Below are 126437 nucleotides of genomic sequence, written 5' to 3' on the forward strand. Positions count from 1 at the left end.
ATATTTTGACATAGCAATATTGACGTTGAATTTTTTTTATAAAAAAAAAATCTAGTATCTCTTTTTTGTGGTAAATTTTTTTTATTTACAAAAATTTAATATTTATTTTTTTCATTATTCAATGTTTAAGTGTATTTTCAATAATATTTTCTTGTGGGTTAAACTTGAAGTAGAATTGAACGTGATCGAGTAGAATTTCAAGATCACATGATAAAGCAGATTGTTGAGAAGCTCAGGTGCTTTTAAAATACCTACTTTATAAATATAATGTTAAATTCAACATTCGGTTTTTCTATTTCCTCTTTTCATTATTTTCCACCGGCATTGTTATACCAAGAAAGAAGAAGACAAGTATTTGATGACTCTCTTCATTTCCGCCAACTTAAGCATTTTATCACATTCTTTTTTCTTCAAATTTTTTCGCATTATTCAACATATTCTTCGAGCTTTTCTCGTCTTATATTCTTCATTTTTATCACTCTCATTTTATTTATTCTTCATGTGGAAAAAAAAATAAAGAAATAATAAATAAAAGCACTTTCAATTCAACTCGATGGCGAAAGCTTCTCAAAAGCTCCTCGGGCCTTTTCATATCTACAACGGTATTCAACATATTTGTTGCAAAAATCAACCAAACAATTTTTTTATATATTTTCTATTGTTTGCTTTTTATTAACCTAGATTATTGAAAAAAAAAAAATAATATAAATAAAATAAATATCGGGTGTATTACGTGCCATGAATTGAATGCTATATAAAGACGTGTATTTAAAAAATAAAAATATATTCTATAGAAAAAAAAATTAACAATAGATAAAAAAAAATTTTATTGATTTATATTTTCACATAAATTTTTGTGTTTAAAATGAATGTCATGACTTTGTGAAGATTGAATTGAAAAAAATAGCTGTTTTTTTTTTTCATATATTTTTTGAGAGTTTTTATGCAACACGAAAAGGATAACGAGGGTAAATTTTCAATGATGAAAAAAGTAAAAAAAAAGCAAGTACTTTAATGCTTAAATTCAAGGATTTTGTTGGATTTTTATTTTTTAAATGTAACGGCATCTTTTTAAAATTTAACTAGACAAATGATGGATATATTTTTAAGTAATTCATTTAACTTTGCAAATATCCAATCTGTCTTGCAAAAAAACATTAAATATATATTTTTTTTTCATTGTGTAAATGTGGGAAAGAAATTAAAATGTACCTTGTAATTTTAAAATTCAATTACATTTATTTACAGTAACATAAAGTTCAATGATTTTTTATTTTTTTTTCAACTGCAGTTTTTTAAATTATGGTCGCTTTGATGTTTTGTGTTCGATCAATTTACAAATTTAAAAATATATTCTGTATATAGTTGTAGACGTGTATGAAAAGCTTCAAATAATTTAATTACCTTTTTTTTATTTTTTCGAAATTTGTTTGATGACTTTGCGGAGAAATAAAATAAAAAAATTGAATAAATTTAATGATTTTTACCTTGATGAAATTGCACAGTTACGTGATCATGTTATATACTAGTGTTCAGAATATTATTGAAACTATTTCTCGAGTATTTACTTCATGAAAAAAGAGGGAAAAAAAATATTATGAATCGTTGATTGCAACATCGTTAATGCAACTTCTTTTTTATCGTTAATTTTATTTTCAATGCTTTTTTTTTTCTTTTATTTTATCAACATAACGAACCAATTTTATTTATAAATCGAATAATTTATCGGTGTTCTTAATGACACAATCGATGAGGATGCTAAGCATTTTTTTTTTTTTTTATCTTTTAAATTATTTAAAACAAGCAGACGTTATACGTGCTTCCCCTAAATTATTTTCATTCAAATTAAATTTTTTAGATCTTTTTGTAGTTTTACAAATTTCGTAGTTGATTTATGATTAATTTTAATAAATTTATTTTCATTTTGATTGATTTTCATTCAAATTTTACAACAAAAGACAAAATTTTAAGTTAAATTAAATTATTTTATATTCTACAAATTATTATCTCTTTCAAAAAAATTATAAAAGTATAAAAGAAAAAAAAAAAAAACTACTGTGCATCTAAATAATTATAATTTTAAGCTTGTTAAAATTTATTTTATGCGGGTCGCATGTGATAATACTGATTGATATTAAAAATAAAATTTAAAATTATAATTATAAAATAAAGCGTGGATTTTATATGAATTTGTAAGTTGAATGTCAATGTTTTTATGTTTTTTTAAAACTACAACAACATATGATAAATATTTTCTGATAAATTTATTATTTGAACAATGTAAAACATATGAATAATAATTTACTATGAGAATGTCGAATGACATCGTGGTTAAGTAGGCAAGTCGTTCGTCGTCCGACGCTTATAGGTCCCAGTTCAAACCCAGAACCCAGCAGTATACGTTCCATCAGTTTTCGATTTCAGTATTGTTAATGATTGTAATGATTCGTCGTTCGATAATAATTGGAGCAAATATCTTCTGGCATAGAACAAGTGGAGGGCACAAATTCCCACACTTGTACTATGCTAGGGGGTATTTGCCCCAAACAGTTTTTGCAAAAAAAAACCACAAATTTAAATACTAATTTTTCTAAAATTTAAATGCCAAGTATTCCCTAAATATTAAGAAAAATAATACGAGCAATATATCAAAATAATAATAATATTAACCAATTTTCTTCTAAAATTTATAACAAATCAATAAAATATTTCGTCTAATAAATAATAATAATTATTTCTTTATTTATACGTATCCTTGTAAATTTATTATCATCACACACAATCTTGGACAAATTGCAAATTAATTTACTCAAAAATAATTTCTATGTTTTTTTAAAATTAATATAATTAACATTAATTAAATAAATGTTTAAATAAATATTGCATTACCTGAATAATACGTAGTATGAGTGTAGTATTTTGATAATCATATTCAAGACTAAAATGTATTTGTCCAACATTTTCACTGGGTTCTGTGTTGTCATTATTTATTTACTTGATTAATATATAAAAAGTAATTGGATTAAAATTTTATAGAAAATTAATATTATAATATTTAAATATAACATTAGTATCAATTACTCTCAAAAGAGTGATCAACAGTTATTTTTAATTTACAAGATTTCCAGAAAAAAAAAAAATAAATAAAATACTTGCTGTTTTTAAAAAAGCTCCAACGTCTTTCGAGATATTCCATTAATCAAGTTGTTGATCTAACGAATCACACACACTTTTCATATAATAAAAATGAATAAAAAAAATCATTTTTATTACACTTGAACGTGTTTGATCATAAATCATGATAATACGATTATTTTGTATACAAAAATTTATGGTTTTATTGAATAATATATAACGAAATATATAAAGTCATCGTTGGGGTTTTAGACATTAAATATTAAATAGTTTTCGGTCACAGATTTAGAAGTTAACCCCAGCTTTGGCATGGCTTTCTATACTCGAATTGAAAGGCTTTCAGTGCTCTTAAAAGTAATACGCATTAGTGAAAGAAACACTTTCTTCAATTTTATTATAAAATAAATTATTTTCATACATTTACTTCAATGTGTTTCGACGAATTTAAACATAAATATATTTATCATTTCAACGTACATAAAATTAAATAAAAAACTAGTGAATTTTAAATTTAAAAAACAGAAAAAAAACAAAAAAAATATTTAATAATAAATAAATAATTTCTTTTGATAGTATTTTAATTAAACAAATTTATTGTAATATTATTCAACTCATTTTTTTGAATAATAATATTTTATAAATTTTAATATTACAAATGAATTTTTTATATATTTTTACGAATTTATATTATTCAAATTTATTTAACTATAAATTTTATTCATGTTTTTCTCATATATATATTTTTAGATGTAAAATATAATTGCTATTTTTTTACAACTGTCTTTTGCATAAATGATTAATATGTCGATGGTATATAACTGTACTATTTTTTTTTATTTGAATAATAGTCATTGTCTCCATTTGGGTTGTTAAGAAAAATATATTGTCAAGGCATCGCGTGTTCTGAACTATGAACATTACGTGTTCGATATTGAACTGCCATTGGGGAGTTTTTTTTTTGTCATTTATATTTCATCTTCCAAGTCACTGGTGAAAATATTATTTGATGAAAAATATAATTATTGGACAAATAATAAATATGAAATATTATTTCAAAAATTTTTTTACAAGCCATTAATCAAAAGTAATAAAATTATTCTTTTCAACATATGTTGATAAGTTTTTTATAATGTTTTCGTGTTTCTTGATAGTTTAAAAATGAAAATCGATTAGTAAGAAAAATAAAATAGAAAAATTCATAAGAAAAAAAGGTCTAGTTTCTTTTACACTGTGAAATTTTATTGATTTTTTTTTTTTTAATTTTATAGCATGATTGATGGGGTGGTATAAAAAAAAATTGAAAAATAAAATAAAGACTGTAATTGAAAGATATGTCTCTTGGATAATATCGGAAGTTCTCAAACGTGCCGGAAATTTTAATAAATTAAGTTAACAAAATAGGAAGATATATAGTGACTTGAGAATGCTTATAATTATTTACGTTGAGTCAGCAAAAAGTTGAGATAAATTTATTTCTATACATGTTAAGATGAGCGTTAAATTTATTTTCACAATATTTAATTCTCAAACAGCTGCGGGTGTATGTAATTTGTCTGGTTATCTACAAAGAAAATACATTCATTTTGTTTTGAAGAAAAATATAATAAACACAAAAAAAAAAAATATAATTGATTCTAATTTTTTGAAACGTTAAGGGTAGTTTTATTTTGAGCTTGATAAAATTAAAAAAACAATAATGTAATTATTGCCAAATTATTTAAATGTTCACAAGTTTCTCTCGAACAAAATATTGCCTAGCTGTTGAGAACAATTACAACTTTGTTGAATGCCTTAGAGAAATGATGAAACCCACTATAATTGAAACTTGCCATTAGTTTACCAACATCTTAAAATTATCCAAACAAAACTAGTGATAATACAACTTGAAATTTCCAATTAAAAATTGACTTTTAATATCAAACACTTGCCTTTTAATTTTCAACAAAAAGACCAATATAAACTTTAAATAAATTTCAAAAAATAAATTAAAATTAACTACTATATTATTAATAACAATAATAATATTATTTAAAAATTATTTCCCGCTATAAAATATATCTGGATATGAATTTAAATTATGTACAAATATTAATTCCTCGAATCTCAAAATTACATTACAAAGTTGATGATTTTAATTTGATATAATTTCATAATAAAAGTTTTCAACAATTGACTTTATTAAATTAAAGTTTGTAATCAAGCCCAACAAAATAATGTAACTGTCTTGATCAATATGTTACAGAATAAGTTGACTATAATTTGTCATTAGAAAAAGAAAAAAAAAAGAAAAAAAAAAAAACAACGGGTGGTAGATTGAATAGCCTACAATGAGTTTGTTGATGATGGCAATCTTTTTTTTTTTTTTTTTTTCATGGCAAACACTACCCTCATGTGTGTATATTTATAAATTTTTATCATCCCATCTTTATTATTTATTATTATTATTAATAATATATATCATTTTTTTTTTATCAAAGCAAATTTTTTTAGCTTCTGATGTGCTAAAATGATCATTACTTTCTCATTTGTTTTATCACTAAATATTTAAATTTTTTTTCGAATGTTTTATTTGATAATTTGTCGAAAAATTATCTATCTATCAAGCTAATGATAATTTTTTTTCATCACCACATTAGCCTTTGTATTTTATCGAATAATTTTAAATTATAAATGAGTTTACTATTTTTATTATTCAATTTTTTTTTTAACTTTGAATTTTTTTAACGAAATAAATTACTGTTATTTATTAGTTTATTTTTACAAAAAGTAAAATGCATTTTTTGCAAAGTGCATGTAGTCTATTAAATATATTTTTTAACAAATACCACATATATAACTTTACTTGATTTATATTTTTAATCTTACTGAGTGCTTTTGTTTTAAAAAAAAGATTTTTTATTATTTTTTTCGGTCTTAAAAATGCGTAAATGGATTTTTTAAAATTCAAAGTGCAATATTCATTTTTTTTAAGGTAATAATAATGATAATAATTAAGTAAGGGGATATTTTTTTTTGTTGATGCTAGATGAAGTGAGTTTTATAAATATCTCGGATTTCCAAAGGTTTTTTTTTTTTTTTATGAAACTAATATATAAAAAATGCAGCTTCTTTGATATAAAAAAAACTTGATGTATTTTTAAGTCAGGTCAACATAAAATTTACCATTTTCATACATAGTCTATCGTCAATTTCAGTGGTGATAAAGAAATATATATGCATACATATTAAAACATAAAAAAAATACATTCAACTCACGCTTCAAATTTTGCATCGTAAATTAACCCAAGTATTTTTTTTTTCGTTCCACTACCTTTGTCATTATTATATAGCTTATTTTAATATTTATTTTTAACTATCAAAAAATTACTCTCATTATAAACAGTAAAAGATATATATTAATTTACAAAATATAATAGTCAAAATGATTTGACAAACAGATTTGGCTCATCAAAATTCGGGAAATAATTTTTTATGGAGATGAAAAATAATTCAATTGAAGCTAAAAACTTGCTTCTATTTTATTTTGATGGATATATTTTTTTAACAACAAACGCAAAAAAATAAATTACTTGAAAATTCAATTTACTAAAATAAAAAAAAAATAAAAAAAATGCAAAATAGTTTGGCGTATATCAAAGCTCCAGGAAAGCTAGTTTTTATATATCGAAATAAAAAAAAAAAAAACAATTAATTCAAAGCTAGAAACTCGGTTTTTTTTTTTAATTTTTTCCATTTCGATTGATATATTTTTTTTTACAACAAACAAAAAGGATAAAACTACTCGACGGTTTATATCCAAACAAACTAAAAACAATGCGGAATACTTTGGCTCATCAAAATTCCAAGATAAATAATTATTTATGAAAAAAAAAAAAAAAAAAAATATATAATTAACTCGAAGCTATAGTAACGCTGTTATTTCAAATTTCCCTATTTCGATTTGTATACATATTTTTCTTTACAATGATAAGAAGAAATAGCTCGAAAACTTTTTACCTAAATACATTTTCTTATCCCACGAAAATAAACCATATATATATCACTGAAAAATTTCAATTAAAAACATCCAAAGTTTGTATAAATTTAAATTACAAAACTATAATATGTATTGTGATAATTGAACAGTATACATAAAATAGTATATACAAGTTAAATTTATCTCCGATTGACGTACCGGATTAGCATACTATTTTGCACTCACGATTTACTCCTCATGCAATATATAATACCGGAATTGGCACGTTTGTTGAAAATGTTATTGGTGTAGAAATATTGTTGCCACACCTGGCTGAGCAAATTATAATTATCAAACATAAACAATATAAATATTAAATATTTTAATTTACAAAAACAATTAAAAATATATTATTACCAGCTATTTTTTAAATAAAATTAAACACTATTCATTTGTTAGGTGAATTTGTAAATTTATTTAATACGTGACACGACTGTAAATGGTTTCTACAGTTTAACAAATGTTATGGAACATTTGTGTGTACATGTTTAGCTGGATATTCTTAAGAGAATAATAATGTTTTTGAGTTTATCGACTGTTATCTATACAATTTCAAATATCACGTAATTTGGTATCGTTGAGTTTAGGTTTGTTTTATTATTTAAAACTTTATTCAACATATAGTTTATTGACAAAGATAGTTCATTATGAATTGTAGCATTTTCGTATACATTGTCTATATTTAAATAGAAAGAGGAGTGTCTCTTGATGTTTAAGTACATAACTACTTTGTGTTTATATATTCCACTCACTAACTCCATTCGAATTACTATTACATTTTCAAATTTAATATCAAATCAACTTGTATTGTTACCATCATCTTTTGAATATTCTAAATTATTTATTTTTCAGTTTAATTTATAACTTATTAATAATAAAAATGTCATTAATTGTAGTAAAATAATATCAACTTGAAAAATTGAAAAAAAAGTCATTTAAAAAATTTTAAATTAAACATTTGATTGTTATTAATTATTGCAAATATAAATAAATAAATTTTAATTATTTTTTTGAAATTATAATAATTGTTAGTTGATTATTTGATTAGAATAAATAATGCATGAATTTTGTTGTTTATTTAATTTTTTTTTGAAAGTATGATAATGTCTTATTCATAGCCCTTGGTAATTTTCAAATGTTGCATGAAATACTGGATCTATTTCAAAAGCAGCTTATCAGTATTCTCGAATATATTGCTTTGTCAATATTCTGTATACACAATGAGTGTCCTGTGAGACTTGGCATTATCCAACGTGTCATTTCCGCGACGCATTAAGGACTTTGTAGGGAATTGATCGAATTGGGCTACGTCAATGCATTTTTATAAATAAATAATACTAAAAAATTGATATTTATTTAATATAGAATATACTAATGCACATGCAGATATTATTTTCAAAGTATGTCAAACCGAGCTGAGAAAATATTTTTTACCGCAATTTCCTTGTTACGATAAAATATGTATAAAAAGAAAATTGATTTTCTTTCGAAAAAAAAATATAGAACAATTTTTTCTGATTATTTTTAAATTTATCTGGTAATTTAATTTACTCAGATAATTTAATATTTATCAATTTTTATTTTTAAAATACATCTATTAATTAAATTGAACTTGTCAAGTTATTATTATTATTATTTTTTTTCGGTACACTATGAGTCCGGTTAAATTTAGAAGTTCAAATTGTTTTTTTTTTTTTTTTCATTTATTTTTAGCTTGATCAATGATTGATTGACATTTTGATTAAAATTTCGGCACAAGATTATAGATTGATTGGTAGTTTACAAAAAATATATTTATAATAACAACAATAAATCTATAGAAATTGAAAAATAAAAAAAAAAAATTGTCACAAAAGAATTTTTCGATATAAGAATTCAAGAGAAAATATACGACTTTTCCGGTTTTTTGATCAGAGCTCTTCGAGTATGTGGCAATCTGACAAAAGTTTCAAATGCGGAATGTGAGTTTATTTGCTGTGTGCTACAAGACTTTTCTCTAGTCTCAATATTATCAATATATATATTTATTTTAGAAAAATAAAAATAACAGTTAAACTTATCCACAAGTATCACAAGGATTGTTCAACAAAGGACAAGTAAATATAAAAAAAAGTTTTGAAAAAATAGAATAGTAAATTGAGAAAAAATATAAAATAATTCATAATTAATTTGTCATTGGAAATGTATATTTGAATGCTCAATATTAAACTCACCCACAAATTAAATAATTCAAAAAGCAGCAGCTTTACTTGGACTAGCCTTGAGTATAAATCTGATGTTTATATTGATTTTACAAATGAGAACATTTGCCGAGTCAAGTTATTAAAACTTATAGGTCATATATCTCTAAATTTAAACTCAAAGCTCAAAGAGACGTATATCAAAAAATCAACGTTTATATTTGTGAAATTAAATATGAAAAATTTCAAAATAAATTCTTTAAAAAGTATATGATTTTTTTTTGTCTATTCATGGAAATTAAAAAAAAATATTTGATTAAATTTTGAGGTTGATATTAAATACCAAAATAAAAAATGTCAGTGAATGTAATTACTGAATTTTAACTAACAAACTATTTAAATAACTTGATGGAAATTAAAAATTTAAATTCATTTGTAAATTTTTTTTGTTAATTAAAATTTGTGCTATTTTTTAGTAAAAAATATAAAAATATTGCTAATAGAATATGCTTGAAATAATAATCGATAATAAATATTTTATTTTGTGAGATTAGAGATCTGTTTGATAGTTGATAATGTGAGATGATAAGGTTGTTGGTGTTATAACACAGACGGATCGATTTTGTGGTCTCGACATGAAATCACGATAGCAGATTGTGCTGAGATGAAATATGTGAATATAATAACACACCTGTTTTTGCGGTTTTTAGTATAATCTCAAACAACTTGTTTTCTTTATTATCATACTGCAGTTTTTATAAATTTTTTTCATATAAATTTTCTACTTTATTCATAGATAACGAGCTTTATCCGATTTACTGAAATGTTTTTAATGATTTTTTTTTTTTTTATTCGTAGAATTTTGCTAATAAAAAATTCCAGTGATTCAATTTTTAATATTTTTTTTAAGTCTTTATTTTTTTAATAAAATTGGCTTAATTTTAAAGCTACTAGAGTTGAAGCAAGTAGATAAAAAAGATGCTTCACATTATGTCTTTTTTTTTTTTTTCGTTTATCCAAGACGTGTAGCCATAATTCATCTGACCAAAAAGTATTTATTTTTTTACTTTGCGGGTATGTTCCATGACCTGAATTACGAGCAAAATTCTGGATGAATGTTCTTGAAAAGGAAAATTATTATAGTCGAAAATGAGATATGATGTTGGATAAAAAATATATCTATTTATATTTTCAATGGAATTAATTATTTAATTGTTAGAAAAAATATTTCTATGCAAAAAATTTATGAAATTATGCTTCTAGTATTTAAACAATACCTAAATATTATTATCTTTAAAATTTCAAAATTTATTTTCACGTATTTTGCTTTTTTTTTTCAATTTTATATTATCCATGACTTGCAGACAAAATTCCCGACTTTTCTTTGCAGGTCATTTTTGATAAAAAAAATATTTCCAAACATAATTTTCATAAAATTATGCTTTTCGTATTTAGACAATACCTAAATATAATTATCCAAAAAATTTTAAAACGTAATATAAATTATTATCATTTTTTTTTTGCAATTTTATTTTTTTCAAAAATTATTTATTTTTTTCATTTAAAATTAATAGATTAAAAAAAAAAAAACATGACGAGTAAAGAGATGTCCGTCTAAAATCTTCTTTAATGTTTCATTAGCTACTATTTCTCTTTCACAAGACAGCAAAAAAAAAAATAAATAAATAAAAAGAAAAAAGAAAAACGACACTAATGGATGTTTGATGTAAAAAATTAAAATCTTGACAAAGTTATCAGAAACTCTTAATGATTCAAGATTATAATTTCCTTTGTATATAATTTTACATAATATATTGTTATCCGTTAATAGATTGTGGTTGAAATATATCAAGTTGACTGAGTACCATAAGAAGTTGTAAACAATGTCTTGATAAATATATATCTTGTTAGTTTACACCAAGACAAAACTTGTCTTAAAGTTTCAGCTAGTATTATGTTTCCCTGAATCGTTAAATATTATAAAAATCCAACAGTAAAAGTAAAGATACTATAAAATTAATAAAATGTCTTGTTTTATACACAAGCACCACATAAATTTTTTTATACTTTTGATAGTAAAAGCTCATCATACAAGGTCAAAATGTGTAAGTACATTTATACGTGAGCTCAACTCAAATCGTAAACTCTATTGACTGCTCCATGTGTCTTGGAGACCGATCATTACAAGCTGATATGAACAAAAACTGTCGTCGTTTATATATAATATGCTTGAATGTGGTGTGATGCATGCTCAACATTTTGGGGTCATTGAGGCAAACCACGAGTAATCCTATCGTTGGCCATTATATCCATGAAGTAAATACCATTGTAGAGAGTTAGAGACAATTTACCAGGTTAACATTTTCATGATTTTCCATGTTCTAAAATTATACAACGATTTAAAATTGAACGATTTATTTATTTTTTTTTTATATTTGCTATTTGATTTCTTTCTCGAACGAATCTAATGAAATCATTAATTACATGAAGTAATACCTCAAATTTTTTTCATCTGTGTTTTGATTTGTGTACATAATTTGACAGGTCACGTCAGCGCGAAAAAAACAAAAAACATTTAATCATATAATTTAAAATTATAAAAAAAATTAAACTGTAATTAATTTGAAATAATCGAGAGGAACCATACGGGCTTTCGCCGGAGTTTTGAAATTTTCAATTTTCAATAGAACGAATCCGTGACTAAAAATCATATTTCATAAAATAATTATCTGAATAATTTATCATTTAGAAAGAATACACATATGAATAATAATTCATCATCATTAGCAGCTAGAAAGCTACTGGTAAAGTGGGCAAGCCTACTGCCTATTGTGCGTGAAGGTAGGCGTTCCAATACCATCAGATGTGCTTCTTGAAGTAATCAGATATTCAATATTGTTCATGCTTAATGGAAACATGAGCTGATTGGAAACATGTCTTCCACTCTTTGATCGAAGGTTTTGACGCAAATATTTTCTGGTACTGAACGAGTTGGTCGGCCACCATAAAAAACCTTCTCTCCCTCATTCTGTACCGGGAAGTATTTGCCTCAAATGCCCAAAAATAATTTTTTTATTTTTGATTTTTAAATATTGCAACAATACCTTAAATTTATATTTCAAATTTAATAATTATTTTTTTAATTAATTCCAATTAAAATATAATTATATTATAATTTTTTTCTCCAACATAATTTACATTTAATGTCTATTTACATTTTACCTTTCGTTTAATTACCGACATTAACTTGAACGTAATCACTGCATTACTTGCAATGTCACGTTAATTATCATCGTTATTTTTTCTTAATAATAATAATAATCCTTTAATTAAGAAGATTTTTTATTTGAAAGAGATTATTATCATTTTGAATGCTGGACATTGAAATTCTCATATTGGTATTTATCGAAATACGATTTTTATCAGATCAGACATTTTCACAGCTTTTTATATTTTGTTTTATTTTTTTTTTTGCCTTTGTACAACTGGCAGACGTGTGTGCATTGTTGTATAAAAATTGAACCGTTTTATTTTCTTCAATAATAGGCTTTTGTTTTTCTTCAAAGTGAATTGGATCAATGCCAACCACTATTATACATTATTATTCCTCGGGCGAGATTTAAGATTCTTTGTTTTCACAGTCAAATTATATATCTATATAACTTGAAAATAATTGCTTTAAATTTTTTGTTATCGATAGAGAAAATTGTTCATATTATTTTATTTTCATATATAGAATTCTTTTGTGTTCATCAAGTTTCCTTTTTTTTTTTTTTTTTCAGTGAATAAGTTGATCCTTATTTCTAAATAAATATGAGAATAAACTCTATCAATCAAGGCTTTGCTGAGTTTGAAATATATACATTATATTTGTTTCGGTCAAGGTCAAATCATAGCTTATATTTTTTCAACAGCCAAAGATATTGACTGTATTTTTGTGAGGTCAGAATAAAATCCGCATCTATGAATAGCTTATATTTTTTTTGCTGTCTTTTCCACAGTATTTTTAACAATCCTTTTTTTCATCTCATACATCTTCTCGACTCAGTTCATTTCAGTAAATTATATTTCATTTAAAAAAAAGGCATTTTTACATTTTATAAATAATATTTATGTGACATATCGAGAAATATAGGTACCTGTATATTTTTTATTTTTTTTTTTGAGCTTTATATTCTGTTGCATATCATTGGTTGATAAATTTCTCTGTATAAATCTATAGATATATATATTAGACTTGTCCTTTTCGAATGGGGTCAGACAAATTCAGTGAGAATTATGTGATCGATATCAACGTGGTTATCCGCGACATCGCCGTCGTTTCATTTTGTACATTGACAACCGACGTAGCTACGACCATAGTAATGCAATTAAATCAACTATCAAAGTAAACTATGCATACATTCGTGTTGCACATGTGTGATTGTACTGCTTTAATTATCATTGGCAACACACGCACATATTTAATTGACTCGTTATTATAACTTGAATTGATATTGATGACAGAATTTCGTGCAAGTAAAATATTTTTATTCTTTTATAAATATAAATTAAATATTTTTTATATTATTTCTAAGTTAAATTTATTTTTAATGTTGACAATAATTATTTAGAAATATTTTTTACTCTTGGGATTAATTGGATTAATATTGATGAATTTTGTGCAATGGGAAAATTTAAAATTGAATTATTTTGTTTAAAAAAAAATATTATAAATATTTATTCAAATGAATTCTATATTTATCTAATTGGAAAATTATATTTTTAATAAATACAAAATACTTGATGAATATTATAGAGCATGCTGCTTTTATTAACCAAATTAACTGCAAAAAACATAAATGCAATTAACGTATATATTTAATCTAATAATTAACATAAACTAGATTTTTTATATTTTTTTATATTTTAATAGTAAAATTAAATTTTAAAAATTTCATAGGATTTTTTTTTTTCACAGCTTGTTATATTTTTTATCATTTTGAATATTTCTTTGGCTGTATTACTTGTTGGGCTGATTACTGCATCTGGGCATTGATCAAGTTTATCAGTGACACATGTTTCTAACTTTTCAAGTCGGCTAAAAAATTAAATTTAAATTTTCCATTTAGTTGTCTATTTTTAAAAAATATTTACAATTAAATTTACCTGCAATCTGTGGAGTCAAGTAAATTTTGAGTTGGTAAAAAATAATTGCCCATCACGACAAGTTTACTAACTAATTCTACTTCAGCCCAAAGACACTCCAATACATGTGTAATTTCTTTGGGACAATTATTTGCACTTATTGCTATGCCTAAACAAAAATAAAATTATTATTTCAACTTATTTTTTATTTGTTTTTTTTGATATTGACCTTTTAGAGGTGCTCCTTTGTCTTTGCAAATGAGATATTCAAATTTTTCAAGCAGCTCAAATGCCTTGATTTTTTTTCCATCGTTACAAAAGTCAATTGAAGTGGTAAAATTATTTAGACACTCTTGATATGAGTCAAATGCTACACAACATGATTCTGCATCTTCAGGGTCAAGTGCCATCTTGTAATAAATTTCAACTAAAGAAAAACCTTGTACATTTCCAATGCAAGTACGCAGTTCATTATAAGAATTATTTTGCTTCGTGTTAAATTCTATATCAAATTCACTTTTGTTACAAAAAGTTCTCCATGAATTTTTGGATATTACTAGAACTTCATCAAATCTTGTCACGTCAGTCCAAAAACATACACCTAAATATTGAAATAAATTAAACAGCAAATAATTGTATTATCAAAAATAAAAATTAATTATTTAATCATACCTTTAGCAATTAAAACTCCAGTTAAAGTTACAAGCACAATATTTATTTTTAAATTAGCCATTATGTTTAATGTTCATGTGCGGCAAAAGGACAATGAACAATGAAAAATTTTTCTTCATTTATATTACATTTTAATCTCTCGAATGGGATAACCTTTAGTTTTTTTTTTTTTGTTAATATATTGTTTTTGTGGTGTGTAGTTTATCATTCGATTAATCACTTGCTTCCAAAAATAAAATTATAAATTTAATGTTAACTGGTAAACACATGTCACGAAATTTATTGGAAGAAAAAATAATCTCGATACAATTTTATAAATAATAGCTCATGTGTCGTATCCCAAGTCCACTTTGACAATATCTTGAGTTTTTTTTATTTTCCAAAACATCAACATGTTGATGAAAATAATTAAAATTTATTAAATTAAAATAAGACAAAGATTTAATATTATTATTTTGGTTTAATGAATTTTTATTTAAATAATACAAACTAATAAATATAAATAAATAAATAATTAAAATTATTAAATATCTCTAACGTTTTGCATAAAAAAAAATAGTAAAATATATTTAATTTGTTGACATTAGGAAGACATATTTAAAAGCCAAAAAAATAATCATTTAAATTAAACTCTAGACTCTCTGGTTTTTTCATAATTAAATTCAAATTAAATTTTAAAAACATCATAAAAGTCTTTATGTTCGCAGCTTGTTACATTTTTTATAACTGCAAATATTTCTTTGGCTGTTTTACTCGGTGAATATGATGATGTTTCATCTGAGCATTGATCTAATTTACCAATGACACATGTTTCTAATTTTTCTAGTCGACTGAAAGGGGAAATTTAATTTTAAATTGATTATTTATTAACAATATTTACATATTATTAATAAGAATAAAATTTACCTGCACTCGTTGAGATCAAAGTAGTCACGAGTTGGATACAAAAAGTTGCTCATGGACACAAGTTTTAACAGTAGCATCAATTCTGGCCAAATGCATTCTTCAATTTGTGCTTTTTCTTTGATACATTGTTTTGCATTCCATATGCCTAAATATAAAAAAAAAAAACAAAGCTATTATTCTTCTTATAATTTTTAATCAATATTTTTTTACTTTCTTTTGTTCTGACCTCTTAGAGCTTTTCCTTTATCCTTGCATACAAGAGGTTCAACTTTTTCCATCAATTCAAAAGCCTTATTTTTTTTTCCATCGTTACAAAAGTCCAGTGATGTGGTAAAATTATTTAGACATCTTTGAAATGAGTCTAATGCTTCACAGCATAGTCCCTCCTCAGTGTTAATTATCGTCTCGTTATAAATATCCATTAACGAAGAACGTGATTCATTCTCAATACAAGTACGGAGTTCACTGTAGGAATTATTCTGCATCGTATTAAATTCTATATCAAATTTACTTTTATTACAAAAAGTTCTCCACTCAATTTTTGATTCTGCTAGATAAGCATCAAATCTTTTCCAATCAAATAAATAACATACACCTACGAAAAAACCAAATGAAAATTGTTTTATTACCAAATGAAATAATGAAAATAAATTATTTACTATCATACCTTTAGAAATTGAGACTCCAGTTAAAATTACTATGACAATATTTATTTTTAAATTAGCCATAGTATCTAATTGTACATTTACAACAACGACAAATGACAGAATGAATTTTTTTCTTAATTTATAATGCTTTTTAATCATTCAAATATGATAACCCCCAGCTTGACTTGGTCTTGTTGGTAAACAACATTGTTGTTGTGCCTGCTTTATCATTGAAATATTTACTTGTCTTAATTTTTAAATCAATAAATTCAATGTTCATTCTAAATACTACTTCAATGACTCATCAATTGACACAAATAAATATTAAAAATATAAATGGTATTTAAATCTACATCAACTTGACACAATTATTATTACTCTGTAATTTTTTTCTCATCATTTTTAGATGCTAGAAAAAAATTCAGTGGCTCAATTAAAATTGAAATAACGAAAAAATTATTAATACAATCATTTTTCATATTATTTTTCGTGAAATTTGATATTTACCCTTAAAAATAGCGACAATTTTATTTTGAAAAATAAACCCTTGGGAAATCTTGTAAGCTATCTAGTGAGATCAAATCACGAAGCTTGTATTTCTCATCGATAAACCTGACTCGACACTTGGACTTGACATCGAGTAATGTACATGAATAAATGACCATGTAATTCTATAAAATTATTATTTAAAAAATACAAAAAATACTGTGAGTTGTTTGAAAAACTTAGTCAGCTAAACATTGAATGATTTTATCGGGATGTTTTTATTTTTAACAATTTAAAATGGCTTAACACTGAATGTATTTTGATGGAGGTTTTTCTGTTGGTGGCTTATCGTCTGTCTATGTAAACACTTATTTGTTTTTTAGTTGAGCCATATTGGGGATTTGTCAATCATACAGGGATAAAGTTTATTTTAATGTTTTGTTTTTATTTTCATGTTTGTACAAGTGTGCTGGGTTTGTGTGTAAACCAACAGATCGATGACCCTTTGATATACCCTTAAACCATAGCCCACTTGTTTTCTCTCCCAGACTTTGCTCATTATTTCGATCATTAGTTTTACACTTGAATACTCAGTGTAATTATAGTAGAAAAAATAAAAAGACACAAGCTTTAACTAGTTAGATCTAACTAAAATAAATATATATATTTTCTGCTTTTAATTTTATTTCAAAAATTAGGAGAATAGTCTTTTTTTTACTCAATAAATATAGTTTGAATAAATTTAATTTTTTGAAAATTTCTCCTACGAAAATGCGTCGGTAGATATTTTTTAAATTTGCAGAGCTAATTAAGACTAATTTCAACTAATCTTAAAAAAATTCTCATCTTAGACCAAGCATTATTTTTTCCGGAATACCATAAACTCTATTTTCTAATTTTTAATTTTTTTTTCATCTAAAACCAGCTGTCCATCACGTTACATATTAAAAATAAATATTCAAATCAAAATTTAATTTATAATTACTTTTATTATAATTAAAAAACATTCCATTTTATTTTTAAATCAACTTTTTTTTTTTTCACTCGGGTAAATGTTTAATGTATATTTTCCGCAAACCGGTGATAAGCCATAAAATAATTAAAATTTAATTGACATGATAACCCGGTGTCAAATTAACAATACAGAAAAAAAAAAAAAAAAATATCTCCATTTTACAAGGATATTACATATTGTGTCAAATCAATATTTCAGTTAAAAAAAAAAAATTAATCTACGATAAAAAATGATAAACTATTTCCATGTGTTTGACTGTGATAACAAGGTTAACGTAAAAGGCTGATAATATATTTTTCGAGTAGAATTTTTAGTCGTCTATTTTTATACTTATATTAAATTCAAAGATAATCGTCATTCTCTCAATCCATCAAAAATAAAATTCGAAAATTCAAGGCCGTTTTATTTTTTGATTAATCAATAAATGTAAAATTTTTTTTATCACCAAATTATTATTTTTTTACAATCAATATTTATTTTATCTTGATTCAATTTAAATTTACAATCAAAAAATATATTTTTTATAATTTTTCATTTTACAAATATTGTTGTACAATTTGCCGATTGTTACAAAAATTTTAATGCATTAAATTTAAATTTAAGGTATATTTTTTTGCCTTATTATTCACTTGAATAATTTTTTTTTTTTTTTTTATTAAATTCAAATTCATATCTACTGGGTATTTTATTTTTTTATCTTTATCACAGTTTCCTTTGCTACATCAAAACCAGCTGACTTGCTGGGTTCGTTATCTATTATTAAATTATATTCAGCGTGTGGTAACGAGGCTCTCCGAGTAGCTTTGAGTCTCCATTTTTATTTTTTTTATTTTTATCACATTATCAATATAAAAAAAAAAAAACTTGTCGATATTCTATATACACTACTGCGTGTTAATTATATTATTTTTTAAATTATTTAATTTTCAATGTTACATTCATTTTTTTTTTTGTTGACAAATTGTCGTAAAACAACCTTTTGTTTCAAGTGCACTAGTAATTTTAATATTTCTTTATTTACTGATGAATGAAAAAACAGTTGAAAAATAAAAAAAAAGCTCATGTTTTATTGATTAGTTGTTCCATTACAATCAACACTTGACACACTTTTATTTTATTCTATTTGTCTTTAAAAAATTTTGATGTATTCTTTTGTAAATTTGTCTGAATTTTTATTTGTTTCTTTGAAGATGATTTTAAAATTTTATTGATACATACAATTTATTTTTTATATTTTTATTTTATGGTTATTTGAGTTCTGACGGTTCAAGAGTGTTTGAGTGTTCAAAGATAATTATTGTCTGGCCTGGGGTGAACAATGAGATCCTTGTTCAACATAATATTCCAAAGACAATGCTTGACTATCCTCTTCATCACTTATATACAATACATGAATTCAGGATAAACTACTGCTTTCATTGTACTATTTTTTTTTTCATTTTAAAATTTATATTTTCATATGTCAAATGACAATGTAAATCTCAAGATGTTCGTTAACAAAAATTTAAAATATTCATAAAGTTTTTATATAAAATAAATCTAAACTTGTATTTTACGAAGCAAGAATTTTTTTCAATATATTTATCAGCTTTAATTTATATATATTTTATAGAAAAGGTAAATTAAAGTTTTTTCATAATAATTTTAAAATTTATAAAATTACAAATCAAATAAAAATTTAATTGAGTGTTTTATAAATGAAAAAATAAAATAAATTAAATACTTTTTACATTTAACTTTTCAATTCATCTAGATGTTTATTAAAATTTAATTAATTTTTGCATATAATTAAATTCGTTTTATTGATTTATTTTAAACATCACAAAAATAAAATAATGAGAAATTATTTTTCAAAGAAATAGAAACTTAGCTACAATTTTTTATTATATTTAAAGATTCAATTAAACCACAGCTTCAATTTGGCTTATTTTTTTTTCGTTAATTTCACATCTAGTTGTATTTCTTGCCAATGAAAATATTTCTTGAATAGTATTTTCCAGTGAATATGTTGATAAATCTTCTGTTGAAAGCAAAAACATTGTTGGTACTTCGTCTTGGCATGGTGAGATGCTTTTACTAACACATGTTTCTATTTCTCGAAGACGCCTGTAACATAAATCATCAAAAAATTAAATTAAATTTTCTATTTATTCCTCTTTTTTTTGCGTTGAAATATTATATAACTTACGTGCAATTATCACTGAGATAGCTGAATGCATTCAATGCTTCATTTACAGATGGTTTTACATTTTTAAATGTTTCAAGTATGTCTTTTTCAGTTTTGAAACAACTATTTAAATCTTTACGTTTTCCGATACATTTCATTCTAGAAAGTACACCTAAACATAAAAAAAATAATTCAAATATTGATGTGATTTTTTTTTCTCACAGATCACAATTATTAATTGTATATTTCAATTAGTTTTTTATATTTTTCTTTTTATTTCTACTCACTTTTTAAACGTCCTCTTTGATCATTACACATAAGATCACGTGATCGCCTATCATATTCATAGAATCTTTCAATTAAATTTTTTATTTTTTGATCGTAACAAAAATCAAACCTTTTTGTCATATTGTAAAGACAATTTGACACTAAAGGTCCAACGTCACATGCAACTTTGGATATTAAATTTAAATCTGGACGTTGATTTTTAATTAAATTGTGGTTAATGGTTGCAGCTATCATACTTTCTTCAATACAAATATTAGCTTCGGTTACACTGTTATTTACCAGTGTATTAAACTCTGTATCAGATTCATTCTTGTCACAAATAATTCTGAACAGCTGATCCGATCCTTTGAGTCCACCAAGAAATCGCTGTGAATATAAACACGCAGCTGTAAAAAAATTAATAGTTATTATTGAATTAAAACAAAATTAATATAATAACAAATAAAATTAGCAATTTAATTATACCTTTCGAAATAAAAACTGTAGCGACAATCAGTAGAATAAAATTTATTTTTAAAATAGCCATTATGTTTGACTTGACCGATGGCAAAGAATGATGCAAAAAATTTTCATCAACTCAATTTATATTAAACTAGTATATTAAATAATTGTGGAAATTTATTGCGTGACGCAGTGACTTATGTAATCATTGACAAGTTCAAGTAAGTCAGTTGACTTAAAAAATAATATATTTATATTTATCTCGTCTATTAAATTTGTTTCCTTGAAATACCTTGTGTACATATATTAAACACATGTTTTCTTCAGTTAAATAATACATACATATTATTTTTATATTTGAGATTAATAAAGAGGTCAAATAATAAACTTAGATATAGATTAGAGAAAAAATATAAACAGACAATTTTATTCTTGACTATGATGATTCTACATTAAAATACATTTTTGCATTTTGATTTTTATTTGTTAAATTTTATACAGAGCAATTTTTTTATTATCATAAAAATTATTATTATTTATTTTTTTTTATTTAACATTTATCAAAATAATGTTTTCCTGTTTGGAAAAAAATCTACAATAATTGCAACAATTACTTGTTTTTTTTTATAATAATTAAAATTATTTTATTTTCATTCAAGTAAAAAAAAAAAAAAATACACCAATAGTCCAATGAAGTATACAAAAGAAATTATTTATCATTTATTATTTCATTTTTTTTTTAAAATAATTAAATCGTGTTAAATCTTTTTTTATGATGATGATTTAAGAAGTGATTGAATAATTGAAACTTGAGGTTCTTGAACTTCGTTATTTTTGCATTCCATAACATTTTTCAACAATGAAAATATTTTTCTAGTTGTATTTTCCAGTGAGTAAAATGTTGGTGAATCTTCTGTTGGAATTTGTACATTTTCGTCGTCACATTGTGAGATTTCTTCAACAATACATGTTTCTATTTCTTGAATACGTCTGTAATAAATCATAGAAATATTCAATTAAGTTTTTTTATACATTTCTTTTGTTTATAATATTAAAAATAATACTTACGAGCAATTATGAATAAGATAGCCGAGTGGGTTTGCTGATTGAATTTCAAATGGTGATGAATTTTTAAATTTTTCAATTATATCTAATTCTGTTTTGACGCAACTCTTTAAATCTGTACGGTTGCTGATACAATCCATTTTATCGTGTATACCTAAAGAGACAAAAGAATTTTCATTTCGATTAATTGTAAATTTTGATTAGTAGTATTTTTTAAAATTATATACTCACTTATTATTCGTTGTCCTTGATCACTGCACATGAGAACGTGAAACTGATCAAGAAATTCTAAGCTTTTTTCACTTTGTTTTAATTGAGTTTCATTGTAACAAAATTCAAATGATTTTGTCATATTGTGGGAACACTTTATCATTGAAGGTGCAACATGACATATTGATTTAACTTTTGAATTAAAAGATTTGAAAATGTATAGATCATCGTTTTCAGCTATAACACTTTCATTAACACAAGTCACGAAATTGCTTAAAGTTTCATCTACGAATACTGAAAATTGTGTATCAGCTTCACTTTTGTTACACATTGTTCTCATTTGCATTTTTAACATGTCGAAATCTTTAGACGCTAATGCTGGATGCAAACATACAGCTACAAAATACAGACAAATAAAATCGAATAATTAATAATTTAAAAAAAATTGTAAATGAAATTTATTTATAAAAAAATATACCTTTTGAAATGAAGACTGCAGCGACAATCACAAAGATAAAATTAATTTTTAAAGTAGCCATAACGTTTGCTTATGCGTAGACAACCACCGGTAAAAGAATGATATAAAAAATTTTTTTTCAAGCCAATTTATACTGATTTGAAACAGCCCAAATGTGATAACTCATGCGATAACCCCGAACTAGTATATATATTTGTTCACGGTTTTCGGGAATTCACGTGACGCAATGACATGTGTAATCATTGGAACATTTACTGGATATCAGTAGCCTCGAAAAATAATATATTTATCTCATCGAAAAATAAATTCGTTTCCTGGAAATACACAATGTATATCTATTAAAAAAATATGTTTAAATGAGATAATAAAAATATATTATTTTTATGTAAATAAAATGTTAGAATTATTTTATATTTGAGATAAATTAAGAATTATTTTTATTTTTTTAAATTATGTAAATTAGATAAAAACTGTTGAATAATTAAATTTTAAAATAGCACATAATGTTTGTAATTGGAGAATGACAAACAAAAAAATTTATATTAATTATTTAGGGCCTTTCAAATATTATATAGTTTTTGATTGAACAACGTGACAATGACACATCTAACTTGTCAATTATTTTATATTAAAAAAATTATTAAATTTGAATGAAAAAGAGGAGATCGTAATTATCAGCTCGTAATATTTTTAAGGTTGAATTTTAATTGAAAACGAGCACATTGGCGCGCTATGCCTTCTAAAAGGTTCATTGTTCATTGATTTTATAAACACAAGTATTATCATAAAAAAAAAAAAAGAATGAATAAATTGACGAAAAATTTTTTTAATTTATTTATTTACACATAAATCACACAATTCACACGTAATTTTTAGTCTAATAACATCGAGATTACATCTTTACTGAAGAAGTTGTGCTACCTTAATATGTCAATTTTAAAAAAAAATATAAAAAATATTTTAAAAAATTTTGTTTTTGAATTATTTCTTCACACATAAAAAACACATAATTCGCACGAAATTTTAAGCCCAATTGCATCAAGATCTAATAATTATTAAAAAAGTTGTGCTAGCTTAATATTTGAATTTTTTAAAAAAATGTAATAAAAAATAAAAAAAAAATTTTCTTTCAAATTTATTTCTTCACACATAAAAAACACATAATTCGCACAAAATTTTAAGCCCAATTGCATCGAGATCCGATGATTATTGAAAAAGTTGTGCTAGCTTAATATTTGAATTTTTTAAAAAAATGTAAAAAATAAAAAAAAAATTTTCTTTCAAATTTATTTTTTCACACATAAAAAACACATAATTCGCACAAAATTTTAAGCCCAATTGCATCCAGATCCGATGATTATTAAAAAATTTGTGCTAGCTTAATATGTCAATTTTTAAAAAAAATATAAAAAATATTTAAAAAAATTTTCTTTCAAATTTATTTCTTCACACATAAAAAACACATAATTCGCACAAAATTTCAAGCCCAATTGCATCAAGATCTAATAATTATTAAAAAAGTTGTGCTAGCTTAATATGTCAATTTAAAAAAAAAAATATCAAAAAAAATTTTGTTTACTCGCTTTTTTTTGTTGTTTTTTCGTTGCTAACGAAATAAATAAAAAAATAATAGAAAAAGGCAAACAGAAAGAAATTTGTATGAGAGTAAGTGAGAAAAAAACAATGACCAATAAAATGTTCGGAAGACCGATGATGTTTGTCCTTTTTATATTAGGATAATTAAATTAGATACCGAAATAAATTAAATAAGTAATCACTATCATTAGCATTGATTTGTGTATTTTTTTTTAAATTGAAAAATTGGCAGAACAATTTGTTGACATTTTGTCCAAGTTTATTATTTTTTTTTTAAATTTCTAAAATAAATAAATAAAAACAAGCGTATCACAATTTTTAATAATATAAAATTTATTTTTAATTAATTATTTTATTTTACAACGACATATTTAATTGCCATTTTTTTTTTTTTTTTATAATTTACAATTTAAAGAAAAAATTAAATATTTTCATTCTTGGATATTGGAAAGAAAATACATGAAATCAGGTGAATTTTTCAAAACAGTAAAAAATTTTTTAGCACTAACTGATGGTGAAAAGAATGGATCAGTGCTTGGGCATTGATCTAAAGTACTCAATATACATTTTCCAACTGTTGAAAAAAAACTGTAACATATAAAAGTAGATATATATTATAAAATATTGAATTTATATAAATTTTTTTAAATTTTTTTATATTTTAAAAATATAACTTACGTTTCATTGATAATATCCTTTAGAAGATAGCTCACTGGTCGCGAAAATATTTCAGTATAACATTCAGCATCATGGAAGCTTTCTGTAATGCAAACTGATTGTTCCACCAAGACTAAAAAGAAAAATTATATTTTAGTTATTATAATTTATAATTAATGAAATTATTTTATAAAATATTTACCAGCAATTCTTTTTGCATCCTCTGAACACAAATAACCAGTAAAGGAACGTAGTGCTGAAAAAAATAAATTTCTTTCAACCAGTGATTGATTTCCACAAAAGAGTACACTGTTTGAAAAGTTTTTAAAACATGTGATTAAACGAGGCGAAGCATCACAAAATAGTAGAAAATCAAAGTGATGTGGAGCTTTTGCATTCTCTCCACGTTCAGATAATGCCAAGGAAATAGCTTCAGTTTCACATTCTTCAAATTTTTTCATTGACGAATGGAGTAAATGATCAAATTCTGCATCGGATTCATTTTTTCCACACCTATTTTTCGATGCTAAGTTAAAAAAGTCATTTTTTATATCCTCAAGTAGACACGTGGCTATAAAGAATAGAAAAAAAAAAAAAATTATTTTTTGTTTAGCATAAAAAATAAAAGAAATTATGATTTTTATCAAAATAAAAAATAAGTTTATATTTGGAAAAAAATATATTAAAATTATAAATAATTTAATAAATTACAGTACCTTCAAAAATACTGGTTAAAGCGATGATGGCAAGCATCAAAATTCCCTTGTTAAAAACCATTTCACAAACGTTTACAAAAAAAAAAAAAACAATTATTAATTTATATATTTAATTTGATTATTTATATTGACAGTAAATTATTATTTTAAATTAAATTTCAAAAAATAAAATGATGAAGTTTAAGCAAAACGTTACTGCACCCGACCAGTGCAAACTTTGTACTGATGGGATTTAAATATTATATTTTTTTTTTCTTTCTCTGCCTTGTATTACTAGTTCGAGAAATTTTTTTTAATATACAATGAACCACGATAAGAGTAAAACTTCGAGAAAATAGCTAGGTGGGGATGCTTACTAATCGTTTGCTTTTTTTTTGCAAGCCATAGGAAACCAGCTTGAGAATGTCTTTTGATCTTCGTTCTTTGCATGTGTTCATAGGGTGCATAGGGCGTTTATTAAATAAAAATTATTTCAAATCATATGTTTATTTGTTTGCATAAAAATTCTTCAAATTTGTTGGCTTAAGATATTAAAAAATAATCCGTTTTCTCATTTGAATAAAAATATAATATGGTTACAGTATTTATTTCTACATCAGGACAATAATAATTTAGTAATTACTATCATTAGCATTGATTTGTGTATTTTTTTTAAATTAAAAATTTGCCGTTGAATCAATTGACATTTCGTCAAGGTTTAGTTTTTTTTAATATTTCTAAAATGAATTCATTATTGAACAACAACAAACGAACAATAATAAATACTTAAATTCTAGCAAATGGCGAATTATAAAAGAAAAAACATGGAGATATACAAATGTCGCCGCAATAAAATTCAGTACATTTTGTAGAATGGACAAAAGTCCATATTTAGATTTTGGATCTTCGAAAGAAAACACATAATTATTGAACTTGAATAAAAAAGAGGAGATAGTTCGTAATATTTTTAAGGCTGAATTTTAATTGAAAATAATTAAATTAGATAATGAAATGAATTAAATTAGTAATCACTATAATTAGCATTGATTTGTGTACTTTTTAAAAATTATAAATTGGCAGTTGAATTTTATCCAGGATTAGTTTTTTTTTAATATTTCTAAAATAAATAAATAAAACAAGCGAACAATAATTTTTAAGAATAAAAAATTTTTTTCATTAAAGTAATTTATTTAAGACATATTTAATTATCATTTTTCTGATTTGCCAAAGTATATAAAAAAACCAAGAGGCAATAAAAAATATCACCGCAATAGAAGATAATATATTTGTTAGAGTGGAAATAAATTGTAGAATGGATGCAAGTCCATTTTCAGATTTTGGATATTCAAAAGGAAACACATAATTAAGTGCAGCTGAAAAGAATTTATATTTTGATTTGCTACTCCATTGGGTGCCACTCCATTTTTTAGTTAGATTAAACATTAAATATAACTTGTGGAGATCTAAATATTTTAAAACAGTAAAAAATTCTTGTGCACTCGCTGATGGTGAAAACAGTGGATCGGTCGTTGGACATTGATCAAGAATATTAAATACACACTTTTCAACTTTTGGAACAAAACTGTAACAAATAAAAGTAAATATATATTATGAAATATTGAAATTATATAGATTTGTTTTTAAATTTTTTTATATTCTAAAAATATAACTTACATCTTATAGCTAAGATCATTTTTAAGATCGCTCTCTGGTCGCGAAAATATTTCAGTAATACATTCCGCATTATCAAAGCTTTTTTTTAAGCAATGTGATTGTTCCACCAAGACTGAAAAGAAAAATTATATTTTAGTTATTTCAATTTATAATTAATAATGTTCATTCATAAAATATTTACCAGCAATTCTTTTTGCATCCTCTGAACATAAATAACGAGCATATGAACGTATTGCCTCAATAATTGAATCTTTTCCATCCAGTGTACTCTTGGTTATCCGAAGTACAATGTTTAGAAAATCTTCACCACATTTTAATAAACGAGGCAAGGCATTACAGAACACTTGAGAATCAGAGTGAACACTGAAATATGGAGTGTCTATATCCACTTTACGTTGATCTAATGCAGAGGAAAAAACTTCTGATTCACACTTTTCATATTCAATCATTGAAAAGTAAAATAAATGATTCAATTTATCTTCTTCGTATTCACATTCTCTACACTTTTTTATCAAGGTTGAGTCAAAAATATTTTTTTTTATATCCTCACGTCGACACGTGGCTATAAAGAATAGAAAAAAAAAAAAAAAAAGAAATAATTATTTGTTTGTTAAGCATAAAAAAAAAGTTCATAAAAATATTCTAAAAAAATATAGAAATAAAATAAATAATTTAATAAATTATAATACCTTCAAAAATACCGGTTGAAGCAATGATGGCAAGCATCAAAATTACTTTGTTAAAAGCCATATAGTAGAAAATTAAAACACTTATTAATTTATATATTTAATTGAACACGTTACTGCACTGGACCCGCGCAAACTTTATACTGATGGAATTTAAATACTATATTTTCTTTTTAATTCTCTCCCTTGATTTACTAGTTCGAGAAAATTTTGTTTAATACGATGGACTAAGAGTGAAACTTTGAGGAAACAGTCAGGAGGCTTGCTAATAGTTGGCTTTTTTTTTGCAAGCCATAGAAAACCAGTTTGAGGATGTCCCTCGATCTTAGTCTTTTACATGTGTTCATAGGGTGCAAAGGGCGTTTATTTAATAAAAATTATTTCAAATCATTTGTTTATTTTTTTAAATGAAAATTCTTTAAATTTGTTGGCTTGAGATATTAAAAAATAATCTGTTCTCTCAATTAAATTGAAATATTGACAGTATTTATTTTAATATCAGAACAATAATCCAAAATATCGAATTGAAATAAATCAGTTGACATTTAGTCCGGAATTTTTTTTTTTTTTTAATATTTAAAATAAATAAATAAAAACAGGTGTATAATTATTTTTAATAAAAAAAAATCATTTTTATTTATTAATTTTATTTTACGACGAAATATTTAATTGTCATTTTGTTTTTTTCTTTTTATACTTTACAATTTGATTAAAGAAAATAAAATATTTTCATTCTTGGATTTTGGAAAGAAAACACATAATTAAGTGCAGCTGAAAAGAATTCAGATCTTTTTTGCCTCATTCTTCTTTGGTTGCATTAGACTTTGGATTACGTAAATTTTTTAAAATTGTTAGTAATTGTTTAGTACTAGCTGATGGGGAAAAACGTGGATCGGTGCCTGGGCATTGATCGAAAGTATTCAATACACAATTTTCAATTTTTGTAAATACACTGTAACAAAGAAAAGTAAATATATATATTATAAAATATTGAATCAATTTATTTTTTTTTAAATATAACTTACGTTCTATTGTAATTTTCGAATGCAGCAAAGTTTTCTGCAGTGAACAATGGTCGCGAAAACATTTCATCAAAACATTTTGCATTATCGTAGCTTTTCTTAATGCAATCTGACTGTTCCACAAAGACTGAAAAGAAAAATTATATTTCAGTCATTCTAATTTATAATTAATAATATTCATTCATAGAATATTTACCAGTGACTCTTTTTACATCATCTGAACACATATAATCACCAAATGATCGCATCGCTGAGAAAATTAAATTTGTTTTATTCTTAAATTGCTTTTCACAAAAGAGTACAGTGTCGAACACATTTTCAACACATGTAATTATATGAGGTGTAGCATCACAGAATACTTGAAAATCAGAGTGAACACTGAAAAGTGGAGTGCCCATATCCACTTTACGTTGACGTAATGCAGAGAAAAAAGTATGAGTGAAACATACTTTGTAATCAGACATTGCAGATTGAAGAAAATGATCAAATTCTGGATCGGATTCATTTTTTCTACACTTGTTCATAACTTTTGAGTTTAAAATTACATCATAATTTATATCCTGAGGTACACACGTGGCTATAAAGAACAGAAAAAAAAAAAAGAAATAATTATTTTTCGTTAAGTATAAAAAATAAAAGTAATTATGATTTTTATCAAAATAAATAATAAGTTTATATTTAAAAAAAAATATATTAAAATAATGTATAATTTAATTAATTACAATACCTTCAAAAATACCGGTTAAAGCAATGACGGCAAGCATTAAAATTCCTTTGTTAAAAGCCATTTTACAAACGTTATATATTTAATTTGATTTTAAACTGACAGTAAATTATTAATTTAAATTAATATTTTAAAAAATAAAATGATAAAGTTTAAGCAAAACGTTACTGCACTGGACCAGTGCAAACTTTATACTGATGGCATTTAGGACATCTAGTTTTTTTTTTTTTGTTCTCTCTCTTATTTTGCTAGTTCGAGAAATTTTTTTTTAATACAAAGGACCAAGAGTAAAACTGGAAAATAAGAGCTAGTTAGGTAGGAATGCTTGCGAATTATTTGCCTTTTTTTTTTTGCACGCCATAGAAAACTAGTTTGAGGGTGTCCTTTGATCTTGGTCCTTTAAATGTGTTCATAGGGTGCACAGGGTGTTTCTTTAAAATCTACTTTTTCATTTGAATAAAAAAAATATAATATAGTTTTAGTATTTATTTTAATATCAGGACAATAATAAAAAATATCGAATAAAAATAAATCAGTTGACATTTTACTCAAGTTCTGGAAAGAAATCAAAAAAAATAATGTCGTCTATAATTTCATCAATATGTTCTTCGTAATAAGACAACATGTAATTAAAAATAGCCTCAAAGAATCCAGGTTTTGGTTCGATATCCAATTCTTTAATTCTACCAGTCTTCAAATATGACATGAAATCAGGTAAACTTATTAAAGCAGTTAAGATTATATTTTCAGGACCAAATGATGATGAATAGACTAAATTGGTGCATCGACATGGATCAACAGTATTCAATCCACGATTTTCAATTTTTGAAACAAAACTGTAACAAATAAAAGTAAATGTATATTATAAAATATGGAATTTATATAGATTTTTTTATATTTTTTTTATTTTTAAAAAATATTACTTACTCCTCGTTGCTAATATCCATGTCAAGATAGCTCTCTGGTCGCGAATTTATTTGAGCTAAACATTCAGCATCATAAGAGCTTTTTTGCAGGCATTCGAATAGTTCTATTATGACTGAAAAGAAAAATTATTTTTTGGTTATTTCAATTTATAATTATTGATATTAATTCATAAAATATTTACCAGAAAACCTTTTTGCATCCTCTAAACACATATAATCAACGAATGAACGTAGTGTTGAAATATAAAAATTTCTTTTCTCTATATATGGTTGACTCTCACAAAAAAGTACCTCGTTTAAAAAATCTACAACACATGTGATTAAACGAGGCGGAACATTACATATTATTTTAGAATCAGCGTGGACACTGAACATTGGAGCTTTTTCATTCTCTCTACGTTCACTTAATGGATCGGAAACAACAATCATTCTACATACTTCCAATCGAGTCATTGAATCATTAAGTATACGATCGAATTCTGAATCGAATTCATTTTTTCTACACTTATTTATCAACGTTGAGTTTAAAATGTCATTTATCCTATCCTCAGGTAGACACGTGGCTATAAATAATAGAAAAAATAAAATATTATTTTTTGTTGAGCATAAAAAATAAAATAAATCATGGTTTTTATCAAAATAAAAAATAAGTTTATATTTGGAAAAAAATATATTAAAATTAAGAATAATTTAATTGATTACAATACCTTCAAAAATACTGGTTGAAGCGATGATGGCAAGCATCAAAATTCCCTTGTTAAAAACCATTTCACAAACGTTTGCAAAAAAAAACAATTATTAATTTATATATTTAATTTGATTATTTATATTGACAGTAAATTATTATTTTAAATTAATATTTCAAAAAATAAAATGATGAAGTTTAAGCAAAATGTTACTGCACCCGACCAGTGCAAACTTTGTACTGATAAGATTTAAATATTATATTTTCTTTTTCTTTCTCTGCCTTGTACTACTAGTTCGAGAAATTTTTTTTAATATACAATGAACCAAGATAAGAGTAGAGCTTTGAAAAGATAGCTAGGTAGGGGTGCTTGCTAATCGTTTGCTTTTTTTCGCAAGCCATAGGAAACCAGCTTGAGAATGTCCTTTGATCTTAGTTCCTTACATGCGTGTTTATAGGGTGCACAGGGTGTTTCTTTAAAATCTGCTTTCTCATTTGAATGAAAATATAATATAGTTACAGTATTCATTTTAATATTAGGACAATGATCAAAAATATTGAATTGGTATAAATCAATTGACATTTTGTCCAGGATTATTTTTTTTATTTAATATTTCTAAAATAATAAAATAAATGAAAACAAGTGTATCATTATTTGTTATTAAAAAAAAATTTTTTTTTATTTATCAATTTTATTCTACGAGGACATTTTTTATTGTCATTTTGTTTTTTTTTTTTTTTTTTTTTAATTTACAATATAAACATACTTTACAAACTAAAAAAAAAAATATTTTAATTGATGGATATTTAAAAAGCAAAATCAAAAAAAAAATCATCCAAAAACTCATCATCGGTCTGTGTTGATTTAGCTAAGTTAAAAATGGAACCAGCTAATTTTTTAAAATCTGTCATGAATTTTTGAGCCATAGCTGATGGTGAAAAGAGTGGATTGGTGCTTGGACATTGATCAAAAGTATCTAACACACATTTTTCAATTTTGGGAACAAAACTGTAACAAATAAAAGTAAATATATATTATAAAATATTGAATTATTATTAATTTTTTATTTATTTTTTTATATTTTTAAAATATAACTTACGTTCTATTGTATATTTCCATTTTATAAAGGAACTCTGCTGGCGGTAATATTTCTTCAAAACATTTAGCACCATAGAATCTTTTTTTAATGCAATTGAATTTTCTCGTCAAGACTAAAAAAAAATAAATTATATTTTGGTCATTGCAATTCATAATTAATAATATTATTTTATCAAATATTTACCAGCAAGTCTTTTTGCATTCTTTGAACACAAATAACCAGCGTATGAATGTATTGCTCCAGCAATTAAATTTCTTCTATCCCGAGATGGTTGACTCTCACAAAAGAGTACACTGTCGAGAAAATTTTCAGCACATGTGAATATACGAAACGTAGCATTACAGAGAAGTTGAAAATCAGATTGAACACTGAACATTGGAGTTTTTGCATTCTCTTTACGTTGAGATAATTCAGAAAAAACAGCGTTAGTTTCACATTTTTCAAAATCAGTCATTGAAGAATCAAGTAAACCATTAAATTCTGTTTCGGTTTGACTTTCCCTACACTTATTTATGAACTCAAAATTCAAAATTTTATTTTTCCACTCCAAAGATAGACACGTTGCTATAAAGAATAGAAAAAAAAACAATTATTTTTCGTCTTCCATCAAAATTATATAAATTAAATTTAAAAAGAAAATATATTTCAAATAATAAATATTTAATAAATTACAATACCTTCAAAAATACCGGTTGACGCAATGATGGCAAGCATCAAAATTCCTTTGTTAAAAGCCATAGTAGAAAATTAAAACACTTGTTAATTTATATATTTAATTGAACACGTTACTACACACGGCCAGTGCGAACTTTATATGAGGCTACCACTCATTCGCAGCTCAAATATATGGCACTTATCTTCCCTACAATTTTTTCAAAGTACACTGCGCATGACTAAAATTCTATTCACATATGCAGAAGCTAACGTCTGTGTGTCGGAAATATTCGGTGGATCAAAAAAAAATAAGTCTTATCACAAATTAATTGACCCGCCGAAGATTTCCGAGACACAGACGTTAGCTTTTGTATATGCGTATAGAGTTTTAGTCTATAAGATAGATTCCATAATTCTGAGCTGACAAGGACTCCTCCAGTGGTAGCCCCATACTGATTGCATTTAGGGATTAGGCCATTTAGATTTTCTTTTCCATTCTCTCCCTTGGATTACCAGTTTGAGGAAATTTTTTTTTAATACAATAAATCAAAAAAGAAACTTGGAGAAAACGGCTAATTAAGTAGGGATGTTTTCTAATATTTCCTTTATCCTTTAATTGTTGATTGCCGCAAAAGAATACACTGTTTATCAAATTTTCAACACATGTGATTCAATGAGGTGTAGCATTACAAAATATACTTGAAAATCTGAGGGAACACTGAAAAGTGGAGTGCCCTTATCTACTTTACGTTGACGTAATGCAGAGCAAAAAGTATAAATTACACATACTTTGTAATGAGACATTGCAGATTGAAGTAAATGATCAAATTCTGGATCGGATTCATTTTTTCTACACTTATTTATAACCGTTGTATTTAAAATTACATCCTTTATATCCTAAGGTAGCTATAAAAAATGGAAAAAAAAAAATTGGTATAAATCAATTGACATTTTATCCAGGATTATTTTTTTTTTAATATTTCTACAATAAATAAATAAATGAAAACAAGTGTATCATTATTTGTTATTAAAAAAAAATTTTTTTTTATTTATCAATTTTATTCTACGAGGACATTTTTAATTGTCATTTTGTTTTTTTTTTTTTTTTATATATAATTTACAATCTAAAATATATTAATAAAATAATCAATTAAAAAATATTTTAATTGTCGGGTATTTGAAAAGCAAACGGAAAAAAAATAAAATCCAAAATGCCATCATCGGTTTTTGTTGCTTCAGCTAAGTTAAAAATGGAACTAGCTAATTTTTTAAAATCAGCAATGAATTTTTGAGCACTAGCTAATGGTGAAAAGTGTGGATCAGTGCTTGGACATTGATCAAAAATATTTAACACACATTTTTCAATTTTGGGAACAAAACTGTAACAAATAGAAGTAAATATATATTATAAGATATAAATTTATTAAAAATTAATATAAATTTTTTATTTATTTTTTTATATTTTTAAAATATAACTTACGTTTTATTGTAAATATCTTTTATCTGATTGAGGTCTGTTCGCATAAATATTTTATCAAAACATTTAGCACCATCGAAGTTTTTTTTAATGCAATCTCCTTTTTCTACGATGGCTGAAAATGAATAAATTACATTTTGGTTATTATAATTTATAATTAATAATATTATTTTATAAAATATTTACCAGCAAGTCTTTTTGCATCCTCTGAACACAAATAACTAGCGTATGAATGTATTGCTCCAGTAATTAAATTTCTTCTATCCCGAGATGGTTGACTCTCACAAAAGAGTACACTGTTGAGAAAATTTTCAGCACATGTGATGTAATGAGGCGAAGCATCACAAGCGAGTGGAAAATCAGATGGAACACTGAACAGTGGAGCTTCTTCATTCTTTATACGTTCACGTAATCGAGAGAAAACAGATCCATTTTCACATTCTTCCAAGTTTTTTATTGAAAATTTAAGTAAAGCATTAAATTCTCCTTCGATTTGATTTTTTCTACACTTATGTATGAACCCGAAATTTAAAAATATATTTTTCCGCTCCGAAAATAGACACGTGACTATACAGAATAGAAAAAAAAAAACAATTATTTTTTGTCTTCCATTAAAATTATATAAATTAAATTTAAAAAAAAAATATATTTCAAATAATAAATAATTTAATAAATTACAATACCTTCAAAAATACTGGTTAAAGCAATGATGGCAAGCATCAAAATTCCTTTGTTAAAAGCCATAGTAGAAAATTAAAACACTTGCTAATTTATATATTTAATTTAACACGTTACTGCACACGACTAGTGCAAACTTTGGACTGAGGCCCCCGAAGACAATTTTCTTTTCCATTCTCTCCCTTGGATTACCAGTTCGAGGAATTTTTTTTAATACAATGGACCAAGCGTGAAACTTTGAGAAAATAGCCAGGAGGCTTGCTAACAGTTGGCTTTTTTTTTTTTTGCAAGCCATAGAAAACCAATTTGAGGATGTCCTTCGATTTTAGCCATTTACATGTGTTCATAGGGTGCACAGGGTGTTTATTTAATAAAAATTATTTCAAATCATTTATTTATTTATTTAAATGAAAATTCTTTAAATTTATTGGCTTAAGATATTAAAAAATAATCTGTTTTTTCATTTGGATCAAAATATAATATGGTTAAAGTATTTATTTTAATATCAGGACAATAATCAAAAATATCGAATTAAAATAAATCAGTCGTCATTTTGTCCAGGATTATTTTTTTTTTTAATATTTCTAAAATAAATAAATAAATGAAAACAAGTGTATGATAATTTTTAGTAAACAAAAAAAATTCTTTTTATTTATTAATTTTATTTTACGACGACATATTTAATTGTCATTTTATTTTTTATTTTTTTTTTTTTAATTTACAATGTAAACATACTTTATAAAATAAAAAAAAAATATTTCAATTGTTGGATATTTAAAAAGCAAACATATAAAAACCAGGATCCAAAAATTCATCAAACGTATCTGTTGATACAGCTAAGTTCACAATAGAACGAGCTAAATCTTTGAAAGAAGTCATGAATTTTTTAGCACTAACTGATGGTGAAAAGAGTGGATCAGTGCTTGGACATTGATCAAAAATATTTGACACACATTTTTCAACTTTTGGAACAAAACTGTAACAAATAAAAGTAAATATATATTATAAAATGTTGAAATTATATAAATTTTTTTATTTTTGTCTATTTTTAAAATATAACTTACGTTCTATTGAGTAGATCTAGGTCAAAAATATTCTTTGGTCGCGAAAACATTTCTGGAAAACATTTATCATTCTCGATGCTTTTTTGAATGCAATCTCTTTTTTCTACGAAGGCTGAAAATGAATAAATTACATTTTGGTTATTATAATTTATAATTAATAATATGGGAAACGGTGAATTCAGTTCCACCAGATGTGACCAGGTACACATTCTAATGTATATAAACGGTCGGACAACAATGGCCCAGGGGGTAACCATGGGGTACCACGGAACTGAATTCACCTAGGTCCAATAATATTATTTTATAAAATATTTACCAGCAAGTCTTTTTGCATCCTCTGAACACAAATAATCAGCATATGAACGTATTGCTCCAGTAATTAAATTTCTTCTATCCCGAGATGGTTGACTCTCACAAAAGAGTACACTGTCGAGAAAATTTTCAGCACATGTGATGTAATGAGACGAAGCATTACAAGCGAGTGGAAAATCAGATGGAACACTGAACAGTGGAGCTTTTTCATTCTCTCCACGTTGAGATAATTGAGAGAAAACAGCTTTAGTTTCACACTCTTCGAAGTTTGTCAACGAATCTTTCAGTACTTGATCGAATTTTTTCCCGGTTGTATCAATTGAAGAATTAAATTTTTGCAGATAAGATAATAATTGGGATGTAGCCATTGAAGAATTACTGTGAGTAAGTAATTCATCAAATTCTAGTTGGGCTTTTGTTTTCCTACACTTATTTATGAAACTAGATTTTAAAATCTCTTTTTTTGCATTCGGAGGTAGACACATGACTGTAAGGAATAGAAAAAAAAAATAATTATTTTTCATCTTTCATTGAAAGTATAAATTAAATTGAAAAAAAAAATATATTTAAAATAATAAATAATTTAATAAATTACAGTACCTTCAAAAATTGCGATTAAAGCAATGATGGCAAGCATCAAAATGCCTTTGTTAAAAGCCATAGTAGAAAATCAAAACACTTGTTAATTTATATATTTAATTGAAATTTATATTGACAATAAATTATTTTAAGACGATACTGCACACGGCCAGTGCAAATTTTATACTGATGGCATTTAGGGCATCTAGATTTTCTTTTCCATTTCCTCCCTCTTTTTGTACCAGTTCGAGGAATTTTTTTTTAATACAATATACCAAAAGAGAAACTTGGAGAAAACGGCTAGTTAAGTAGGGTTGTTTTCTAATAGTTTGCCTTAATTTTGCAAGCCATGAAAAACCAGTTTTAGGATGTCCTTCGATCTTAGTGTCCTTGGGTTACACAGGGTCTTTATTTTATAAGATGTATTTTGCATCATTTATTTTTTTATGAGCATGACAATTCTTTGAATTTGTTGTCTTATGACATTGAAAAATAATTTTCTTTTTCTTGTTTTCTCGTTCGTCTCATAAAACATAATATGGTTACATTATTCTTTTTAATATCAGGACAATAATCAAAAATATCCAATAGAAAAAAATCAATTTATTTTCGTCAGATAGGTTGTTAAATCAAAAAATTATTATTCATAAAAATTACTTGATAGTGTAGTCTTTAGAGGGTAGTATTAATATTAATACTAGCTCTTGCTTTAATCACACATAAACATAAAAAAAATATATTTTATATAAAAGATAAATGCTCAAATAATAATCATACATAAATTTATAGTTTAAATAAAAATTGACTGAGCGTGTTTAACGAGATACAAAAAATAAAAAAATATTATTAAAATGTCATACTGGTAATATTTAGAGATGGGTCAAATAGGGGTTTGTGATGGTTATACGCCCTGTTAGTTCATGAAAATTCTAGCGTGAACAAGTTAAGTGGATGCTTGCTTGAATACCCTCTTCCAAGGTATATAAATCTGATCGATTGATTATACACAATATTTTATATAAATATAAAAAAAAGAAAAACAAATAAAATACTTTTTTTTAATCTAAAAAAAAATAAAAAAATAATAGACTCTCAAGGATTATATTCTCAATAAACTATATAAATTTTTCTATTAAAAAAAGAAAAAAAACCTTTTTTTTTTTTTTTTCATTTAAATTTCATTTTTTTTTGCAGAAAAAATATTTTTTTTCATCTTGAAATTACATGACATATTTTGTCTTATCGTATTATCTCTTATTTATTTTTATATTATTTTTTAAAATTTTATTTAATATTCAACACTATCAGCTTTAATATTGCGTTTTTACGGAAAAGTCACATGTACATACTGGGTAATGGAAAAAATGCGCCAACACCAATAACATTTTTCCAGTATTTATTATTATTATTTTCTCGACTTTTAGAATGCGAGCTTGCAAGCAAACAGTAGACATGTATTTTTGCACATTCGGTTTTTTAGAATGGCTAAGAATCGTGTCAGTCTCGAGGGAAATTGTAACTTTTTTTTTTATATTTTATTTTTTATTTTATCAGCGTAAAACAAGCTATGAAAGACACTCGGAACATGCCATATGCCATAAAGCTAATAGCTTGTGTACGTAAATATGTCAATAGTTAAAAATTAAAATAAAAAAAAATTGACCTTAAAAATTATATAATTAAAATTTATTTAAATTTATTTTGTTTTTTTTTTTTTTTTTTATTTACTTTTTGTTTTTATCGTTATCGTTACTTTCTATTTCCTGGTTGACAATTTAAAAAAAAAAAATACTATTAAAGTCAACCTAAAATTGTGACAAGTTTATCGCTCATATATTATTTTATTATATTTTTTTGACCCTCGTCAGTATAATTTGATAAAGCTTATTTTATAAAAAATTGATGAATTTATTTAATCTTCAATTTTTAAGATTATGCAACTTGACAAAATTATTTTATATTAAAAAAGATGAGATAATAATTATCAGCTCGTGATATTTTTTAGGCTGAATTTTAATTGAAAATAATTAAATTAGATAACCAAATAAATTGAATCAGTAATCACTAATTATCATTGATTTTTTTTAATGAAAAATTGGCAGTTGAATCAGTTGACATTCAGTCCAGGATTATTTTTTTTTTTAATATTTCTAAAAAAAAAATAAATAAAAACAAGTGTAATTTTTTTTATTGATCAATTTTTTTTTTTTTACAACGACATATTTAATTGTCATTTAGTTTTTTTTTTTTTTTGTTTTTTATAGTTTACAATTTAAATTTACTTAGATTAAATTGTTCGATTAAATTGTTGGGCACTGAAAAAGCAAAGACATAAAAAATGATATCCATTGGCATATCCTCGGTCCCTGTTATATCATTGAAATTTACAATAGAACGAGATAAATCTTTAAAAGAATCCATAAATTTTTTCGCACTAACTAATGGTGAAAAAAGTGGATCGGTGCTTGGACATTGATCGAAAGTATTAAATAAACAATTTTCAACTTTTGGAACAAACCTGTAACAAATAAAAGTAAATGTATATTATAAAATATTGAATTTATATAAACTTTTTTTTTTATTTTTTTATATTTTAAAAATATAACTTGCAGTTTATTGGTAATATCCAATCCAATTTCTGGCATTGGTCGGTTCAATATTTCATCGATACATGTAGTATTATCGAAGTTTTCTTTAATGCAATCCCTTTCTTCCACCAAGGCTGAAAAAAAATAAATTATATTTTGGTTATTATAATTTATAATTAATAATATTATTTTATGAAATATTTACCATTTAATCTTTTTGCATCATCTGAACACAAATAATCAGCATATGAATATATTGCTCCAATAATCAAATTTCTTTTAAACCGTAAATGTTGACTGTCACAAAAGCGTACACTGTTTAAAAAATCTTGACCACATCTGAAGAAATCAGTCGAAACATTACACATGAGTTGCAGATCATCGATCGTTGGAATTTGTGAACCATTTCGACGTTGAGATAATTCCGGTGATTCAAGAATGTCTTTTTCACATTTTTTGTATTTAGCCGTTGCATTTTTAAGTATCTCATCAAATTTTGATTCGGATACAGTATTTCTACACTTATCTATCAACGCCGAGCTTATAATATCATTTTTCATATATTGCTCTAAACACTCAACTATAAGTAATAGAAAAAAAAAAAAAAAATTATTTTTCGTCTTTTATAAAAATAAAGGAAATTATGATTTTTATGAAAATAAAAAATAAGTTTGATATGAAAATATAAATTAAATTGAAAAAAAAATATATTTAAAATAATAAATTATTTAATAAATTACAGTACCTTCAAAAATTGCGATTGAAGCAATGATGGCAAGCATCAAAATTCCTTTGTTAAAAGCCATAGTAGAAAATTAAAACACTTGCTAATTTATATATTTAATTGAACACGTTACTGCACATGACCAGTGCAAACTTTAGACTGATGGTCCTGAAGATTTTTTCCATTTAGATTTTCTTTTCCATTCTCTCCCTTGGTTTACCAGTTCAAGGAAATTTTTTTAATACAATAAACCAAAGGAGAAACTTGGAGAAAACGGCTAGTTAAGTCGGGATGCTTGCTAATATTTTGCTTTTTTTTTGCAAGCCATGGGAAATCAGTTCTAGGATGTCCTTTGATCTTAGTGTCCAACTGTCCATAGGGTACCCAGGGTCTTTATTGAATAAACATACTATTCAAATCAATCATTTATTTATTTGCATGACAGTTCTTCAAATTCATTGGCTTAAAATATTAAAAAATAAATCGTTTTTATAATAATTAAAATACAATATGGTTACAGTAATTTTTTTTAAATTTTAAAATAATTAAAAAGTCAAGTTAAAAATTTTTAAAATCGAAATTTCATAAACTCCAACATTTTAATTTTTTCCAATTCTTTTCTCTCAATTGCATTACAATCCAAGGCAGTTCTAACAAAACTGAAAAATATCTCAGCAGTGCTTGATGGTGAAGTTATTGGTTCATTTCTAGCACATTGATTAAAAATTTCAACAATACAGTTTTTATCTTCACGAATATTTCTGTAATACACAATTTAAAAAAATGTTAAATTTTAATTTTAATTATTCTGTTTGTTTATTTTTTTAAATTATTTAAATTACCTGCACAAGTGGACATAATCAATTCTTCCGTGATGAAGAACTTCACTTCGAACAATTGAATTTACAATAGAGTTGAAACATTTAGATTTTTCTTTTTTCTCCATGAAGCAATCATAGTGTTGAGCGATAACTAAAAAATTATTTATATATTTTTACTATTTTTAAAAATCATTTATCAATTATAAATAATTATAAATTACCTCCAATTCGTTTTCCTTCTTCTAAACAAACGTAATCAACAAATGAATTTGCTAATTTTAATGTATCTTGAATTATTTTGTTTCCTTCATCATCATGACAAAATGCAAAAGTATCAATGGCACTTTGAATGCAAGGAACAAGTCGTGGAATATTATCACAAGTCAATGCAAGATCAGAGTGAACAGCAAAAAATTTTCTTCTAAAATTTTCACGTTTAACTACTGTCGTATAATAAACATTAATCGCACATTCTTTTAATTCTGTAATTGCATTATCTTGTAGCTGCTGAAATTCTATGTCAGATGCATTTTTTTTACAAGATACCATCAATGTTTGTTGTAATCTCGAAACTAAATGATCAAAACGGTGACACTCAGCTAAAAAAAAAAAAACAAACAATTCCAAATATAAACAACAATTTGTATCGTCATAAAATATAAAAGACTAAATTTTTTTTTATAATTAATATTATAAATTTCAATAGAAAAAAAAATGATGAATTTATTTTAAAAATTTCATGTATTTTTTTTCGTGGAAATAATGGACTGTTGAATAGCTTTCAGTTCATTGAATTATTAAAATATTGTTTGTCTAAATAACTGGTACATAAAAGTAGAAAAAAAAATTATTAAAATTCAAATTTAATCAATATTAAAAAAATAATTTTATTCCACTGAAATTTATTATATTTTTAATTATAATAAATCCAATTTAGCTTTGACATATTTTTTTTTTTTCACTTGGTAACACACTCGTAACATAAATCAATTTTGAGAATACAAATTTACATGAAAAATTTTATTACAATGTAAAGTTAACAAAAATAAAAAATTTATTGAAAAATATTGTAGTTGATATTTTAGAAAATCTAAATTTAGATGTAATTTAAATGAAGAATAATTTTTCAATTTACAATACCTTCAAAAGTAAAACTTGAGGCAATGATAGCGAGCACCAAAATTATTCTATTGATAGCCATGTTAGAAAATTATTAATTTATCTATCAAACTGGGGTTTACTTATATAAAAAAATGAAAAAAAATTCGAGCAAAATGTTACCACAGTCGAAGGGTAAAAATTTCATACTGACGCGATGTTGGTTTTTCATGTCCTTGGTTAGTTAGTTTTTTACTTTTTATACCTGCACTCCAAACTATTGTGTGTGTTTTTTTTTTTTTTTTCATTCGAGGAAATTTTTTTTCAATACAAAATCCAACCAAGTGTGAATCTCTTTTATATATATTATAATGAAAACAGCCAGTCTGCTTGGGACGATTGCTCAAACTTTGCCTCTCTTGAAATTTTTCCTCATTGGGAAACCGGTTTTTTCAACTGCATTAGATGCACATTTGTAGAAAAATTTTATTTGACCAGATCTTTATAAATGCATAGAATGCACAGAGTATTTTTAAATTATTTTTTAAAATTAATTTGCATGCAATCAATTTATTCAATTAGAAAAATAATTGATTTTAATTTAAAACAAAAAAAATAGTTTGAAAATAAATTTTTAATTAAAGTTTTAAAATATAATAAAAATATATATTTATTTTTTCTCGATAATATATTTAAAAATATAAATTAAGGTAGAACAATATTTGATTTATTATTTTCTTCATTTTCAATTGTATCACAAGTTGTTAAATTTTTAAAAATTACAAAAAGTTCATTGACTGTGTTACTTGGTGAAAATGCAGGCTCAGTTCCAGGACATCTATCCAAATGTTCAACAAAACATTTTTCAATTTGTGACATATAGCTGCAATATAACATAAATAATATTAATTTGATTTTCATACGTTGTATATACTTGATAAATTTTTATACTCACGCGCAATCTTTCATTGTAAAAATTGGTTCATCTTCTTCGGGTGTAGTTGAGTTGATTTGCAAATAAATTGAATTTAATTCTTCCTGTATGCATTCATTCAACTGTGAATTTTCTTTAATACATTGTACCTGATCATATATAACTGAAAATAAAAAAAAATAGTCTCTTGTTTAAAAGCAAGTCAACTTGATTTTTCAAATAAATTTTTACTTGCTATTTAACTAATAAGCAAACCTTTTATTCGTCTTCCTTTATTCATGCACATGAAGTCAGATATTTTATTGCCCCAATCATATACAAAATCAAAACCTTCAACTACTGTTTCATTAAAACAAAATGAATATTTATTGGTAAAATTACGAACGCATGATATTGTCAATGGTAATATATCACAAACAATTTCAAAATCAGAATCAATACTAAAAGGTGGCTGACTTTCATTTTGAAAACGTTCACCAAGTGAATTCATAATGGCATTCGTTAAACATGTCTTAACTTCATCGTGTGAATTATCATTTAGCTCATTAAATTCTGGATCATATTCACTTTTTTTACACAAACTTCTCCATCTCATTTTTGATTTTGTAAAAATTTCATCTAATTCATTAGACTCATTTGATTCATCCGACTCACAAGTAGCTATTAAAATACAAAAAATATTTATATAATTTTAAACTTTAAATCACTCGAATATTTCTCAAGTAATCTCCAAATATTTTCATTAATTTTATCAACAAAGTAAATATTAATAATCAATTTTAAATACACAAATTTAATTTACCTTTGGAAATAAAAATCACAGCAATTCCAATAACGAGAATAAAATTTAAACCAGCCATTATATTAGCTCGTTGATGAGTCACAGAAATTAATGAGATAAAAATTTTCTCGATTTAATTTATATACTGTACTCAATTGAGATAACCCCGAAGTTGGCCTATTTTTACGTAAACAACTTTGTCACGTGTCGAATTACAAACATGATTGCAAAATTCACTGGCTTAATAATTTTTATGGACATCTAAATATGTAAATAAAAAATGAAAAAAAAAATATTATTCATGATGACATTTCTATAACCCGTCAGCTAGTTTATCACTTGTCTAACATTGCTGATTTTTTTTTTCATATAAATATTTATATATGCGCTGAGGAAAATAAATAATATTATTATTTTGGTCTACTCGCATTCATTATCAATAACCTTGTAATTTTATTTGATAAATATTATCGAGTTTAATAGATGCATTTAAATTAATTTCAGCTAAAATTATTTAATTTTAAAGCTACGTTTATTTAGTGCTCTATTCAATACATCATAATGAATTAAATAAATATTATCCTGTTGACTTATTTCACATTAACAGCAATTAAAATCACTTGTTTGTTTGAAATTTTAATCATTTGATATGTTGATTGAATATATTTATTTTAATTTATTATTTTTGCCGGATGAAAGGTATTTAAATTTTTTATTCAAATATTATTTTCATAGTTGTGTTAAATAGATAAATTATAAATTGATCAGTTGGTAATTTTACATTGAATAAAACAAAACAGAGAGGCAAAAAATGTTGAAATATTTTAAGAGTAATACGTTGTGAAAAATGAACTTTGACATTCAAAAATTACTTTGAGTAATTTTATAATAATTTCATCAAGGAAAATATGGATCGTTCAGTTGAATAAAATATATATTTTTATATATTTATTTTTTTTTAAATAATGTATCACTCGTTCAAGTGGCAGGACAATTGATTGATGGTTTTTTACATGTCCATGTCAAAAAAATTTCATATAACAATATCGTTTTTTTATTAAATCCACCAAAGCTTTATTAAATTTTTTATTTTTTTTCCGTTAAATAATGATTTTTAATGACTGCTTTAATTTAATATTTCAAGGTCTAACAATTTTTTTTCATATAAAAAGAAAAAAAAATAGGAAGTATTTATGATTATGGTTTACTAATTATTCACTCGTTTAGCCTCGGGTATAATTTAATCTTTCATTGTTTGAATTTTCAAACAATGCTCAAGTTAAGTCATTGAGAATTTTAGCAATAAAAAGCTCGAGAAAGAAAGGAAAAAATAGTGGTATCATGTATGGAAAGAGCTGTCGAATTTAATGAGAAAAAACTTTATGCAGACATTTTTTTTCAATATAATATTCGACCGAGGGTAAACTTTGTTCATTCATTGAGGACCCTGGTGAAAATATTTTTCCGGCATTACTTTGTTTTTTGGCTCATTTTCTGAGAAATTACTCCGGCATGAGATCAATGCTGGAGTTTTTTCTTCTCCATTGATCTCATGCCGAAGTAATTCCTCCGACAATGGGCTAAAAACGGAGTAATGCCGGAGTATTGACGGAGAAATATTTCCACCAGGGAAAGTGATAGCTTGCAGTTTGGTAATAATATATTGTTGCTAATAATTTCATCTTTTTACAGCTATTTGCGGTGAGGTACAGGCTTTAAAACATTTTTATTTGACATTTAACATTTTAATTTTCAAATTTTACATTATTTTTTTTTTTTTTTTAAATAGTTAAATTTAGATATGCAATTGAAAAATGAATAAATTTATAATTCAAACATTCCACAATACCTTCAGAAAGAACTGCACCCGAATGAACGATGATGTATCAAAATAAGTTTTGTTGAACAAAAAACATTTTATGTAGTTGGCCAATAAAAAATAACTGGAAATGGTATAACAATAACTATTATTATTAATATATATTTATAATTTATTATAATTTAATTATTATATCAGTTAATTATATATATATATAATCAGTATCATATTTAGCAAAAATTTTTCTAAAAACTACGTACTAAATAAAAAAAAACCACTGAAAATTCATCAAAATAATGAGAGTATAGAAAAAATTTAAAACTTTAAAAAGACCAACTTAATTAAACAAAAAGTTATAAATGAAAGAAAAAAAAAAGAAATAAATATCTTGTTGAATCGATTCTTGCAGATTGGAGGGGTCAATCGTGCAAAGTTTTTCCAAGTTTAAAAAATTTTGTATTTTTTTTTTTATATAAAAAGATGTATTGAATTTTAATTTTTCTTTGTTATTTTGATTGGCTGAATAGATCAAGTTTGCCAGTTTGATTCAAGTGATAGTTCAACAAATATACAATGCCTATTTTATGAACACAATGGAACCGTACGTGTGCTATAATATTTTCAAGTACAAAAAATACAAGAAAAAAAATATTTATACAGTAGAAAAAAAAAGAAATCCAACGATTGCATAACCAAATTTTTACGAGCAAAAAAATCCCGGAGCAAATATCTCGATCATGTTCCGAATGATTTGACCAGAAAATTTATGTTCAGTATATATTTTTTGAACATTATATTTGGTCGTGAAACGAGTTGGAAATTTTTATCTTTTTATATTGGAACTGGGTGAGAAAGCAACTACATCTCTATAATTTTCAGTTAAAATTTTCACTCTAGTCGGTCCAGTTTAAATTGTCGTTGGGAATCTTGAGGTCATGTTTTTTTTTTTTTTTACTTTTTGACATTTCAATCCTTCTTCTTATCTCGTGTACTTTACTAGCAGTTACGTGACCTCGATTCTATATACCAATGAATAGGACATAAAAATCCTTTAAATTTTGTAGTAGAATTTTCTTTTTTTTTTTTTTATTGATATTCTTATCATGGCTTTATGGCTAAGCATTTTTTTGGTCAACCACTCTATAACAAAAAATACATTTGATTGTCATTTTTTTAAATAAAAAATAAATTGAATTTTCATAAGCTTCGATGAGTTGATTTAATATCACCAAATTTACATGGTCATAAATATTCAAGTTATCATTTTTTTTTGTTTATCAATACTTACCGTTATCATTAAATTTTTTTCCACAAAAAAAATTTAAATATTGTCTTAAAAAAATATATAATAAATTATTCAAATTTGTTGTTTTTTTTTTTAATGCTTTTTTTTTACTTTTTAAATTATTATAAATGGAAAATGCAGATCAAGCTATGTCATCTAATTCATGATATTTTATTTTATATTTTTTTCTTTGTTATTTTTATACAGAGAAAAATTTGTTGACTTGTATTGTTTGACACACTTTTTATAAAAATTGTTCAGATGCTATTGGATATTTATTTGTTTTGCATATTGCTAAAACAAAGTAGCAGGTTTTAACAATAGTTTTGAGTCATCTGTCAAGGATTGTTGACGGTGTTATTTTAAACCGCTGAATTGACCGGTTATATATGACAATGCACTTGCAACTTGTCCATTGTTTATGATAAAACAAAGCTCAATTTTGACATATAACATTTGACAAATGATACCACGTTATTTCCAACATTTATACAAATTTATTTGCTTGATTTATTTACCCCAAAACAATGAAATATATAAAATTAAAAAGCACAAAAAATAAATAAATAAAACTACGATATTGAGGTGAATTTTCCGGATTAAATTTTTCAAAAATATACATAGATGCTAAAAAAGTTTAGGACATGAAAAAACTTTTTGAAATATTTTTTTTTTGAAGATAAAAAAGAACGAAAAAATTTAATATCCAGGGATTTTAAACTTTGTCATTTAATTTTTCAATATTATGTCATCACTGTAAAAACATAATGAAAAATTAAAAAGAAATAAAAAATTAATAATCGCTTTGTCTTTATTAAATATAAATTTAAAAAACTTTTATTGTGTAATAATTTTAAATATTCTGTTTTATATTTTATACGGTTTTTTTTTATTTTTAATTTTTCTTTTCATTGTATTTAGTTTGTTTGTTTAATATTAATTTTTCAACGGTAGTTTTATTTTTTATTTGAATGAAAAAAAAAAATGGGTTTTTATAAATTCACATTGTTAGTCAAAGGATTTTGACCCGAGGATTATATCGTTTGGCCTACATATTACGTGAACAGTATAAAATACAACGGAAATGCATGTTGAAAATAAAACGAAAAATTATAAAATATAAAAAGCTACATTGCACGACACGTTGCGCTTGCTTGTACAAAAAAAATAATAAAAGAAACAAAATAAATTGCATTTTAATTCAGTCATGTAGCTTTTTTTGTTTTTAATTTTTTTTTATTTCGTTTGACGAACTTGAGGAAATAACTCTTAGAAATTAAAGTAAAATATTTGCAAAAATAAATAATTGCAAAAAAAATTAATTAAAGAAAAATAAATAATACTTGATTAATAATATTTTTACATTCAATTTGGAGTAATTAAATTTTTAGGTATTTGAAAAAAATTGAGGTAAAATGGACCAGCATGAAAATGCAATTTTAACTTTAACATGATTTATGAATTTCCTGATGTTCGCACTGCGGGTGAGTTGGGTACATAAAAGCTTGTACTTGGCTTTCGGTAAAAAATCTAATCATTTTTTTTTTTTTTTTCCTGTTTCAGACGTTTTTTTATTTTTCTTTTTCTAGTATATGAGAAAGTAAAGAATTTTAAACTTCATGATGAGGCAATAACTCCGTGATGAAAAGTAAAATAAATAAAAAAAAAAATATATACGTCGCAGAATTTCTCTATCGACATTATGTAATAAAAAAAAAAAATAATAATATATATAAATTAAACGAGAACGTTTATGTTTGCCCAGTGGGAATTTACCGTTTTAATTTTCATTTGCAAATAGATGAATTTTTTTTTTTCGATTAAACAAGTACAATGCTTTAAAATATTAGTTTACGTAAACTATAATATTGACGTGGTGATGTTTATGTACACGAATAATCAAATAATCAATACTCACTGCAATTAATTATTTCAAAAAAAAATTACTCTGTATAATTAAATTGAAAAAAAAAAAAAAACGAAATATAAACACGCGAGATTTTTTTTTTTCTTCTTTAAAAATATTAAAATGAAAAATATAATTATTAAATGATAAATCAATTTATATTGTTGGTAAATGAAATTTCTATTTTATAAAATCCTTATCATCAAAAGCTACATGAGCTTTTTTATAATATTACTGTCAAAGCTTTTGTCGATAAAATAGAACGACATGCAAGCTCTACATTGCCATTTTTTGTCGATTAAATATTTACCAACTATTGAAAGCTTGCAAGCTCAAATTGATGATAAAAAATATTACAGATGACAGACTTATCAATAATGCAAGCTCAATAAAAAGTATAAATTTATTGTTAAAGCTTTAAAGCTCCAAATATAAATTTATAAATTTATATTCATGAAAAATTAAATTATCATTATTTAAAAAAAAAAAAAAGGAAAATTAATATTTTTTAATTTAATTCAAAATAAAATTACCATTTTTTTATTTAAGGATATTTTTTTAATTATTTGCAATTACTTGAAATTATTATTATGATATTTTGTATTGAAATTTTTAATAAAAAAATAATAAATATATTGTAAATAAAAATATAAAAAATTAAAATAAAATCTGATGAGCGCAAACTCAAAAAATGCTTTTGCAAAAGCTTCAGCACTAGGTCATCCCTGACGTCATTATGATCCTGCGCAGGTATTGATAGGTGTTTTCTGTTGTTGTATATTTTGTGCAGGGCCAAGGCGCATTTGGCTGCAAAAATGAATAAATTCTTGTTTATGTGTATTTAACAATATCCATTTATTTATTTATTTATTTTTCCATAAAAAATCCATGCAAATGTTGGTAAATTATTACAAATAGATTTAACATTATTTTTCTACAAATTAATTGACTAGTTGGGGTAATCATTCATCTTGTTCATTCATCATTTATAACATGCGACTTTTTTTTATTTATTTCACACTGTTGCACAATTTACTACTTGCTAAAATTCCGAATTTAATAAATAAAATATAAATCAATCATCCAGGATTTTCCGATTCAACTTTATTTTTTTTTTTATTTCTTAATCTTCGTATCTTATTTTTCCTTGGAGAGTTTTTTTTTTTACTTTAAAAAATCCTTTGAACATTCAGTAAATTGTTTGTAATAAAAATCCTGTGAATTTTTTAAATCTTCTTGGATAAAAAAAATTAAATAATATATTTATCCATTAAATTTCAAAGGACTATTATAAATTTTTTTTTTCGTTTTAATCCATTATATATTAGTGTGTTATTTATCTATTTTGTATTGTAATTTTTAATTGATACTTGTTCGATATTTAATTGAATTTTTATTTAAATTTTCGATTCATTAGAGATAAGAATCGTTAATTAGTAATTATCGGAAATTAATATATGAGAAAAGAATGAAATTGAGTTTAAATATAAAGATATTGATTGAATAAATTAATCATTTATAATTTTTAATAATATTCAATTATTTATTTTATATTCTTTGCATTACATTTTATTATTTTTTCAATTTAAAATGAAATCTCACCCGCAATTTTCACTCTCTCACTTGCTCGAAATTGCCTCGACAGTCTGTTCGGTTCATCTATATATAAAATTTACTTGATAACTTATGCATACCATCAGAATACAATTTTTTTTTTTATTTAAAAATTTATTTTTCATTCGCTAAGCCAAGTGTGACCTTAACCTCTTCAAAAGTATCCCTGATTTTTTATTTCTCCTTTCCATTTGTTGCGTGTCCACAAACGCATGTTCTATATGTGCATTGAAAAAAAAAAACATAAAACATAAAACAACTAAATAAACAAACTGATGTTATCAAATGAAAAAAAAAAACATTAAAAATCCAAGAAATTGAAAAAAATTATTTTCACATAAAGTTGAAAAGATTTTTAATTTAGATTATTTATCATATTTTTTTTTTCTATATAATGATATTAAAAATGTCATTATGTTAATGTGTATAAATGAAATTAAAAAAGGTATAAAAATAAATGAAAAAATAAATAAAACAATTGTCACTTTAGTTAATTAAATATTATTCAATTGATTTTTAATTTTTCATCCATAAATTAATTGCTTGTTTAAAAATAATAAATAAAATATTTACCTACAGTTTTTTGTAGAATATTTACCATAAATATTTTCATACACATTTATATTTATTTATACAATTAATTTATTATTAAACATTGTATATTTACACTTGAAAATAAAATAAATAAAATTAACACGAAAAAAAACATACAATTTATACTCAAGTACACAGTACGCGCACAATTTAATATATATATATATAAAAATAAAATACACCGAGGCCAGTGTTCTCTTTCATCCCCCCACTATATTTCACCCTCAAGCAACATCATCCCCCGCTTATCATAGTCCTGCTCCTGCAACGCCTCTTTTACGACACGCGTGACAGACAAAGAACAAGCTCACTCAATGTCCAACCAACCCGCGAGAACATTGCACACGTTAATGTTATTTACAATAATTAAAAATACAAATAATTACACACTAATTAACATTAATTAAAATTTATAAATTAGCTTTGCCCATCATTCAAACAACAAGTGAATTTTTAATTTATTTTTATTCTTAAAAATAGTGCTTTTCACTCAGTGTTTTTTTATTTGTTTATATTTTTTTTCTGTTAATTGAAAAAAAATATTTATTAATTTGATGATTAATTGGTGAGGATATTATTTATTTTTTTTGTTGAATTTTTAAAATGTTTTGACGTCGTTTTATTGATTAATGATGAATTAAATTTTAATTAAACAAAATGTTTGTTTGTTTGCTGTTTAATTGTGGGATAAATTTGTATCATCAGTTGAGCCACAAGTGTAATTAGTAGTTTTGTTTGATACATGAATTTGAATTAAAAATAATTACAATAATTAGAAAATTTTATATTAAAAATATAATTAAATATTTTAATTATATTTATAAATTTTTTATTTTTAAAATAAAGGTTTTATGAGGGAAAAAAAATTATAGTTTTGAAGAAAATTGGAAGTTGAGTCGACAAGTATTTGTTCTTATTTATTTTTTTTCTACGTGACTGAAAAGATAATTTAACAACTTTTACCACCATATACTAAAAGTTGACAAAGAGTTTTTTATTATTATTTTTTTTTTACCAGATGTCGTGAATATTGGCCTCTCGAGAATCTGTAAAACTTTTCTGATAACAAACTCACATGCAACTGATATATTTGTTATTTAATTTTCAATTTTTTTCGTCCAGTCGTCAAAACATTTTATCAATTTTTCATTTAAATTAATATCAATGGGTTTTAAAAATTCTATTAAATAATTATTTGTAGATGAAAAAATAGCATCAGCAGGATATAAGTGAGCCATATATTTATTGCTGTAAAGCAGCTTTAATTTATTTATTTATTTATTCAAAAATTATCAAAATGGTTCATATTGAGCCTGGAATTTCTGGATATGTTCAAAATATTCATCTTGGGAGCAATGATACCGATGTCTTGGCCCGTAAAATTGTAAGTAAACTGTTTTCAAAAAAAATATATAAAATTACATCCATTTTGTCTTGAAACAAGATACCCATTAACTTTTTTCATTCCTCATTAAAAAAATAAAACAATGCAGAAAATTTAAAATCTAATTGAACAATTTTCTTAGTAAAAAGATGAAAAGTAAATAAAGTTAACTATTATATTCAACAAATATTTTTATTCCATTTTATTATAAAATAACTGAGAGCTAAAATCCGGAAGAGACTTGTCGGAATATCCGCTTTCACTGTTCATTATCTAAGCGATATATTTTATCAACTTTAAAAAATTCAATGCTACATTGAATAAATAATAATAATAATAAATTACGATCGCGTGATAAATATACCTAACGATTTTATTTATTTATTTTTTTTTCATTATATTATATATACAACACAAACACGCAAAATAAATAAATTTTTATTATTTTTTTTTCATTTATTTTTTGCATGCTATATCAGGGGATTTTAAATAAATCATTATGTCAATTTTATTCACTTTTTTTTGGTCAATTTTATAAAGAAAAAAATTAAATAAATAAAATATTTAAATTAAATTTTGGAACTTGAATTAAAGGTGAAAAAAATATTATTATTATGGAAAAAAAATAGCATAGATATTTGGAGAATTAGAGGATAGTATTTTAATCAAATTCTGTGATCAATGTCAATTATTTATTTATCACATTTATTATCAGAGGTTGAATATATAATTTTTGAAACTGTCGTGTACATACTGTTTTGAAAGTTTAAAATAAGTCAACTTTGACACTCATTTATTCATAGTTTTGCAATTTTAGTTGAAACTTGTTTAATCATGTTGCATAAACATAATATAAAAAAAAAAAAAATGTATATAAACCCTGGTTTTTCTGGGAATGACAACTACTTGAATTTTTAGTTGATAAATTTTTTTTTAATAACTTTTTTCAATTACATTTGAACAAGAACAAAAATAAATAAAATATATATAAAAAAAGTTGATCAATAATTTTTTTTTTCCAGTAATATTTCTTCTCATTAAATTTAAATCTCCTTTATGAGTTTATTTTTTAAATTTTTCTACTAAAGTTTGAGTAACTATTTTATAATTAAAAAAATAAAATTACAAATGTAAATATTTTTTATAATAAATTTTAAATTTATAAATACAATAATTAATTAAACAATTATGAAAAATTATTTGACAATATTAATAATTCAAATGACAAATAAAAATATTATTTAAAATTATTTTTAATAGTCAAGTTAAATATTTATAAAAATGAATATTTAAAAAGAAAAAAAATACAACGCATGCTCAGTTTAAAGTGATCTTGATTTAACAATAATATTTACAAATGCAGGTAAATTCTGCGGCAATATAATCGACCCAAACCATAAAAAATTAAATTTATTAATTATCAAACATCAAAGCAATTTTTTAAATATCATTTTACTATTTGTATATAAATTAAGATCAAATTGTTGATTAAATTTAAAATTGGTTAAATAATGTTATTTGTGCTTGCATTCGTTGACGATATATTTGACAGATATTTATTGATGCAATTCATTCATATAACCATACATAGCATATTTTATACAAACGATATTTTTTTTTGTTCATATCGTAGATGCCAATTTATGCATCAACAACAATGTTGACTTTGAAATTCAACTGGTGGAGTCACGTGTTTGTCAAACAAATTTATATTTCTACTATTTTTGTTTGTTTTAAATTTTTTTAACTACATTTCTTTCTAGTTTTATAATAATAAATATTATTAATAATTAAATTTTTTTATAAATAAATTTAAAATCCCTTTAAATAATCTCAGGAAATTGTTACTATTTTTTTTTTTTAAATAAATATTTTAGTTGTTTGAAAGCTTTAAAAATAATTGAATAATAAAATTATTTAGATAATTAATTTTTAAAAGTTTAATGTAATTTTCAAGGATAATTCAATAGGTTTACTTACAATTGATTATTATATTCTGAGATTGTAATCGAAATCGTGCTTGAGCATAAAAACGACGAGATATTTCATCCACTTTGTCTTTGTTATTTTCCTTTTTATTTTTTACTATTTGCTTTGAGTTTTGTCTTGACACAGTGCAGAAATGTTTTACACCTTTAAATTTTTAAACGACTAGATAAAGATAAAACAAGAGCAAATTTAAAATTAAAATATAAAATTATTAAATAGACATTTAAAATAAAAGAAAATCTTCTCTACATTTCGCTTACTATAATTTATTTCACAAGTCATCAACACAATTTCTCATAATGTCTTGAAGATATTTAATATTATTTAATATTTATGACTCAACTTTAAATAATCTTTTCTTCAAAAAAATGAATAAATCTTGATTTTGCAAAGGTGCCAGGTAAATTTGTGACAAGTAAAATAGAAATAAATTCAACTCTGCATTTCTCTCGTCAAAAAAAAATCCAAAACAACAATGCAACAAAATAAAAAAAATACTTGAAAAGTCAAAGAAATACAATGCATATAAAAAATAAGAAAAAATAAAAATTATATATCAAAGAAAATATATAAAAACGATGCTATTTATCTTGACAATATCAAAGTCAAAGAATAGAAGAAAAAAAAATACATTTTTTTATAAAAAACAAAACAGTAGAAAAATAAAAAGAAAATTCTTCAAGTTAGAAAATTGAGTTATTCAAAATATTCACAATGTATTATAGTATTTTTATTTTTTTTTCTATTTTTATAAATAAATACATAAGGTAAAATTGAATTTCGTGTTTTAATTTGGTCTAGTCGTGTGTTTGCTTGAAGGGGAATGTAACAATTTAATATATAAATTGAGAGTGAAAGTGAGCTTTTTTAGCGTTAGGGAAAAGCAAATGTTATGGAGGGTTGAAAGAGCAAAATATATATAACATATATTTTTTGTAAATGTGTGAGTGTATATGTATTTTTGTGTGCGTGTTTGTGTGTGTGTTGTGCACCTGTTATCGACCGGTAGGCCCTGCAAACTGTAGCTTTCTCTGTGCTAGGTAAAACCTGGGAGTTTAAAAGCCAGACTTGCATGAAACACAATACTGGACTATCAATAGCCTACTTTTACTTTATCCCAAACCACTTACTTCTATATACCACAAACTTATCAAAAGTTTAGAAAAAAAAAAAACCTAAAAAATAAAATATAAATGTTAAACTAAAATCTTTACATTTACATTTTTTTTTAAACAAAAAAAAAAATGAAATATAAATTAAAAAAAAAAACAAGTTAAACATTTTTTATATTTTTAATTAATTTTAAAAATTAATATGTACTTTTTTTTTCAATTTAACATGTATATTAAATTCTCAATTTGACTGCTTTGAACAAAGCCCTAAATATTGAAGGAAAAAAAATTTTTTTTTAAATAAAAAAAGTCATTTTATTTTTATTACAAAAATGATCATTTATTTTTCAACAAATTTTGATGTATATATGAATTTTTTTTCCATCTAAATCTTTATCATTTCAAGCTTTAATCAACATTTACGATCACATGAATTTACGATTTAATTTGTAATAAAAAAAAAATCATTGAAAATGAGAACAAGTTGGTCAAACATTGAACAGACAAGGTTACAAAATTGCCTGAGGCAAAAACATGGTGTATTGAAACACAATATATGTTCATTGTTGCAAGTTTAAACTTAACAATGGAGATCACTGGGTCAACAGTATAATTCATGATTTAAAAATGCAATGTTCAAAGTTTAAGTTATTACAATGATTTTTAATTATAAATTTCGTTTTGATTATATATAATTTTTTAGTGGTTGATATATTTTAACCAGCATCATTGGCTCTTCTGTAATTAAAGCCACATTGATTTGACACTTATGATAAAAAAAAAATCATGCCATCAAATGTTCAAGTATTTTTTTACGATCAATATCATCTTGATATTGCAATTTTTTTTCGTACAATTTTTACCTTAATTACCTGATAAAATAATTATAGTTTGTGGATATTTTTAATATTTTAATAATGTTCATCTTGTATAAATGAGATTTAAATTAAATAGAAAAATTGTCTATGAATGATTTTGATTGATGGTAAATATTAATTTGCTATACACACTCTATTGAATTTATATAGAATTTTTTCACATCACAATGTCGACAATTTTATGACGTAGATTGATTTTATTTCATTGGATTTATTAACAACAAAAATATACAACATATTTTATATATTTTTATATTTTTAAATCACAATTTTATATTTAAAAAAATGTTAATAAATTCAATGTAAATTTATATACACATATATTATAATTGGATGTTCAATGTTTATTTTGAAAATTGTCTCGTGCATTTTCAATATGCAATTTGTATGCTACTTTGATATTTTTTCATTTCCCAGTTGATAATATTATTATATTTCATGTTGCTTATCAAATACAAAAATATATTTTATTTAAATATTTACAATAATATTCCATTAAAAATATCTAGATATTTTTTTAATTAAAATTTTTTTTTTAAACAGGTAAAAGCATTATAATAATTATCATAGTCAATTGAATGTTATTATTGATATTTATCAGTGATAAGTATTTTTTTTTGATATATAATTTACAATTATTTATTAATTGTAAAACAAATAATTGTTACAGGTTGGTATGGAGCGTCGAGATATTATCTTGACAGCAATATTTGGTACATTTGGCGCTGTAGGCGTCCTCATCGGCTTCGGTCTGGCTGCTTGGCTATATCTTAAAGCCCGATCGTCCAAAGGACGTGACGGTGACCTTGAAGAACAAATGGATAATGATGAAGGTGCAAGTTGCAGTCAATCACAACAACCAGCTAAAAAAAATGGTTTTCTTAATTTAAAAACACCACTGATAAGCACCAAGGCACTTGGGTAAGTCACGAATATTTAAATCAATTTTTTTTATTAAATATTATGCTATTGTCAATAAATCACGATTAATATATGACAATATTCTGATGCTGAAAATTTAATACAATATATAATTTAATCTATCGAATATTCAATTATTAGAAAATTTAATTTACAAAAATTATAGAACATAAATTACTAGTATAAAAAATTAAATTTATATTCAAATATAATTATTAAATTTGAATATTATTATTAACAAATTATTTGTCAAATCATTCAACAATATAATATTTACCCATCGTAATCGTATGTAAATATTTAATTGTTTTTTTTTTTACTCCCCAAAAGGTCAACATTCACGTAACACATGTTGGCGAAGTTTTTTTATTTTTTTTTATAAAAAGCTCTAGTACAACTGTCGGTAAAAGCTCTCAGTTTTTTTCCTCATCAACTGTTGAGCTTGCAAGCTTATATAATATTCTGTTGGTAAAGTAAATATCTTGATAAACTTAGATATGATTAGTAGAATTCAATTTCACCATTGAATGTTGTCTGCGTCTGACTAAATCCTGACTTTGCTACTGATATTGTTTTTAATAAACTTGTGGTACAAAAATTATGCGTAATATAGCTACATAAAAAAATTATTTACATTAAAGGTAGTGGGTTAGGATAAAACAGTTGACATTATTTATTGGATACAATTTAATTAATTTTATTTAACTGCATTTATTAAGCTTACATTATTGAAAAAAAAAAAAAAATTATTTTTAAACAATTGTTTAAAATTGAAAAAAAAAACAGAATTAATTTAAGAAAATATGATAGTTTTTACCAACTGTTGAGCTTGCAAGCTTATATTATATTCTGTCGGTAAAGTCAATATCTAAATAAATTTATATATTAACAGTAGAATTCAATTTCACCATTGAAAGTTATCTGCGCCTGACTAAATCCTGACTTCACTCCTGAGTTTTATAATTTGCTATCATAATTTACATGAAATATATACTGATGATTTTTTTTAATTTAAAAACAACAAACTAAATAATATAAATAAATTAAACTGAAAGTAAAAACACTTATTTAATAGAAAACACAATTTTTAAAAATTTATTTCATATACCTTATTTTTTTGCTTAGTTCTGTTGTCGTTTTTATACAGCAAAACAAACAATTAAATTAATGACAATTAAGGTTGAATTTTGACATTAAAAATACATTAGCTTTTTCTTTAATTAAAAAATTCAGAATACTCTAAGTTTGATAAATAATATAGAGATATACTATCAAATAACATTAAGTAAAATTTAACAAATTACAAGTATAATACTCTCTAGTACAATAAGTCGAGTCTTCAAACTAAAAAGTTTTATTTATTATTATTATTTTACTGTATTTATATCTATATAAAATTTAGTAAACAGAGCTCAAAATATTTACCAACACAATGCCATCAATCTTTTAAATTAACACTGTAAAATTTATAAAAAAAAAAATTCTTTTTCAAAATAAAAATATAAACATAGATTTATAAAAACTTCAATAAATTTTTTTATTAATAAAAAAGAAAATAAAAAAAGCAAAAATATATCGACTGAGTGTGATAAGTTTTTGTGTAAGCTATTTTAGATTTAAAAAATTTTTTTTTGATTTATTTATCATCATAAATATAAGTTGAAATACGAGCTTAACTTCCGGTTGAATTTTATATCTCTCTTGTTTCACTGACAAAGCCAGATATACTCAATGAACAAATACTGCACTGCCACAAATACCGATAATAGCTTAATTATAAAAGCTTCTGCCACCTACTTGACTGCGGGGCCAATAAGATTAATTAATATTTAGTTATTAAAATTGAATATAGCCTGATGAAAATTTTTCAAGAGATGATGGTTGTGGTGGTTAAGAAACAAGGTGACCGAGTTGGCAAATTAAAGTTCATAAAATAATAATTCCATTATATAAAATAATATTTTTAATAAATTTAAATAATAGTAATTTATTTTCTAATAATTAATTAATTATTGATATTAATTTTAATTCAAAAAATATGAATAAAAAAATTTACAAATTAATTGACTTTTTAAGGATAAAAAAATGTATTTTTAATTAATTGTTATAATTGATCTGTGCTCAATAGACATGCGTGCAATGTAAATACAATGTAACAGCTACATATCGATTTGATCTTCCCCACTTTTCTCTCATCATGATATACATCTCATCGACTAAATATATTCTCATTTTATTTATGTATATAAAAGTGAGCAATTTTTATTCAACACATTTTGTTGTGTGTCTATTATTAGCTTTTGTATTTTTATTTTTTGAAATAGCTGTCATTGGGGATTACATGACTCTCATATTTTATCTGTTTGACCAATGGCCAACACACATTCACATATATATTTATTCAACCTTATTTATCCCAATTTTATGATCCCTTATCATGATGTCGAGAAATGGTCATAACAACAAAGTGGATTTCTTCTAAACTGCAAATATCTTCATTCTACAAAACTTGATACTGTCACCTCTATCATTGGTACTATATTCATTTATTTTTCATGTTTTTTTGTGTGTCCAAGTTGGGGGTGTATGAAACACACTGTTGACTTTTTATATTTAAAAAAAAAATAATAAATTGCCATACACCAGATGATATTGAAATGAAAAAATGATAATAATAATAAATAAAAGTAGACCATGAAATTTTGTTGAATCTTTTTTTACATTCGCACTGTCGACTTTTTTATTTTTTTAATTTTTTTTTTCACCCCTCTTGGTTTTCCCATTCATTGCGGTCCATTGAAAAGATTCTCATATATATTTCAGTACCTCAATTTCAACATAAAACCCAATGCTTATATATTTCACAGTAAAAACCAACGATTTATCTCAAACACTCTGGATTTTTTTCATTTTTTTATTTCAATTATATCATTGTTTTTTTTCTAAATATTTTTATATAAATATTATTAAGAAATATTTTATTTTATTTTTTATAATACGAGCACATTGGCGCGCTACGCGCGCCTGTATCTATACCTTCTAAAAGGTTCATTGTTCATTGATTTTATAAACACAAGTATTATCATAAAAAAAAAAAAGAATGAATAAATTGACGAAAAATTTTTTTAATTTATTTATTTACACATAAATCACACATAATTCACACGTAATTTTTAGTCTAATAACATCAAGATTGAATGTTTACTGAAAAAGTTGTGCTACCTTAATATGTCAATTTTAAAAAAAAATATAAAAAATATTTAAAAAAATTTTGTTTTTGAATTATTTCTTCACACATAAAAAACACATAATTCGCACAAAATTTTGAGCCTAATTGCATTGAAATCCGATGATTATTGAAAAAGTTGTGCTAGCTTAATATGTCAATTTTAAAAAAAAATATGAAAAATATTTAAAAAAATTTTCTTTCAAATTTATTTCTTCACACATAAAAAACACATAATTCGCACAAAATTTAAAGCCCAATTGCATCGAGATCCGATGATTATTGAAAAAGTTGTGCTAGCTTAATATTTGAATTTTTAAAAAAAATATAGAAAATATTTAAAAAATAAAAAAAAAATTTTCTTTCAAATTTATTTCTTCACACATAAAAAACACATAATTCGCACAAAATTTTAAGCCCAATTGCATCGAGATCCAGTGATTATTAAAAAAGTTGTGCTAGCTTAATATGTCAATTTTTTAAAAAAATATAGAAAATATTTAAAAAATAAAAAAAAAATTTTCTTTCAAATTTATTTCTTCACACATGAAAAACACATAATTCGCACAAAATTCTAAGCCCAATTGCATCGAGATCCGATGATTATTAAAAAAGTTGTGCTAGCTTAATATGTCAATTTTAAAAAAAAAAATATAAAAAATATCAAAAAAAATTTTGTTTACTCGCTTTTTTTTGTTGTTTTTTCGTTGCTAACGAAATAAATAAAAAAATAATAGAAAAAGGCAAACAAAGAAATTTGTATGAGAGTAAGTGAGAAAAAAACAATGACCAATCAAATGTCCGGAAGACCGATGATGTTTGTCCTTTTTATATTAGGAATAAGAATGTTTTTGTCACTTGAATTTTAAGGATATATTTATATTTAAAAATAATTAAAATAATATGAAAAGAGTTTTATAAAAAATCTTAGAGGTGGATTAAGCAAAGCAATCTCATTAAAAGTCACACAATAAAAATATTCACACAACATTTTTTTTATATTTATATGAGAATGAAGAAATGACCAAATATATTTTTATTATTTAAAAAATTATATGATAAATTTAAATTTAAAAACAATAACTGTCAGGATCGAAAGTTTTTTATTTATTTTAATTTGAAATATTGTATAAAATACTCAAGCAAGGCTTATGACAGCTTCTAGTTTAACTACTCAAATGCGTATTGAATTTTTTTAATCATGCATTTTTTTTGTTGCAAGAATTTGATTAGTTTGTAGATGAAATTATTGAAATTGATAAAATTCTTGATACGAAATGCATATCTGACTGATGTGAAAAGTGAGCAACTCCCAAAGTGATCCAACACTTAATCAGCTTAATGATAAACCATGATGATTCAGATGACATTGCACATGTATAGCAATGTATCACTGCAATACATGTGCAGTAATAGTGTACAAAATATCACTCTTAGTATTTGACTATTTGAGGAAATGATACTTGTAAATCATAAAATGATACGACGACGGGGTGTTGGTCGATGATGCAGAAATGCATTGGTTGCGTTGCAACATGTTTGCAACAAATTTTCAATACTAATATTATATGTACACATGATTATATATGTCTTTTCATCATCCGGCATATTTATGCTATACCTTTAAGTTTGTGTTATTTGGATTCATATTATTATGATGTTTATCGTAAGCATGTAAAAGTGTCAGAACAATAGAACGACAGAGAGAGAGAGTGAGAGAAATTGATAAGCCTGGAAAATACAATGTCTCACAGTCGTTTATACTTTATGTGCTTACGATTGGTCATATATACATATATATATAAATTTTCCTTTTTAAATTTCGTACAAAATATCCATTTATATTGCCCAACTCAATAATGATATAAATAAATTTATTAGATACTTGAATTTTAGCTAAATTTACAGGCATTTAACGTTTGATCAAAATTATTTTAAAAAATAAATTTGAAAAATATTTTCCATTTGGGTCGCTTATGTGGGTCAAGGTTTTTGGGAATCAAGGTTATCGGGAGCATAATATCATGATGTTTTTTTTTTACATGTATATAGGAATATATATTTAATTGATTTGATAATGGATTGATGAAATTCTTTGATGATGAGATTGAGAGCCAAAAAGAATAAAGTAATGTTCATTTTCTAACATCAGCTGATAGTTTTCAATGCCTTATTTTTTTTCTATCATGGTTTTGTGTTTTTCTTTTAATTATATATGATTTTTTTTCTTTTTCTTTTTGATCTTTTTTCGTTTGGTGCTCATCTTTTATTTTAAATTTAAAAAAGACGATGATATATATTGGTGATGAGACAATTGCCACCACACGTTTTGTCACATTGACCCAATTATGTCTAGCTTAGGTTCTTTTTTATTTTTTCTTATATATTTTTTGAGGACTGAGGAGAAATTTCTTTCTCAATACTTTCGTACAGCTGTCGATATTACATATTTTATTCTTCAATCATTTTAATATATTTTTTCTTTTTATAAAATAAAAATATACCTGTCTTTACTGTAAAAATACTTTTATTTATTATTTCTTCTCTTTGATATTTTTTTTTTTATTTCAAATGTTTCTATTGTCCATTATTGAGACAAACAAAATATTATTTTTATATTGAATTATAAATTATTAATATCTAAATTAGTGGAAATTAATTTGTTCTATTTTTCTACACCGTATGAATAATTGTACTTCGAATTCACTACGGAGAAATTTTTTTCCGCTGCGTTGCATATTTTTCCTCATTTTTGCTGAACTTTGAGAGGAAAAAATATATATAAAAAATATTGCATATAGTTATACCAATTTTCACGGCTTGTCAGACGTGATGGAGAGAAAAAAAACGAAAGAATAAAAGAAATAACATAAAAAATAAAATAAATAAAAAAAAAACCAAACTATCCGTGTCAAATTGTTATCTCGATGAAAAAAAATGCCAAGCTTATTGTAGAAATTTATTCACAAAGCCCGTAATTTTAAAATAAGATTATTATTCGGTAAATTGAAGTGATGTTAATATAATAATTAAATTAATAAATATGACAAAATTACAATAACAATATTAATTGTCCAAACTCCAAGGTATTTTGTATTATTATTATTTTGTGTATTTACAATACAACCAAAATCTCAATGCCACAGTATTGCTTCTCTCAGTGGATGATTTAAAACAGTCTTATTAAATAATTGGGGGTGTTAACGTCAAGGTTGAGGCTGCATCTGACTTTAATATGTATATTTTAATTAAATCCCCTGAGGCATTTAGACATTTGATATTAGAAACTAAACAATCATCATAATAATTCAAAAAAATTTTTTTTATCTTCAAAATAATAATTTTGTGGACAACGGTCATTTATTATTATTACTAAAATAATAAATTTCTATTTTTTTATTTTATTTATTCTCTAATTCAAAATTCAATTTTAGATATTTTATAAAAAATTATTTGCTCGAATGTAAAATTAAAAAATTAAAATAAGTAATAATAATAATTTTTTTTTTCTCAAAATTTATTTGTGCTAAAATTTAATTTTAGCAAGAGGGTTTTAAATGGTAAAAGTACGACTGCATTATTGATTTTCTATTGAGTTAACATGAATACACTATATCTTACTTTACAACTAACATGTTTGTGTGCCTTTGTGTGTGTATTCATGTGTATAGAGTGTTACCGTAAACAAAGATTTTGAAGGAACTCACCTGACAAATTGGACTTTGTAATGGCTAAACAACAATTACCATTCTTACACATTACAAAGCATGATTATTTTATTTATAACAAGTAATAAATCATCTAATATTACACATACTTATTACAATTATTTCGTGAAATAAAATTAATATTTTTTTGATGATAAAATTAAATTAAAATTACAAATAAAGTGGATTTTTAAAATTAAAATGATAATGGTGTTTTAAATATTCAAATAAAATAAATATTAGTAAAATGTAAGAAATAAAATTATTTTTAAATAACTCTGGTAATTTGTAACTTAAAAAAAAAAAATTATTAATAACTTTATATTAAAATATATCTTTAAAAATTTTTTTTTCAATGAAATTAAATTTATTTTCTTCTACCGGTAGTATTTATTTATTTTAGAAATTTTTCAGATTCAATTTTATATATCAATTAAAAGAAAAAAAAAAAAAACTCATGGGAAAAAATTTGATTACCACATTTAACTTTTTTTCAAGTATAAATCGATAATAAATCTTTTGCTGACTTTTCCTCGTAATATTCAGCATTTTACCTGATTTTATATACATAGTTTAACTAGATTTTTCTCTTCTCGATATTTTTATTTACCAAGTTTTGAATTTCTTTGTGCTTGTGGCCATTAGAGGGTCTTGTTAGAGTGACTCCATCAGGAGTTTTATTTTTTATTTTTATTTGTTTTTCATATATAAACTGAGTTGAAAGGCCACGGGGATTTTATTCCCCGGACAATGATATACTATATTTTGAATTTATTTATTTTTTTTTATTTTAAAAAACTCTACTAGTTGGATAAAAGTTTCGCGAAAAAAAAAAAAACTCAATTTAACATCTGATCAGTAGTAATTCTCCGTATATCTTAAGAAAAATTCTCCGTTAAAAATTTTTGTATTAGATCAAACGTAAGCCAATTAAAACTATTTATAAATTTTATTTAAAAAATTTTTTTTGCTACTTGATATTATTATATAAATTTATTTATTATATTTATTTTTTTTTTCATCTGTTATTTAAGCTATACTTTCAACAATTTAACGAACTTTATCTGTTTGAATATTTAGAGATTTTTTTCCATACTTTAAAGATGGTTGCATCAATAATAAGAAACTATTTACACCCATATTTTTATTATGGTATATAAAAATTTAAACTTTGGTATATGTATTTGAGATAGATAGATGAACCAACTGTTAAATTACTAGCTTTAAGTTGATGAAATGCCAATTGGAAACAAGCCAAAAAGTCAAGTGTTTCAGTTGCTCACTTGAACAACCGACAAACGCAACAGATATACCACTTGTTACATTTGTTTTTTTGTATTTTTTCTATCATGATTTTTAAAAACACTTTGTGCTGATATTTGATTTTATTATTGAATTAATTCATGTGGTTGTCTTGTTAAAACTTGCTGATAAAAAGTTTTTTAAAAGAATTTTATTTTAATTTAGTGATTGATTGAAAATCAATGCTCTTTTTTCAAGATAATAATATTTTTTTCACGTCAAAATTAATTAACAATTATAATAAAAAATGAAGAAGAAAAAAAAATAGTTTCTTGGTAATGAGGAGATAATTGTTAAGACAAACTTTTGATGAGTTATAAAATTTTATTTTTACTATTTTTTAATAATTTTTATTTTTTCTTAACAGTCGAGATTTTTTTAAAAATAAATTCTCAATTTTACTTATATCATCAGTCATTTTAATCTTGAATAAAAAAAATGTCATTTGACAAATCGATTGATCATTCTCGAATTACTATATAAGATTAATGAAAAAAAAAAAAAAACAACTTGAAAACTTTTTGGAAAAATAAATATGATAGTTGAGTAAAAATAAATAGAAAAAATTATTAATGCATGCGAGGGTTTATTTAGAAACGATAGATTATATTTCCTTTTTTTTTTTTTGATCAATTGGTTTATGTTAAATTTTAAAATTATGGATTTTCTTTTGGCAGAATATTAAGTATCTAATTTAAAATTTTCTTGGATTATTTATCAATCGTTTGAAAGTTATTCCATTAAATTGAATATTTATAAATTTAATAGATAATTAATTATTGTATTGTTATATTTTTTAAACAATTCATTGTTATCATTTTCATCTCAATAAATTTATTGACAGAGTCTGTGAATTTTTTTGAATGACACTCGTCATATTGCTGATTTGCAATGTTAGAAATGTTTATCAATTTGCCATTAAGATCTTCATATTTTTTGTAATATTTATCGACAATATTTAAATAGAAATTAGAGCAATTTTGTTCATCTGTTATCAAGCATTCATTTTTGGTAGAATTAATTTTCATTGCTATATCTTCAATCTGCCATAATTAAAATGAAAATGATTAAATTAAATTAAATGTCTATAGAAATTGGTGATGATAATTGACACTCACCGTTTGTACATAAACAAATTCTGGTTTTAATGATAGAGAATTATTGGAAAAACATATCATGTCGTGATTTATCGAGTCGAGACTTATTGATTGTATTGTAAAGCTTGCATTGAATAAACAAATATATTTTTTCAAAGAAGTAATTGTATCAGCCAGTGCTCGGATTGGAGAACCGTATTCAAATTCAGGCAAGTGTAATTCCTTGTCATTATTATTTTTTTGCTCTAATATATTATACTCTAAATAATCTGCAGTAGGTTGAACTAGAATCTCCTCAAGATAAGCCTCCAAAGATCCATTGACTTGCAAGTTTTTATCAATCACAATCTAAATAATAAATAAAATATAATTTTAAATTTTAAATAAATTTTGTATCGTATTTTTATGATCTAGATATTTTTGAGGCGTTAATTAGCTGATTATTTTTTAAGAACTAGATTTATAAAATATTCAATAAAATATTTTTAAATTGTTTTTGATTATTTTCAGTGAATTTTTTTTGGTTGTTTACCTGAGTACTGTTGTTGATACAATTGTCCATATTTTTTTTAATTATAACTTCATGCTGAAAAATCATTGCGAGTGGTTCAACACATTTTTCGTAATTTTTTCTTGCAATTAAAGACTCATTTTTATATATCAAAAAATTATCTTCTAATTGTCTAGTAAAATAGTGAAAAATTTTAATTTTTTCATCACAGTTATTCGAATTATTCGCCAATGATAAAGAGCATTTACTCAATTTAAATGTCAACATTTTTGTAAATTTTTCAACCTAAAAAAGAAAAATAAAAAATGTTTTTAAATATATAAATTAAATTTTTAATTAAATAAATTCTTACCAATTTATAATTTAACATTGTTTTGTCCAAATTTTTCTCGAGATACCATATACATTTTTTAACAGGCATAATAATTGAGTAAAAAAAATTTTTACTGTCAATTCTTGCTTGTTCATAACAACCCACATATTTTTCAAATGTCACATTTTTTTCTAACATTGCATTTTTGTTATAAGCAAAATTTAAATCAAATAATTTTAATTTGCGAACAATATCATTGAATTCACGATTCATCTGCCAATTATTGAAGCTCAAGGTCAAATATATTTCATTAAATTCCTCGATATTTTTCATATCGAGTACTAAATTGAATGAATTAATTTCTCCGTTATTTATCTGTATAATAATCAATAAAAATATACTGTGTATTTTATAATACTTGCAGTTCATACTTGCAATATCTTCTTTTTATTTGGAATTAATTTTTAAAATAATTTACAATTTTTACAAAGTACATGAATAAACTTTATATTTATTTTTTATATTGGGCAAGTAAAAACTGATTGATAAAATTATTATTTAAAAAAATAAATAATATAATATTTCACTAACTTGAAATACGAAAATTCCCAAAAAAACAAATGTCGATACGGTGTCGATTTTCATCATGTCGTTGACTATTTATTAACTGTTATCTTATTTTTTGATAAAAAATTTCTAACGATGGTTGGACTTTAGCCGGTGTCCTCATTAGCGAAATCACGTGTTGTTTATGAGTGAATAGAAATATATAAACGACAAGCAAAACGATTAAAATATTTTTAGAAAATAAAAAAATTTGTTGATAAGCATTTATTAATTTCAACTGCGTAAATTTTATTTTGTATTCTGACTTTTAAATCACCTTAATTAATAACGAGAACGACATTCAGTGATACATTTATTTTTATTTTTCAACAACATTTTATTGATCCCATTACAATTTTTCAAAATAAATATTAACATTTTATTTTTACAAATTATTTTTATTTATTTATATTACAATGTTTTATTTTTATCCCAGAATTTATTGCCAAATTTATAGATAACATGCGAATTAATTTTAATTTATAAAAAATCTAAATTTATGAAGATTAATTTTTTTTTTTATTAATTCTTTTAACAAGTTGCTTTATTTTTTTTTTACCTTTAATTGATATTTTATAATGTTGAATATAAGTGAATAAATTTTAAATGCAATTATCAATCGTTTTTTTATTTTATTTTTTTTTTGCGTCAATAAAATCTTCAAAATTTTTGATGGCTTGTTTTAGACATTGCCTCATATTTCTTTCAATTTGAAATGTTTTGCGTTCAAATTTTCCAACTTGTATTTTATATTCTTCACTATATTTGTTGTAAAGTTTTAAACATAAATTCAATTGATTGACTTCAGCCACTGTGTCATTATAGAAACTAATAACCTGCAGAGTTTCTTTAATCTATAAATACAAAAAAAAAATAAATAAATATATTTAATAATTAATAAACCATAAAAGATAAATTTTAATTTATAAAAATAATTTTATGTGTTATATCTACTGCTTTTGATCGGCTAGATTTATATTTCAATTCAGTTGAATGATTTATTTCACATATACGAATTTCGTCTTCAGCTTTATAATGTTTTTTCTCCAATTCAATCATTAAATGTACATGAGTATCATATCGTTCTAACAATGTGTTTGTTTCATCAATCGGTACTTTATTTTCAATCATCAATACCTTGCTTCTTACATACTCCAAATAATAATTACTTTCAGAATAAATATTATTTTCATTTGTCATTAAATATTCAAGTATTCCACTTGCGCCATTTATTTTTTGCTCAATGTCATTAATATTTATTTGAATATTACTCCCATTATCAATTCCTTCATTAGACTCAAAACAATCGTTCATAATATTTGATGATAAATTTCTAAGCTTGTCACTATTATTGTCATCCAAAAAACCAGCAATGCAATTATCAAAATCATTTTTTAAATTCAAGGGTTGATTGATAAATTCTTCAACAGAACTATTATATTTAACATAATATTTTTGGATTAAATATGTCCCACCAAAATTTTGCCCAGGATTTTGTGACATCATAAGATACAAAATTTGTCTGTACTAAAATATTCATGAAATAATTAGTAATTAAATTTAAATCAAAGTTATTATAAATAAATTATTTATGCCAATTTTTTACCACATGTGAAACATGAGTTTTTATCATTCCTTTTTTCTCCAGATCATAAAAACAATCTATTATTTTTTTATTTATTTGAAAAACTACTTGATGAGCATTCAGACGACCATCGAAATAACACTCGAAAAATTTACCTGGTGAAATTTCATTAATTCTTTTTTGCATGTCAATTGCACTTGTTGCTAAATTGAAATTTAATGATTGTAAATATTCAGCTTTTAATTTTTCTGATATTGTTTTGTAATTTGATGTCCATTCTTGAAATTTATTACTCAATGAATTTATTTTTATTATTGTGTTGTTGAACCATTCGTCAGCACTGCATTTCTAAATTTTTTTTTCAGCAAATTATTATTTACTTAAATGCACTTAGAAGAAAATATAATAACGAGATTAATTTCATACCTGAATATATAAAACAAACACTAAAATAATGCTCGACACTTTGAAAAAGTTCATGTTTTTTTTTTTTTTATCCTTGACACTATTATTGTAGTTTGATTCGCGATGTGATCATCAATGACTTATCCGTTTCTTTATGGAAGCTCTTCTTAAATAGAAAAAAAAATCACCTCTCCTTTCTCATATTTGATTGGTTTTTTATAATGATTTTATAATGATTTTATAATAACAAAAATATACTAAACAAAACAAATTTAAATAAATAAATAAACTATAAAATTTTTATAATATAATTATTTTTAAAATAAAAAATAAATTTAAATGTAACAACAAAATAGTTGACATTTAAAAGAAATTAATTAATACTCCTTATTTTCAGTTTATAATTTTTGATATAAATTAAAATTTGTTTATTTGTTTGTTCACTTTGCCATAACACCATAAAGACTGGATTTTTCGTTTAAAATAAAATAAAACGTCGACGAGTGGTATTATGTAATAATTTAAAAATATTTGATTAATTTTAACTATATAGCTTGTCTTTTAATTAGCAAAATCACCTGTTAACGAGTTAAAAATAACTCAACGAAAAATAAAAACTATCAAAGCAAACTTTAAGAATAAAGAAAAATTATAAAATAATAAAATCAAATATTATTTATTAATTTTAACAACGAAATTTTATTTCTACAATTTATTATTCTTTTCGTACCAAAAATTATTACGTAATGATTTTAAATTTATTTACTTATTTGTAATAAAATTAACACTGTGTTTATTTATTTTTTTTTTTTTTTAAATAGTGAAAATAAATTTTACCTCGAGCTTTTAAGTATGAAATAATACTTTTGCTTTTCTAGTGAAAATCAAGTAATCTATACGTCAAGAAAACAAAAAAAAAAAAACTGCTTATTCCAGTAAAATAAAACCAAAATGCCTGTAGCATCACTTGATGGAATAATAAAGATTTTTTTTCTTTATTATCTCTTATTTCTTGGTGTATATACCTACTCGTTTTATACGTCCGTTGTTTGATTTTCCCGTTTCTCATCAAAGAAATGGCGGCGGGGAAATATACACGAAAAGGTGAAGATGGTAAATCGAGATGTTTTCTCAGGGTTACAGTCTCCATTACATTATCCTTATCTCTTTTCTCCTATCATCTTCAAAATGACGATGCTTTTCTTTTTTCCTTCGAGTAAACTAAGAATAAAAAAATGAAAAAAATAAAAGGATAAAAGCGAAGCAAATAGACAAAATTTGCGAGATAGATAATGTTACTAGATTTTTTTTTTTTTTTTTTTTTTCTAAACGATAATGATTGTCGTTGTTTTAGCTCTTACACTTTGAGTGCTTTACAATGTTAAAGTTCATCTCCTTCAATTTTGACGTAGCTTTTCTTTACCTCAAAAAACATCTCTGTCAAATTTTAGGCTTCACTTGAAGACAGATTTTTTTTTTTTTTCCATGAATAAAAATAAAACAAGTACATAAATTAATTGAGTCAATAAATTATCCTAAATATAAATAATAAATATTACATTTTTCGTTATTTATTTTTCGTTATAATATCAATTTCATTCAATTTTTTTTTACTTTATTTAAATGATGAAAAAAAAAATGATAATAATAAATTTTATGACATTTATTTTCATGTTTTTTTTTTGCCATTATTTAACGTAAAAGTTTTACCTTTGTTTATGCCTTTTTGTTATAGTTTTATTGTAATAAAAATATATATCTTTCAGTAAAAAAAAAATCTTGAAACCAAAGTTTAATGATGATAGAAAAAAAAAAAATTTATTGTACGTTTAAATTTATAAACAAATCGATAGTATTAAAGCTCAGTTTTATGATTAAATATCAATAACAATTATTCGCCTGTGGCATTACAAGTTGCTTGTAATAATCCACGGAGGGATAATAAAATTTTATTACAGGTCAGAAATACAATTTTTTGTCAAACCGAATTGGCATAAATGCCGACGTCATCAAGCAATAAATTTTTTTTTCTTCTTTATTTACGCTTTAGGGTTCAAAAAATATCTGTAATCATTTTTAGATAAATTTATCTTTAAAAATTAAAGCAACAATATCACTTGCAAATTAAACAATTAAAATTAATATAATTGTTTTATTTTTTAATTTAAATTTCACGTATAAAAATAAAAATATTTCATCTAAAAAAAAATTGATTTATAAAAGTATGTTGACCTATTTTTTTTTTGCTGTAAAATTTTTTAATATTTCATAAAAATAAATAATACATGTCTGTACATAATGGATATGGAGTTTAGAAAAAAAAAAGGAAAAATATTAAATTAGTTTTTTTTTTTTTTTCGTTTGAGAAATATTTAAAATTGACTTTTTATTGTTATTTTTTTATAGAGAATTTTGAGCTTGATGTTAAATGCTTTTACTGTAAATTTGATGTTTATTTTCAGTCTCATATTTCATGAACAATATTGAAGTTGGCTCATAGAGTTAGTCTATGAAATTCAATATAACAATATAACCAAAATGAAAATGAGCTTTTTGAAATGAATTATCATTGTGAATTGATTGTAATTATATTTTAAAAAAAGGTATTTAATTTTATGCAATTAGCCTCTTGTCGAGATTATTATATTATTCATCATAATGAACACCGATTATATAAACGAGGATTAAAATTGAGCTTTCAAAATTCATACAGTTTCTAGTTATTTTTTATTTTTTTTCTCTCAAACTTTAAGCAAGTTTTTTAATATTTTTAATATTCAACGCATTTCTTTTTTATTCCACAGTGTGAAAATAAAAAAATGCACTGAATATAAAAATATACATATATATTTGCATAACACGTTTTTATTTGTCAAGGTTAAAGAATAGAATAGAAAAAAAAAAAATTGTCAAAACTGGAACACTCGTATACAACGTCTATCGACATAAACAAAAAGCTTCACTATCGATTTTTTGCATCTTCTCGTTTAATATAAACAAAAAAAAAATGTATATTTTTATTTACCCCTTTTTTAATATTTTTTTATTATTAAAAAAGTCGAATGAAAAGGGATAAACAAAGCTAGAACTTTCACGTCAACTAATTGCAAAAAATGAACATAAAAATAAGGGTCATGAAATTCATCATTCTGTTTTATTCATTTTTTTTTTTAATATAACAATCATTATTATAATAAAAGAATAATTTAATTTAAATATTAAAAGTATAATAATAAAAATAATTTCCTTTTGTCAATTTTATATTTCAAAAATTTTTTTGCTTGATTAAAAATAAATAAATCAATGTTTTTAATTTCTATTATTATTTTTTTTAATTAAAACGTAAATTTTTTCATTTTAAAGAGAAATCATGGTCATGTTTTAGGCTTTACTTGAAAACATATTACAATTTTTTATTGTCTGCATGAATAATAATGAAAAAAAAAATAATGAAAAAAAAAATTAATTTAATAATAATAATTAATTTTTTTTAACAGTGTAAATAAAAAAAATTATTAATGAATATTATAATTAAATTGTTATTATTTATCTGATGAATATTCAGCTAATTATAGATGTTTATAAATCCTGTTAAAATTATTTTAATAACAAGATGAATTAAATTGATTTTAATAAATCTTTGCTGATTTATTTGAGTATTATAATAAAACACTGGGTTATAAATTATAATTTTAATTATTGATACTTTAAATGACATGTGGTTAATCATTAAGGATGAGTAACAAATGAGTACAGGGGTTTGTAAATGCCACATAGGCGAGAACCTTTGGTTGATGATGCCTTAATCAATGACAATGATTAACTCGACACAGAGGGTTAAAATTTTAGAGCAAGCTTGATGGATCATATACTCATTGATTGGTCTGAAAATGTATAAAGTCAAAAGTTAATTATCCAAGATGATTGGTGAACATCATGATGCAACAACACAAGTTTATTTAAAATTAAAAAAATCAAAATTCAATGCTCCACATTTTTTTAAATATAGTGATAAATTTTTTATTATTTTTTTTTTTTCATTTAGTTATTAATATCTGATTGAATATTTTAATCTTTATCATATTAATAGATTTTTTTTTTATTATCTATTTTTATATGACAAGATAAATTGAAAGTTTCCTTATGAATTTTTATTAATCTAAAAATTTTATCTCTCAAGATGTTCAATTGAAAAAAAAATATAAAAATTGGTTCATTGTGCTTTGGACTGTCTTCAATATAAAAAGACACGATTTATTTTAAAACGTTTGAAAAAAAAATACTGGGATATCTGAAAATTGACATTTATTATTCACTTTTTTTAATGCAATTTATTTGTTATTTTTTTTTTTGTTTTCAAATTGATTTTAACATCTATACATATCGTTATTATTACAACTTTAGAATCAGCACTTTTGAAGGTTCAATTGAATTTTCAGTTGTTATCGGATTACGACAAAAAAAAAAAAGTAATTTACGGATTTTAGATTTATTTTGTTTTTTTAATTCTTTTATATAATACTGAAGTGAAAAAATCACTGACAAAACCTGAGGCCAAGTTGTTAAAGTTCAAATTGCTTTTTCAGCTGAAAAAAAAAAATAAAATTCTCAATCTATGAGGCTTAGAATTAAAAAAAAAAAAGTATATATCTGGCTATTATTTTGCGTTAATTTGGAACAACACTAATTTGTACATAGATCGATCAATTACTTGAGTGTTTTTGATGGCAACTTTTTTTTTAATTGGATCCCTCATGGTGAGCCAAAAAAAAAAGCAGCAAAAAGAACAAAACAAGTTAGCAGAAAAAAAAATTCAATTAACTTTAAAAAAGAAATATAAAAAAATATAAATAAATCAAGGTTGTATTCATTTTGTAATTACTTTGTTAAATCACTGTTAAATTAAAAAAACAATATGCCCTACTGAATAATTGATAAAATAAACAAAAGAAAAAAAACAAAAAGAAATTCTATAAATTGTAAATTCATCTCAATAAATAAAACAACAATAAGTAAACGAACAATAAGTAAAAGAAATTTTTTTCTCTTTTTTTTGTATCGTAAAATAAAAGAAAAAGTATGTATATAGAAATGCAGTTTGATATTTAAAGGATAAAATAAAATAGGTACTATCAGACTAGTAATATACACTCAAAGATTTTGTATATATTAATATATATTTTTATATATAAATGTATATTGTTATAGTTATATTTATGTACATGTGGTTCTGGGTGTGGCAGATGGCGTCATGAATAGAAATTTTCTTAATATATGAAAATTTTATATGCTACATTTACTATATAGATCTCGACATATATATTTTATCATCTTACAGTTTCACTAGATAAATATACAACTAAAAAACATGATATACTATACAAAGATAACATTTAATGTCAACAAAATTTCAATGCAAAAAATTAAAATTACAAAAATAAAAATGTCAGCAAAAAATTTAATATTATTTTTTAAATTTTCATATTTTTTTTAAATATTTTTTATTATTAAAAAAAAATTCATTTTTTAAAAATTATTAATAAAAATTTTTTCAATTTCATATTATTTTTAAAATTTCTCTATTTTTTTTTCAAATCTCTGTATTTTTTTCTATAAAAAAAAAATTATTTTATAAGCTAATATTTTTTTAATAAATATCATTTCCATTTTTCTTTTTATAAATAAAAAAGTATCATTCGGTATTCGTTTTATATTTAAAATGTACTATCGTCAATTTTTAACATATATAAAAAATCGAAGAATTGATATTCGATAAAGAAAATAGAGTGAGAGAATAATATGAATAACATAGTAACTTTGCAAGACTATCGGACAACGATGGAAAGCCAGTTGGAAGTCCAACAAAGTTGAAAATTATATACCTAAAATATATATATATAAATTCATTGTCTTTTCATATATCTTGTTTCTCTTTTCCAAGATTTAACTTACACTTGAGTTACGATATACTGAAACTAAATCGAACACCAACTTCACCGGACCCAAACAACTTTTAACTAAAAACCTACAAATTTTTTTTGCCCAAATAAATTTAACATCAATTTAAACTTTATTATATATTTTTTAAAAAACTTTTTCCCATGCAAATTCTTTACATATTGAAATAAATTTCATCATTATTTGACAATATATTTTTTCAATATTTTAATATCGCCATAAAAGTCGTTGATTAAATTTCTCTTAATACAAATTTTACGAACTTTTATTAAGTACATCCTATAAAATATACCAAACAATTTTTAAGGGTTTATTTTTTTCATTTTATAAAAAAAAGTCAACCAGTTTTGATTTTATGATGTATTAATTTTTTTTACAACTTTTATTATTTGTCAAAAAGCTATGAAAGCTCTATTTATGTTTTTTTTTTTGTAATAGAACAATCCAAAATATGTGTTAAGTATTTTATGAATAGAGTAAAGTGTCCATCAAGTGTTGGTTGGATCAGTATGGTTTATGGTCACGATGGAATGGTCCACTGTTTAAATACACATATAGCTCATACGTATTGCATAGCTCAAAGTGTCCTGAATTCTCTCCAAGTACATGAGGGTGGAAATTTTTGATCCTATATATAACTCAAGTGCTCGTTGGTCATTTTCATTGTAATATACTGAAACTATTATTCTCCCTTTCTCAAAATAATTTATTTTAATAACAAACAAAACAAAACATCTCTTGAATCTCTTTTTTAATTCTCAAACTAATTTATTTATTTTATCATCATAAAGTTTTTATTATTTACATTTTTTTAATATTATCATTCATATTTTTATAAATTAAAAATTCCTTAGATAATATTCATGAAAATATCATCAAGAGTTTACTTGATAATTTTGCTTTGAAAAACTTTTTGCTCAATTTTATTTTTATAAAAAACAAAAAACTTTTTTAAATTTAATTTATTACTTGATGTCTTTTTCTTATGTTAAATATTTCTATTTTATTTTGAAAGTTAATTGAGTTTTCTTTGGTAAACAGTTATAATATTGTTTAGATGTATTGTTTATATTTTTTTTCAATTTGCAAAATTATATTAGAATAGTATAAATGTCGTTTACACAATTTTCAAGTGATACAAATGTATGTTTAGTCAGCCGGTGAATTGGCTGACTGTTACAGAATATTGTAGCACACTTTGCAAATAGCACACACACATAAATTGCTACGTATAATATTTTTTTATCTTCTTCTTTGTATTGGTGGTATGAGATTCTGATTCTGCAGCAATTTTGTGGTTGGTTTGAACGGAAAAGGCATGATTCACTAATGAATGATGAACATTATTGATGACTTGTTTGATTGAATTTAACTGAGAAACCAATTTGCAATTAAATGAAATAATAATAATGAAATTTGATGTCAAAATATGATTTAATGTTTATATTAAGCTTCAAATTTTATTGATAAATTCAAATTTGATTTGTTTTTTTTTTTTAGCCATTAAAACATTATTTGAATTTATATGGAAATTTATATTTCAACAGATAGGTATTTTATGGTTATTTTATTGCCAAAAAGATTTGGTAACATCTGACAATGTTTCACAGCCCTCGAGCTATCAAAACTTGAATATCGAAATTTAATTTTATTTTACGAATTTAAAGCTAATTTAAAGGTTTATAAAGTTTTTTTTTTTTTGAGGAAAATAAAATGAATAAATGTTTAACCTATTTTGTTGTTTAAAAAATAAATATAATGTTGGGGTTTTTTTGCTTTTCACATTGTTACTTTTGTTAACTGGTAGTTTCAGTTGAACTATATTGGCTATGAACCAAGTGCTAAATGGAAATAGCTGTTGGTTGTCCATTAGTTTTACCACTGACCATTTGAAAATGTTTGGGTTAATATTTCCCTTCAAGTGTATCTCTATCCACCTGGGTCACTTTCAAACTTATAGATTATTCATTGAGTTTATTTCACTTTATAACGAGCTTTCAAAATGTTTATCGTTAATCTTTATATATATAAAGTTTTTAAATAAAATTTAAAAACAAAAAAATTTAAAACTGAAAAAGTAAAATGAAGAAAATATTTAATCTTCATTTTTTTTTTTTTTTTTTCTTTTACCATAGTGTCAGATGTTTTAAAAAAAAATTTTAAATAATTTTTATAAGATAATTATACTTAAATACATTTCAAATAGTTTTTTATTTTTAACTTTTTATTTGCAGTTAAATAAACTAACTTTAAAAAAATTTTTAATTTTTACTTTTCATAATTATTGATTGCTTTTACATTTGATAAATTATTAATCATCATTTCCAAGATTAATTATTTACCGATAATATATAACGATTATTTAAATGGTAATTACAATATTATCACTAAGTAACAGATGTTACTAAAAATCAATAACCAAAGCGTATTAAAATATTTTATGACAATTTACCAAACTTGAAATATCAAACGCATTATTATATAATAAATTAATAAACATTTTAAATTTTGTCATGCAATATTTTATCGATATTCTCAAGTCTTTTCTTTAAAGAAAAAAATATATATATATACCTTGCAATATCTTTTTTTCATTTTTATGCATACAAAAATAAATAATAGAAAAAAAAAAGAAGATATAAGATAAAACAACTTTTGATGTTTAAAATATATATAAGGAATTGCATATGGGTTGTGTTTGGGGTGGAAGAAGAAGAAAAAGAAGGGTAACGGTATGAGTCTGATCCTCGTGCGCATCAATGGAACAAGTAAAATAGGGGTAGAAATATTTGAGAGTAGGGAGGTGGAAATACTGTTTTAACTGAGAAATATCCGAGTAGGTCACATCGTCAACTACAACGGTAGTTCGCGTTACTTATAGAATCAAAAAAAAACTATTTAATTATATCAAAAAAAAAAAATCCTGTCGATGACAAATAAATGTCATGATAAAATTATTTTTAAAAATAATATAATATTTTATAATAATAATAATAATAATAATAAAAATATAAATAATAATGTGTTGATAATATTAATTTTATGGAAAATTTTTTTTTTAAATAAAGCATGGATTGTTGATTTGAAAAATTTTGAAAAACGTCGAAGAAAAAAACGTAAAAGAAAGAAGTTTATATATTTATTATTTTTTTACATGTGAAATTTTTTTAATTTTTATTTAAATATATATGAAAAAGTGTCTTATGATAATAAATTAGTGCCGTTATAATTAGCTCGAGTATTAAGTTTTAATTATTTGAAATAAAATATAATATTTTATTGTTGAAATTTATGATATTGTATTTCGTAAAAATATACTTATGCTTGTTGTTTATATACATAAAAATAATTTAAATAAATTAATGTAGTTATAAATTAAAATATATAAAGAAAAATGATGAAAAATTTTTCGCAATTGTGAAGTTTCCACAGGCCTAAAGAAAAATTGAATAAATAGCTAATTAAACAACGAAATGTTTAATGAAAATTATTGATTAAAATAAAATAGTTGAAAAAGTTGTTAATTTTTAAAAGTTATAAATAATATTAGCAAAGAAGGAAGAAAATTATAAAAAGTTTAATAAACAAAGACAAAATAATGTTATAATAAACTAGTAAATAATTTTTTTTTTTAAGAAAGTTTTGACTTGTCACTTTGAGCTTGTTAACGCGTTTCTAGTTTGTATCAAAATATACATATATACCTGTGTGTGTGTCTTTTTTTTTATTGTATAAACGAGGGTAAAAATCTAAATCACCGTGAGAAAATAAAAACAAACTTTAACAGCATCAACTTGACACTGGATTTCCCTTATTATATTTTTTTTTTCATTAGTTGTTTTTAATTTTTTTTTTGGTTATTTATTGTGAAAATATATTTAAAAAATGATTGGCATCGATTAAGGTCAATCCAAGCTAGACACTAGATTTGATTAATCCACAATTTATATAAAAAAAAGTTTTACAATTGATATATTTAGTTGATAAAAAATGAACACGAAAAAATAGAGCAAAAAAAAAATGTGCATGGCAATGAGATAAATTTGAATTCCATGTAGAATTTAATGAAGTGAAAATAACTGTTGGAATTATTAAAAAGTTGAATTTATGATTATCAATAAATTTCATATTGTGGAAAACATGGTAAATATGTCCTGACCATCAAGGTCTTGAGGCAACCAAGCCTGAACACGAAAACGCACTCAGATCAAATACCAGAGAAAAACAACTTTTTCTCTATTTGAAAGAACAATAATAAAAAAAGCATATATAAAAACAAAAAAGCTTCTTCAAGAATAAGTGAAGTGAAATAAAGTGATGTGAAAAAAAAAAAAAATGACGAAAAGACATTGATATTAGCCACGTGTCCTCATTTAACAAATGGAAATTTAAAAAACTTTTCATAGAAAAAAATAAGAAAAAAATAGTCGAGCTTTTGTTTTGAGGAGAAAAAAAAAAAAGAGGAAAACAATACAAGTATATTACAATTGAAGCGTATAAGTGAAAAAAAAAAAAAATTTATTCGCAATGGAAATCGCAGCGTCAGCTTTGGATGGACTCAAGAACAATCGAATTGGGAAACTGGCGCTTTCACGATTTCTATCACAGAGCATGTGAGTACTATCCAATTACCTCTCTCACACCAATTAAACAAACACGTTATTATTATTTAAATAAATAAATTCATGATGACAGAATAAAATGTGAAATAAAAATATTCATTAAATTTTTTAGATTTTTTTTTACAAGTGTGTGTGTGGTCGATGAGGATCACGTAATGAATATTCTGCCTTCATTAACTCGAAAAAATTTCATAATGAAAATAAATGAAAAAAAAAAAAAAAAAATAGTTTTGAAAGCATATTTATCTTTTCAAGTTGAATTTTTTATTATTTTATTTATCCTTTGAGATTGTGTAAAAAATAATAAATTTTAAAAGTCAAGCTAAAGGTTGGTTAAGTGAGGTTTTCGTAAATCTGGAAGGGTCGATTTGGGATTCACGAAAATTTGTGACCAAGTTGATGCACGTAGCATCAAAAATAATGACTTCGTGATGTACATGCAAAATTAACCTATTGTATATCGAATAAATAAAAACTTTCAGCTGAAAAAATAATGAATAAAATACACTCTCAACAAAAGACTAACCCCATCTCTCAGGATCTTAATTTTTCACTTTAATTTCCATCGATTTGTTATGCCGTAAACGACAATTACTGTTAAACTAAATCGCTGAAATAAATAAAAAAAAAAATAAAACATCTATTGAAAGGAAAAAAAGAATAAAAAAACAAACGATTTTTCATGTCTGACATGTCACGTTCATTATTACAATTCCACGTACCTCATTACCACTCTAAAATCTATCAGATTTTATTTTTTTTTGTTCAAATTTATACTCTCATATTCATGAAAAATTAGACAATTTTTATTTTTTTTTTTTCAACTTTGGCAACATATTTTCTACAATTTAATATAAATTTTAATTTTTCAAATAAATTTTTTACATTTATATTATTTATTAACTACAATAAATAATAATTGTTTTGAATTTTTCATCCATGAATAAAAAAAAAAAAGAAATTCAAAATTTTTTTGTTTTTTTAAAACTTCATATGTAAAAAAAAAAAAAAAACACAAATTTCTGTTCCGGATAGTTTAGCAAGAAGTTGAAAAAGATAATTTTTTTTTCCACGTCAAATTTGATAATTAATTAACTTAATAATAAACAGATGAAAATAAATTTTCACCATCCAAATTGAAGATTAATTTTTTTTCCTTATTCGATTTAAAAAAATTGCTGGGTATTTGTCAACGACGGATAAATAAATTGTAAATAATGCTACTTGTGGGAAAAACATTATTTATCATTATTATTATTATTATTTTATATAATGGAAAAAAGTACTGATCACCCTCCAGTGAAATGTAAGTGCTTCATCCGGCAGGTATATATAATTTCGCCGGTACGTGTACGTTTTTCGTGGACACTCATTGAATGATGAAGAGGAAAAAAAAAATATCAGAAACAAGGATAAAGTGAAAACCATTTGGTAAAGATGCCGAGGGTTTTTCTTTTTTTTTTTTTTTTTGTGGGATAAAATTGAGGGTAAATTTATCCAAGTGGTTTCGCGATGCATTCACCCTCAACGAATCTGACATCGATCTTTAGCTCATATAACTCGGGCCTTTTTTTTTATATGAAAATGAAATAAGCTGAAATAAAAAATATAAAAATAAATGGTTTATAAAAGACTTGGAGAATAAATACATTTTTTTTTATGTTCTTTCAACGATGAAATATTCAAACAACATGATGACTGTATAAATTAATTTTTTATTTTAATTCGACGTTTACAAAATTTCATTGTCATTTATTTTCGTTAACTATCAATTTAGCGTTTTTGTTTTTTTTTATATTTCTTTTTCATTTCCTGGTTGAATAATCGACAATGAATTATCGAAAAAAAAATTTATATATTTTTGCTTGCATTAATTAAAAAATAACAAGAATTTTTTATATTTTTAACGTAATCATTTGTTTTGCGTGACCTGGTTAATAACTGTTATTTTACGAGTTTATTTGTTGACTTTATTTTTGCAGAAAAGAGTTTAAAAAAAAGTCATATTTTCAGTAACAAACCGCAGTAAATAAAAAAATAATTTGATATATATCAAACTAGTTCAACAAAGTGTGAAATTTATTAAAAAAAAGTCATAATAATAGTGCTTGTGAAAAACAAGAATTTTGAGAATGAAAATAAAGGGTAAAAATAAAATAACATAAATAAAAATTGAAAAAAAAAATATTACATAATCCGACAATATGTAAATAAAAATTTGAGATACTTAAAAAATATATATCAAGATCCGGTATGGAAAATTTATCAATATCCTGTAACGTGAATGTACCTGAATAAAAATCAAGTGACTGGAAAATTCGATAACAATTTTTTTCCTTTTATTTTTATTTACAAATTTTAAATTTTACAAAAATATTATATTTTGTATTAAAGCTTCTTGAATTTATTATTATTTTTAAATAAATTTATAATGTCAATACGACAGATAAAAGTCAATGAAATTATTTGCTCATTATTATTTACAAGTTAATTAATTATAAATTAATAATTAAAAAAAAAATTGTTGATTCAATTTACGTTGGAATCGTTGATGAGAGTATTGATTAAATAGCTTTTTAATTTTTTTTTCAAATAAAATAGCGGAAGTGTTTGATATAAAATTAATGTGTATATTTTTTTATCATCAATTTTATTTTTAATATAAAAAAATATATATTTTTATATTTGGAAGTAACATGAGATATAATTTAATTAATTTAGTTATTTTTTTCTCATAAAGACAATTTTATTTTTTATTTATAAAAAGTCTTATTTATAAAATAATTATTTTTATTTCAAAAAAAAAAAGAAAACAAATTCTTGTTTGTCATTAAACAAATTTCCTAAAATACATTTATCTATTCTTCAAACAAATTTATGAAATTATTAATACACTATTAATACGATAAATAAAAAATTTATTAATCAAATATTTACAAACAGGAAATGAAATAAAAAAAATAAAAAAAACCATTACTAAATTAATATTTCATGTTAAATTTGACGAAAATAAATATCAAAAAAAAAAATAAAAATAACATGATAAATATAGAGATGTCTATCACGTGAATTAATTTAATCAAAAAAAATAAAAATAAAGTTAAAGCCATAAATAAATATACAAACAAATAAATAATTAAAAATTATAAAATTTAATTTAAAAAAAAAAAACACCTGTTACAAGTTTGCCTCGTGTTTTGATCGATCAATGCATTGTTACTCTATATCATAAAACACACCTCAAGCATCAGCCATCAAGCATCACCAATATTCCATATTGTATACAAATAATATTCCTCTTCAATTTATCATTATTATTTTGTATATAAAAAATTTATTATATACTGAATAATGTAAGTAAATTTAATCCAAAACTATTGAATTTTGATGAGCCATTGAATATTGAAAATATGTCACTAATGATTCCATCAATGTCGATGTTATTTCATTGTTGAATATATCATATTTATTTGTCAGGTACTTTATTTTGGTTTATTTTTATTCATTAAAAAAATTTTTTTATATTATTTTTTTGTATGGGTTTGATAAACCATCACAAACAGAATAAAGCTCATGACAAGTCCAGAATTCTTCAAGATACATTGACGATAAATTAAATTGTTGAATGGCTATTTGATTATTTATTTATTCAAGTGATTTTTTTGTTTTGTACATTGATAGAGTTTTTATTGATAAAATAATATACGTATTTATTTTAATTTTATTGCACGATGCAAGTTTCATATTTATGGATACTTTGGTGTGATTTAGAACAGTGACACACTTTTAACAGCCACATATAATAATTTATATAACCTTGTATATCACTTCCTCCATGGCATCTGCTAAGAATTATAGCAATTAAAGTGTCACAAAAGTTTTTTATAAAATAGATTTTTTTTTTTTTAATTTTAAAAAGAGTTAAAACATAAATTTCATTTAAAAAGAATTTTAGTATAAAAATAAAATAGATGTGTGTGTGTGTAATTTTAATTTGTAGATAATTGAAATATAGAGGAAAAATTATGATTTTTTTTTTTTCTTTTTGAGTGTGTGCTAAAAGGGGATGAATCCGGTGGGCATGTATCAGCAGCTGGTATGGTTGATTAATGTCCTCTTGTCGAGTGCACGACACTCACTGTGTAATTGCATCTCTCACTATAAAGTGACTGTGCCTGAAGCTAAGTGATAGATATTACTTGTAATCTCATTGGACTTTATCATCCCTATTTGGCTACTCAAAAGTCTTGCTGCCCTTATCGTTTAACTCTTCTTCTGCTTCATAAATTTTATCAACTTTTAATTAGTCCATTACTTGAGTTAAAAAAATAATAAATAAATTGGAAATAAAATCAAATAAAATAGAATTAAAATGCTTTTTTTATAATGTCAAAAACACACTCTCTTTATTGTTGATATTTTTTTAAAAATATGTCAAATTTTAATTTTAAATTGAGTTTTTTAAATTTAAATATTGACTTTATATAAATAAATTTCGAGTATTTAATTTTATAGATTAAAAAGTAAATTTTAATTGGTATTTTCATTTTTTTTTTTATTTGAAAATATTTCAATGTCATTTCATTGACAATATGTCAATGTGCTTGTGAGATCGTGTGATTATTAAAATGCATTTACATCACGCTAATGTTTTACTTCATTAACCACGCCCATTTGCGTTAATGAAAAAGTTGAAGCCATGATATTTCATGTTCTATTTCAATATATAATGTTATTAAAATTATATATGAAATTATTCAGCTGAATGGAATTATTTTCTCACAAATTATATTAAATTTTCATAATTAAAACAATATTATTAACTTTAGAATTTTTCATTATACTTTTATTGTTAATTTTGTGTTTGATATATTTATTAATAATTAATCAAGCAAATTATATTTTAATTTGTTTGAAAATATCAAGTGAATGAAAAATTAAAAAATCAATTGAATATTTTCTCGAGAGAATATTATTTCATAATTATTTGGAAAATTGTTTTAGTGATTTTAATTTGTTCTTGATATTGTTCAAGATTTTTGAAGCGTGAAAATTCATTAAATATTAGTTGAATTCTATTTGTGATACAGACAAGTAGAAAATTATTAAATGAAAAATTAAAAAAAGATAAAGATCAAACATCATAGAAAAATTAAATTGTTTCGCAAAAAATTTTCAATAAATAAATTATATAAGCTCATCAAAAATTTTTTAAATAATTTTTTAGACATTGCAATGAGTTTAGATAATGAATATATTATCCACAATAGACTAGACTTATTAAAAAAAAAATTTCCAGGTCAAATTATTGCAAATAATAGCCTCCACGTAAAAAATATCCCAAAAAAAAATTCCAGTGTCATACGCTCTGTCAGTTTAAAAAAAAAAATACTATAAAATTTTTATGGAACAAAAAAAATATGACATAATTATTATAAACTCAATGTTTCATTTAAATTTATAATAAAAAATATTTTATAATTTAATTTGGGATAATTTTAAAAATGAAATATTGTTATATTATTCGCACAAGTAGTACAAGTCAACGCGTGTCAGACAGAAAATTGTATTTTCAAATTAAACGTATAAAATAAACATTAAATAACAATTTAATAATTTTATTTGATTGAAATATAATGTTATCTAAATTTAACATGATATTTAATCCTGTTAATCATTGTCCCTGTTGTTAAATTAATTTATAATTTTAAATAATAACAAATTAAAAATTTCTTTTTAAATCAAAATAATCTTAGTTTTGATTTTGATTACTTGGAATTGTATTTGCCATTCAAGTAGACAAACTTTACGATGCCATTTGACAGGGATTGCTGAGATTGCTTTCAACGATCTAGTCCTCCTTGATGTTGTCCTGGGGGAGTTACCAATTTAACAAAAGAGATGAAACAAATTCATGACTTTTCATCTCATTCAATTTTACCATGATAATAAAAATAAATAAATCACCGAACACATAAATTGTTTCAACTTGTTTTTCATCATCTAAAAGAAACATTAACTACAAAAAAATTAAAGTTTATTCTCTTCTTTTATCAATAAAAAAATTCTTTAAAGTATATATTTTTATTAAAAGTTTTTGTCAACCGTTTTGAATGAAAAAATTTTTATTAAAAAATATATTCAAAGAAAAATTATTGTAAAATATTTTTCATATATTTAATTTGAATAATTTCAATCATTAAAAATAGGGGAGTGCTTGTAATCTGCTTGTTGATTCCTTTTTAAAATGAATACAAAAATTCGTAAGAAGCTTTTGTATATAATAAAAATTTTTTACCCGAAGGGAAACTCGTTGTGTTGAATGCTAAAAATGTCGAAAACTAAATGAGTGTCGGGGTGATTACACATGACCCATTCATATATCAAAAAACAAAATATTGCTAGGGGTGATATATATATTTTTTTACCTCAAAACTGTCAAACATATTTCAATTGAAACACACGTATACAAATCGAGGTCATCCACAAAAAAAAAGTGTCTTTTTTAGTGCCACACAATAATATTCTAAATAACATTTTTTTTTATTTTTTATTTCTACATATTTTATTTTCATATCAAAAAACATCTTTCAAAGACTTTTTTTTAAAATCATATTTTAAAATTTTTATACTCTTCATATCTTTTTTATTATAATACATATATTTTTTTCTTTTTTTCCTTTGTCGAAAAAATTTTTTACCTAAAAAACATATGGTGACAACGTAACCACTCTGCTTTATAAAAAAAAAAAATTATTGTATTCATAAATTTAATGTAAAAAAAGGAATAATAAAAATTACATTTTATTAAAATTTTATAAACACGTTATATTATTTTTAATAAATATAATAAATTGTATAAAATATTTATAAAATTTCAAATTGAAATGAAAAATATTTGTAAAATTTTGATAAGAAAAAAAAAGTTAATCAATCAATGCTTTATAAAAGCTCCAGTAAACACGTATATAAAAATATGCAAAAAACTATTCACAGAATTTACATATTCCCCGGAAGAACAAAAAAAAAAAAATAAAAAAAATAAATATATATATATAATTGAAGACGAGATATATAGTAAGTGACTTAGTAAACAAAAAACAAGTGATTTATATTCGTTATTGAGTTATAGTAACTTTAAGTTGATTTAAAAAAATAAAAAGTTTCTTTAAATGAAAGCTCTACCTAGGGTATAAAAAGGGAAAAGAAAAAAATGTTTAAATATATAAAAAAAATAAAATAGATTAATAAAAAGAAAGAAAAAAAAAATAGAACGTCAGTGGAAAAAGCTGATAACCATTGAGGCCAACTAAAAAAAAAAAGAAAAAAAAAAAATCGTTAAGTTTACTCTAGAGAATGTGATGCTGGTCATGACCTTGGTTATGTCCCTGACTCTACTGACAGCAAAATGAGTATTACTAAAATGAAATGAATTTACCAAATGAATTTTGGATTATAAATACTTTAACTGCCACAAAATAATATTTTTTTTTTCTATTTATTAAACTTTCGTTTTTATTTTTTTCATAAGTTTTGTTGATCCACCACAGAATTTAATTTTTTACTTGAATTCCAAAAACTTTGTTTACATATTACACCGAAAAATTCATCATTAACTTTTATAGAATTAATATTAATACATTTTTAGAAAATAAAATAATTTATTCATCCAAGTTTTTCTAATCTTTTATTTTTCTATTTAATTTTTTCTTATAAATATCATTTCTTCATGACTTTTATCCAGAACTATTTGGATATTATAAAAAAGGATTATCTTCACTTTGAGAAAGGTCATGAAATAAAAAATAATCTTAAATATATAAAAATAAAAATTACAGTAAATTTTTATGTATATATTTTTTTAAATAAACTGATAACAAAGTTTATATTTCTATTTTTTTTTTTTTATTATATATATATTTTATTTTTGAAAATAAAAAAATTTATCCATCACGTGGCTTGTCCTAAATAATTCTCCAAATATTTATATGAAATATTAAAATAATAGTTAAAGACAAAATAATTGTTTGGATATTTCAATGAATATTTAATAATAGAGTAACATTAGTTACAAGGACAACATGAAGGACAAACACTTGTAAAGATGTTTTATAGCTTGAAAATAAATTTCAAAAAAATGTTCATTTAAAAATTAATAACAAGTAGTTACCCTAATGCTGGAGTATACTTAATTACAATTACTTAAAACCTTATAACCGGAAGTAAAGCTATTTTACCCTATTAGGGTGACCACCATCCCTTTAAATATTAATTTCAAATTTTAATATGTAAATAATACCACTAAATAATGATTTAAAATATTTTTAATAATTCTAATAATATTTATTTCTCCTTTTTACAATAATTTATAATAACAGCAAAATTATTTATAAATTATTATTTATAATTATTTCAATTTTTTTTATTTAAATTTATTTTATAGAAATAAAAGTTGACCTACTGATCATATGATTATCCAGTCAAAAATAACTCAACTTTCTTCAACAACACTTTTGAATTTAAAACAATTTTTTTGTCTATTTATTTTTAATATGAATTTCATTTAAATATTATCATTTTTGACAGTAAATAATGCGTTTTTTATTTTATATTTTGACTAGGAAAAAAGAGAGTTTGAATGTTGTGATGATAAGCTAGGGTAAAATGACAAACTATAGATAAAAACATCAGTAAACATGAAGAGTTTTGAGGGATGTGATAATACGACCCTTTCTTGTGTGACGCAAATGAGTAAATTTAAAAAATAAATAAATAAAAATATCATCATAAATTCGATATTCAACAGCTATACAACACCCAGTTCATTCCTCTTTTATTTTATTATTATTGTTTAATATTTATTTGTTTCATTCAATTGTATATTTATTTATTTTTATTTATCTATTTTCTTTTTCACACTCGAATGAACAAAGTTGATTCCATTTATTCGGTTTTTTGCATTCGTATACGTGCTACCGTAATCAGCTGGCAGCCAATTGCTGGTCGACACGCAAATACACTTTTTCACACTGAAAATAAAAATATTTATACATGATTTTACTATAAAAACAAAAAATTAATTTTATTCCACAATAATAAATATAAAGTTAAGTGAATTGTTGCTGTATTTTTTTTCTATCTTGAAATAACACAGATAGCCTTTTTTTTTTTTTATATAAAGTTAAGTGAATTGTTGCTGTTTTTTGTACGAATTTTTTTTTTTTAATTTAGTTCATTTTTATATGCAAGGTGTGTTACTGAAATTTTTTATAAATTCAACTGTAAATTACAGACAACATGTCACACGTAAACTTTTCTGCTAATTTTTTTGATATTATTATTATTTTTTATTTCAAACTTTTTAACAAGTTACTTTGACATTCTGTACATGTTATAATTATGTTCATTGCAACTTGAACTATTTAGTTGAAATATTGTTCATAAAATTTAAATGAAAATTCGAAAAAAAAATTGACTTATTGTTCGTCAATTCAACATCAAAGTAATTATAATTTTTGAAATATTTTTAATAAATTCAAAAGACTATATTAACTGATAGAAAATATTATTTAATTTTTAATTTTTGGGAGCTTTTTAAACACACCAGCTATGATCAATCATCAATCATATAAAAGCTTTGTCTCAAAAAAATAAACAGAAGCCTAATTCAAATCGTCATAAGAAAAAAAAGCTCGAGCTTTTCATTATTATTTACTAAAATAATTAATTGTTGATAAGAGCTTTTTTTTTGCATGAAAGCTTCCGTCAATTGGTCGTCGGTAAAACAGTTGCTTGATGGTAAAGCTTGAAATAAAGCTTACCGATAAAAAAGCTCTAGAAATATATACCAAAAAGTTTTTTTATTTGCAGCTGTTGATAACTGCGTGTTATATTTTGTGATAAAAAAAATGAAAATAAAAAAATTGGGTAAATAATATCGACAGAATTTTAATAATAAATTTATGTCAAAAAACTTTTGACAATTAATTTTTTTTTTTTAATTAAATCATGAATATAAATGACAAAAGTTTAACAATAATTTAATACCTTGGCTTATGATTACCATAATTAATTAATTTCCATATAACTAGTAAATTACCAAGGGAATCATATTAAAATTTTACAAAATATATAGCATGTTTTCTTTATTTTCATGTTTTTGTTGAATAAGTCAACCTCTGGTTATTTTTTTTACTTTTTCCAGTTTTTTTTTCGTACTAATTAGAAAAGTTGTTCATACACACCACAACCTTGCCGCAGATAATCCTGTCCTTTTTATTTTTTTTCATTTTTAATTGTTTTTCTTTCAACAGTTCTAAACGAATCAGCTTTATTTTATTTTTTTTTTTTTTTATTCTTCACGTTGTTAATAAAATTTTCTACTAAAATTTTTTTATTATTTAGTCAGTCAATAATTTACAACTGTTTTCTTTTCTGTTTATTTATTTTTTTTTTTATTTTTTCAATTTTTGAAAAATAAAATAATACTGGAAATAAAATTAAGATTATTTTGAATTTTTTTTTTTTGAGTTTTTAAACATGAAAAATTTGACTATTTTAATGAAAAAATTGCACTCGATTGAGTGTCAAATCGAAAATTAAAAAAAAAGAAAAAAAAGGATTAACAAATATAGAGATGAACGACTTGACGTTAAGCGTGAATTTTTTTAAAGTAGATTTCATATAATCGTGACCTGAATATCTTGGTAGCATGTCGAAATTAAAAAAAAAAAAAAATTAAAATAAAATCTGGCTATTCAAGTTACCCATTCTACTGCTATTTTATTTTTTATTCCTTTAAAATTTTTTTTTTTTTTTTATCCCTATCATTTTTCGCATCTCACTTGACACGTGCACTTTTAGCTGTGAATTTAAAAAAAGTTTCAAAGTGAAACTATGTACAGTATAAAAAAATATAAAGTCATCTGATATGTCAATGAATATTGAATTTTTTTAAATTAACAATTTTAATTTGATAAAAAAAATGGTTTATTAATATTAAATTTAAAAATCATCGAGTAATATTACCTAATAAATAATGAAAAAATTAATTGATAAATTTTCAACGAGCCAAATGACAATAATGATTTTTTTTTTTTCCATTAAAAAACAATAGATGCTAATTGAATTTTTCTCATGACTGACAAGATTAAAAAATACATTGGCAATAATCAACTTGAGTATCATAAAAAAAAAAAAAAATAGACCATGTAATAAAAAATACTCTAAGCGGAAAGAAAAAATCTTCGTGTCAGTGAATATTTTACATGTAGCTAGATGATAAAGTGCAACAGCAAAAAAAAAAAAAAAAATTTATAAAAACAAGAAAATATTATTAATTACTTTCAAAAATAAAATTGCAAAATATTAACAAACATTTTCATGAAAACATAAAATTAAGACGTTCATTATGAGATTTTTTTTTTTACAAAAAGCATTGCTAATCTAAAAATAAGAAAAATTCCAGGAAGTTTTACTTATTTTTATGAAAAAAGGTAAAAATTAATTTCAACTTGGTATGAAAAAACGAGTTTTTAATTTATTAAAACGATGCATTTTTAAATTATAAAAAAAAAGAAAAAAACAAATTAAATTCTAGTCTATTTTTTTATTTATAATCGGCTCTTGAATTATCATCCACCCAAAATCATGCCTTCTTTGTTTAAACCCACGAGAAATAATCCTCAACAAAGCTCTGCTGTTTCGAAATTTTTTATAAAAACTTTTCAACAATTTTTCCTTCAACAACCCACGTATTTTTATTAATATTTCGATCCGACGAAACCCTTAAAAATTGTTATTATTTTTTCAATACTCCATCCATCAATAATAAATTATTTTCCTGTCAAATAAATTTCTAATGAATCTCGATTATTCCGACCTACCCTATTGTTCATAAATAGAAATAAAAATTTCGAAACACCAAGGTTAATATCATGTAGTAAATAAAAAATAAAATTGAAAAAAAAATCAAGAAAAAAGAGTCATCCAAGCAAATCCTCAGAGCATCGGAAAATTCTTTTTTTTTCTTCGATTTAAAAGTGAAAAAAAAAACAAGCTATCTTCAGTATAAAAGAAAATATATTTTCCGTAAAAAGAAAAATTTATTTTTCAGTATATAAAAGAAAAAATATTTTAACCTTCCGGTGTTTCATTCATTTTATTCATGACGTGTCCATCTGTTGGATAAAGAAGCTAAGTGTGAATTGTAAATTATACCCATCTTCATCCACTCAACTTGTATATATTATCATTTTTTTTTTATCAGCTTTTATCTAGCATATATAAATATTATTTTTTGTATTAACATTAATTAAGTTGTTTAACATAAGAGGCCAATTGTGCAACTCGAATAATTTTCATTTGATAAATAACTAATTCAACAAGCCAAAAATATTCAATAAAAAACAGAAAAAAAAAATTTCATCGGTCATGAAACTGTCTGACCTTGTTGCTACCATAAATACTCAAGTTGAACCTACATATATAATTTTATCATACAAGTCTACAGACATTGTGGCTAAAAAATTACCTTTACCCAACAAATAAAAAATAAATAAAAAACTCTGTAATAAAAACGAAAAAAAACTTGAAATTGTTTTTTAATTTTTTCCTCCAATTTACTTGTTAAAATATTTGTATATTTTTATAATTTAATTATCATTATTTATCAAACATTATCAGTCAATTCAAACATAAAATTATAATAAAAAAAATTTTTTCATTTTTAAATTAGGTTAAATTTATTGCACGCAATATTTTAATATTTTTTTTTTTTTTTTTTTTGATTTAAGTGACAATTTTATGAGGGGTTTAATACTCATGTTGATGATTAATTATTCATGATAGTGATGATTTTTAGCTCAACTTTATGTTTTAATGATATGTTAGTAGCTGATTAAATTTTATTTTTTTTATTTATAATTTTTATCGGGGATATATGGAAATTCGCTGTTAATTTTTTTTTTTTTTTAAAGGTGATGTATAGAGGTGTATATAATAAAAGCAGTTGATGGAATAATTTTTTTTTTTATATTTATTTAAAATTGTTTAAAAAACAAGCTTTAATAAAAATATATTCATTTATTTTTTCGCTTTTTTTAAAAAACTTGTATATGGAAATTTGTATTTTTTTTTCGCAAAGTTAATAGGCCGGATTTTAAAATAATTTTTTTATTTATGGTTAAAATTAATGGTGGTTTTGCCGGTAGACAAGATGGCGCCAATGTATCAAAAAGTCGAATGCTCTTGGATGCGATGGGCCGAGGTTATAGAATGTGTTGTTGAGACTCTCACGCAAGGGGTGTAGCAAACGCAGCGCGCGATAGTCAGCCTCAGTCAGTGGTGCGACTCAGTTTGGGTCAGACACAATATTTTACATTTTCAAATAAACATATAATCAATTAAGTCCAAGTGGTTACATAGTGTCGTGATAATTAAACTGTGATATCAATCAATCAAAAACAATTATTTAAAAAATCACAAGCCTTTTTTTTTATTTAAATATTTATAATGGGGTTTTTATTGTCATTAATTTTTACATAATATTAAAAGTAAATATTACATATTATTTAGAATTATATTATTTTATTTACACTTTTTCTTGTAGTGTTTTTTTTTTTTTTTTTTTACCGCAAAAAAAGAAAGGTTTTTTATTTATGTTTAACTATAGTGAAAAGTTGCTAGAGTTTTTCCACCTGCCCTTTAATTTTTTTCTGCATTTTTAAATATGCACTTGTATTAATTTTCTGCTTTCTTCTTTATTATTATTTTCATCATGACGATGGTCCTTGTCGTTTGCCATCTACCTATTCATGACGCTACGTAACTCACCAGGAGATAAGTTAATTTAAAAATTCGAAGGACAAGTCCTCCAACACTCCACACTACAAAAAACAAATATATATATTTTTTTTTATCTATTTTTTTATCTACCATGTTCAACTTCCCCTCGATCAAAAAAAATAAAACATATTTCAAATTAATTTAATTTTTAAGATCATTATCAATTTTTTAAAATGATTTTCAATCATTCAATTTATTACTGATGCTTTTTAGATAATTCCCAGGGTTTTATAATGAAAAATTAAATGAAAAATAATTCATAAATTGGTTGGTCATAGAGTGAAAAGTAAAAAACAAAAAATATGTGTTTAAAAAGTATGAGAATCTAAAACACAGGAAAACTTGAACGTTGCATGTACTTAGTATATATCTATGCACTTCCAAGTACACTCTATACACTTACCAGCAACACATAAAAGAACATAAAAATAAAATTATAAAAAAATAATAAACAAGAGCAAAAAAAAAGAAGGCTGCAGTTTTATTAGAATCATAAAATTTACACTTGAAAATTCGTGCCACAGGTGTCTATTTTGTATATTTAATTAAATAATTTATTAAATATAGTTACTTGATATTTAAATTGAATGACATTAATATTTTTTACGATATATTGTTAACTTAAATTTATTTATTCAAACAGATGCTTAGTATAGTGCTATGATTATTTGGGGTTAATGTCTTTTTGTTGGCAGTTAACGCCCAGTGAAATACATAATATATATTATGTTTGTTTGATGGTCGAGTCATTAAAGCAAATACAAATCATTATAATTCATATATAATGTCAAGAATAATATATGATGATAATATTTATCAATTAAATTCAGTAAATCAATATATATTTATTTAATAAAAATATTCGCAAATTGAATTTTATATTTTTATTTAATGAATAGTGAATTTATAAATTTTTTATTATCTCAATTACAATAAAAATAATATTTTTACAATGTAAAAAATACCTTTTTCATTTTCAAAATGTAAAACGACTACTTTTTTATTTATAAAATGCAAATAATTATTTTTTTTTCAATTTTAAAATACGAAAAATTGATTTTTTTTTTAAATAAAATCAGAGGCATTTTGTACTTGAGGTTTTGATAAAAAGGTTTAAATGACATTTATAATTATTAACAAGGTCATATAAATTTTTAAAATTCATTTGGTTTTGTAATTAAAAAATATTTTTCATTGTTGAAACAATTGAAGGTAAATTGATTTATTTATTTGAGTGGGAAGATGTGACATTTAACAAAATTTTTATTGACCATAAAATTCAAATAAAATTGTTTATTTATTTTTAAATTTTAAATTTTATGGTTTAATTAATTTTAAATTGCTAAAACAATTGTTATAAATTTTATCTTTAGGCAATTTTATTCATAGATAAATAAATATTTTGAAAATGAACTTTACAAAATTAAAATATTTTCAATTTGTTTTTTTAAGTATTATTTTATTTTTTTTTTTTTTTATTATATAAAATACAACTTCAAGTTACTAGATGTAATTTCATAAATATATTCTATATTATTCTTTACAAAGGAAAAAAAATAATAATAATATTCTTTTGAAATAAAATGATTTAAAACTTAAAATAAAATTGAATTTTAAAAGACTCATGTACTTATCTACAGTCTTTTTATATTTCTCTTAAGAATTTTTTTTAATTTCCCAACGATATGTTCTTTACAATTTTTTAAAAATACAAAACTTGAAATTTAAATTAAAAATTATCTCGATTTTACTACCGCTATATTTTTTCAATAATTATTTTTGATTATACTTTATAATGAAATCAATAAATTCAATATTATTTTTATTCAAAAATTGAAAATCCAAGTATCTACTTGTACATAATGCTCTATTATTATCCAGATGAATAAAATTCTATGTGAATTTTTTTTAAAAAAATAGACAATAATAGAAAAAAAATTTTCCTTTAATATTTATCCAGTGATATTGGAATATTATATTTCCAATACAGCCATAAATTATTTCAATGCCAACAACTAAATTTAAATTAAGTAATTACATATAAATTTATAGCATTTTAACAAATTTAATTTGTCTCCCAACTCGATAATTTATCCAAAATTGAATAAAATTCACACAAACAAATAACGAAATTGTTTTATTTTATATATTCTATTTTCTGTCGATAGTTAATATATACAGGTGTGTAGAAATTAGTGAAATTCGGTGATCGATATTTAATTAAACAGCTATAATTAAATCATAATAAAACATTTGTCGATAAAATTAATAGGTAAAGCATGAGAAAACTGATGATATCGATGCTTTTACTAAAAAAAAAAGCCTGGCTTATAAATTTTTTCAATGTAAAAAAAAACCATTTAATAAATCATATGTAAAAAAGAAAAATATTGAAAAAAGTAATTTTCATTACATTGATTTTTATATACTGGTAATTATCGTAAATTTACCAAACTATAATAAAAAAATATAAAAATTCCAATGAAATTTTAGCACATGAAATAATTAAATAATATTCATTATTAAATAAAAATAAATCAAATAAACATAATGAAAATTCTTCGAAATATAAACCTTAAAATTTTGCACGTATTATTATTTTTTTTTTTGATCAATAATAATTAATCATTTTGATCATTCCAATTGTTATCAGACGTTGGAATTTATTTCACTTTATTTATCTATTTAATATATAATATTTATCTTCATTTTGAAATACTTTTTATAAATATTTTTATCAACTGATATTTATTTTTAGAAGTATGAAATTTTTATTATTTATTGCTGTTATTTCGATTTTACTTTTTTGACAAACATTGTGGATTTTATTTTATATCTTTATACATTTATTTACCTGCAGTTTTATAGACAATAATTTATCTTAAATGTAGTTTTTTGAAACAAATATATATCATTCTAAATTGTGTGCAAGTATTTATTTATATTTTTTATTAGAGAAATAAATTTGATTGATAAAAATTTTTAGTATATAAATCTAAAACGCACAGCTGGAAAATTTTGAAAATTTGGAAATATAGAAAGCAAAACCCCCTTGATATCCATCATATGAATTTCCAACCAAAACGTTTGTTGTTAAATCTCTTTTAGTACAGTTATTTTTATCAATATATTACTAAATCTGACCATGACTAGCCCTCTGTCTTCGATTACAATAAATTCTATATAATCATTTCGAATTTTATTTCATCAATGAATAATCAAATGGAAAAATAAGCTTTAAAAAATAAAAAATATACAATTTAAAAATTACATTAACTTAAATTTCTTAATTTCATTGTTTTTTATTTTGCTAAAATTTTTACTGCAAAGAAAAAGTTTTTTTTTAATTTTATTTTGATGGTTAAAGTGAAGAAAATTACCCGAGTCTTACCATCTGCTTTTTCTACTTTTCTTTTGCATCTTTAACCACAATTGCACTTTAAATAATTTTTGTTTATTTATAAAAAATTATATGTCATGAAAAAAAATAGGTCAAAAAAATATGTGTTATTTCTGGCAATTTGAGTGTTGGGATTTTGAGAGTTGCAATGCAATTTTGGCCAATAATATATACCACATAAATTTTTTTTAAAAATTATTATACCAGTCAAGGCAACACGTGATCTATATACAAATAAGAGAGGTGGTTATTGTGGGGTTTCATTGTGGTTACAACAGCTGGAACACTTACCCAACCAATTGGTTTGTTGCACAAGTGCGAAAGAGATAATATTTTACTCACAAAAGCCCTCGAGAACTACACAACCACATCCGGATTGTTCAACTATATTTTTTTGTTTTTTTATTTATTATATTTTTAGTCAAGCAAAAACACCTTTACCCATTATTTACTATAACTCGTTATTAACTTACTTTTGCATATTTTTTAAGCACTAAAATCTCTACTAAATCTATGAGCTTTGTCACATAATATTTATCTCGACCAAAAAAATTTCTTTTTCCCATTTTTATTATGCTTAAAATTTTGTTTTTATATTTTTTTTTAAAAAACTTTATATTTTTATTTTGCATTAAACTTTATACTTTTTGTTTTTTTTTTTTTTCTTAAACTTTATATTTTATTTTATTTAAAACTGTATTTTTTTTTTATTTTTTAACTTTATTTTTTTATATACTTTTGTCTATACCTAGAGCTTTTTCTTCAGCTCTAAAAAATAATCGTTCATTATTATTCATTTTTTTTTTGTATAAAAAAATAGATTTGTAGATTTAATTTTTTTATTATTGATAAATTTGATGAGTGGTTTAAAATTCATACAAACAAGCTTTTATTTGATTATTTGAAATAAATGAAAATTCAGTTATATCACGACACAATTTTAATATAAATAAATAAAAAAATAAAAATATAATATACATTTATATTTGATTAAAATTTGATAATTAAAAATCTACATTTTAATTAGTAAAATATTGAATTGTAAATATTTTTTTTAATTGCTTTAATCAATTGATATATTTTTTTTATTTTTATTTTTATTGTATGCATATATTTTATTATTGTAATTTAAATATATATTTACAACACATGACCCAGTTTTTATTATTTTAATAGTATAAAACATGAACAATAGAATACGTCTATAATCATCGATTTCTCTTTCACGTGTGCAATTGTTATACTTCAATCGTGACAACGAAAACTCGTAGGACTCATTTTAGTAAAACGTGTCATTTATTATTTTCAATTGTATAACATATTTATTCTATTCATAAAGAATAATTCTTATTATAATTATATAATGCAATTTAAAATATACATTAATATAAAAAAATAAATTTTTAAACAATTCAAATTGAACAAATTTAAACCATTTTTAAACAATTCAAAATATTTGTAAATAAATTTCAATTACTTATTAATTAATTCAATATATTTACATTATTTTGCAATTTATTATTTTTATTTTTCATCATTAGTTATAAAGCCAAAAAATTTTTGAATATAATGGATAAATAATTATCTTTCACACAAGACTGATTGAGATTTTTCTTTATTTTAAAAATATAATATAAAAAAAAAAAAGCTGCGTTATTCAGGATGTAATTTCATCTAGAAAATATATTCGGTTTGAAAATTTATCGCTCTTCTCACCACTAGATTTATACGACGTCCTTGAAGATAAAACCTCGCACATTATCATCATCTAATTTCCCCTTCTATGTTAAATAAAATAAAAATTGTTATTTCCAATTTTCCATAGTTATTTTTTTTCTATTTTTTGTTATCACCAAAGTTGAATACTATTAACTCTGGGTCATTTTTCTTGCTAAATATAATAAAATGATTTTTACTTAGTTAAATTGTCGCTTTAATCCGAAAGTTAAAATGATTCATGGAATTATTTTCCTCGTATTTTCACTCGCCATATACTTGGGGGAATAAAAAATAAAGTCCATCGAATCATGGTCAAATTATTATGCACCCTCGGTGAACAAATACCAAAAAAAAAATATATAGATGAAACCTAATTTTTTTTTTTTCTTTTTAGTTATCTATTTTATAGAAGAGTTGACACAACTCTCCACTTACCAATTGATTTTCGCTTCACTAAGTATTGCCGATTTTTCAACAAAGAATATAAAAATAGAAAATAATTTATAAAATGATGATTATTCTGAATTGGAGAAACTTTCAAGTGCACAAATAAAAATATATATAAATTCATCAGCTTAACTTGAATGACAAAAATGAAAAAGAAAAGTTAAATTGAAAAATTGTGTCAAAGAAATAAATTGTAGATACAAATTATTTATTTTCATATTGAAATTCCTTAATGCCAAATTATTATTCAAATCGATTTAATAAAATAGGCACTAGAAAAGTTTATATATATATTCTGAATTCCAGAACGTCTGGATGACCTTTTTTTTTCACCAATTTTCCTACTTTTATTTTTATCTTTTTCCCAACAAAACTAAATATCGACGCATTCTCATCGGGAAATTCTTCACAAAGTCATTAAAATTCAATAAAACTCTACAATATTTTTTTATTTATTTTTAATATTAACCATTATGATTTTTGCATTTTTTTTAATCATAAAATATTATTACTTTATTAATAAAAAAAAGCAAAATATTTTAATACAAATTTCTGCATTTTTAACAAATAAAATCTCATAAAAATGTAAATAAATTTTAAAACTAGAATTCAAATTTGCAAAAGTCGAGCTTTTCTGTGATTAAGAAATAAAAAGTTATAGATAAGCTGTTTTGATTTTAATTTCAAACTTTTTAAATATACATTACCGGAAATTATGTATTCTGTTACTGCATGAATTGACTTGAAATATATTATTTTAACAACGTAATAAAAACACCTGTAGATTTTATACGAGTTTATTTACAGTGCATGCCAATGAAAAATAAATTTCATTATCAATAATACTTGAATATTCTTAAAAAAAAAAAAAAATCACAACACTTAAATATTTAAACCATTTAAACACATTATTTTTTCATTTTTTATTATTCAATTTGACTCTTCAACAAAGCACAGTTTATTTTTAGAAAAAAAAATTTCATATATATGACTATCGTATTTCAACGAGTTTCCAATTTACGTTTAAAAACAATTTAAATTAAAGTTTGGCTACAATGAAAGTTAAAAAACAATGTGGAAAAAAAAAATAAATAAAATAGATAGCAAGAAAAAAATATATGACATGTGTGTGTGTTATAAATTCTCTATAAAAAAAATAAATAAATAAATAAAAAATTGTGAGAATAGCTAGAGGCATCACTTTTATCGTTTCATGTTCTTTGTACATTTAGCAACATATTAAATTTTTTTTCCACAGTTTACAAAATTACCAAAAGAAAAAAAAAAAACTAGAAGTTATTTAAAATTTTTTATACTACTCAAATTAATAACTTGGTAATTAAAAAATTTTTTAGAATAGTAATTATGTCTGTATTTTATTGTACATTTTAGCAGAGTATTTATTTGATAGGTTAAAATTTGCTTGACTGGTTCGGACAAACACAAGTTTCAAGGATAAATTATAAACAGACGAATAAACTTTTTAAAAATTAACCATTTGATTCATTGAGCCATTCATATCAAATTCATAAAATCAACGTACTATTAAGCACATCAATTACTCTCAACACAGAGTATTTAAATTTCAAAGCAATTAATTCATATGATTTTTTCATTCACCTGTGTGACACCAAACAAGACCCAGATAATTACAGCTAATAAAAAATATTTTTTTTTACTCATATTAGACACTGATCAAGTGTTGCTATTAAAAGTTTGTTGTTAAGGTTTTTTTTAATGACTAATTTATATCGGCTTATCTGTTATTTATCAACTTAACAATAACAATTAGTTATTAAAAAAATTATTGAGCTATAAATTTCAAAAAAAGGATTGGCTAAATGTCCTATGGCCACAATAATCTCAATGAAAATTTACTGGTTAAAATATTCTCAATATTTATAGTGATGTTAAAAATTATTTAAAAATACTAAAACCTGGTGGAAAATATTCCACAATAATTTAATTAAAATGTATGAAAAATACTTGTCAATATCTGTCATGAATTATTAAAATAATGATAATGATAAATTGAAATTAAATGCTTTGTTTTTTTTTTTTTGTGGCAAAAAGCATTTGCCAATTTTTCGAGAGACTTTAGATTATTAAAAATAATACAACAGATTAAAGGGATAATAAAAATAGCAATAAAATAATGAGATTGCTTGAGAATTGTCGAGGAGCCAATTTTGCTTAGTTCAAGTCCACACGTAGAAGATACCCTAGGTCGGTAACCTGTTGCTTTTTGCCAATCTTTCCTTTTCCCAAGTGACTTTGCTTCATCACTATTATACCATTATTTTTATTTATCTTTTTTTATTTAAAAATATTTACATGGCATTGATCAATGACACCAATATCAAAAAAAGAATGTAAAATATTTCGATAAATAAAAAAAGCACACTGTGATGAATCGAATTATATGTAGGTTTTTTTTTTTTATTTTACGACATGAAGATTTTGAAATTGAAATTCTAAGTTAACGGTAACAGCTGTTTTATTAAAGTTTTTTTTGAATTTAAATTGTTTTATGTTTTGACAAAATTTCAATTTTAGTTTTATTGATATTTTTTTTATTGAAATATTATATTTATATTTTTAATTTTTCTATAAATAAATTGACAACAAGTATTTTATCATTGTCAAAATTTAAAAGAAAAAATTAATCGAATTTATCGAGTGGTATTGACAAATTTACTATAAATTTTTACAATTATTTTATAAAAAAATTATCGAAATTTTGTGTTTAAAGTTTTTTAATTTAATAAAATACTGGCATATATTAAATTTATATTTGCAACATTGTAAGATTTGTCTTTCAATAAAATACAATTGAAAACTTAATTTAAAAAAAGAACAAAAGATTCGTTGTTTCATTATAAAATAAAAATTATTTTACAAAACTATACAAGTTATTTAACAAAAGGAGCAAATATAACTATTGTACAGATAAATTTAATAGAAAAAAAATAAAAACTCACTCTACCAAAATTATTGAAACTTGACAACAATAGAAAAACATAAAAAACAATTTTAAAAATTGCTTGACAATATATCCTACATGGATTTTTGTGGACTCAATACCCGTTATCAGTAGATCGAATTATTTTCATTTTTTTTTATCTCAATTTATACAATTTTCAATACACTCTTGAAGATGAGGATAATCATTGATCCTTTGTGTTTTTTATTTTTATTTTTTCATCCTCATCAAAAGCACATAATAAAAAACAAAAAAAAAAAAAACTTAACCAATCAATATAACAAAAAAAAACCCTTAAAAAAAAACTAAATTAACATTTTCATTTGAAAAAGTAAAAAAGTAATATTATATTTTAAAAAATGTATTTAACAATTTTTTTTTTCATACTAATAATATTTATCAACATAAATTTTGATGAAAATAAGATTATAAAAATTGTAAATTAAATTTTCTTGTACCTAATAAATGTTAAAAATAGTTTTTTTTTTTTTTAAATAAATAAATAAATGGTTTTTTTATTTTCGACGTATATTGGTAGATATTTTACAAGAGTGCCTTAAAGTTGCTTTGTATAAAATTGGGAAGATAGTAAATAGACAGAGAAAAATAATACAAAAAAAAAAAAAAAAAAAAAAATGAGAAAGAAGGTAGTTTTATGTGGAGGGGTTGAAGAGATGATTGGGAGTTGCTGGTGCCGACCCCGGACCAGAGCTAGCCGTGGTGGCTTGAATCGATCCAACACCCACTTTTACCTCCTCACAGTACAAACCACCCCTATTTCCTCGGCGGATCCAATGTGAACATCAAGAGACAAAACTAGTTGAGAGCATTTTTTATCTTTCTCTTGTGAAATACTAGTCTAGCTAGGAGGATGAAAATACTATATTCGCAGTTACAAATACATTTTAACACACTGTCATGTGTCCCATAAGAATCAACAACAAAATATATACAAAAAAAGGTCATCCTCACAACTGACATGCTACATGCATATATCATTTTTTTTTTTTTTTTACACTTTTATATCATTTTTTTCTCATCATGAATCTCTACTGCTGACGACTATCTTTTTATCATTTATAAATAAATTATTTTCATTTTTTTTTGTTTGTCTTGAAAATTTGAAAATTTGAATGGAAAAATCATATTAATTTTATATAAAAAGTATTTTTAATGTATTTAAAAAAAATATAAAAATATTAAGTATATATTTAAGATGTATTTATTGAAGTATTTTGAATTGAATTTATTTTTGATATAAAATTTATATATTAAATTGCGAAATAATTTATATATTTCATTTTGAAAAAATATTTGTTTGTTTTAAATTTATATTAAATTTCAAAATAATTTATAGATGTTTTTCATTTCGAAACAAATATTTGTTTTTTTTTTTACTATAATAATTTAGGTTTTATTAAATTCTCTCCCAGTATTTTATTTATCCTTTTGGTATTTGATATTGATCATGATAAAGAAAATGAGAAATCATAATTATAATTTATAAATTAAATTAATTGTAAATGTATAAGAGCAAGTGTATTTTTGTGTTCTATTATTATTTATTAAATTAAAAAGAATTTGTATATATAATAAATACAAAAGCATTGTTCGAAATATATATCTGTTTGTTTGACCAAAAGTTTTGAAATACCTTTCATCATCTTGTCAATTATTCAAGACTGACATTTTACCATGTGAATGAATAAAACTGTTGCACATTTGGCATCACAAAAACATACCTCACAATTCTATCTCAACAATATTGTTAAATCTATTTTATTTTTTCATTTTATATTTTTCTCTATTCCCTTTTATTATTTATTTATCAATACAATATTTTTTTTTTTTTTAATTATAAAAATATTCTTTTGTTTCGAAAAAAATATTCCACCTAACAAATATTTTATTTTTCAATTTTTTTTTTAGCTTATTCTTTTTGGAGAAAAAAATATGCATTCATATTTAAAAATGATGTTATAATATAATTAAAAAAGGGGGTTGTTAATTGAATTAAAAAATGGTAAGTTTATTTTTAAAATTAATTATTAAAAATGTTTTTTTTTAATTATCAATATATATATTTAAAATTTATTTAAAATTAAAAAACATGGGTTTATATAATGGGAAGAATAAAGTAGTTGAATAAAAATTTATGGGGAATTAGTTTAAAGAGTTTATCAAATTGATAGAAAATTTTTTGAGAATAATATTTATTAAAAGGATCAAAATATGTGGGCAACAGTATCAAGATCGTTGGAAATTCTCGTCGCATTTTTCGAGTATTACAGTACGAGGTAAGATATATTTATAAAATATTTAAAATTCACATAAACCATGGTAATATAAACCGTGCTTAATTTTGCATATAGTATATTTGTTCTTCTCAGCAAAATTTTAATTCGAAATTATTAATGACGATAGTTGCTATCAATATAATATTACCACAAGCTAATTAGCAACTAAAAACCATTTCAGCCAGGCTTTCACGACTATTGAATATTTATGTAATATATTTATAATAATTAAAAAATATATATTTCATATTACGTACTTGTTTATTATTATTATTTTATGCTTATCATGCTACGCAAATAATTTTATGAATTAATTAAAAAGTAGAATGTTCAAAAACACATTTAATAAATTTTCACAAAAAGCTCTTTTATTGTTTAATTTATTTTATAATAGACATTATATTTTTGAGTTATTTAAGAGATTAGATACTTTTTTTTTTGAGAGTCATTTGAGTGAGATAATTCGGAGCATGTTTAAGTACAAATTTGTGATTTTTGGTATCATGAAATTGTAAAAGCCACACAGAGAAATTCGATTATCACTTGAGCTTTTGATGATTCAAGTTGAAACCTCAGGACTGTACTAAATATCACATGTCGTAAATTGAGACAAGTATATTATTTATTTTTTTTTTTTAACTGGTTTTATTATCTTGATAACGGTTACATATTTTTATTTATTTTTTATTTTTATTATTAATGTACATTGTGTTATTTCAAAAAAAAAAAAAAAACAAACCACGAAAGTTTATATAAAAATAGGAATTTTATATTACAGATAAATTCTTTTTTTTTTTGGTAAAATGTAGAATTTTAAATTCAATAAATTATTGACGAGGTAGTATATAAAAAAAAAATACCTGAATGAAATAAAAAGAAATATAATACTCAATTTCAAATTGCTTGTACATGCAGATAATATTTTTCAATCAGTATAAAAAAATATTATCGTTATATAAAAATAACAACTAAATATACCGATGAAAAATTTCTTTTCATTTATTTTTATTTATTTTGATTTATGTATTTTATTTTATTTTTTCGCCCTTGGGAAATGAGTTGTTGGGGTTAATTCTGAATAAAAATAAATAAACTAGTTGACACGACAACAGGTGTACGAAAAAAAAAAAGAAATATTGTACTGAACATGAAAACAAGAAGGAAAAAAATTTGTTTTTTTTATCACAATCTTATGAATTAAAAGGATTATAATTTAAATTTTTTTTATTTTGTTTTTTTATATAGATTTTTATCGTTTAATTTTGTGTAATATATTTCATGTAAATTTTGTGGAAAAGTTGTTAATTTTGTGTAATTATAAATGGTGACAATGAAAATTATAAAAATATTTTTTTTTTTAAATATTACATTGTGACATGGAGCAGGAAGACTGATAGCAATTCGACGTGACAATGAGACGTCTGCCAGATACAATTTCCGGAATTACAATTGTTTGATGCATATCATGAAATGTCGACTCGAATCTCGATACTTGTTCAATAGTTTCCATTTAAATTTTCTATCGATTTTATGATACAAATATTTATCAATAATTCTCATCGCTAAATAATATTTTTTTAATTTATTAATTATATTTTATATGTATATATCAACAGACATCCTGGAATGAAAAATTAAATATGATAATAGTGTTCCAAAGAAATCGAAAAATTTTGAAAAAAAAAAAATCTTCCAAACTCTTTGTTCGAGATAACATTGAGATTCAGCAAGAGATAATTTTTTTTTTTTTCATCAAGTTATTCTAAGCTAAAAAAAAATCCTATCAAAATTCGACTAAGATCATCGGATCCTCGAGAAAATTGCCAATCTTCCTGATATCTATGATCAGGTTTTTTAAAAAATTTTTATTTTCATTCAACTGACTGCATTTTTTATTCTCTTTTTTAAAATTTAAATTAAAAAACTTTATCAGAATTTATCAGAATATAAAAAGAAAATAAATTTCTACAATTTATTTAGTAATTTTCAGACTTCTAGAAATGACGATGATTAATCTCAAACCTGATGATTATTTATCCAACAAAAAAATAATATTTCTCAAATTTGACGTATAATGCCTGCTATTGTTTTTGAAAATAAAATAAGAAAATTAATTAACAAATGATTTATAAAATAGTGGTATATAAAAAAGATAATTTATATTTTGACTTGACCATGAAATTATTAATTGAAAACAATCTTGTCCGTGATGGTATTTGATTTTGATGATGAGGATAAACGTGAAATCCGTTTAAATTGACCCTAAATACGATCAATTGAACAACATTCACATGTACAAAGACGTTTCACATGCTGTTTTAATCAAGGGGTTTGTTGTAAGAGGGATACTAAATTTTCCTTTGTACGAAATTAATCTATGAGGTTGATATACAACAAACTAAACACAATACACAAAACTACCCCTATTGTCATAAAATTGATTTAATGTTTGCTTTTAACAGCGATAAATGATCAAATGGAAAAACTTTTATTTTTTTCTTTTATAACTAGAATTTATTAATCTTAAAATAAAATCATTATCACATATAACATTTGCATATATTTGTATGCATTTTATTTTATAGTTCAACATATGACACCTGTGGGTCTAGCAGCTGACTCCACAGCGCGTGCTTCAATATTCTATTACACTATACGTGCCAGGTCATACGTGATTTTTTTTTTTTTTTTTTTTATTTATCTTTTATTTATTTTATCATTAATATTATTAATATAATTTTTTTTTTTATTGATAAGGTCATTAAATAAAAAAAAATACCAGACATAACATTTTTAAAATCCATTATGTTTTTTAACCTTTTATATAATTTTTATTGATTGAAATTTAAGTAAAAAAATATTAAAATTAATTGCTAAATTTAAAATAATATTTTTTTAAATTATTTTGTATTTTTTATTTATATTTTTTTTATCTTTTATTGTTTTATTCTGTATCTATAATGTCTTTAACAATTAAAATTAATTATCAAATTTAGCAGAAAAATAACAATAACATTTTTAATTGCATGAAGAATTTTTATTTAATTATTGTTTAATTTTTACAATTAAAAAGTAAATATAATTGTTAAATTTATTATTATTTAATTTTTTTTTTCCTAGAAATAAAATGTTCCATGTTCGTTAAGACCGAGTAATTTACACTATTGATTTTTTGTTTCATTTGACCTCTAGGATTGATTAAAACTTATCATCATCAAAAAAAAATTTGGAAACAAAAAAAAATAATAAATAAAACTCCAAAGTATTGAGAGTAAATTTTAAAACCCAATGTAAAACTGTTTTTATTTTTTAAAATAGCCAAAGGGCAAACGAATAATAATCCACACTGCGGCTAAATAAAAAATAAAATAAAAAAAAAAAAGAGTTCATACAAATATCTTTTTTTTCTTTATTTATTCTAGATTCGAACTTTAACCCTCTGAGATTCAAGAGGGTCTGCCAATCGAGATGGAGTCTCATTGTTGAAATATCCATCTTCACCCCAAAAAATATCATAAATCTCATATCGTCTGGAAAGTTTACCTTTTTTCCCTCATATTATTAGCTTCGATGGTTACTCCTTTTTTAATATCACCATTAAAAAAAAAGAACAAGTAAAATTTAAATTAATATTATATCGCCAATAAAAAAAAAAAAAAATAGTTGGTTAAATTTATTTAATAATGATTGAAGAAGGTTTTAAACGTTGCCTTGTCTTTGGGGCTTTGGTCAACAAAATACTGTGTGGACATAGTCAACCGAGTCATAAAATAGAAATTCAGCTAAATGAGAAAACTTTAGATACAAGAGTTTAAATAAATTTTAAAAAACTCATACATAGTACAATGTAAATTAATATTTTAAATTTACAATAAATTCAATTTGTTTAAGATTTTTTTAAACTTCAATGTATACTTTTAGCATCAGAATTGTCAGCTGTTTTTAAAATAAATTATTATGATAATTAAAACCATTTTACTAATTATCAATATTTTTTTCCATCATTTTTTCTGTTTCATGGCATCGCATTGTCCATTGGATACCACAGGGCACAATTGGAGTGAGTACATTTAACAGAAGAGTCTTTTATTTGTGCACAAAATGTCTATGAAATCACACTGCACAAAAAAATTATTATAAATGTCTTTCAATTGTTCTTCACATCTTAATATAATTATACAAATTAATCTGAAAAATTTATATCTCTACTAAGTGTCTTTAAATTAAAATATCCTGGTCAAAAAATTTCCATTTCTATCGAAATATTCTGATAAATAATTTATTTAAAAAACTAAAAATAATCACACGATAATTTTATTAATATTTTTCAAATGTTTGAAATGCTTTATTTAAATTTTTTATGAGAATATTGTGACCAGGATATTTAGTAATTAAATGACTCTAATTTTTTATTTTCAAATGAATATGTTTTTTGTAAAACTGTGTAAATGTTTTTATTTATATAAATTTCACAAATGAATATTAACAAAAATTTAAATTATTATTCACCGTTGAGCATCTTTTATGATATCTGCATGCACATTTTGCACGAATTTGACAAGACATTAGTCTTTGTAAAGTTGGATGTTATTTATCCAGTGAATAACTACGTCAGTCAAATAAATTAATGTCGTTAAATATATTTACCAACTTCTCATTGTTTAACAATGTCTTTATACACAAAGAAAATATTTTATCATTTTTTTGATCAATCTGTTTTTGGAGATATCCAACCTTCAAACATCTCAACTTTTTGAAAATTCATTCTTCAAAAGGCAGTCACTTCAATGACATTTCAAATGAAAAAAAAAACAAACTTTTCAACTCCTTTCGAGAGCAAAAACTTTCTAAACATCCAAAATGACATTTGACAACTTTCTCATGATAACTTTTCTCAATTAAATTTATGTCTTTACAAGCTAAGTATTAAAAAAAAATTACCAACAATAAAAATTACGCTTTATGATCACAAAATTTCTCAACTTAAAATCGTGATGAAAATTATAAATTTAAAAATTCAGAATAAAATTAAGATATATTTAAAATTCAATGGACTATTCAATTATCATTTTTCCATGTTGATTTTTAAAACTTTAAATATTACATTGAATATTTCTTTCACTTGAACAAATTGTCATATATATTTAATTTAATTTTATTATTTAGATAAAAAAATACACTGGGATAATTAATCGAAATGAATTAATAATTTACGATGATGCTAAGTTCATGGCTCATTTAAATTAAAATATTATTATGTACCTTGTTCATATAGGTGTGTGGTTTACATTGCTTGATTAGATATTATCTAATGAAACTCTAAAATCAATTTCTGATATCTGATGCAACAACTTGAGTATATATTTCAAGTTTAAATCCAATAAATATACTGGACTATTTTTTTTTTAACTTAATTAAAAACTATTCAAAAAAATACCACTATTATTTTATACAACTTTATGTTTAATTTTAATTAATAAATGTATGTAAATATGTATTTTTCTTGATGTTAAACTTCTCAAACACTTTTATGATAATTTTGTCTAATTTTATAAATTAAAAAAGACTTGATGGTTTTAATTAATTTATACTAGCTACATGTTTTTATAATTTATTTGTTTAAAAATTTTATAGGACAACTGGAAGCCCTGGAAGCAAATCACCAGCTGGAGGAAGTGGTGGTACTGGTGGTGTATCTGATCCACGTTCACCAAATTCAGGATTACAAAATAAACAACTCACAAATGTCAAAGGAGATCATCCCTCAGTGAGTTATCTATATTCATTTTTTATATAATTTTTAATCCAATTATTTTGTATATTAATCAAGTAAATAAATAATACAATATTATTTTAATATTTATTTATTTACAGAAAGCATTTCTACAAAGCAGATCTGTTTCACTTGTCGACATGTATATTGACAACACAGAACCCAGTGAAAATGTTGGACAAATACATTTTAGTCTTGAATATGATTATCAAAATACTACACTCATACTACGTATTATTCAGGTAATGCAATATTTATTTAAACATTTATTTAATTAATTTTAAAAAAACATAAAAATTATTTTTAAGTAAATTAATTTGCAATTTATCCAAGATTGTGTGTGATGATAGTAAATTTACAAGGATATATATAAATAAATAATAATTACTATTATTCATTAGACGAAATATTTATTGATTTGTGTATTATAAATTTTAGTAATAATTGGTTAATATGTTATTATTAAAATTTGTAGCTTTTTTTTGCAAAAAGTGTTTAGGGCGAATGTCCCCCGACATAGAACAAGTGTAGGAGTTTGTGCCCTCCACTTGTTCTATTGCCATGAGACATTTGCTCTAACTACTCACAAACCAAATAAGTCAACCCTCACTGTAACCGAAATGACCGAAATAACTAAAAACCAATATGTTACACAATTCTGGCTTCTGGGTTCGAACCTAGAAAAGCTCATTTACCAAAACGAGCGCCTTGCCTACTTTACCACGATCTCATTCGACAATCGACATTCTCATAGTAAATTATTATTCACATCTTTTACATTGTTCAAATAATAAATTTAGCGAAAAATATTTATCATATGTTGTTATAGATTTGAAAAAACATAAAAATTATTTTTAAGTAAATTAATTTGCAATTTGTCCAAGATTTTGTGTGATGACAGTAAATTTACAAGGATACATTTAAATAAATAATTACTATTGTTCATTAGATAAAATATTTATTGATTTATTATGAATTTTCGAAAAAAATTGTTTAATATTATTATTATTATTTTGATATATTGCTTGTATTATTTTTTTTATAAATTTAGGGAATACTTGGCATTTAAATTTTAGAAAAATTAGTATTTAAATTTGTGTTTTTTTTTTGCAAAAAGTGTTTGGGGCAAATACCCCTCGGCATAGAACAAATGTGAGAATTTGTGCCCTCCACTTGATCTATACCAGAAGGCATTTGCCACAATAGATAGAAAAACATGCGTACAGATGGACCATATCGAAACTAAAGACTTTAATAAACTTGAATTGATAGGCATCTGGATTCGATCTCAGTTTTTAAGAATATCTGCACAAGTGACTCGCCTACTTAACCACGATCTCAATCGCAATCCTGATAGTAAATTATTATTCATATCTTTAACATTGCTCAAATAATAAATTTATCAAAAAATATTTATCATATGTTGTTATAGATTTGAAAAAACATAAAAATTATTTTCAAGTAAATTAATGTGCAATTTGTCCAAGATTTTGTGTGATGAGGAATTTAGAAAAAAATTGGTTAATATTATTATTATTTTGATATATTGCTTGTACTAATTTTTTTAATATTTGAATTTAAATTTAAATTTTAGAAAAATTATAGTGTTTAAAATTTGTGGCTTTTTTTTGCAAAAAGTGTTCGGGGCATATGCCCCCCAGCATAGAACAAGTGTGGGAGTTTGTGCCCTCCACTTGTTCTTTGCCAGGGACATTTGCCCCCACACAATCAATTAGAATAGTGAAATAAATAGAAAGATATTATGCTACGGAATCGAATCATTCGATAACGGCAAGGTTCAGGGCTCGAACTTAGTTCCGAACAGTCAAAACACCAAGCGACTTGCCTACTCGACCACGATCTCATTCGACATTCTTGTAGTAAATTATTATTCATATCTTTTACATTGCTCAAATAATAAATTTATCAAAAAATATTTATCATATGTTGTCATAGATTTAAAAAAACATAAAAACATTGACATTTAATTTACAAATTCATCCACATTTTTTTTTATAATTATAATTTCAAATTTTATTTTTATTATCAATCAGCATTAAAAATTTAACAAAATCATGTAGATTAATTTTATAAAATATATCAAATTTACCAAGTAAATCTTTTTTTCTTCTTAATTTGATACTTATCCTCAAATTACGAGTCTTATCGCTCTACTCTTGAGACTCAATTACGAAAGAAGCACGTCATTATAAAAATAAAAAAATAAAAAATACAGTACTATTTTTATTTTTAAAATAAAAAATCAATTGTATTGTTTTATTTATTTTACAATTTCAATATTTATTTTCCAATTTTATTTAATATTTTATTTAATTTTTTATTATTTTTATGTTGTTATTTCGATTGACATATTTATTTAGTATTTTTTTATTTCAATCGGAGTGTAATACGTATGTGAAATAGCCACAAATCGATGTAGTTATTATAACTAATGTTTAGTATTCCAGTTGAATATACAAATCGATATGGTCACAAGTAATTAGTCATTAGATATTTGTGACAAATATATTAACCTGTTATTATCTAAAATAACAAATCCATATTAATAAACACTCTCAATTAATAATGAGCAAATATTAAATAATAAATTTACTATAAATTAATTTGATTATTTAATTAACTAATTTATATGTTCAACCTTTGAATGATCAAAAAATTTTCCAACAACTTTGTGGTTTTCGAATGAAACAAAAATCAACAGTTATCCAGCTAAGTTTGTAGCAAACATAAATGCATTTATGCTTTAAAAATTAAATTGAAACTTACATTCACAAAATATTGAAATATAATTTTGTTGTATCAAAGATGAGCTGAGAAATTATTAAACTTTTCGAAACTAAATATTTAAACTATATAATGGAATTTGGGATTTTTTTTTTTTTGAATATTGTTAGATAAAAAATTGAAATATATTTATAACAACATGGTAATTTTACGTGTCACTGAACGCATAAATTTAGAGGATGATGAAAATTCATATTATAAATCAGAATGTGTAAAATTAATTTAGAGAATTAATATTGTAATAATACGAAAGCAAATATGAATTTGTTGATTTTATTTTAAAAACAACAATCATTGGCTTAAAAATATCAACAAAAAACAAGTTGATTTTAGCAACTAAATTATGAGATTTTTACTTTGAAATTTGTAATAAATTTCTACTTGTTTTTTAACATATAATAATAATTTTTTTGTTTTAAATTTATTCAGGGAAAAGACTTGCCGGCGAAAGATTTATCTGGAACATCTGATCCGTACGTGAGGGTGACTCTATTGCCTGACAAAAAGCATCGACTCGAGACTAAAATCAAAAGGAGAACCTTGAATCCAAGATGGAATGAAACACTCTACTTTGAAGGTAAAAATATTCAAAAAGATAAATAACAAAAAAAAGAAACCTATCAATTGCTCAAATATTCATGTCATATTTTTTTTTATACAAAAATATTCATGTGTCATTGAAGCGTATCACAAAGCCTATTATATTTTTTTGACTTTTAAAAAAATTACTCGTTCATATGAATAATGTACATTTGGCAATTGGCCATTGACATTTGTCTCATTTGTCTTTTTATTTTCTAATAATATATGAAAAATATAAATGCACTCTGCATAAAAAATATAAAAAGCTCATTTGAAAAAAAAAAACTTTTATTTATAATTATTCCTTTTATTTTTAGTAAAAATAAAAATAAAAATCTTCAAAGTATTTCAAAGTAATTAAGATGTACCCTGACTAATTGTCTAGAATAATGAAAAATAATTGGTGGATAATAATTTCTTAGTTTCGTGCAATCTACTTTAAATTATTTAAATCATTAAAATAATTTTCAAACAATTTTTTTTTTATGATAAAAAAAAGCTTCAACAAATAGCTACGTAATTTTATCTTTGAAAAAAAAAATTCAACGCTGTTGACAAGAGCCTCATTATAAACATATTTTTTCCTTTTTTGGTTTGAAGAAAGAGATGAAATATTTTTTTTAATTCTATTTACTTTAGTTTGATTAATTAATTTTTTATTTTATTCATTGGGATCTTGTTTCTCTCACCACAATAATATTATTTATTTTTTTTTTGCAACCCTCATTCAGCCTCAGGAACATCAACTTGACGATTGTCTCTTCTTGTCATTGTTCTCATCATCACGTATTTTCCCCAAGCTGTCTTTTCATCCTCAAACATTAACGAAAAAAAAAAATATATTTCTAATAAACAAAAGAATTCCAGCAGCTTCAATCCATCAAATTTTCATTGTCTCAATTGTCTAAATTTCGATTGACATATTCACACAATTTAAATTGAAATATATATTTGAGAGAAATAAATTAAAGCTGAACATTTCATTTAAAAAATTTTTATTGTCACGTAAAAGATTGAAATTTTTTTGTATTTATTTTTCATAAAAGCTTAACTGAAAAGATTAATCACTTGATTAATGTTTTTTTCAATTTACAATTATTCATTTCTTATCACTTTAGCCTTTTGACTTTCTTCCTGAAAGACTTTTTTTTTTTTTTTCAAATTTATTTTTCTTTTCACGTTGATTTTTCTTCGTTTATTTCTGATATCGACCACAAAATTTAGCTTTTTTTTTTCCTTTATTTTCATGCTCTCATTGGTACTTTTTGTACTATGTATTTTTCAAGCTCTGTCTGTAATTGCAGAGGTTCTTTGTTCTCTAGATTTTCACTACCACCTGTACTTTTCAACACTGGGCACTCATCACAGTTTTCAATGTTCTCGTTATTAATTTTTTTTTTTTTATAAATTTGGATAAAAGCCAAGTAAGCTTTAATTTTAAAAAAATTTTTGATTTATCATTTACTCATTTTGATTTATAAAAATTCAATCTAAATCCTGCAATATCAACTGGATCAATTTCAATTTTATTTTATTTTTATATTCTTCAAAATATAATGAAATAATTTTTTTATTTTTCACTAGTCAATTTATTGAATGAACTTTAGAATAACATTTATTAAAAAATTTTTTCTCTTTATTGTATAAAGCTTCTTGAAAATAATATATATCTTTTTCTTTATTATTTTTTTTTCTTTTTACTTTTATATCCAAGTGTAATCCAGAAGACCATCATCCAGTTTGTCTTTTTTTATTTTTCTTCTGACTAAATTTCTAGTTACATCAAGAAACCTTTTTCAAACCGCAAATAAAATTTTTATTCTCAGAATTTTTACATATTATATTTTATATTTCTTTTGTCTACTAAATTATTATTGTTATTATAAATATATGTATATATTAAAAGCGACATTTTCATTACTCAAGTTAAGCCAGGCAAATTGAGAAACATGTAAAAGAAAAAGACACAAAATCACTTGTCATGCAAAGACTTTTCCTTCTGTTTCTACAATTTTTTTTTATATATATTTTTTTTTATTTTTAAATCACTCTTGTTCAACACGTTGAATAACCAACCATCTTTAAATTATTATTTTTATTATCATTGAAAGCTTAAACAAGTACAAAAAATATATTTTTTTTTACGTCTGATGTAAAATTAACAAAAAAAATATATTTCTAAAGTTTTTGGCTTTCATCGAAGCTTTTAAAGTTGAGAGTCATTCAATAGAACATTCATGTAGCATCTTCTGTATTTAAAAAAAATTTTAGTCAGATCCTTTATCTGGAAAGAGGTCTCTTTGACAGAAATAGGCAAATTGCAAGGCCATCTAGCAATGAAATATTCACGATGTGGCTCTACTTTGATCTCTCCCCACGTGTAATCTCATCTTGATTCAAAAAATAATATTTTTTTATTTTTAATTTATTTCTATTTTTAATTCTTAATTTATAATTGTTTTTTATTTTTTTTTTTTTTCATTTTTGCAAAATTTGTTGAGTTGAATTTTTTTTTTTAAACATCAATCAAGTTTATTTTGTGAATTTAATTTTTAAATATTTTTTCATTTGTGATTATTACGGAATTTTTGATATTTAAATTTGTAATATGATTTATTCAACTTGATGATGATTGAATAGAATTTTTCATATTTTATTTTATTCAACAGGATTTCCAATACAAAAGCTACAAAGTCGAGTTTTACATCTTCATGTATTTGACTACGATCGATTCTCCAGGGACGATTCCATTGGTGAAATGTTTTTACCATTGTGTCAGGTAATTTTGATTAATTTATAAATATTATTATAATGTTGCTTAAAGTTATATAATTTATTTTAATTAATTTTTAAAGGTTGATCTTTCGGAAAAACCTTCATTCTGGAAGGCACTTAAACCACCAGCTAAAGACAAATGTGGTGAACTTTTATGCTCACTTTGTTATCATCCAAGTAATTCTGTTTTAACATTGACACTTTTAAAAGCAAGAAATCTCAAGGCCAAAGATATCAATGGAAAATCAGGTATAAAAAATATACATATACCAGCAAGTAGAATAAAAATTTAACACTACAAAAAAAGTATATAAAATAAATATAAAAAAAAATTATAATAAAATTATTTAACAGTTTTTTAAGACTCATAAATTTATGTACTTAAAAGAAACCACTTTGAAACTTACCTAGGGTCAAAAATTAATCGAAAAAAAAATGATAAACTTACAAAAAAAAATTGCAAATAATTTTTTTTTATTTTTAAAACATTTTGTTTTATTTTCATTAGATCCATATGTCAAAGTTTGGCTACAATTTGGTGAAAAAAGAATTGAAAAACGAAAGACACCAATATTTAAATGTACACTTAATCCAGTTTTCAACGAGGCATTTTCATTCAATGTACCATGGGAAAAAATACGTGAATGTTCACTTGATGTTATGGTCATGGACTTTGATAATATTGGAAGAAATGAACTCATTGGTCGTATACAGCTTGCAGGTACATTATCAATAAATTATATAACTCTAAATAAAAAAAAAAAAAGAAATGAAAAATCCAATAATATATTTACATTAATTATTTTTAATTATGTAACATGACAACTATTTCAAAATCCAATCAACATTATTTACATTTTAATTGTCTTTTTAAAACTTGTCTTATTAAAATATATTTTTTTTTTTTAATTTTAATTGTCAATTGAAAACTATTGGCATGAAAATTAAATTAAATTAATTATCAATCACAAGTACCATGTGTGTAATTTTTTATTGAATTTAAAATAGTTCAAGTTTCTAATAATAATTTCAATACAATTTTATCTTGAATAAAAATAATCATAAATTTGTTGTAATAAATTTAATTTTTTAACAGGTAAAAATGGAAGTGGTGCAAGTGAAACAAAACATTGGCAAGATATGATAACAAAACCAAGACAAACAATTGTTCAATGGCATCGTCTCAAACCAGAGTAGGAAAGGTATATCATCAGGGGTAAACGTACCTGCAATGTCACAAGTACAATTAATAATATTCAAAAATTATCAAAAATCACTGTAACACGTGTCATTTATAATGGCATTGATAAATTATCACCATTATCTAAAAAACGTAAAATCGATGACGATAATAATGATCATGAAAAATTACATGAAAGTTGTGTCAAGGTCAATGATAACATAATAGCTAGACTATTAAATATTAAAAAACCTAAAAAAGAAGAGTAATAAATAATATTTTTAATTTACATTTAATTTTTTTATTATTATAATTGACAAATATATATATATATATTTTTTTTTCCCTTTTTTAATTTAAAGAACGTGAAACACTGTGCTCTAAATGTTTGTAAATAAACGCACACATGGCATTAATAAAGAACACAGGACTGTCGAAAAAAAAAAAAAAAAAAATTTACTGTTTATGTGAATAATAATATTAAATAAATAATAATAATTCTTTTAATAAATATTATATTACGTTGAATAGATGGTGAAGCTTTGAGCGATATAAAAAAATATAAAATAATAAAAACAAATTTATATACGTAATATAATATTCAGGTGCCCTATAGGGTTATGAATTATATATGCATACATCTGATTAAAGTGATAAGAAATTTTTTAAAATAATAAGATCTTTGAATAAATTATTAAACAGTTTGTATAAATATAAATATTATACAAAATAAAAAAAATAATTTTCTTCCTTATAATTGAATTTTAATATTTATTTTTATTTTATTTTTAGTTTTAAAATATATTTTACATAAAGGTATTGTTATTGTTGTTGAAAAAAATAAAAATATATATAAAATATTTATAAAAATGTGAAACTTTGCAATATAAATTCTCCAAAGTATTTCATCAAGTTATTCTTTGTATTTTAAATTTGAAAAATAATCGATAAAGGAAAGATTATTTTTGACGGAAATTTTTTGTATTGAAAAAAGAATTAAATTTTTAAATATTTAAAAAATGGAATAAAAATTTTGATAAGTCAATGGAATATAATAAAAAAAAAAAAAAAAAAATAGCCTTGTGTTGAAAATAAACCTATCAAAATTCTTCCAACTGATAAAATAACGAAAAATTTATTTTGCAAATATTTAACAATTGATTTAAAAAAAAAATTAATTTCCTACTAATTTAATAATATTACAAACTGATTTATCAATTTTCAATTAATTACTATTTGATTTAATAATTGCCAATGAGTATTACAACATTGCGATTTCAATCATTGACATTCAAATTTAAAAAAAAAAAAAATTACAAATACAAACTGATAATAATTTTCCAGTAAAATTCATGTGAAAATATACTAATATAAACTCGTTAAATCTGCAGGTAAAATTTCTCATTACATATTATTTAGTATAAAAAAATAAAAAAACAAAAAAAGGAAAAAAAAAAACAAACAAAATGATAAAAAATTGTGACTATAGATTGTACTGTAGTCGAACCTAGTAATGTTTTAGAATTTAAAAAAAAAATAAAAATAAACAGTAAATTAATTATAAAAAAAAAAAATGATAAATATAAACAGTCTATTAATAATTAAAATTAAATGGTTATTATGATTAAGATATAATGATAAAACTAATATTGAAAATAGCACAAAAAAAAAAAAAAAATATTAGATAAATATTTGTATGTTGTAGACTGTAAATACACGATATTCTGTAGATGATGTTTGATCAGTGTCTTTAATCAAGCATCCCTTGTTGTTTTAATGATTTTTTTAAGAAAAAAAAAATTTAAAAATAATTTATCCTCCCTCCCTTAAAGTTCAAGTGAATTATCAAAAAATAAAAAACTGAAAATAATTATTAAAAATAGTATTAATAAAATGATATATTAAAAAATTGGAAGTAGAATTTAAAGAATTTATATTGTGAAGCTGAAAGCTGAAAAAATAAATGAGTTTTAAAAATTATATTTAAATGAAATATACATTTATCAAGATGCAAAATTTAGCAAGTGATTATAGTGGAGTCATAAAGATTTAAAATATGTTCGATGTTAATAACTTAAAAATAGAAAAAAATAATAATTCAGATGATAAATGAATAAGGAAATTAAATTGTTACTCTCTTCGCATTGTGCAGTTTTTAAAAAATCATTATTTAAATAAATATATGAACAATAATATAATTTAATTTGAAATTTATAAAATCTATTAAAGCTTTATATAATTTTTTTTTTATTGATTTATTTGTTTTTATCTAATGCAACGTTGCAAAGCTAAAATGCTGTGATTTTTCCATGAGAAGAACTAGGCGCTCAAAACTAATCCTCAATATTATAATTTAAATTTTAATTTTCCAAATTAATAATAGTAAAACTGAACGAGAATTTAAATATAATTTTTTATCAAACTGCGCAATGTAGAATTTTGAGAATTTAAAATTGACATAGTTAAATGAAAAAAAGATAAAAAAACAGGAAAAAATTAGGAGATATTTGTTTTCAATATGTGTACAAGTTAAATAATATAATTATAAAATAAAGCATTATTAAAATTGTGAATTGTCGATACAATAATTCAAGCAAAGCCTCAATTATTGTATCAATAAAAATCTCAATGATAATTCAATAAATCAACATAAAACAATGAAATAAATAAATCATCATCCAGGGACATGAATAATCCATTATTCGCCATAAAAAAAAAAAAAAAGAAAATTTATCTTCTTTATGCTCTGAAAAAATAATAAAATAAAAAATATTAGCATTCCGCAATCTATTTTTTTACTTCTACAAACAGATAAAAAAATAGAATGAAATAAACAAAAAAAAAAACGATAAAATACATAAAATTTTCATGCTCTATCTCTATATTCTTCTAAAAATATTTGACGACAGTATTAAGTGGCCTTTAATTGCAAAAATATATATATTATTTTCGAAAAAATTTTCAAAAAAAAAAATACATTTATAAATGAAAAAAAAAAAGTGAAAAAAATTGATAAGGAATTTTATTTTTTTCAGAGCCTAAAGATTAATACACATACAGTGCCAGATTAATAATCCGTATGACGACACATAGTCTGATATCGTTGTCTAGTTTATTCAATTAATAATAAAAAAAAAAAAATATATTAAATTAATACAGTTAATTAAACTGATGGAAAAAATACAATATATTTAAAAATAAGTATAACATTTAAGCTGAAATTATTTAGTTTTTTTGTTAGAAAAATTGAAAAAGAAAAACATAAAATTGAACTAAGTAAAAGGGTTTGTTTAATTGTATTTTTTTTTTTTTTTTTGAAGGAGCTCAAGTGGCTGACAGACCTAGATAAAAAAATATAATAAAATACATAACGAGCTAAAAATATACCAGTCTCCCACATATCTGTCATTTGCAAATTAAAAATAATAAAAATAATAAAAAAGCTCGTTGCAATTGCACTCATTAAAAATATAATTTAATTGTGATGTTTATTATTTATTATAAATTTAGTATAACGTCATGCAGCCTATGTCTAGCTAATCATTGAAAAAATATTAAATGAAAAATTAATAATAATATTTGAGATTGAAAATAATTGTTGTGGTACTTGAAAATTAAATTTTATCATTGATAAATTATTTAATTCAACAAAAGAAAAAAGAGTATTAGAATTTTAAAAAAATACTTGATAGAATGTTGAGTAGAAGAAAATAAAAAAAAAATAAAAATCATGATTAATTTTTGATTTTATTATATTCATTTAAATTTTTGATGTATTTGTTTGTTTATTTTATGAGATAACAAAAAAAATATATATATGAAAATGCTATACTTCGTTACCTATATGAAAAATAATAAAAAATATTGAAAAATTTAATTGTATTTTAAAAAAAAATTATATAATTGTTTTAAATATTAATGATGAAATTTTGTGAGTGGAAAATATTAAAAATAAATATCAGGCAAATGAAAATATAATATTTATAAAAATGAAACAAACTATTTTTCATAATTTAAATTACCAAGAAAAACTGATGATATAAGAAATAGAAAATCGGAAAAATAAGGCAAAGCCTATATATTTAAAAATTAAGACAAAATTTATGTTTTTGATTATTTGTAGTATAATTTCTGCACTGTGGTTGAGATTGATGCTGTATAATTATGAAAATAATATAATAATCAAGTTGACCGTCGTTAAAAATAATTATAAAAACATAAAAAAAATTTATAAAAATATTATGTATATTTATCAATTTATCTGAATGTAAATCAAGTTCATTTATTTGTTTTCATTGATTCATAGTATCATTAAGATAACAGGTAAAAAATTTATAATAGAACGAATAAAAAAATTCCATATTTACGTTTTAATTGTAACCGTAAATTTATATGAGCAGTTTCAAGTAAGAAAATGAATGAAATTAATTATACAAAAAAAAAAAAATACAATTGAAAATTAATAAAAATGAAAACACTTTGTGCTTATATATAAAAAAAAAAAATTCAGGGTATAAAATTATACTTTCTTACTTTTTCCTGACTCTAATTAATTTTACCATTTGACTGTGTTTATCATTACTATTTCGTTTCATAAAAAAACTAAAATTCCATGCTCTGTAAATCTGTATAGTAAAAAAAAATAATAATAACAAGTATGTCGTTAAGAAAAAAAAAAAAAAAACGATAATTAAAAATCCAAGAAAAATAAAATTATTGTATGAATCGTTTGTGTTTTTTTTTCAGTATTACAATTTATTTAATTTAATTATTAATAATACTTTTTATTATAATTATTCGATAAATATTTATTTGAACATTCAGTAAGAATTTTTATTTAAATTTTAAAATTTATTTTGCCTTGAATATTTTTTTCCGACAAAAAGACATTTACTGAGAATGCTGTTTAAATTTTAAAATTAAGACAATTATTTTATCTTGATTATGCTTTTTTTAAACAAATTAAATAAATAGTTTCAAAGTCGACAATTTTTTTATCTTTGCAACATAAAAAAATTCAAAAATATTTTTCATTTAATTGCATATAATTAAAAAATAAATAAAAAAAAATAATTAGACTGTACTACTGGTTGACTGGACACTAAAATTATTTTTTCTGTGTCATTAAATATTTTATAATTTGCAACCAACTATTTCCCGATTTATTTTTCATGGTAATTTTCAAGTTATACTCCTGAAAAAATTTCAACTCCCAAGTTAAAGTAAACAAAATAAACTATATCAATTATTGTGAAGTAAAATATTCTTTATAAATTGATCAACATGAAAAATATTTCTTTATTCTTATCGTTTGTAATGATAACAATAAATACGATTTTTTTTACTGACTGCCAATATGTTTGCCAAGATTCCGGTGCTCTAAAAGCTTGTAAGTTTTTTGATACATTGATGAGCATTGAGTTTATTGAAAATGCAAAGATAAAAGAAGATAAAATTTACACAAAGCCATTTATTGATATTTCAATGATTGCTCCATTCGCATTTAAATTTAGTGCGGTTAGTTTGACACTCGAATCTACAACGAAATTATTGAAATTAGCACCAGAGTCTTTTTATGGCTTGAAAGAATTGAAAAATTTAACTATTTATCCATGTTCAATTGAATTAGAAATTGATACTTTTAAATACACACCAAATCTTGAATTTTTGGAATTGATTCTTAGCCAAAATACAAAAACATTGTCAAACAAATTTAATAAGCTTGTAAATTTAAAAAGCCTAAAAATTTATGATGGATATTTGGAAACTATTGATGCTGACACATTTATTAGTAATGAAAAACTGTCATTGCTAGCACTGTCATCTTGTCAAATTCGAAAGATTAAGGTAATGTCTTTTTTTGCTTTAAGCAATCTTAAGACCTTAGATTTGTCAAATAATTCTTTGATGAAATTCGATCCTGGTGCATTTAAAGGCCTTTCCAATCTCGAAGTTTTAGATTTGAGTTATAATAATATTTACAGAATTGATGAAAATAGTTTTAAAGGACTTTTTAATATTAGCGATCTGATCATTTCTAATAACCACATTATAGAAATAAAGCCAAATTCATTTTATCATGTAAATATGAAAAATATAAATTTACAAAGTAACAGATTAAAAGTTATTAAAAAAGATGTATTTCATTTTATAAATACAAGTGAATCACGAAATATTGATTTGTCTAGAAATTTAATAAATCAAATTCATGATGGAGCTTTTTCTGGACTTCATTTGTATAAGCTTGACTTGTCGAATAACAAATTGTCGAGCATTAAATCTGAAATGTTTCAAGGAACTGAATCTATACATCATTTGAATCTTTTTTATAATAATTTTACTACTAAAAAATGTTTTAGTAGATACAACATTGATAAAGTTTCGATTAACTGTGAACGAGATGGAGAAGAAGAAGAAAAATAAAAAATCGTTAATATGAAATTAATTGGAAAATCATTTTTTATCAACTTTGATCATTAAGCAAACTACAATTTGAAAAATGAAAATAATTTAATCGTATAAATTCTATTCAATGTAAAAGAAAATCATTCATATTAAAATAATAATAAATAAATTAAAATGATAATAAAAATTGTAAATTCATTGTTTTTAATTATCCATATTTTGTATTTAAAAAATAAAAATTAACATACAATTATTTCTAATGATTATTAAATATTTAAATCAAACTAATTTCCTCTCTTATTAAAAATCAGCTAAATTAAATTTAAAATAATTTGCTTTTAATTTTAAATAAAAATTTTAAAACCTAAAAACAGTGAGTTATATTTATTCAATAAATAAATATCTTTTTGTATTTAAAAATAAAAAAAAAACCATAAAAATTCCTTAGATAAAAATATATTATTCAATTTAAAAAAATAAAATAAAATTTTGCATTTATATAAAAAAAAACGACAATTTTTTAAATAAAAAAATATTTCTGCATTTAAAAATACAATAACAATAAAAGACATGATAAATAATAATTATTATCATTGACATAAACATAAAAAAAAAAAAAAATTATATAGCTGCGCGATTTTACATTGCGTTTTGCATTGTGCACGCATGATAGTAATTTATATATACTCTCTCTCTTTTTACTACAATGAACGCGAATAGTGTAGTCGATTCGAAGCGCGAATCAATAACGGTATATAATATTCTGGTGGAAAGAAACGTAAAGAGCAAAACGGCTTTGGCATGTGACTACTCCCAGTTTGGTATTCAACACGTTCAGCACTCTTCAGGCTCTTCAGTATCATCTCAACCTTCGAGCAAATATCAGCAACAAAAAATACATCATTCACTTTAAAATAAATCTCAATTTATCACATGGGTATGTTAATTTTCAATTATCAATCATTTATAACTCAAATTTATTTATTAAAAAATTTTTCTATTTTTATTTTCAAGTGAAAATAAATTTTTCCTACATCTTTATTTTGTAAAAAAAAAAATAGTAATAAAGTTTTAGAAATTATTCG

At 23.0% G+C, this 126437-nt stretch overlaps 8 protein-coding genes across 10 annotated transcripts in view; 2 read left to right on the forward strand and 6 right to left on the reverse strand.

Moving 5' to 3' along the window:
• Positions 1 to 14140: 14140 nt before the first annotated feature.
• On the reverse strand, positions 14141 to 15241 carry LOC122856655. Its single transcript, XM_044158399.1, has 4 exons — positions 15130 to 15241; positions 14687 to 15058; positions 14479 to 14626; positions 14141 to 14410 (listed from the first exon to the last, which is right to left on the reverse strand). Exons 1-4 carry the CDS (start codon positions 15188 to 15190, stop codon positions 14251 to 14253), a joined length of 741 nt encoding a protein of 246 aa, XP_044014334.1. The 5' UTR covers positions 15191 to 15241; the 3' UTR covers positions 14141 to 14250.
• Positions 15242 to 15713: 472 nt separating this feature from the next.
• On the reverse strand, positions 15714 to 16787 carry LOC122856656. Its single transcript, XM_044158400.1, has 4 exons — positions 16703 to 16787; positions 16262 to 16630; positions 16036 to 16180; positions 15714 to 15959 (listed from the first exon to the last, which is right to left on the reverse strand). The coding sequence occupies exons 1-4, from the start codon at positions 16761 to 16763 to the stop codon at positions 15797 to 15799; spliced, it is 738 nt and encodes a 245-aa protein (XP_044014335.1). The 5' UTR covers positions 16764 to 16787; the 3' UTR covers positions 15714 to 15796.
• Positions 16788 to 18638: 1851 nt separating this feature from the next.
• LOC122856653 lies at positions 18639 to 21207 on the reverse strand. Its single transcript, XM_044158397.1, has 4 exons — positions 21104 to 21207; positions 20638 to 21024; positions 20372 to 20522; positions 18639 to 20289 (listed from the first exon to the last, which is right to left on the reverse strand). The coding sequence occupies exons 1-4, from the start codon at positions 21162 to 21164 to the stop codon at positions 20085 to 20087; spliced, it is 804 nt and encodes a 267-aa protein (XP_044014332.1). The 5' UTR covers positions 21165 to 21207; the 3' UTR covers positions 18639 to 20084.
• Positions 21208 to 21849: 642 nt separating this feature from the next.
• On the reverse strand, positions 21850 to 22918 carry LOC122856160. The gene is made up of 4 exons (XM_044157854.1): positions 22833 to 22918; positions 22376 to 22750; positions 22148 to 22298; positions 21850 to 22069 (listed from the first exon to the last, which is right to left on the reverse strand). Exons 1-4 carry the CDS (start codon positions 22891 to 22893, stop codon positions 21850 to 21852), a joined length of 807 nt encoding a protein of 268 aa, XP_044013789.1. The 5' UTR covers positions 22894 to 22918.
• Positions 22919 to 24859: 1941 nt separating this feature from the next.
• LOC122856161 lies at positions 24860 to 25889 on the reverse strand. Its single transcript, XM_044157855.1, has 4 exons — positions 25802 to 25889; positions 25288 to 25656; positions 25107 to 25218; positions 24860 to 25016 (listed from the first exon to the last, which is right to left on the reverse strand). Exons 1-4 carry the CDS (start codon positions 25860 to 25862, stop codon positions 24860 to 24862), a joined length of 699 nt encoding a protein of 232 aa, XP_044013790.1. The 5' UTR covers positions 25863 to 25889.
• Positions 25890 to 43208: 17319 nt separating this feature from the next.
• Positions 43209 to 44416, reverse strand: LOC122856654. The gene is made up of 4 exons (XM_044158398.1): positions 44329 to 44416; positions 43782 to 44186; positions 43548 to 43689; positions 43209 to 43475 (listed from the first exon to the last, which is right to left on the reverse strand). The coding sequence occupies exons 1-4, from the start codon at positions 44384 to 44386 to the stop codon at positions 43298 to 43300; spliced, it is 783 nt and encodes a 260-aa protein (XP_044014333.1). The 5' UTR covers positions 44387 to 44416; the 3' UTR covers positions 43209 to 43297.
• Positions 44417 to 51803: 7387 nt separating this feature from the next.
• Positions 51804 to 119414, forward strand: LOC122856652 (synaptotagmin-7). Of its 3 annotated transcripts, none has more exons than XM_044158393.1 (10): positions 51804 to 52909; positions 57559 to 57809; positions 109881 to 109892; positions 111467 to 111599; positions 111707 to 111847; positions 114840 to 114987; positions 117662 to 117771; positions 117848 to 118016; positions 118276 to 118488; positions 118864 to 119414. In XM_044158393.1, exons 1-10 carry the CDS (start codon positions 52823 to 52825, stop codon positions 118962 to 118964), a joined length of 1365 nt encoding a protein of 454 aa, XP_044014328.1. In that variant the 5' UTR covers positions 51804 to 52822; the 3' UTR covers positions 118965 to 119414. The 3 variants fall into 3 exon arrangements, with proteins under 3 accessions (XP_044014328.1, XP_044014330.1, XP_044014331.1); XM_044158396.1 differs by lacking the exons at positions 51804 to 52909; positions 57559 to 57809 and adding exons at positions 105519 to 105558; positions 105759 to 105832; XM_044158395.1 differs by lacking the exons at positions 51804 to 52909; positions 57559 to 57809 and adding an exon at positions 80203 to 81132.
• Positions 119415 to 126100: 6686 nt separating this feature from the next.
• Positions 126101 to 126437, forward strand: part of LOC122856659 (mitochondrial amidoxime reducing component 2-like) — a 2681-nt gene continuing 2344 nt past the window's right edge. The window contains exon 1 of the mRNA XM_044158408.1: positions 126101 to 126289. Within this exon, the coding sequence (XP_044014343.1) occupies positions 126286 to 126289 (4 nt within the window). The 5' untranslated portion in view covers positions 126101 to 126285. The remainder of the gene's footprint in view (positions 126290 to 126437) is intronic.

The sequence above is a fragment of the Aphidius gifuensis genome, linkage group LG5 (assembly GCF_014905175.1).
Source record: "Aphidius gifuensis isolate YNYX2018 linkage group LG5, ASM1490517v1, whole genome shotgun sequence".
Classification (NCBI taxonomy): Eukaryota; Metazoa; Arthropoda; class Insecta; order Hymenoptera; family Braconidae; genus Aphidius; species Aphidius gifuensis.

Coding starts and splice junctions, on each gene's coding strand:
- LOC122856161 (XM_044157855.1), bottom strand. CDS start 25,862: ATGGTTTTTAACAAGGGAATTTTGATGCTTGCCATCATCGCTTTAACC. Junction 25,219..25,287: donor GGATGCAAAAAGAATTGCTG/GTAAATATTTTA, acceptor TTTTCTTTTTAG/TCTTGGTGGAACAATCAGTT. Junction 25,017..25,106: donor AAGGATATTATCAATGAAAC/GTAAGTTATATT, acceptor TATATGTTACAG/TTTTTTTTCAACAGTTGGAA.
- LOC122856653 (XM_044158397.1), bottom strand. CDS start 21,164: ATGGCTATTTTAAAAATAAATTTTATTCTACTGATTGTCGCTACAGTT. Junction 21,025..21,103: donor TACAGTTTTTATTTCGAAAG/GTATAATTAAAT, acceptor ATTTTTTTACAG/CTGCGTGTTTATATTCACAG. Junction 20,523..20,637: donor TCAAAGAGGACGTTTAAAAA/GTGAGTAGAAAT, acceptor TTTTATGTTTAG/GTGTACTTTCTAGAATGAAA.
- LOC122856652 (XM_044158393.1), top strand. CDS start 52,823: ATGGTTCATATTGAGCCTGGAATTTCTGGATATGTTCAAAATATTCAT. Junction 114,988..117,661: donor TGAAACACTCTACTTTGAAG/GTAAAAATATTC, acceptor TTTATTCAACAG/GATTTCCAATACAAAAGCTA. Junction 117,772..117,847: donor TGTTTTTACCATTGTGTCAG/GTAATTTTGATT, acceptor TAATTTTTAAAG/GTTGATCTTTCGGAAAAACC.
- LOC122856655 (XM_044158399.1), bottom strand. CDS start 15,190: ATGGCTAATTTAAAAATAAATATTGTGCTTGTAACTTTAACTGGAGTT. Junction 15,059..15,129: donor TGGAGTTTTAATTGCTAAAG/GTATGATTAAAT, acceptor TTCAATATTTAG/GTGTATGTTTTTGGACTGAC. Junction 14,411..14,478: donor CTTGACTCCACAGATTGCAG/GTAAATTTAATT, acceptor TTAATTTTTTAG/CCGACTTGAAAAGTTAGAAA.
- LOC122856654 (XM_044158398.1), bottom strand. CDS start 44,386: ATGGCTGGTTTAAATTTTATTCTCGTTATTGGAATTGCTGTGATTTTT. Junction 43,690..43,781: donor TAAAGGAAGACGAATAAAAG/GTTTGCTTATTA, acceptor TTTTATTTTCAG/TTATATATGATCAGGTACAA. Junction 43,476..43,547: donor TTTACAATGAAAGATTGCGC/GTGAGTATAAAA, acceptor GTTATATTGCAG/CTATATGTCACAAATTGAAA.
- LOC122856656 (XM_044158400.1), bottom strand. CDS start 16,763: ATGGCTAATTTAAAAATAAATATTGTCATAGTAATTTTAACTGGAGTC. Junction 16,181..16,261: donor TAAAGGAAAAGCTCTAAGAG/GTCAGAACAAAA, acceptor TTTTATATTTAG/GCATATGGAATGCAAAACAA. Junction 15,960..16,035: donor TTTGATCTCAACGAGTGCAG/GTAAATTTTATT, acceptor TTCCCCTTTCAG/TCGACTAGAAAAATTAGAAA.
- LOC122856160 (XM_044157854.1), bottom strand. CDS start 22,893: ATGGCTACTTTAAAAATTAATTTTATCTTTGTGATTGTCGCTGCAGTC. Junction 22,299..22,375: donor TCAAGGACAACGAATAATAA/GTGAGTATATAA, acceptor TTGTCTCTTTAG/GTATACACGATAAAATGGAT. Junction 22,070..22,147: donor TATCTTATTCATAATTGCTC/GTAAGTATTATT, acceptor GATTTATTACAG/ACGTATTCAAGAAATAGAAA.